The sequence below is a fragment of the Osmerus eperlanus genome, chromosome 2 (assembly GCF_963692335.1).
Source record: "Osmerus eperlanus chromosome 2, fOsmEpe2.1, whole genome shotgun sequence".
NCBI classification, from domain to species: Eukaryota; Metazoa; Chordata; class Actinopteri; order Osmeriformes; family Osmeridae; genus Osmerus; species Osmerus eperlanus.
Window position 1 is genome coordinate 6,749,274 of NC_085019.1, and position 118,283 is coordinate 6,867,556.

Sequence of the window (118,283 nt, forward strand, 5' to 3'; positions counted from 1 at the left end):
AGAAGGCAGGAAGAAAAGACAGAGACAGGGGGAGACAAACAGACCAAACCTAATTTAGCCATATGTGCCTCTATCTCCACAGCAACCCCTCGTGTTTGCAGGGAACAGTTTGTGAGCTTTGGCACTGGCGGAGTCCTCTCCGCGCAGAACGCCCCCTCTCCCCTCCACACCGCCAGGCCTGAAAAGATGAGGAGAGAGATAGACAGAGGAGAGATGGGAAACAGGGGTCAGAGACAAAAAGGTGCTAAGGGGAGATGGGCGGGAGAGATAAACCGAGAGGCAAAGACCGAGGGTAAGAGACAGAGAGATGGAGGAGGCGAGAGATGAAGAGAGATGGAGAAACCGTGTGTGCAGGAGAAAAAGACAAAAGAAGAGAGAGTGAGGGTGATGAAGTGAGCAGAGACCTGAGAGAGACCAGAGGGACATTCCTGGGCCAGCTGTGGTTGGAGGGGGAATTCTGACTGAATCCTTGACAAATAAAACAAGACAGAGGCTATTTCAGTGTTCAGGAAAAGAACCCACTGGCACATCGGATCGGAATGAGGGACAGAGAGTCATAAGAAGAAGCCAGGCTAATGAGAGAACCAGCAGCAGCCTTGTGCAAAGTGTGCAACAGCAGACCCAAACTACAGGAGCAGACCAGTTAACCTTTTACAACTCCTCCCTCCCTCCCTCCAACCTTCCCTCCCACCCTCCCTAACCCGCCTGGCTTATCAACCACACAGACAAAGATGCAGTCGAAACATTCCTCTCACTGGCTCCCCTGGACCAGCGAGACAGGTGGTGAACTGTTTATTAAATACAGGATTTGATGGAGGGAGTCGGCGAGGGAAGGGAGAGTCAAAGGTCACCTCTGTCTGTAAACACAGGGGGAAACGCAGACATAACACGACTACTGCGCCTCTGGATGAACAAGGCCCGAGCTACTCCCTGTTAATGACTCACCGGTTTAACAGAGCTGTTGAATAGTTTCACCTCTGCATCGAGACCGAATGACTGCAGTCCACTGACTAAAGCTTTGCCCAACCATACAGATTCTGGGTTCACTAGTCACAGGCTCAAAGGTTGAAAGTTCACCATCTCAGTCATCGCACCACAAGGGATGTGGTTCACTGTGTCCAATAAAAGGAATTACTACCATATTTAAAAACATGACCGGGGAAAGAATTTGGAGGTTTGAGGCAAAGTTCACAGCACGGACCCAAAACAAAGGGGTCACGAACTGTGACAGGACAGAGTGGATCCATTCACAGGCATCCAGGCAACCCAAAAAGGCAAAGCCTTGCCCCCGACGAAGTGTGTGGATCGCGAGGCCACTGCCACGGCCGTGCTTCTCACCCAGTGCCGTTGAGACACGCGCAAACAGGCGGATCTTTGTTCGGGTGCTTTCGTCACGCTATCCCAGAGATGCCCCCCCCCCCCCCCCCCGCTCCCAGAGTCATGTCTCCACGGCCTTATTAACACCTGTTATTAACATGCTATCTCACTGGGGGCGACAGCTCCTGTCGGCAGGGACAAATCCACACACAGACCAGGCTTAATCAGCAGAATGAGGGCAGACCTGGACTGGTCAGTGTTTTTTTGGGGGTCTGTGCGTGATATCTAACGGCCAGACAGGTAGGTGTGTGTGTGGTGTGTGTGTGTGTGCGGTGTGTGTGTTTGTGTTGTCAGATGATGTTCGCACCTCCTCATCTAAGGACCCGTGCTGGACCACAATGCACCTGATTTTGTGAGGTTAATTGGGGAGGTTTGTGACAGAAACTGCGGGCCTGTGAGTGAGTGTGTGTGCGTGTCTACATGTGTGTGTGTGTGTGTGTCTACTTGTGTGTGGGTGCTGTCTGTGTAAACGTGCTCTTATCTGTCCTTGACTTGCCTCCATATGGACAGTCAGATCCAGGTACTCATCCTGTTTCCTGTTCAGGAGTACCCCTACACCTAAATAACACAGAAACACACACACAGACACACACACACAGACACACGCACGCACGCACACACACAGGCAGGCAGCAGTAGACTCACATCCTCAAGCTGAGACAACAGGGTAGTCGAAGGGTACTTGGGTACTTACAGTATTACAAGGCCATTGTATCACTGTTTACCTCTGTGGATCCTTGCCCACCCCAACAGACACACGCATTGTTCCAATGTTCCCTCATGCATCCCCCTCTGGCTCACCGCCTCACACTGAATGCGACTGTGTGCAGGTAGGAGGAGTTGAGCTCGCCGCCACTGGCACATCGATTCTCCAGTGATCCCCTTGGAGGAATGCCAGCGTGCTACATAGCGTTGGGCTGGAGTCTTGCATCATAAGGAGTTTTTGTACTTGCAATGACATGAGTAGAGCATAGAGAGGCAGAACCATACTGTATGTGTTCAGCCCTTCTATGCATTGATTGCATTTTACCCCCCCCCCCCCCCCACACACACTACAGATGTGTGGTTTGCTGTGTTTCAGATCTGGGACTCCCAGTTGGAGGGCTGACCCCGGCTCATAATGGCTTCCTCTCATGGGCCTGCAGACCCAGATCCACCGCAGGCATCAAAGCTCTCTTTGTGGCAGGCGGCACGGCGCGGGCCTGGGGGGGGGGGGGGGTTTGGGGGCGGGGGGTTTCCGGCGTGCGGCGCTCCGATGTGGCCGTCCAGGGACGGAGGACGGTGGCCATGTGTGTCAGCGGCCCACCACATCACAGCCCAGGCAGCCTCGGGCTTCTTCCTCCAGCCCCAGTGGGATCGGAGATCGGCTACAACGGCCCACAATCTCAGTCCCTTATTGGCCAGGGCCTTCCTTCCTCTACCCCCCCCCCCCCCCCGCCAACCCCCGTCAACCCCCACCATCACCCAGCACCCCCCAGCCCCCCCGCCCCCTAAAACCACACACACAAGACAGATGGGGGAGATTGGAGGGCAATGGAGTTGATGAAAAGGGGGGAATCCCACTTCCTGCCGTTTTGTCTGCTGTCCTTGTTTTTCGGTGAGCTTCTACTGATAGCACTGTGACATCTAATATGACCAGTGAGCAGGGAGGGGAAAACAGTGACACCAATTAGCACTGGTCGCACACTGATTTGTCAATGTGTAACCTACCAGGAAGCCGTCTGTCGAGCTGTTTGACCCTCAGCCAGTGTACACACGAGAGACGAGAAGGCCCTTCACTCGGGGCTGATTTGAAACTCGAAAGCCGTGTCTGTCGGTCGAGTCACTTATCAGGGCTGGCAGATCATGGTAGCCCTCATAAACCACATCCAGTGTTCCCTTCGCCCGTCAGCGCTCCCCTCCGCCGCCGCACATCATCCTCATCCTGCGAGGTCACTGCTAGCAATGACGCAAATCATTTACAGTTTCAAAGCGTTTCCCCTTCGAAACTATACTTATGTGGCCCCCTCCGCAAAAAACCCTGGGGATCGCTGTGTGGATCTTGTGTGTTGTGAATTATGGAATATAGATGAAGCTTTTGTACAACCTCAGAGAGCACTTCTCTTCTCCCTTCCACCCACATCGCTGATGGAAATGATTAAGCCTATCTGAGTGTAATTCCACCCCCCTCGGCCTGGATCCTAAAATAGAGGCATGGAGAGAGGGGGGGGGCCCTGGCGGATGTCTGAATGCCCCCGATTGGAGCAGCAGCTTGTTATTAGGATGATGTGGGCCTGTGACCACACCAGCAGGACTGCCATGTGGAGGAGAGGAGCATGGCATCACAGAGGCTCTCTCTCTCTCTCTCTCTCTCTGTCTGCCTGCCTGCCGGTGCCTCTCTGTTTTTCTCTCTTCGTATTTTTCCACCACAACTAGGTTGTGGGTTCGACATAATAGATTTCAGAGACATTCCAAATGTGTGCGTCTCTACGTGCACATGCACACGGGTGCCAGCACACACATTAAGAGCCCAGTTTGATTACAGAAGGAAGACGTTATCTCTTTGACATGGTATCGGGTGCTGCATCTATTTCCTTTTCAGCGCCGGCTCATGCGAAAGTTCAGGTTCTGACGTCGAGGGTGTGGAGAAGGTGTTGATGTGGTTTGTGTTCATGTATCATTTTAATCGCCGACACACGCCAGGCTCAGGACAAACACACATCTGTGTTCCACAGGGGGCTGGCTCCGTGGAGGAAATGAGGCGTGAGCAGCTGCAGCGGTTCCGTGGAGGCAGAGGTTAAACTGAGTGTGTATAATCTAACCACCTGAAAGTCTTGGACCTCCAGCCGATAATCTGGACGCCCGCTGGGCAACGAGTCAAGCATTCTCATCCGAGATGACAAAATAATACAACCAGGAAGAAGAGGAATTCAGGTTTGTGTGGTTGTACAGTAAAAAGGAATTGGTTCTTCATTTGAAGGGCAAGTCAGTTAGGGTAGCAGACAAGAACGTTTTAAACAGAACCTCAACTGTCTCCCTGAGGTTAACCAAACCAGATTTGACACCGACCACAACCACATTTTTTCATACAATCACTGTTACACATAGACAAAACAAACATGCCGTACTGAAACTATCAGTCATAAAAATAAAAATAAACACATTCATTTTTCAGTAGCTCGTCATTACAGTATACTGGAATCTTTTGAGCAACTCAACTGATGTTTATTGGATCGATACACACGTTTATGTACAGTGAGGCACACAAACCACACCGAGTTGCAGATTCTGTTGTCTGATCCACCCCAAGACATGACGTCTTCCTGAGGGCGTGTGCTTGTGGGGCACAGCATTAACAAACAGGAAAGACCGAGAGCGAGTCCTAAATGGCTGTAATTGATGCATGAACGCAACGTCCTGCGTCATGTGACGGAGCACGAAGCGAATAGGAACTGTAAACACAGAAACAAGAGGCCGAAACGGTAAAGGCAGATCATTTCGTTTGGGGGGGTCCTGTGACAGGCGGCATCTGAATCCCCTCTCTCATCTGCGGGGCCCGGAGGGTGTGTGGTACACCCCCTGATAGCGGATCACAAGTTCCGCTACTAAGTAGAGCTACTGCACCACGGATGACCCCACCTAAGGGCCTGCCATCTTCTGAGTGAGGAACAGGTCAAAGATGTGACCCGGTCACATACTCCAAGCCCACACTGCTGATGACTTGATTCCTTTCGAACTCCTGCTGGTCCCTTAAGCAAACTCCTCCACCGGCATAAGCCTCTGTCCTAGTACCTGTCAGTTGTTTTCCCTGCTCAGTGGAAAATCTCTGAGGACCAGGGAGCTGACTCGAACAGATAAGGACACAGATAAGAAGAAAGTTTCCGCGGAAAATGACTCACTTGTAACAGACGCAATTCAATCATTAATATTTGTCTGTCTGTTACGCATGGAGTTGATGTCATCTAGAGACTGATTCACAAGACATCAGCCTTATTTACAGAGTCCCGGGCCTATTTGACGGCATTGCAGAGATTTCTCTCAGGCACAATTCCCTCTGCATTCACTGATATACGAGTACATTTAAATGAATAAATAGAGTTTGGATAAGGGTTTCTTGTTAATTAAGACATGTCATGACATTTTATTGTGTTTCTTATGTATAACAATCTGAGCTGGAAGAAAAAAACCATTAAATGTTCATTCAACAAATGGAAAAAACTTTAAATGTATTGGAAATGTATTTTGGCCAAAAGCTAATAATATAAGTCAATACTGTCAAAACCAATTACAGAGAGAGCTCTGGCCAGAAAGTTCTCCTCATTGGGAATGGGTTGATGCAGTTGAACACATGGCATCCAATCACAGTGAGCTTTCGACCTCCCTGTAAACCAGCCAAATCCCTCCACCAGGCTCTGTCAGGAAATCCAGTTGGGCCAGAGTTGGCCCACAGGCTCAGAATAGGTCTGTGGCTGTTGCTTTCCTTATAACAGGCTGCCCAAGCCACAGGGCTGGCCCAGGCCCAGCCCGAAGTGCTACCCCTACTCCTGCCCCAGCTCCAACCTCAGCCCCCAGAGCTTCCGTCAACATCTCTGCTCCTACCTACAAACTGCCCCAACTCCAGCCCCCACCACCTAGCAGCCTGCCCTAGCAGCCTACCCCGGGCTCTCTCTCCCCCCCCCCCCCAGCACCACACCCCTCTGGCCTCTCCAGAGCACCTCTCCACCCCTCGCGTGTTTGCCTTGGCTCAGCCTGATCCTAGGGAACAGCCGTTAATCTGAGGGGGGAACTTTGAAAACGTCTCCTTTTAATTATCAGAGAATTCTGACCGAGTTGCATAATGGTTTCCAAATGGTTTGCACGGGTGGGAGCGGGTGCAGTGGAGGGGGGGGGTGGGGTTGTTGTGGGAGGAGGGGGGGGGGGGGAGGGAGTTGTGGGGTTGGAGGGGGAGGTGGACATGGAAGGGGCGTGAGAGATACGGCTCCAGCTCGTGCTCTGACCCTTGGATGGCCCCGCACGCACGTGTGTCTGCAGCAAATTGGGTCCAGATTGACCGGGTCAGCCCAGGCTCTGGCTGATTGACGGAATAACAGTCTGACTTATAGAATCACACAGAGCCTCGCCGTTCTCCCACTGGCTCCCTAGGCAGCTTGGATGCCGATAGCATCGCCCCTCACAGCGCAATGGGAGAAACACAGGGCTCAAAGACAGACAGTGTGCTGGACAGGGCTTCTAACTGGCTGCTCTGTTTCTCTGTCCACACTGTCCCTCCCCCAGAAGCCGATCCAACATTCATCTTCATAGAAATAGTTGGTATGAGTCCGAATCGTAATTCATTTCACTCTGTCCGCCTTCCTGTTCCCAAGACATACGGCGGTCTAGACACAAAGATTGAAAGATTTACTCGTCAAAAGGTTGGGTGCAAAAATGAAATGAAAGTGTTGTAAAACAAAAGCAAAACACCATCAATGACTCTCAAACTGATTCTGGAAGACACACACACACACATACACACCCAAACGCACGTACAGCGGGACCACCCCAGAGAACTGACCCGACCCTGTCCCCTGTGGCTCCGTGCTGGCGCACGTCCAGAGCAAACTGGGCCTCTCATAGGAGACCGTGGGGGCCAGAGGCTGCCGCAACACAGGCGCCGAGGGGGCGGCCGGCTGACTCTGGTCAACCGCTGGGCCTGGGCTCTGCTGGGAAGGGTGTCACACCGACCTGGGTCTCACACTAGCTGGTGCCAGGGGTTCAACTCAGGGGGCAGAGGTTAAGTGTGAACGACACCCCAGCGACCGAGCGAGAGGGGCTGGCTGGCTGAGCCGTCGTGGATGAGCTCATTCTGGCCCGGGTCCAGAGGGAGAGTACAGCCGATCCAGGACCCTGAAGTCTGAGCTGTCCCCATGAAGTCACTCTGCAAGCATGGACCACCACCGCTCCAGCCGGGCCCAGCCTGCACGGCAACACAGACTCAACACAGGCTCCACAGACTCAACACAGGCTCCACAAACAGACGGACAAAAGACCCTCTTCAAATGACCACCCTGCCGTAAAGGGGCTTGGAGCATCTGAGGTCCTCCGGAGGCCAACGCAACTGACCTTCCAGGAGAAAAACAGCGACTCTGTTACAAAACGAGGTGAGGTCATTTGACCATGAGCTGGCACAGGCCGCCACTGGCCTGTCCAAGAATCCCTGTCACTGCCCCGGATGTCACCAGATACCCACAAGCCCTAGGAAGTGCTCGTTATTTTCAGGTCTGAGTGATACTCTGGAGCCAAACCATGTGGCTTGCACTGGGCAGTAGCAGAAGGCCGGAGACCTAAAAGGAGGCACTGAAACACTGGATCATATTGGCTGGAGAAATTTGATGGGAGGGAGGGTCAGAAGGAGGGAGAGAGAGAGAGAGAGAGAGAGAGAGAGAGAGAGAGAGAGAGAGAGAGAGAGAGAGAGAGAGAGAGAGAGAGAGAGAGAGAGAGAGAGGGAGGGAGGGAGGGAGGGAGGGAGGGAGGGAGGGAGGGAGGGAGGAGAGGGAGCAGTCTGTCAAGGCTCACTGTGGTGGGATCATATCTACAACTTGGCTACTGTAAAGCACAAGACGAAATGATCTTAAAACAAAACCTTGAGTACCCCCGAATGACGTGACCACCAACATATTTTGAACTGTCGTCTGTAGCTTTCATCAGACTGAGAGAGACTGAGGCTTGCCAGAAGACCTTGAAGTCCTTGCTGGTCTCAACAGGGTTCGCATTATCAGCTCAACCCAAACAGTTGCTGTCCCACTCCCTCCCCTCATTCCCGACACACTGAGGACCTAAGATCATCTCTACCCTCTCTATCACAAAGCCAGACAGATACTCACACACACACACACACACAAACACACACACACACACAGGCACACACACACACATTCACAGGCACACACACACACACTTGCAGGCACACACATCATCATGTGAGAGTAATCTGGGAGGTGCTTGAGCTGATAGTACTGGTCTGACTCCTCCAGGAAAGCAGAGATAAGTGGGAGGCCTAATTGGAGGCTGTCTCCCTTCTAACAAGGCTAGCCACTATGCAGCCAAAACAAAAACAACGGAAATCAAGGTAGCTGGTCTTTTAGTAGACTAAACTCTGCCAGAATCCGGCTTGTTGTAAAAGTCAAGAATGGCATTAGATGAACAAAGACTTCTTGTCACTGACAATATGTGAAGAGGTCCTTATAGGAGACTTTAAAAAAAAAGTGCTCTTGTCATTGAGGGCACAGGACATAATTGAAAGTTTCTCAGAACAGTCATGGATTGGATTTGGTAAAACACTAAATCCAGACAGACCACCATTTTAGTATTACAATCTGACCTATGTCAATTAGGCAAATAATCTAGAACTGTCTCTGCGGCACCCATGATATAAAAACACACTGCCCATTAACCTGTGGTCTATAAGAGAACACAGCCTAGCAATCAGTCCACATTCTTTAAGCCATCCAGCTGCCTCCATCCACAAAATACTATAATTCCAAACAACAACGTGGTAGTTTCCGAGGCAGGGAGCTCATGCCTGGCAAACTGCTGATTACGGCCTTTCGGAAACTTATGAAGAACATGGTTTCCTGAGGACCGGCCGCATCAGCTGTCATATTCATAATTATAGCACTTCTGTTATTTCCATCATAATCGTGTAATTAACTTATCTCTGCTATTTCGATCAATCTAAGAATTAGCTCTACACTATTCGTCTGTTTTGACATGACCATATCCTTTTGCAATTTTCAACAGTGCTTCTGATCTTTCTGACTTCTTTGCATTTTAAGAATCCATAATGCACTGCACACAAAAGCACTGGTGAATGTCGACATTAGCAAGAACAAAAAAGCAACGTTTAAGAGTTTACGGACTCCATAAAAACGTTCAGCACGTCGCCAATTCTCACTTCATTCACGTATTTAGCGGCATTCTTTTCCTTTCTAGCGGCAGCAGAGAAAACACCATGGTTACGCCCATAGTTACGTCCATGGTGACGCCCATAGTTAGACATATCATTCATGTCAGCTCTTCCATTGAGATAAGCGCTGAGGCGCACTAGAGGCACGGCGTGGTCTGCTGAATCTGAACAGGCCATGATTGTTCCATGTTTGGGTTCCATTCGAGGGTGCAAAAAATACCTTGGATATGACAGAGTGCTCTAATAACTGCCCCACAGCAGCAGCACTCTATAACTGGGGGATAATTAGCAGCTTTGCTAATGAATGTGGGGCCATAACGGGCTAATGAGCTGGAGCTGAGATGTTAGTCTCCTGTGCCAGGTGTTGGGAAGGCAGACAGGAACTCCCAGCAGGAACAACACCTGGGGGCAATCAGGCCAGGCAGGCAGCGCTCCTCTCTCCATTACTCAACATCCCAATTAATCTATACTGGTACCAAGCGAGCTTTATGAGTGAATGATAATTATACTCTACAGCACGGCACACTGAGACACTGAATCAAATATATTTCAATGATACACTAAACCAATTCCAACATTCGTTTGAACCGTGTCCTTGTAGAGACAGCCCCAGTCCTTACTTGGCCTCCACGTTCGGGTCATAGGGGCATGAGATTGACTCTCTCCATGCTATTGTTTCTTCTCATTTAAAAGGAGGGAATCATACGAGACGAATGAGAAGGCCTCTCCCGTTCTGTGTAATCACAGCCAGACAGGGAGACTGGATTGTGTTTCTCTTAAACACACACCAGACCTCACACTGTCCTCCTACAGCCAGGTCTGCCGGCCTGCTGAGATGACGCAGGAGGGGAAAAACAACGATATGAAAATAAATCATAATCAAAATCAGGAGGTTTGGAAATCCCCTTGTGATACTGCAATGTGTGTTTGTGCGAGGGTCTGTTCCAATGTCAGTGTTCACACACTAAGTAAGTGAAATAAGTCAGTCCACTAACCTTGCCCTGAGGCAGAACCACTGTTTCTACTGGTTTGGCTTGACCATGTAATGGAGGACCTTAAAGCTATTTAAACTGGACAGCTAGAACCCAATTCCCAAGTCTTTATACAATAAACAACATGGATCATATCACGATCAACTGTAAGAACAGTAGTTCTTGCTCTGTCTTACAGCCTTTCACTGAACATGGACACCCATATACTCTCAGCTGAGGTTTTACATAGTCATGAAAAGATAGGACTTTATTAAAAGTCTATTATGCTGATTTTGGCCACTCCATAATCGGAGTCGGGCAAATCGCAATGGGCACTTCTTAATCCCATAATAAACAGAACAGTGGAGAGTGCAAGGAGGTCTTTCCTAATATCACACTAAAGTGAGTCAACGAGAAAGCAGACTCCTCCCCTCTCCCTCTCTCTAAAAGGCCACCATTGTATAAGAGGCATCGCCATGACTACTGCCAGCGAACTGTAAGCCTTTTAGAATTATTTGCATTCCTCCCTTCTTCAGAGCACTGTAGCAAAGCTGCTCAGTTTACCAGCAGCCCTAGACAGGAACAAACCATTTCTTGAAATAACAAAAACAGGAATTTTCATCTAGCTGGGAATTAATTAAAGTAGAATTACTGGATGGTGAGTGGGCTACGGAGCAATATTGAACAAGTCAGACGAACCCAACAGCAGTGCCCAGGGATGATGGAGGCGAACATGGGCCGGGGAGTGTGTGAGGAGGCAGGCTGGATGGGAAACAGAGGCTCTAATCGTCAGTTACTAGGCAGAGTAGGAACAAAACTACCCCTGTGAGGGAATCATGTTCCTATGGACCATCAGTGGCTTCGGCCATCTCTGTCATCAATTGGATATCTACCTCAGTGCTCTTAGCATGATGACCAGAAGAGATTGTGAAAGAGCTACTTGAAATGACTACTTACTGCTTATTATGAAATTGGTTGTTTTGTACTACAAGTGTCAATGCAGACATCTTACATTGAGGACATGAAGTGGGCCCTCACCCTGGCCGATAAAGCATGTTAGTCTCTCTCTCTCCATCATATTTGGGGCAGACAGAGTCCTCTACATCCTTCTGAGTGACCGGGGCTAGATGACTGGTGCTGGATGGCTGGGCATGGATGACTGGTGCTGGATGACTGGGCTGGATGTCTGGTGCTGGATGGCTGGGCATGGATGACTGGTGCTGGATGACTGGGCTGGATGTCTGGTGCTGGATGGCTGGGCATGGATGACTGGTGCTGGATGACTGGGCTGGATGTCTGGTGCTGGATGGCTGGGCATGGATGACTGGGCTGGATGACTGGGCTGGATGACTGGGCTGGATGACTGGGCTGGATGGCTGGGCATGGATGGCTGGTGCTGGATGACTGGGCATGGATGGCTGGGCTGGATGGCTGGGCATGGATGGCTGGGCTGGATGGCTGGGCTGTGGGCATTGTAGTGCCCGTCACAGTAGAGGCCTCTGTCTCACAGGTGGCGCCATTACTAATGCTATTAAACTGATAAAATGATTATATTACTCAACAGGGCTTTATGGTAAAAAATCTGAAATATGTGAGTATGGTTACTCATAGAAAAAGAATCTGATAAAATATCTGACTGCCAAGGCCACGCTGTTACTGATGTATGAAGTTATTTGTGAATCTGAACAAGTTATATAAGATGATAAAAGATGGAAAGTCCCCCCGATAAAAACGGATTTCGGTTGCAAAAAAAGACCTAAGCAGGAATAACGACGTTATAAAGAAAAAGTAATGCAATAAAAAAGATTCCTAACCTCTGGCACCGTCCTACAGTATGAGGAGACTCCTGCCAAACCTGTGACACAGACACGGTCTGGCAGCCCTCCTCCCCTCACCAGCACATTCATACGACCTATTCAGACCCATGTCAAATCATGCAACAATCCCACCTTTGTTTGTGTGGGACAAGCGAGCTTAGTTGGCTGAGACAATGCGGCCCTCTCTCAGGCTCTAATGAGACAGCCTGGACCCACGGTGACTCAGTGCCCACAGTTCCTGCTCCAGAGGGTGGGAGGATGGCTCCGCTCTCCCCTGGTCCTCCTCCAGCCTCTGGCACGTCCGCTAACTCGAAGTAAGGTTTCATAGGATACAGGAGCCGGAAAGAGCTGTCCAAACTCCCCACTACCCTCTAAATGGCAGCCGTTTCCCTAGAGTATAATGATATAGACGAGCTACAGTTACAGCCTCACCTGTCTGTGTTTTCGTGGGCAGTGGTTCCAGCCAGCTAAAGGCCAGCTAGTTCCCCTCCCTCCCGTAATTAAGTAAGCAGTCGCACCAGATTGGGCCAGAACCTCTTTTGCACTCTGTTTCCCACAACTCAGCACAAGCAAACCATTTTCCCATTGTCTTTATTCGTAAGCTGCATAAACTGACAGGCAACAGTTCTTTTTCATGTGTTTATTCAATGACTATGACGTGACAATGATAAGTTAAACAGAGCCAACCTTGTTCTTATTCTAAATGTTCTGTGTTCAGGCAGACAGATGGACCAGTGCACTCGGGTCAACAGACAGCTACAGGAAGTGCCATGTCATGCATAGGTCTTCCTTCTGGGTTTGTGTTGTGTCCGTCGAGAGAAGGCACGTGTCTCGTGCACTACTGGACATGGCTCTGTAGACAGAGGAGAGACACTCAGCTTACGCAGATGTGGCTGGGAGCCAGAACATGGACAGCATTAGCTTTTGTACACCACAATACAAATAAAAGCCCTTATAGCATCTAATTTAAGGTTGAATCTGTGTTTGTGACTGAAGAGCCCTTATGAAGTGTCAGCTACATGGCAGAGTGAACCAGGGTTTGGCAAAGTGAGGCGAGCGTATGTTCTGAGGATTATAAAAACCAACACACGTACTAACGTTTTCAGTTCACAGCCCAGAAATGAGCGTGTGACTAGCATGTGACTTTAAAGGAACCACTCACACACACACACATGACAGTTACCTTGGTGACCAGCTGGGGTGGTCGAACCCCTAACAACTCACAGATCTGGTTCCTGTGGCTCCTCACCGTGGCAATGTCACTCTCCCTGAAAGGGGGTGACAGAGAACCACGTTTTCGGCGTATGCGCAGATGGCGTCACATGAAACATGTCACTAAAAATGACGTCCGATCGACCTGAACCGCCTGCACTGACCAGTTGGTGTCGCTCAGCTGAGTCGTGACATCGTCCAGCACTGAGGGGTCGATGACATCGTCGTAGGTCAGCAGCATCTCGTACACCTGGCTGGCCGTGGATTTCCTGATCTGCAGGCAGAGGGAGACAGACCTGTGAGGGCTGCCTTGGGCTGCTCACTGAAGTACGCACACATGCACACATTATGGAGAACCATGACAGCTATGCTCAGATCTGGAATGGGCCAGACAGAGTATCTAGAAAATGTGATGGGAGTATCTAGAAGGGGACAGAGTATCTAGAATGTGATGGAAGCATCTAGAATGTGATGGAAGCATCTAGAATGTACCAGACAGAGTATGACAAATGGGACAGACAGAATATCTAGAATGTGATGGAAGTATCTAGAATGAACCAGACAGAATATCTAGAATGTGATAGAAGTATCTAGAAGGGACCAGACTGAGAGAGTAGGACCGACCACAGGGAACGGGTGGCAGAGGAGCAACAGGAGCTGGAACAGAACCTTCCTCCTGATCTCCCCCTGAAACTGGACCATCCCACAGAACCTGCAGAGGGAAGGGGAGACAGGGAACGAATATTATAACAAGACGTGTCGTGCTAGTACAACGCGAGCCGTGTCGTGTGTGTGTTTGTGTGTGTGTGTGTTACAAGGGACGACACATACACAGCCACACAGGAGCGCAACTTCTGGACATCCTTGGACTTCCTGATCTCCTCTTTGCAGAGAGCGAGCAAGTCCACACCAAACGGGTGACTGAGGGGCGGAGGAGAGGGACAGCTAAATGTTACTACTTGACGCCGAGTCATCTTCCCGTGTTACCGTGCTTTCGAGGGGAACCAACGGGGAGACCTCGGGAGGACACCACTCACTCCTCTTCCGAGGTGAAGATCTCGAAACAGCTGTTGGCCAACATCTGGTCCAGCATCTTCAGGAAGGGGATAGAAACCCTGGGGGAGGGGGGAGCATCGCGTTACCATCCTAGCAGCCAAGCAGGACCCACGCAAAGCTGCTCGTGGTGGGAGACTGTGAGTGTGTGTGTGTGTGTGTGTGTGTACCGGTCATTGTGGAGGTGGTCTCTGAAGATGGACAGCAGTGTGTTCTCAAACTGGCCCAAGGCGGCCCTGTCCTGCTGGATCTCCTTCAGGTGGTCAAACAGTGACTGGGAGGAGAAACGCACCTGGAGGAGAGGGAGAGGGGCGTCAAGCACCAGCACGCACGCACACACACACACGCTACCCCGTAGAACCGTGCTCGTGAGAACAGTTGGAAATCCAAAACAGGACTCTGGAATAACATAACACGAGAGCTCTTCTCAATATTTATTGAGCACGTCTGAAAATGGGCAGATTCGGAGAACAGAGTCACGCTGAGAGAGGGCGTCGTCGCTTGGAGAGGGGGAATCGTCACGCTGTGATGGCATCAATCACCCTGACGTCTTACGCAACCGACGATCCCCGCACAGCGAGGAGAAGCCACCGTGACGTGGCACTCCTGGTGCGTTTGCCGGGAGAGCCCGTCCGGGGGAGAAGCTCCAGGAGGCTCCATCGCTCTGGGCTCCGGGGCTGAGAGAACTCTCTGACCCAGCCACGGACGCGGGTCTTGGCTACCTCCGATTCACACAGCCCCCCTCAGGAGCCACACAGGGCCCCTGCCTTATCCGGCCCAACCTGCCTACCCTGCCCCATAACCACCCTGCCTACCTGACCTGGGCTCTGGGTGCCTCCATAGACAGGGACGGAGAGGGGGAGGGAGGATGAAAGAGGGAGAGAAGGAGGAGCGAGAGGAGAGAGAAAAAAAAAAGAGGGAAGGCAATAGAGAAGAGCAGACACAGCTCGATGGGCTCCCAGGGAGGACGTTTACAGCCTCTGTTGGCAGTTGAAACGGTGCTTTACTAACCCCGCTGCACCTAGTAAAGCCCCTTCAACATGTTTTTCTTGATTACGTCCACAAACAGTGATGTTTAAAAATAACCAAAACCTCCACAAATCATGGTGAGTGAATGTCCCCAGGGCCAAACCCCACAGAGGGGGGGATAGGCTCTCACAGGTCTGGGGGAGGACTGGGCTGGGCCAGGGCTCGGTCTGAGGCCCAGCCTGGGCCCCTCCGGTGGGGCCTGCAGAGAGACGGGGACCTGGGGGTCAGGGAGTGGGAAGGGGCCGACATGTTTTTTATTTTTTGACACGTTTTTATTCATCACTGTGACGCATGGTTTCATGTGGGTGGGACTCACCTCGGTCTGCCAATTTCCGCTATGTCAGTTTCACATGAATTTGATCCGTGTGACTGTTTCTGGCCACGGCTTTAGCTACACTCTCATTGTTTTCAAGAAGAAAGCAGATACACGCTAGAGAACAACAACCTGATCCTTCAGGCTTTTTGAGAAACCAGCAAAGTTCCTCCGCACGCAGTGGACTACATATACATTACTGTGCAAAAGCCGTAGGCCCAAACGCAAAATGTCAAAGTAAAGCAAAAATGCTTCAATCAAGACATAATGAAAAGACTAAACAAATACAATTCTCAACATTGTACTTTTACACTGCAGCACCAGTACAGAAGACAAAAACAAAAAACATATTTAAAGTGAGCATTCTAGTAAAAGCTCATGGGTGCCTAAGGCTCTTGCACAGTCCTGTACGAGCTGCACAACGACATCTAGCTCCCTCTGTTGGACAAAGTGACGCCGAGCGACCCAACGACAACGCGCAGCAGTCGATGCCACCCCGTGGGGACATCCAGCAGAGAGAGAACGACACAAACAACGAGCCGTGGCCCTCCTGCCGAGAGTCAGGTCACCCCAGGCCAGCGGTGGGCCCCTCAGGGCATGGCCGTGAAGGCCGGCTGCTAAAAGTGCTCGGCTCTCGTTAGTAAAGTCAAGTGGATTTTCCTAGAGCACCATTTCACAGAGCCAGGCCACACAGTGCTTCGCAAAGGCACATTTGGTTCAAATAAGACCATGAAAACAGAAAAGGAAAAACAAACATCAGCAACAACAGACCTTTAAAAAAAACAAAACACATAAGAATACAAACACTAGACAGAGACAAAGGCCCATTGGTAGTTCCGGGTCGTGTCGGGGAAGGGAGGGGGTGGGGGGGTTACCGTGGACTCGGTGAGGCCGCCCACAGACACTGTGAGGCCCAGCAGAGCGTGGTACTGGTACTGGGCCAGGTGAAGGAGCTGGGTAATGCGAGGGAAGGCCTGGGAGGGAGCATTCCAGTTCAGGCTCTCCGCCTCCTCCCTGAAATACACACACACACACACACACACACACACACAGGTTTCACTCGCAGCAAAGGTGCCTGTCAAAGCCACAAACCCCCTAAGGCTGTTCCCACCCCGTGTTCTGCTGAAACTGCAGGAACTGAAATTGACTTTTCGCAAAAGCCCCGCCCACAAGAGTTACTGTTGCTGTCAAGCTGCGCTCCCTTGTATAGCGGGTACTACTGTAATCTTCTTTACAAGCAGCATACTACCCAGTCAGTGTGTGGAATTATTTTTAGAGTGATACCTCGAGGCAAAAGGGATTGCAATATATACGGTAGAGATATTTAGAATATTCAAATCAACAAGGAAGGGGATGAAACAATAATTGAAGAGCCCAGATTTCCACAGCCACTACTAGGTGGGGGTCAGGTGGCTGAGCGGTTAGAGAATCGGGCTAGTAATCAGAAGGTCGCTGGTTCGATTCCCGGCCGTGCAAAAATGACGTTGTGTCCCTGGGCAAGGCACTTTACCCATTCCTAAGGGGAATGTCCCTGTACTTACTACAAGTCGCTCTCGATAAGAGCGTCTGCTAAATGTAAATGTAATGTAAATGTACTACAGTCGAGGGCCAGTGTTAAAATGCCGTCACTTTGAAATCCAGTTTTGCAAATGTTGTTATCTCCCATCTAACATGGCCTTAGCTAGACAATGATTAGATGATTAGCCAACTACGGTACAGTAGCTACGTTGGATCAGACGGAAGTATTTTTGTTGATCTTGAAGGTATTTAGCTGACAATAGAGACTCCCACAACAATTTATCCACTGCAGGCATCTTTCCTCTTGGGTTTTGGGCTTTGAAAACCCCTCTAAACTTTCAGGGTACTTGCTTTGGGATTTGTAGGTTCCAAAGGCCATTTTGCACCTTAACGACCGAAAGCTTGACGGCCCTTCTTCAATTTGTGACCGGCTGCTAAAAAGTAGGATTAGTCCAAGCCGTTTGGGGGACCCTTTGCGAAAGGTCAACTGACAGTCATCAAGTAAATATTTCCTAATAGAGAGCCAGCCTCCCCCAAACTGAAAACGGACCCAGGTGTGTGTGTGTGTGTGTGTGTGTGTGTTAACTCCAGTCAGGCTCTGCCAAGTTCCAACAACACAGCCCGGGGGGGTGGGCTGGGCTCGAACTCACAGGGGGAAGATGCTCAACAGCTCCTCCCGGTGGGGGATGTGTGGTACTGCGGGCTGGGAGCTGTGGACGAGACGCAGGAAGACGGAGCCAGCGTGAGCTCTGTAGCGGTCGATCTTCTCTGCTGCCTGCTGGGCCAGACAGCACATCATGCGCTTCACGCTGGAGGGAGCGGGAGGAGGAGGAGGGGGATTGAGAGAGAGAGAGAGAGAGAGAGAGAGAGAGAGAGAGAGAGAGAGAGGGACCAGTTTGAGAGTGTCCGTCACGGCGATGTTGAATCAGCTGTGTGAACAGAATCCCAGTGTCAGATCACTCACAGATGTGGCTCGAGGAGCTCCGGGGCGTGGCTGGCTACCAGGAGAGTAGCCTCCATCAGACTGGTCATCGCTGCCTCTCTGACCCTAGAGAGAGAGCACACATGTAGGATAAGCATGCATGTACATACCAACCCCCCCCCCCCACACACACACACACACACACATTTTGGATCCAACTTGTCATGTAACTGGTTTGTACGGCTTAATATACAAATGAGGCACAGCTTGGTCCCCCCTGAGGGGGCGACTCTGTTTGTGTTCCATGGTAATAGAGCTGTTCAGAAAAGGCACGCCCTCAGAGAGCCGCCGTTTCAAACAGCTCGGCACAGGCAGAAACAGGTGCGCGCTGCTGCGGGCTATGAGGGAAGCTGTCCCCCGCGCCGAGCTGGGCGGTGTCGCCGTGTTCAAGTACGACACTAGAACTCTCCCTCGGGGCCTGACTGCCCTGGCGTCAGGCAAGCACGGGCTGGCATAGCCTGGGGGGGGGGGAGCAGCGACCGGAAGACAAGGAGAGAGAGAGACACAGGGAGAGAGACACAGGGAGAGAGAGACGGGGAGAGAGAGAGACACAGTGAGAGAGAGAGAAAGAGAGAGAGACAGGGAGAGAGAGACGGGGAGAGAGAGAGAGAGAGAAAGAGAGAGAGACAGGGAGAGAAAGAGAGAGACAGACAGATCTGGGGACAAGCCTGGTGACATTCCTGGGTGCAGGTAAGCATCGCCCAGGGCCACCAGAGAGACAGGTACAAAGAGTCCTGCTGGGGAACATTCCACCCCCTCTGGGCAGAAGAAACTGTGTGTGTGTGTGTGTGTGTGTGTGCGTGCGTCTCACCAGGCCCCGACGTCTCCCCTGCTGTCGGTGGTGTAGTCCCTCATGCAGTCCAACAGAGCGGCGTACACCTCCGTCACGTTCTCGGCACACAGCGCCGAGTCGGCCGAACCCTTCACACACACGCCGACCTTCACACACACCCTGCGTGGAAAAGGGAGAGAGAGAGAGAGAGAGAGAGAGAGAGAGAGAGAGAGAGAGAGAGAGAGAGAGAGAGAGAGAGAGAGAGAGAGAGAGAGAGAGAGAGAGAGAGAGAAGAGAGAGAGAGACAGCGATGAAGGACACAAAGCACACAAAAGAGGTCGAGGAGACGGACGGGCCACCGAGCTGGACAGAGGCGGCGAGCGAGAGGAGGGGGGAAAAGGAGGGATTTGAGGAGAGGTGGGGCGAGACGGAGGAAGGGGAGCGCCCACAGCGGAAGCGGCGAGGTGGCCGTTCGGTTCCCGGCCCGCGCGAAAGCGGGCTGCCTACGATCGGCCGAGCTAGCGGTCGCACAAACGAGGCGCCGGGGATGAGGGGAAACGGGTGAGGAAGCCGGGTGGGGCTGGGGCTACGAGCGGGGACGGGAGGAGCGGAGGTCCGGGAGAGAGGAGGAGGGCAGACGGAGAGGGGGGAGAAGGGAGTCGGGGGGAAGGGAAGAGTAAGGGCGAGCGCTGGAGGACGGACGCGGGGGAGACACTCACTGGGCTGTGGCTCGGATGGCATCCCTCCTTGCCTCTGTGAAGCTCACTTCTTTCGGGGTGATGACGCATGCCTTCTGGAGACCCTCCAGGATCTAACACACACACGCGCACACACACACACACACAGGTTAATTACCTTATGCATACGTGTCAGGAGGAGGCCCGGAGGGACCTGATCTTGAAGAGGGAACTGAATACACAGATGTGCAAACACACACACACACATAAGGGTACACACCGGCTGTAGTTTGCCGTGGATCATAAATCTAGGCAGGGTGCCCAGGGCCAGCGCAGCGCCACAGCGAGTCAGCACCTCCGGACTCTTCAGAGACTCGATATACTGGGCCACCAGCACCTCTGCACACAACGCACGCACATTACAGTCGCATCACATAGAACCACAGCACTGACACGATCGTGGAGGTTTGCGCCTCGCTGGGTCCACCTACTCACCCTGCATCTGAGCATCAGCCTGGCCGGGCTGGACCTGGTAGTACTCCTCACACAGGGCAGCCAGGGCCTGCACCACTGCCTCCTACAGGGGGGGTGGGGGGGGGGGGGGGTGAGGACCACAGTCAGACAGGTAGGGGACTTACTGGCCCGCGGGGCAGAGATGCAGGGACTAGGGTCGTCTGGATTGGTGGGGGAGGGGGAAAGGTGGTCAGGACGGAGGAGATGATACCTTCACACCGTCCCGAACTCCGCTGGAGAGGAGGTGTAGGCTCTTCAGGCTGTCGTCAATCAGCCACTGCCAGCCAGCTGAAAGCCAGAAAGAGCATTAGGTGCCGGTACACCACCACCACCACCCACCCCCACAACCAAGGTCCTGCCAGGGTCACCGCGGACACACACAGCCCCCCCGCCCCCCCCCCCCCACGCGCGCGCGCAGACTCACCGATGACAGGGTCGTCCTTGAAGGGCATCTTGGAGAGGGACAGCTTCTGAATCAGTGTACAGACTGCGGAGAGAAGAGAAACGTTGACGCAGCATGCTCCAAGTTCCGTAGCATGCTCCATTGTTCTCCACAGACATCCAGATCTGGTGTTTGTTCTAGCGTCGGGTCTGTACGTACCTGCCGGTCTCATCAGCTCTCCACCAAAACCCCTGCGTAAACAACACCCAGGGTTAGCGACGGGCTAACTAGTAAAGACTACGGACCCATTTAGCTATTCAGTGGCACTGGAGACGAGAAGAGTGCTCACCTATACTGCTTCCTGTCAAACAGCTGCAGGGAACAACAAACAGGCCAGTTTATGGGGAGACATTTACAGTACAGATCATAATAACACTGTATTAATTTAGCAACACACTAGTATCCAAGGCGACACACAGAAGGGGGGGATTTGAACCGGGAACCTGACCTTGAACTCCCCCACTGAGCTACACCCATCCGGACACAGATGTCTGTCGGGTTAGACAACCAGAAAAACGAACCTTCTGGTGAATGGTTTTCAGTCCCTCCACACACTCTGAGGATATTAAGCTAGTCAAGGGCCTGTGGGTAAAAGAACACATACTCTGAATACAGTGCGTACCAAAAGCGTAAAACTCACATTTTCTTAGGACAGTATGAGAGATGAGTGTTCTGCGTGAAGAAGCAGGGTGTTGTTAAGTAGGCGGTTGGCTGAGCCCTGGGCTGTCTGATTGGTTGGTTGGGTTGGGGGGGGAAGTTACCTGTTGGAGTTTGCGGCAAGCTTGTAGAGGGCGTGGCTGATCTCAGCACAGGCCAGGATGGCTCCGTGACGACCGTGGAGGTCGATGCCCATCGCCATTGGCAACAGTTGAGGCAAAACTAAGAAGGAAACCCCGAATACAGTTTAGGGAGAAACCAAACAATCCATAGTTGTTACTCGCGGAAAGGTTAAGGGGGAGCTTTCAACACAACAAGTCTGACTTTTTGGAAATGTCAGGAAATGTCAGTGAAGCTACAGTTAACTGAATCCAAAGGTTAAGATGTTCACTGTTCATCGAGTCGTTCATTTTACCTCCAACTGCAGGGCCAGGGAACAGGTGAGACGACGTGACTTACCCGTTGAGGCCATGTATTCTGGAGCCTGCCTGAGGGGTCAGGTTATGCAGGGCCTTGGTCGCTAGCTCTCTTATCACCCTGCAAGCAACACATAGGATCCCTTCAACACAAGACCAAACCTAGCTAGTCCAATAAATCAACGGGTCCTTGGGTTTCATCCCTCTACCGAGACATGAGAGCCCCTCACCCATCCCAGTGGTTGATATTTATGGCTACCAGGTGCTGGATCATTGGCCTGGTGTACTCTGGGAAGCTGGCGATGTAAACGCTGGGGAAGGGCAGAGAAAGGACGGCATCAATAGTTCACTTCTTCACAGGTTAAGGTCGAGCAGTAGCCGTTTCACGGGATCACGTTTGGTAAAAAGGAAGGGAGAGGGAAGAGGTTTCCAAGTCCCCGAACGAAATTCCCCAAGCTGAAGCTTAATGATTCCTTCAAACAGGCTGCTTTACATTTGACTTGCTTCCTTAATACTGAACGTGAACCTGTAGCTGTTGGGACGCCCCGGGGTTAGAATCTTTCCCATTGTTCATTTGCAAACAACGGAATGTTTGGGCTGACGGTCGCATTTCTGTCAGAGGCAGGGTTGCAGTTTGTGGCATTCCGGGTTCATTCCTCAGATGTCAAAGAGGACACGACGGAGAGAGAGAGAGCGAGATGGAGCGCCAGAGAGAAAGAAGGAAGGCAAGGAGAGGGAGGAAGAGAGAGAAAGAGAGAGAGAGAGAGGGAGATAAAAAGCAGTGGGGGATGCACTTGCTAGTCCATCTCATCTTTGCTTACCTGATGGACAGGTAGCAGTTGGTCACATTCCCCACGGCAAAGTAATCAGCTGCTGTTAGGATGTCAATACCGTGAGGGAAGGTTCCCTGTAGGAAGAAACAAGGGAAGAAGACCCAGGTGTCTAGAGCTGATGACAAACACTTGACAGTCTACAGGCTGGAGTCTGTGGACCTAGACTGGTGTGTGTGTGTGTACCCAGACATGGTGAGGGCTGACACAGGCTTGCGCTCTGTGGCATTTACATTTATGCATTTAGCAGACGCTTTTATCCAAAGCGACTTCCAAGAGTTTCACAAACGTGCATAGGTCACTGATCATAACGAGATTGCCCCAAACATTGCGGGTAGCCAAACATGAAGCATACATTGTGAAAACCAAATAAGTCCCAAAGGGAAGAACAATAAGAGCACGTATTTGATGAGAGCATGCATTTGATACAATTACAGTAGAATAGGAGTGGCGCTGATATAGAGATGATTTGCAATTGAAACTAAGTGTAGGGAAATCAACGGAGTAACAGAAGAACGAATTTCCACTGAACTGGGCCAACAAACCTGTCTTCCAACATTCTCCTGGAAAGCAGCCTGGAAGAGATGGAGGCGAAAAAATAAAGTTAGGCGTGGGGGGTTCATTTTCTTACCAATCTCTGCCATAGTAGGTAAAATGTAAACAATTAGGGTGGGGGGGGGGGGTATTTGTATCGATTTTAAAACTTAATGTATGCATTTGATTTGAACCTGAAGCCCTCACCGATGCAGCTCTGCGACAGTTGACGTTTCTGTCGAACACAGCCGTGATGACCAGAGCACTGGGGGGTGGGACAGAGAGACACATGAACAATGACAGGAAGCTAGACCCTGACACAGCTGGACCCCTTACACAGCTGAACCCCTGACACAGCTGTACCCCTGACATAGCTAGACCCTGACACAGCTGGACCCCTTACACAGCTGGACCCCTGACACAGCTGTACCCCTGACACAGCTAGACCCTGACACAGCTGGACCCCTTACACAGCTGGACCCCTGACACAGCTGTACCCCTGACACAGCTAGACCCTGACACAGCTGGACCCCTGACACAGCTGGACCCCTGACACAGCTGGACCCCTTACACAGCTGGACCCCTTACACAGCTGGACCCCTGACACAGCTGGACCCCTGACACAGCTAGACCCTGACACAGCTAGACCCTGACACAGCTGGACCCCTTACACAGCTGGACCCCTGACACAGCTGTACCCCTGACACAGCTAGACCCTGACACAGCTGGACCCCTTACACAGCTGGACCCCTGACACAGCTGGACCCCTGACACAGCTAGACCCTGACACAGCTGGACCCCTTACACAGCTGGACCCCTGACACAGCTGTACCCCTGACACAGCTAGACCCTGACACAGCTGGACCCCTGACACAGCTGGACCCCTGACACAGCTGTACCCCTGACACAGCTGGACCCCTTACACAGCTGGACCCCTGACACAGCTGTACCCCTGACACAGCTGGAACCCTGACACAGCTGGACCCCTGACACAGCTGTACCCCTGACACAGCTGGACCCCTGACACAGCTGTACCCCTGACACAGCTAGACCCTGACACAGCTGGACCCCTTACACAGCTGTACCCCTGACACAGCTGGACCCCTGACACAGATGTACCCCTGACACAGCTGGAACCCTGACACAGCTGGACCCCTGACACAGCTGTACCCCTGACACAGCTGGACCCCTTACACAGCTGGACCCCTGACACAGCTGTACCCCTGACACAGCTGGAACCCTGACACAGCTGGACCCCTGACACAGCTGTACCCCTGACACAGCTGGACCCCTGACACAGCTGTACCCCTGACACAGCTAGACCCTGACACAGCTGGACCCCTTACACAGCTGTACCCCTGACACAGCTGGACCCCTGACACAGCTGTACCCCTGACACAGCTGGAACCCTGACACAGCTGGAACCCTGACACAGCTGGACCCCTGACACAGCTGGACCCCTGACACAGCTGGAACCCTGACACAGCTGTACCCCTGACACAGCTGGACCCCTGACACAGCTGGACCCCTGACACAGCTGGACCCTGCTGCAGAAGCACTGCCAAGCCAACGTTGCGAAAGACTCTCACTAACACTCTCACTAACACATTAATCGTACAAGTCAAGAAGCACTTCACATCACTGCTATGTCGATGAGTTGGCTGTCCCCCCCAGGGGAAGAAAGTCGTCTTTGATCCTTCGTGGGTGGGGTGGGGTGGTGTCTGAAGGTGTGATGTGTACTTGTTTGGGTTGAGATGGCGAGTGTGAACGAGCCATTGTGCAGTGGCTTACCCTCTCAGTCCCTATGACAGCCTGAGAAACGGCTCATTGCTCTGTTTTCTTAGCCAGCGCGCGTGTGTGTGTGTGTGGTGCGGGGGGGGGGGGTGACCACTCGTGGCCTGGGGGGGAAGGAAAAAGCAGAGATATGGGATTCTGCCGAGGTCACCGTCTTGGGGACATGCTGAATCCTGCGCTGGGGTGTGAGAGAGACTGCCTGTGTGTGTGTGTGTGTGTGTGTGTGTGTGTGTGTGTGTGTGTGTCTGTGAAACAAACTGTTGCCTTTAAGTGTGCTACATTAAGGTTGCGTCAAGGTGTCATCAGCTAGTGATGAACAAGGAGCAGGACCCATCTTGCCTGAGCTCTGGTGCCAAACGGCGACCGAAACCAGGCTCAACAAGCGAAACCTGGCAGTGCTGGAGGGACTGGGAGGGAGCTACTGGTGGTGTGCGTGCGTGCGTGCGCGCATGTGATGAGCAGGTGGGTTCGTCAAACCGACACTACTGGTCTGCACAGTCAGGCTCACAGGCCCACACATGTTGACAAAGGAGAGAGCATGACGTCTAGTGCTAACGTTGGATTTCGTCAACATTCAGTCACTGGCCACACACAGCTCACACAATAGGCCCACATGACAGGTGAGGGGGAAAAGGTCACTATTTTGGGTCGATTCAAACTTTTTTTTCTTAAAGGCTGTGCAACTGATCTTCAGTTTCAACCCAATTCCCACAAAAGGAGATGAGCCCCCTCCTCAACGTGTTCTACTCCAACTCCCAGCATGCCACGCTTACACAGGGGATCAGAGCGCACTGCCTGTCACACAGAACAGATTAACGGCTTGCGATACAAGACGCCAATAAAAAAGGTTGCGAACAAGACGAACACGTGTTAGCCGGTGGCGTCTTGGCTAGGGGAGGATTACTCTGGAACAGAGCAGGTAGAGGCTCGGCTAGGGGAGGGTTACTCTGGAACAGAGCAGGTAGAGGCTCGGCTAGGGGAGGGTTACTCTGGAACAGAGCACGTAGAGGCTCGGCTAGGGGAGGGTTACTCTGGAACAGAGCAGGTAGAGGCTCGGCTAGGGGAGGGTTACTCTGCAACAGAGCAGGTAGAGGCTCGGCTAGGGGAGGGTTACTCTGCAACAGAGCAGGTAGAGGCTCGGCTAGGGGAGGGTTACTCTGGAACAGAGCAGGTAGAGGCTCGGCTAGGGGAGGGTTACTCTGGAACAGAGCACGTAGAGGCTCGGCTAGGGGAGGGTTACTCTGGAACAGAGCAGGTAGAGGCTCGGCTAGGGGAGGGTTACTCTGCAACAGAGCACGTAGAAGCTCGGCTAGGGGAGGGTTACTCTGGAACAGAGCACGTAGAGGCTCGGCTAGGGGAGGGTTACTCTGGAACAGAGCACGTAGAGGCTCGGCTAGGGGAGGGTTACTCTGGAACAGAGCAGGTAGAGGCTCGGCTAGGGGAGGGTTACTCTGGAACAGAGCAGGTAGAGGCTCGGCTAGGGGAGGGTTACTCTGGAACAGAGCAGGTAGAGGCTCGGCTAGGGGAGGGTTACTCTGGAACAGAGCAGGTAGAGGCTCGGCTAGGGGAGGGTTACTCTGGAACAGAGCACGTAGAGGCTCGGCTAGGGGAGGGTTACTCTGGAACAGAGCAGGTAGAGGCTTGCGAGCAGGCCTCGGAGACAGGTCGTTGACGACCGGCCGTGACGACGCGCAACTTTTACCCGAGACACCACCGCGCCCAGGGTGTTGGGGAAGGTGTGTGTTTGGCTTTGTCTCCGTTGTGTAGACAAAAGGCTCTCGTCTCGCGGTTGACTTGGGAGGTGTCACGGTTTTGTCGAACCGGTCGAAGAAGACAAAAACGCTCCCGTTGGGGACTTCGGTCGAAACAAATTGAAACAATCTTTAGAAAGGACATGAACGGATACAGTAGACAGCGAAGACAAAGAGGGAGAGAGACAGAGAGAGAGACAAAGAGAGAGACAAAGAGAGAGAGACAAAGAGAGAGACAGAGAGAGAGACAGAGAGCGAGACATATAGAGACAGAGACAGAGAGAGAGACAAAGAGAGAGACAAAGAGAGAGACAGAGAGAGAGCGAGACATATAGAGACAGAGACAGAGAGAGAGACAAAGAGAGAGAGAGGAAAGCAGCCACCTGTTACCTGGGGATAGAAAAACTGGTTTCAGGCAGCAAGTAACTGCTTACAGGTAAGCCGTGCGATTGCTATGCAAATCAGGATAAACGCAATTACCAATAATATCTCAAGCTGACATCACACAGATGAGGTCATGTGTTGTATCTGTGTTATAAATCAGTCTACAGAATGCACTATCGAGGTTATGAGAATATGTTCATACCTGCATCTCCTTTCAGTTCATATCGGTTCACATACACTCAGTTAACTTCCATCTTTAAAGATCCTGCGAAGCAAATTCCATGATTTGCTTCTCAGTACATTATATACGTGTGAATTGAGTTCCTGAAAACATGTACAAAGTGCGAAAACTTTGTCGCACTGAAATGTGGAGTTGGTTTCCGATCAGGTTTTAATGGGCGGAGCCCAAAAATTACCTATCTACGTCATTTTGACCCATCTACGTCAGATCACTGAATGGTTCCTCATGCTGTACTGTTATTGTAGCCTACATCAGCTAGCTAGCTAGCTTCAGGATATCTCCCTCCACCCGCAACTGCATCTTCCCTGGATGCAAGAACTTCAGCTGCGCTGCAACGCTATTTAATTTCCCTATTGATGAGAAAAGGAAAAATAGGTGGATTGATTTTGTGAAGAGCCACGCTGATGGAGAGCTTCGGATAAACTCCAACAGCCGCCTCTGCAGTGAACATTTCACGGCGGATAGTTTTAACATGGACCAGAGACAGACGGGGTTCAGACACACAGCTTCTCTTGCAGCGCGGAGCCGTACCAAGCATCGCCCTCCCGGCCGTTCCTCCTCTGGTCGCACCTGGACCATCCACCGCCGCCAGAGGTTCATCACTCAGTTCTGTGTGCTTGTTATAATTATACTAGATAACTTTTCCAGAGGTATCTCTGCTATGAGTTAGTGCAAACCGCTAACTTGATATTAGGCTACTCGGTGTAGAATGATGGTATTTTGGTGAAATGGTAGCTAATGTGCTAGAAGTAGTTGGAGAGCTCACTGTCTGCTGTCTCTGGTGTCCATTGTTGCAGCTCAGGGGAACATTTCATTTATATGCATCTGTATGTTTCACTCATTGAACAAATAAATTCTAATTCTATACTGTTTTGCTCGGCTTGACGTAGCGTCCATTATCTGGGTCGTAGGTAGGCAGTGAGGGGCGGAGCTTCAGCTCCTTCAGGCGACACGCCCCCCCAGTCTCAAGCAGAGAAGAGTGCTGATTTTCTCACGATTTAAAAAGCCTAATTAAACATGTCTGTGTTTTTTTTTCATTCGAATTTGTATGGGTAGTTAATAACACATTCTTCGGTGGTGTGGTGAACTTAACTCGTTTTCAATTCCGCTTTACAGGATCTTTAACACGCAAAAGTCCGCAAAGCCTCAAACTAAACTGAATGTGGCCCTCCACCCTCCCTATGGGGGCTGACTACCAGGGTACATTCTCCCGGCAGCAGAATCCAGTCAGGGTCAAAGCACACGTCCACCTGAGGTGATAGGGCGGGAGGGCGGAAGAAGAGTTACCAGGCGATGTGGTTGACGTAGGCCTTGAGCTCGACCGGCTCGTAGGCCCTGGCGAAGGCCCAGCACACGTAGCACGCCGCGTCGCGCACGTTGGCGCCCACGCTGCACGCTCCCCTCTTCTCCTCGTAGGTCAGCGCCTTCAGGATGACCGGAACCACTAAAATGAGACAGAGGGAGACAGAGAAGGAGACAAAAAAAACAATAGAGGGAGAGACACACAAACAGGGAGAGAGGAGACAGAGAGAACAAGAGAGAGAGAGAGAGAGAGAGAGAGAGAGAGAGAGAGAGAGAGAGAGAGAGAGAGAGAGAGAGAGAGAGAGAGAGAGAGAGAGAGAGAATCAGAATGGGTTTTATCAGAATCAGAATGGGTTTTATTCGCCATGAGAGTTTGCACAGACAAGGAATTTGCTTTGGCAGGAAGGTGCATACATTAAACATATAGGAATCTAACATTTTTATATGAGGACTAACTATACTAAGGGTACATAACTAGCAAACTAAGGGTACATAACTAGCAATGGAATTAGATTAAAATAAACTATACAATAAAATATAGGTTGCAGTAATTTACAATATAAAAATAAGAGAGAGATTGAGAGAGAGAGAGAGAGAGAGAGAGAAAAAAAAGAAGACAGAAAAAAGAGCGAGAATGAAAACTTGAAAAACAAATGATCTGTTCATCCCGCCCCCTGACAATTGTCCTCCTTTGCCGTTTGCTGAGGCGACTGCTGAGGCGACAGGTGAAGCCACCACATGGGCGTGTGCCGCAGAAAGAACACTGTGATACTGTCTGGCGTGCTTCTGGGGTTCATCATGCAGTTCAACATTGCAGCGACGAGTGTGAGGGCAGGCATAGTAAGTGGAGGGGCTGACTGAACATGACATTAATTCCCCTCATTACAGCCCTTCTGTTTACACAAGAGAAAGTCGTTATAATATCAGATAAGCAGGCAATGCCATCTTAATTTTTTTTCCAGGATGCAAATGTCAATTTCTCAACACCTCCTGCTGGTGTATTGTTAGAACAAGAAGGTCTACATAAAGTTACGCCATTTAACTCAACCTGACATTCCCGAGTCATAGCCATTAGGCTGCACACTTGAGAGCGGGTCTGAGCTTCGCCCTGCCCATCCTGCTGATGGCCTCGTGGTCTTTCCCACGAAAGAAAAAAGTTCTTCCCATCATGTAAATCATGGCTTGGGGCTTAAGTAATATCAGGTGCATCAATGTTGCCTCCAGGCCCTGGTGCTTGGGATTAGGCCCCGCCCCCCCAAGAGCGGGGGGCGGGGGACTTCACACATAGCAACTCACCACTTGTCAGAGATCAACCTGCTGTGCACACTCACACACACATACACACACACAGAGGACTCTAGCAGGTACATTGGTGAAGATCTCTCCCGGATACTAAGGGTGAGACTGAGAGTCACATAGAGACCAACACTGGAGGCGTCACTATCGGAAACTAAGCAGGTAAGACTGTTATTTTTCTACATTCGACTAAGGGTAGTCAGCTGGCGAGGCTGCGATTAGTGAACGAGACCATGGGAGAGATAATCGCGGCTTATTTGTTGATTACAATCGCACAGAGCATGTTTCCTTTGTTTAAGTAGTGTTAGTAGTGCTAAGAGCTGCCAACAGTGTGTTGGGGTTGAAACCCAGTCACAGTGCACCTGTTACATGTGTGCTTGATTATCTTGCTGTAGATATCGTTCAGACAGAAAGGACCTGAGTACACCTTACAATCAACTTAACAGTCAACGCAAAAACAAGGTTCAGGGTGTGGAGTTGTGGCAATTGTAGTCGAATGATTTTGACTAAACGAGAAGGCGCAGATGACCCTGTGCAAAGACAGATGACCCCGATTTGGACAGATTAGATTTATTAAGACTTCCAACTCAATTTGGCTTCCTAAAAACGAAGCCGTGTCTGAAAAAGAAAATCTTATCCAACCGACTGAGAGAAGTGGCTCGACGAGCTACGCCAGGGCAGAAACTTGAATGACGACTTCTTGCGACAGCGCGTGACAAGCTGGTTTCTGGAGAAGAACCGCCCACCACCTAAGTCATGGCCCTAGGAGGCAGTTCAGGAGAAAAATCTCGGGAGCCCGGAATGAGAGGGATTATGTTTGAAATGTCCCTCCGAATGAATCCTCCACCGCTGCTTTGGGGGGGGGGGGGGGGGGGGGGGGGGCTTGGTGTGTTAGGCCGGCCCTCTGCTCCAGCTCATGGCTTTCCTGGGAGGTAGGCAGGCCCTCCCGAGGGCCGTGCTCGCACTCCGACGGGCTAGGGATGTGTCATCGGGCTGTGTCTAACGCATCCGTCTGCAGGTGCAGTCATGGGAAGCAGGTGGCTGCTGGTTCCCACGCAGCCGAGAGCGCGGTTTCACGAGGGGAAGAGAGGAGAGAAGAGAGAGAGAGAGAGAGAGAGAGAGAGAGAGAGAGAGAGAGAGAGAGAGAGAGAGAGAGGAGCAAGTCTACGCACGCCCTCCAGGCCTGTCTGCTGCCCGGCTAGGCTCCTCGCCCACAGACAGACATACAAAAATAGACAGACAGACAGACAGGAGAGGCAAGTAGGAACAACCACTTAAGCATGTCCAAAGTGGGACACTAAGTCTATGTAAACATGTGGGTAGTTTGCTTACTGTATCGGGGCTTTGTTGCTTGTCAGTGTGTTTGCTGCCCAACATGAGGGCCAAGCAACATTTACTGGAATAGATTAGCCTCAGGGTGCACCATTTCACGCATTTGCCTGAACATTTGGGACATTACATTCTACTGGTGTTAGCAACGCTCCCTGTGAACTGGTCTGGCAAAACTAGTAGGCTAATCCTCTTCAGGTCAGGGCCGAGAGAAAGATTAGCTAAATCTACACTCTCTGTCCATTGTTGGTTCTAAAGCCTGACATATTCTTCAACAAAGTGTAAGAAGGAGTCAGAGTCTGTGGTGTGCGATGCTAAGCCCTAACCCGTCATCTCCACCTATTGTCATTTCCCTAAAGAGCGCAAAGAGGAACCAAGATGAACGCTGTCCAAGAGCGCAAGCCCAAGAGGCCCCACTACATCCCCCGACCGCCGGGCAAGCCCTTCAAGTACCAGTGCTTCCAGTGCCCCTTCACCTGCAACGAGAAGTCTCACCTCTTCAACCACATGAAATACGACTTGTGCAAGAACTCCATCTCCCTGGTCTCCCAGAAAGGCGGAAACGTCGGAAGGCAGGTCAAGCCCTTAGAAAAGGGGGAACTTTGCCCTCTGCCCCCGAACGACGCCCCCTGTCCCCAGCCTGTAGTCCAGAGCCCCAGCCCTCCCCACCAAGAAGACGAGGAACACAAGGAGGCTGAGGAGGAGGAGGAGGAGGAGAAGGAGGAGGAAATAGATGTGGAACATGTCAGCCCAGTCCGACAGGACACTCACAATGTCCTGAAGCCAAGCATAGAAACCAATGAGAACAAAGAAGACAGGCCTTCAGCCTTCTCCACAATCACGCCCAATCGGGATAGCGCAGACGACATGAAGTCACCTATCCACCAATCGGAGGAGCCGCCCATCCCCGCTCCGTTACCCGACAACCCTGCCTACACATGGGGCCCGCTGGGACCATCGCTGCCCTTTAAACCACCCCACCCAGCTCAAATGCTTCCAGAATATTCCCACTACATGTTCTCAGAGCGGCCCCTGCATCCTTTCTACTCACACTACTTCCTCCCAGGACACCATCACCTGAACGGGTCGAACCCCTCTCCCTACCACAGAGACTTCCTGGAGTCCCAGAGGCCAGTGCTGGCTCAACCCCTGGCCCAGCCCCACCCCTCCCTCTACCCCCAGTACCCATACCGATACAACCCCACTCTTCACCCTGCACCCTCGGTGCACTACAGCCTGCAACTACTACCCCACGAGCTCCAGATTCCAGTCCCAGGCTCCAGGTACTTTCCTCTGGACGTGTACCGGTCCGGGCTGGGGCTCCAGGACTATGACCTTTACTTCCACCATCGTCTCCACAGTGAGCCCGCTAGCACGGCTGAGAAGGAGGAGGACAGCCAGAGTCAGGCAGGAGACAAGCCCACCAGGTTGAGCCCCAAGGCGGGGTGCGCTGCCTCGGGGTCACCTGACAGACCCGGTCACTCCCAGTTCAGCCAGAGACACACTGAGTTCCCCCACTGTACCATCCCGAGGGAGATGCAAGCAGTCAGCCAATCGGGCGACGCAGGTCCAACCTCGCAACCCATCGGCGCAGACGCAAGCAGAGATGAAACCACAAAAAGCTTGCAGCTAAAAACACGCCTGGCAGAAGGGTTAGTAGAAACATTTTGGACTTTTACATGGAAGAAAGACACATTTCATGAAAGCTTTTGTGAAAAGCTGTATTGTTTTAAAATAAGTATGTATTTTTTTCCACTTCCCTCAGGCCACCAGAGCAAAACGCAGAGATCACAACACCCGTCTCCGAGGTCTGTAATGACTCTCTATCTGAACACGGTGAAGACATAGCCCCCCTGAACCTCTCGACAAGACACCAGGACAAGGATGTCAGAAATGACCTCCACGCCAGCAGAGGGAGCTGTCCTGGTCCAGGAACCATCCAGGAGGACCTGCCACTGAACCTGAGTCTGAGAGCTCCAGCCAGCAGCAGCCCAGACCTCAGTCCCACCCTGGCCGCCCCTGGAGGCCTCCTCCAGCATCTGTCTGGGAAGGAGCCCTGCGACCAGCATAGACAGACTGCAGCCCTGGCCCTGTGCCAGTTGGCCGGTGCCAGCTCAACCAACATCTCCCGTGGCCTCAGTACTGCAGTCAGCCCCCCAGAGTCAGAAATCTCCACAGAGCCTGTCCGCCCCCCTACCCAGACCACCCCAGCCCTCACACAGAAGGGACATACGGCCAGGACAGGGCAGGGCCCCAGGGCCAAGCAGGTGAAACGGTCAAGCAGTGAACAGGCCCCGCTTCCCTCAAAGAGGCCAGCCAAGAGGACCAAGGGTAAGGAGGCTGGTCGGGCCTTGAGGAAACGGACTCGCTGCTGATGACCACCAAGCTCCAGTAGCCACACCTCACCTGCTGGAAGACTCTTCACTACGGGAGAACTTTGGGAATCATAATGAACAAACGTTTACCTAGACCTGAAACAAGGCCATTTCAATGTTGTCATTGATATTACACTTATAGCTAGATGTGGCCGCAGACTTGGATGCGATCTCTGAATTGTGTTACTGTGCATGCACTGAATAGGCAAAGATAGAATTATATAATATCATTAGGGTTCATACTCAGAAACTAGGAAAGGATAAGTTCATTCAGGTCATTCATTGGTAAGCCCTACCCCCACAAAACAAAATACATTATACCACTTAATTATAGGTTTGATCTGTTCAATTAAATCACTTCAACAAAGGCACTTTGCATGCTTCTCATTTCTGTTAAAGCTAGTTAGTCTGTTGCAGTGAAAGGGTAAAAGATGCAGAATAAATCAAGAAGAAGTCTTAATGAAGTGAGAAAAAAAAAACGGATTTGGAAAAGGCACTGTGAGTTTTGAAATATTGACACGTGTTTTCAAAAAATGGGGATACAAATGTAGAATATTTAATGGTTTGAAAGTGTGTTTGTACACTAACAATACTGTAAAGCCTGTGAATGTCAGGGACACCCTCCATATTATTTCTTCAGTTTTATCATGAAGAAGGTGAAAGATATTGTGTAAAAATGATATATTATTTAAACATAACATATTTTGTATATATTCGGACAGGTGTACCGTTTATGTGGTGGTGGGAATGTTGCAATGTTTAAATAATGAAACGATACCAAATAAAAGAAAAAAATACAACTAAAACCCATGTGTTTTTCTGTGCAACAAGCAGGGATGCGTATTGATAAGATTTTAACGATTCCGACTCCTTATCAATTCCTGCTTATCGATTCGATTCCTTATCGATTCTCTTATCGATGTTCCCCTCTACAGCCAACCTAGAGGTCTTCAGGCCTCTGTTTTCAAAACAAAATCTAGTCGGAGATAGAAACTTTCAGTTTCCTTGTGTTCAAGCTTCTATTACTCAACACCAGTAGGACTTACAGGGGTCCTAACAACAGGGGAAATAACTTCAGTGTCACCTATGTTGTTTAGGCGTTTTCAGGCACATTTAACAGGACTATTAAAAGGTTAAACAATTAAAATGCTAAGTTTAATAATGGATTAAAAATCAATATGCTCAGTTTTGCGACACGCGAACGTTTGCTGATAACACACCGCCCGGATAACGTGAAATGATCAATAAGATCAATACTAATGGGAGACGAATGCCGGAGCTAAAATGTATGCTTCAAACGACGGGACAGAAGATAACTAGATCGACTACACACAATAAAGGCAAATTGCTTCACACAGTAACAAGTGGTTGTGATCACTTTTGAGCAGTTTAGCTCTACCTTTGATAGTTAGAGATGAAGCGCGAACGTTAGCTGCGCTGCTGCATGCATCGAACACATGACGTTCCAGTAACTTCATTCCATGCTGTGTGTTCAAATGCTTCTTCATATTTGTAGCATTTCCTCCCTTCGACGAAATATACTTTTTACACGCGTTACAAGTGGCGTTGTTGTCATTTTGTCGTGTGAAATACAACCAAACTTTAGAACGCTTCTTCCTAGTTGCCATGTTTGCTGCAGTCTGTCTTCGCGCATGCGTGCGCAAACTTATAGTTTATTCAGACAGATGTTCGCGTGTCCCATTATTAAACTGAGCATATCGATTTTTAATCCATTATTAAACTTAGCATTTTAATTGTTTAACGGCACAGAGAATCGTTAACAGAATGGTTAAGGAATTTTGCTAACGATTCCAAGGAATCGATTCACTGGGAACCGGTTCTAAACAAGAATCGATTCACTGGGAACCGGTTCTAAACAAGAACCGGTTCTCGATACCCATCCCTAGCAACAAGTGTGTGAGGTAATACCATCTGAGAGCCTGGAGGGAAGCAACAGGCCTCTTCTGCCCAGCTCTGCCAGCGCCAGGCATCCCCCGTGCCAGGCATTGTCTGTTTCCTGGAAACTAAAACAAACACACACACAATCGTTCTTTAGTGTTGAGGTTGACGGGTATATTCATAAAAGTATGCCTGTTTAGTAATGCGAGTTATAAAACGGCTTGACAGATAGATACCTGAAGCAGTCCAGCACTGATCCAACCACTTCATCAGCCAGTTCCTTAGGAAGCCTTCCTGTCACCCTCCCAATTCTGATGAGAAATCACAGGAACACTTCAAGCTTTGGGACCCAGCAGGTGCCTTCATGCGACACACGGATTCTCTCTATAGCTACAGTAGGCTCGACGGGAAACACTAACACTCATCGAATAACGAAATATGGTGGTCCACGGTGGTTCTAAAGCCCGTCGTATTCTTCAACAATGCGTAAGAGAGAGTAAGGAGGCGCGCGAAAGGTCCCACCCAGCCTCAAAATCGCATTTTGAAGCAGCCATGTTTGGTTATGAGCGACCGAACACAACGAGAGGATGTTACCCTTTAGCTGCAGACCAGCGGACGATAGTCTCCTTATCCTTCAGCCCCACCAGCAGCTGCTCTGTGAAACCAGACCCAGCGTTACCATCTGAACACACGAGGGGTCGGCCTTTCCCACCGGACCGGATCGGACACCACGGACAAACGGCGCTCTCACCAATGACGTTCTCCACCTCCTCGGGAATGTCGTAGTCCTCCTCCCGATCCTGAGCTTCCACGACGGGGGATGCGGGGTCCGCGGTCGACGTCGACGGACTCCGAGACAAGTTGGATGCCAGCGAACGGTTCCCCCTTTGATATCTGACCAACACACACACACACACACAATACTTAGGACACTTCCTGCAGAGTAGGTGACCTTTTCGACAACAGATGTAAGTGAAGGGACCCTCCCGTCGGACCTCCACTTGGCGAGGCGTGGTTTGAGGAAGGTGAGGCCCAGTCTCTGGACTAGTTTGATCCCCAGCTTCCTCAACATGGCCTGGCTGCTGTCCGACAGACGCCGCTGGTCCAGACACTGGAGCACGGTCGGGGCTGTGGGAACCAAGAGGGAAAGGACAGGCTCACTGGTTTCCTCACTGGCAATGCAGGAAGGAGGGTCACAGAGAGCACAGTCACAAGGATTGTGGGGGAAACTTACCATACTGGAGGAAATCATCACGTTTTCCGTGCTTGAAAATCTGGGCCTGTTGGACAGAGGACCTCATCAATTTGGTCTCAAAATCCAGAAACATACTGAATACTGAAAGGTACAATGTACTGCCAATTTTCAGGCTCGCTATCGAATGAGCTTTAATAAATATTTGAAACCTATGGCATTAAGTCACTGTTAGTACTACTTTTAAATGGTAATTAAACTAACATGGAATGCTTGGAACATCATCCAGTCCATTCACAATGTTGTCTTCCATCACTATTTTCTGTTCTTGGTGCCTTTCTAAAAGGGGTGCTGTACACTACGAGCTTGTGAACATGCTTAAGCCCTCCAGGCCATCAGAACACACAGAGCCTGTTTGAAAGCCTCCAAGCACCAGATAGAGGCATGTCCAACTCACAGCTCCAAAGTGTAAGGAGGGATGCTTTAAAGTTGTAGTACTGGTTCCAATCTCAATGATATTACACTTGAAGGTTGCAATAAATGAGCTCCGGCTCAAGCAACACCTGTCATTGTGTGTCAAGTGCCAATAACATCCAAAAGAGACCAGAGGATGAGATGATCTCAATGGACTTTGGTCCGAAAGACCTACTTTCTTTCTGTGGGACTGGTTTGCTTCAAGGTCCCCAATAAGACAGACACTGAAGCAGATCCTTTTGTCTTGGCTTATCAGATAGCCTACGGTGGGCAGCAGGTGTACTATGCACCTGTCCCAGCCACACTAGCAATTATATGAAAAATACCAGTCAAGTCGGCTCTTGTCGGTGACACTTACAAATTACAGGTTTAGGCTGTTTAACCGTGCAAACACACAATTACACCGCGCACACACACACACACACACAATTAAATAGGTGCAAGGAATGAGTGCCAGGTTTCAAGGCTGAGTGTTTTACCAGAGATTGCATAGCCCCATCCAGCACCACTATCCCCTCCATGGTCTGGTCATCTGCCTGGGATATGGTAGTGAGGCTCCAGTCCAGGAAGTCTCCCAGGCGCCTCAGCTTCACGTCAGGACGAGTCACAAACCTGGCACCAGACATCATGTCAATATAAACAGGAAGAGTGAAGCTGAGACCAAGTTGGTTTGGAAACTACGTATCTTTGAATGCAATACTGCCCTCTTCTGGTAAAAATGGAATAACTAAATATGAAGTATTACAGTTCAGCAGAGCTTTGTTCTGTGAGTGATTACAATGCCTGCTATTGCATATTGTAAGTCCATCATTATTAGTTCATCAACTATAATTTAAAAATAAAATCTGTACTCACTTTGATACCAGAACAGATGCAGCATCTCTGGACTTGTCACTGACTGTGAGATAAGACTGCAAAGTACAAAAAGCATGTTATTATTTATAACAGAGATTTATAACATTTATCACTGTAACGCACTACAGATGTTTATAAACATTAGCGGAAGTTTACCCAAACGCATGTTGTGGAGGGGCTGATGTTACCTTGGTGATAGCAAGGATGCGGTCCATAATAGGCTCTCTGGCCTGACCCGATTCTGGGTCCAGATGACCATCCAGACGGCAGAGGTCAAAGGGTATGAGGCAGGTCATCGAGAGCCACAGAAGCAGCATGTAACGGGTTTCCCATGTCTAACAAAACCAGAAGCAAGATAAAAGGAACCACTTAGGAAAGATAAAATACAAGTGCTTAAAATCTGACATTTGTGGGGTCCTTTCAAAGAGGAACACATTTTGAGATTGCCGAAGTTATTTACATTTACATTTAGTCATTTAGCAGACGCTCTTATCCAGAGCGACTTACAGTAAGTACAGGGACATTCCCGAGGCAAGTAGGGTGAAGTGCCTTGCCCAAGGACACAACGTCTTTTGGCACGGCTGGGAATCGAACTGGCAACCTTCTGATTACTAGCCCGACTCCCTCACCGCTCAGCCATCTGACTCCCAGTTATAATAATAATAATAATAATAACAACAACAATCCATTGTTCCCTTTCATTGCCGAGGCACAATAAAAGGTTAATAAAGGTGACAGACTCACCTCTGGATCTTTGGGGTCCTGCCTAGACAAGAGATCCAGAACTGGCTGGACATCGGCTACCTCATGAGGAAGCAGCTGCATGAAGACTTTGTAGCCTCTCACCTAACCCCAAAAAGTATTATCATCACTGAAGCATGTGACACAGGAACAGAGAAAGATGGACAGTCTTCCTGGAGCCTACTTTACCTTGGAGATGATGTAGAGGAATTTAAAGCCCAGATGGGCCAGTAGAGGGGGAGACTTCTCGCTTCTCACAAGGTCCAACAGCATGTTCAACATCCATTCTGTGACGAGAGAGAATGTCGATTGTAACCACTGCAATTTGACACACTTCAATGTTTCTCGTGCAACTTGCATTACCCAAATGAGGGTCCAGAAGATGTGGTTGCTCCTGGTAACGGTCCATGATGACTTCACAAAAACAAACATGTCGTTATCGTTAAATAGTGTAACAGTAACTGTTCGTGCAATAAAACATTTTCACATATGTATTATCAGTCAAACGAGAAGACTCACCCAGGAATTTCTCTGTACATGACTCCCTTGACACCATGTCTCCATAGGCCTCTGGTAGACTCGCTATAAGGGCACGGGTCTCAGCGCTCTCGCTGAACCCTCCTAGGACGCTTGTTTTGGTAATAACTTCGGGCTCGCAAACACCATCCTCCCCATTGCACCCATTGTCTACCTCAGTTAATGCCATGGTTGTCTGACTTTTAGTGAAATGTTTAATTCGTGCACTGGTGCTGGCAGAGAAGACGGTAACTTTAGGCACTGGAGTTAGTTTGCATCAACAGCTCAAATAATTGCATAGCCATGCAATCATTCATGCTTTACGCTGACTGAAGATGTACTTTAGACTAGTCAAGCTCTGCTAACGTACTGGTTTGTTAGACAACTGGTTAGCCAGTCAGATTAGCTAGCTAGCAGAGTAGCCAGACCTAGACATAAACTGAATTAAACGACTACGATACACGGGATGTAGCTTGTGGGTTAGCTCTATATATTTATGTCCAAAAATGACACGCACTAAAATTGGAGCCTCAAATATTAAGCTAGCTATTACTTGATTGCGTAGGTTCCTCTGTTGTGAAGTTCCCGCAGCATCGCGTTGGTATCCACCCTACAGTACAGTGTCTGATAAGGGACATTTAAAGAGCGTTTATTGAAAGAACACAGTGAATTAAAAGTGCTTTATTGAATAGGATAAACTGCATTGACACCAAATACCAAAACTAACAAGTGAAGGGCCTGCAGGAAAGGACATCTAGTAAAACTGTTGGTCATTGAATTGCTTAGGTATTGTTACAGTACTGAAAGGTATTGTAATAATCTTTACAAATTGGCATAATCAAATTACTATTAAATATGTCCAATTATTAACAAAACAAAACAAAAATTTTAAGAATTATTTGTATTTTTCTCAATGACCCAAAACTACTGATACCACTATTAATCTAATCTATAGTGTTATTAAGCAATTGGAATGTTCCTTTATCTCAGATTACTGTACTGTACAACAGTGGCATCTGTTTCTTTCATTTGTTCCTTCATTCATTTTCAGTATTAGTAATTCAGTATTCACTACAGTGTTTTGCATCAGATAATCGGCCTCTGCATGGGCCAAGACTAGCTTGCGGTGTAGGACTTTGTGGGGTTTAAGCAAGTTGTTGCACATTATTTAACAAGGTCTTTCATGATTCTCAGTGAGGAGCCTCTATAGCCTCCACCGAAGTGGTTCCAGTGATTTAGGTAGTGAAAGAGTTGATACAGCTGATTCCGCTTTGCAAAACCCAAAGCCTTGGGGATCTTTTCATGGTAAGCTGAGTAAAAAGAGCTACTGAAGCCCCCAAACATCCCTGCAATGCCCAGCTCATACTCTGCATGGCCATAGAAGGAGGCTGGGTCAAAGATGACAGGGCCCTCTGAACACTCGGCCACGTTGCCTCCCCACAGGTCTCCATGGAGCAGGGCAGGAAACACCTCTACATCCGCAAACAACTGGGGAATTTTCAGCTGATCAAATGGGAAATATACAAGTGCAGAGTTAAGAGGTGGCATGTCTGTCCTGAATATAATCTGATGGGATTTTCTATGTATTATTACAGATTCCCTCATTAAGTACAGTATTACCAACCTGCAGCTGGGCCCAAAGCTCTCTGGCCTCCCTGTCTCCACAAGACTGCTCAACCATGTTAAGCTGGTGCTGTAGTCTCTGCTGAGAGTAGAATGTCACCCAGTCATTCTGCCACTCATTCTCCTGAAGAAATCAAAGGGAAAATAGGATGACTGTCTATATTCTGAGACATTAGTATATTCATATGCTAATAATTCATATTCGTAGTGTACATGAAGTTTCTGTTTCTAAGTAACATACTTGAGGCAGGTACCCACAGCATGTCGGCACATGAAAGCCAAACTTGTCAATGACAGGTACATCTGACCGTCCAGCTCCTTTACCTGTATGTGTGCATATGACAAGGATTGACCATCATGACACACAGACATCACAAAATGTCTGCTACATTTTCATGACGTGTATTGCACTGTAGTGGGGATTTCTTATCATGGTAGTGGTATTGCTTGGGAGAACTACCAACTGTCTGCTGCTCATTAGTTAGTTTATCTCTCAGTCTCTGGTTGTGGAGATGCAGGTCAGCTAAACGCTCTCCCAGCTGTTTCGAGCGCCTGTGGAAATCAGTGTCAGGGATAACATTAGGGCCGTGTTGCTTATGTGCTGCTTTTCAAAATCCAGAACAGTATGATAATGTGCTTACTTGCTAAGTCCTCTCATGTCAACATGCTCCATGACAAATGCAGTACCTCCTGTGTCAAGTTCAATCACTTTCACAGGCTTGGGTACTTGAACTGTTTCTGTCATAAGGATTGCATCCAAGCTTGCCATCTCCCCGTCAAACATCAGTTTGGCCTGTAAGATGAAACAGGAGAATAAAATCACCAAAGTATGGCTTGTTGATGCTATTTAGGTATGCCATTTAAAGACTATGGCTGTCACATCAATTAGTACAACATCTTCAGTCCTTAGTCCTCATCCATCATCCTAACTGAATGGTTCTATTGTCAGTACAAATCCCTCTATTCACTGATTCGCTTGTGTCAGAAATATATTTAATGAGTCCTTGGTTGCTTGTAACAGCCATGTTTTGAATTAAAGTACAGTAGCCTGTAGGTTACATGAGAGACAAAAGAAAGACAAAGCAATCTAATAAAACATTGCATATGTTTATATTGGTAATAAAGTAATGAAGAACCTGACTCTTGTGATTTATCTTCACAAACACTCTTCCGTTGTCAGTGTCATAACTCTGGCCCTCGCTGATGCAGCCACCACCTGAATGGCCAGTAGACTTCAGTATCGATGTTGACAACTCCTTCTTTAACTGAGCTTCCATGACAATTTTTTTTTAATTAAATGCACCAGCAATTGTTCTCGATGTAGTTTTGTCAGCCTCGATTTTCGATTTCCACAACTTGTAATACTGCTATGGTACGGGAGCTTATATGTTGACAGCTCTAAGTAGAAAGAGGAGGGACTTGTTAGCAGAGGACTTGTCCAATGTTTTGGTTCCGGATCACATGACAAACACATTGCCCAATAAGAAACTCAACAGCAGTGATTGGTTTGTATTGGTCCTATTAGAGCACAGATCGTCTGGTCATATGGAAGTCTCCATGGTGTTGAGGAAACTTTAGTGCGATAGCCAGCTAAGAAGCTAGTTTGGTTGCTTGCTAGCTATCTAAACTGATAACTGGTTATCTCAAAGTGTATTGACCCATATTCATTTTTATGAAATGTGCCTGCTGCTTGGAGCCACGGGTGTTGGAAAGACATTGCTGTTAAAACGTTTACAGAATATCCTTTATATGATCTAGCGCATGCTGTACTGCTATAGTCAGCTAGCTGACTACTGTACCGTTGTTGGCAGTTAGCTAACTAGAAGATAGTACTGTAGTAGGACTACTAGCTAGCTGTTTTCATTTCAATCGTCACCTCACATGTTCTTTAACGGGTCTTTTACAGCTATGTTTGCGTGATGGGTCATTTGATTTAGGAGAACCTCCAGTTACTCTGCCCACGGTAAGCCTTGATAAACTGGCCCCCTTACTAGTACCAGCCAAATTAGTTAGCTCACCACATCTGTTTGGATGCATGGTCTAAAAAGACAAACTGAACAAGTACAGTGATATACTCCCTCTATTCCCTTAACCTACTAGGTTGGCACCAACTTAACAGATTTGACCCTGAAGAGGAAGAGGGTGACTGTGAGGGAGTTGGGAGGTTGCATGGGACCTATTTGGCCAAGCTACTTCACTGACTGCTCCTCTGTCATTGTAAGTTCAGGTGCTGGGACCAAAATATAAATCACGATTATGTTCACAATGCTGTTTAATATGAATATGTGGTATACTAGATGTAAATGCCCCCACTTTTTACAAGGAACTCATTCCAACATGATATATTTGAGGTAACTATGCAGATGCAGTGAGATTTGTGAATGTTTTTTCACAGTTTATGGTGGACTCCGCCAACATCATCCAGATATCCTCCTCCTGTATTCAGCTCTTGTCTGTTCTCTCTGCTGAGCCACTGCATAAAGCTTCTGTACTGGTGCTCTTTAACAAGAGGTGAGACTCCCACAACACACACATCCCAAGGCACCAGACTTCCTCTGGTGCCACTTTCCTCTGATCTTGTTTAGTCCTCTGTTGAACTACCAGGGGTAGTACCTTTTGGCAGTGTTCTACCCAAGACTGACAGCATCTCTTTCTTCAGGGACCTCCCTTGTACGATGAGCCTCGTGGAAATGAAGTCACTTTTCAGGATGGATGATATCATCGCTTGTGCCTCTCAGCCAATAACAACACTTGAGCTTAGTGCTCGCTCTGGCCAAGGACTCCGAGAGGTGCTGAGCTGGCTGGACTCGACCGTTGGAGAGTGACCTTGTGTCATCACCCTGATTCTCAGGGACATTTGTGCAACGAGGTGCTTAATGGTGTCATTGTGCCCGTTTCCGAGGTATCATCATCTTCAACACAAAGAAAGCGATACTGCAAATATCATTGCCTTGTATCTTGTACTTTTTATGCGATTATGGTGATTTAAAACACTGCCATTTGATGCCATATCCTATTCTAGTCATATTCCAGCAGGCAAATTATGGTATTATCCATACATTATACACCTGTATTACACATGAGGGATGTACATAACAATTATGAACAGGTGTATGACCAAAGTATTTTGGTCTGGGGCATTAAAAAGAAATTAACAATACATGCATTGTCACTGCTGGCCTGCAGGGGGCAACACTCTACATATTTAATTGTGCTTGTTCATGTTTTATGAAGTATTTGTAAATAAATAGTGATGTCATAAACAAGGTTTTGTACATGTTATATTGAATGGTGAAAATAAATGTTAGCAAAGCAAAGCAAATAATGAAAAGATGTCAAAATAAACAATGAATTGCACATATTGGTTAATTATAGCCATTATATTTCATGAGAATCAGTGTTTCACAAGCAACAAGCAATTTAAAAATCCAGATTTTTCTAAAATTCTATGAAGTTGCCTCTTGCTTGAAAATACCCAATGTATATTTACTTTACCCCACAGTCCCAGTCTATTATAATAGAAGCAAACTTCAGCCTCTTCCTCACCAGTACTCTTCGAGCAACAATCCACCAAGTCCTTTGAGTGAGCAATTTTACTGCAACAAAGGGAATTAAAACCATGTGTCATTATCTGGATGGGTTTGTTGGCAGGCCTCTATGCATTGTGTCGTCAGTAGTAAGTCCTTCCAAACAGAAGAGGGACCAGTGGACCTGACAGTGCAGCTCAGCAGAGGGGCAGGTGAGTTAGCCCAGGGCTTTCCTGGAACATCAGTCAGATAAACAGGCATATCTGGTATACAATCAGTGGCTGGATCAAGAGCAATGTGGTCCAATCAGGAAAAGCAGGAAGAGTGGACATGTGACTTGAAGTTGAGAAAAAGTTCCACACTTTCTCACTAAACAATAGTCTAGTACTGTGGCATCAACATGTCTAATTCAACTGTGCTTTTTAGCAATGAATGTAACTGGACAGATGCTTGTAGCAGAAGTAAATGCGGATTGGCCTTATGACAAGATTCTACATGACAATGTTCTCTATTGCCACACACTAGCCTAAATGCCTTCCTCTGTCACTCCTTCCTACACAGAAGGAACACGACAGGGTGTGATCACAGAGAGAAAAGTTCAGCAGGCAGCAATCTAAGGGTTACAGTATCATGGCCCATATAAAAAAAAACTAAACTGAATGATTTCAGTTCAGAGTTCCAGTTGAGTCTGAGGTTAGGTTCAACAATACAACTGTAGAAGAAACCGTCTTTCCCACATAACCTAATGCTAACGGTATCGCCACTCTCCCTCCGAGTTTTGGTCCAGTCCCTTTGGACCTCATAGGAAGGGGTTCTGACTGTGCTGGTCAGCCTGCTGGTTCAGAGTTGTAGCCTGGAAGAGGGGCAGAAGGGGCTGGGGCAGGTTCCCAGGCATGTCCTGGCTGGGCTGGGTGGGGTGGGTGAGGGAGGAGGGCAGACTGGAAGGCTGGTGGCTGGCGGGCAGGGGCAAGGAGGCGCTGTACGGGAGGGTGGCGGCTGGAGGCACTGGGGAGGTGGAGCTGGGACGCATTTGATTCAGGGTCAGGCGGGGCTGTTCACTTTGGAATGGGTTGGTGGCCGAGGGAGCACTCAGTCCTACGGAGAAACAAGAGGTAGGTGTTTACTTGGCATAGTACCCGTTTCTAGTCTTAACGTGTTTTTAGTCTTAACGTGAGACATGATCAAGTCGTATTCGTATAGCCCTTCTACAATCAATGTCACAGAGGGCTTCACATACACCCATAGAACTGACCCTCAACCAACCAAAACCCTCAAGGAAGACGAGGAAAAGATCCCAGTGATACGCGCATCGTTATGTGCTGAATCTGAGAGGAGTGAGAGTGTGTGTGTGCTTGTGCTGACCTGACAGGAAGGGGTTCTTGGTCTTGGCTGGGGGGTTAGCAGGGATCAGGATGTCCAGGTTGACCAGCGAGGCTGCGGTGGGATCCAGGAAGGCCTCAGGCGTCCGACAGGCCCGTGGACTGGGGGCGGCCAGACTTTCACCCAGGCGGGACAGGTCAAAGATCTCTGGACTGCCCTCACCTCGCCCATTCATATTCACTTGACCCCCGTCCATGGCCTCATCAAACAGGTCTCCGTCTACGAAAATGCAGGGATGAAAGTAGTAAGTCAGACACGAATTCACTGTGAGCCAGGGGGCTTAGGGAGAAATTTCCAGACGTTTTTATACCGCTACTCACCCGAGGGGCTCCCAGGTCGAGAAGGGACTTTAGCTGCCGGACCAGTGAAGGGATCTACGCCCGATGCACCTGAAACAACGCACCATGGTGAGATAAGATATCAGCCTCTATATCCGCAAAATATCCAAATGTATCCCAGAGGCGGTGGCACCTGTGTTGGCAGGAGAGGCCCAGGGTTGGGTGCTGGAGCCAGAACTGAGGTTGGGTTTGGGGCTGGGTGCACCGTGCGGGGCCTCCCATGGATCCGGAGGGGACCGTGTGCGCTCCCAGGGAGGAACTGGGCTGCTGGAAGCTGGAGGTGCCATCCAGGGTATTTCTATCCCTGAGGCAGAGGAGCGTGCATCCACTGCACCAAAACAGAGGGACGACAAATGGGGTTTTCCACAACATCGTGTTAACAGGGCGACATGGTGATTGAAGTTTCCTACAACTGATCGCGTGCGTGTGTGTGTGGATGCTAACACAGGAATGCGTTATGTAACCAATCCATTTGGGAGCACTGAAACATTTAGTTGGGTTGGACTGCATTGCTGTCGTGTGTGAGGTAATGCCGGAGCAGGAAGAGCGGTGTGTGCAAGGGAGCTCAGAGTTAGCGCCCAGTCTCACCCAGGGAGTCCCAGGGGTCAGAGCTGGGCAGACGGGCGGCCCCTCCTGATAGGTCCCAGGGTGGGTGACTAGGGGACGCTTCAGAGGCCACCGCAAAAACATCTACAAGGTCCTTCATGGCCGACTAAGCACACAACAGGGAACAGAGTCTTGAAGTTCATAAGCAAGTCTTTTTTGCCCTGCGTTACAATTGCTGTATTAAAAGGCTATAATGCATGAAGTATTGTTGCAGGCACACATGATTTATTGATGGATGTTTGTCAACTTTAATTCTCTCAAGCAACAGTCGCCTGAATAGGTGTGGTATATAGGCACTGCTGAGACAAAGGGAGTATGGAGTGTGGTGTAAACTGTTCCTACCCCGCCTCCAGTGGACTGCATCTCTTTCTTGCTCTCCTCAAGAGCTTTCTGGAACAACGACTCGTCTCCCTGGCGACTCCGTTGCTCCTGACAACGAACACATACACACGCACACACACACACACAGACAGAAGCCTGTAGTCATGACAATGCTTTGGGAAAAGCTCACTCTCTCTGAAACTATCTACACCCCAAGACACATAAACAAACATGCTGGACAAGACAGAGCAACACATGTCTGAGAAAGGACCATGTGAGGAGAAAGAGATCCTCTGGTCAGAGAGGGGAGAGAGCATTCAAGCACAAGTGACTTGGTGAGTGTTCCCATTGTGCTTACCTGGCAGAAAGACTTTACAAGAGACAGAGAAAGAGGGGGATAGAGACGAGTGAGGGATGGAGAAAGAAGGAGAGAGAGACAGAGGTACAAACCAAAGCAGTAACAGTGAGTAAAGCAGAAGCCCAGACTGTTGAAACATGAGAGAGAGAGAGAGAGAGAGAGAGAGAGAGAGAGAGAGAGAGAGAGAGAGAGAGAGAGAGAGAGAGAGAGAGAGAGAGAGAGAGAGAGAGAGAGAGAGAGAGAGAGAGAGAGAGAGAGAGAGAGAGAGAGAGAGAGAGAGAGAGAGAGAGAGAGGGATATGGATAGGATATGAGCAGCCAGAGAAGACGAGGGAGTCTTGGAGGAGTGCTGTGTTAAAGGACCAGAGAGGGTTAGGTTGAGCTAGAGGATCTCGGAGGCCAGAGGGAGGATGCTCAGTGAGAGCCAGGGGGCGCTACCTGCTGGTGCTCCTCTTTGCTCAGGCTCAGGGCTATCTGGAGCTGCGCGTCTTCATCCATATCCAAGGCAACCGGAGGGCGAGGGGCGGGCTGTGAGGGCGTCAATCAGTGGAGGGGGGTGGGGGGGGTGTGGTACAATCAGTCACTTATGTATAGATGAAAGCACAACCTTGCTCAATATTCTCCATATTGCATGCAAGCCGCTCTACAGGGGAGGAGCTTGCCCGGCTGTCCAATCAGGGCAAAAGACTGTCCTTTAGCAAGTTCCCTGCAGAGGGACAGGCCCATGCAGCCAAACTATAGGAGAGACCAGAGAGGCTGAGGAGGGAGGGGACCGTCATACCATTGGTCGAAGAAAGAGGGGCATAGAGCGTTGTTGGTTAGTGGAAGAGAAAGGATGCGGCCTTGTCTGCTGAGAGAGAGAAGGCGCATCGTGCTTGGCCGGTCGGGAATGGGGGGGGGCGTAGAGACCCAAGCTGGAGAGGAGAAAGGGTGAGTAGTACACGCATGCGCTACTCTGAGGGACACGTCAACAGACGTGTGGTGGACATGTGTCTCAGAGCGGAGGGCCGTGAGGTAGGAGGGGTCGGGTTAGGGGCCGGAGGGTGCGGGGGCCGGGCTCCCACATCGCCGTACCTTCTGGGCCTCCTCCTTGCTGAGGCTCATAGCGATCTGGAGCTGTGTCTGCTCGTCAATATCCACGGGAGGGGGAGGCGGCTAGAGTCAAGGGGGAGGAGTTAGGAGGAGGACCAATGGAGTTGGAAGCCTATGGTTCAGCAGAAGGCCCTTTGGTGGATTAATACAGGAGGAGTTGCACTGCTCAACTTGATAAACACTTCCTGAGGATAACAGACAGTCTTACATACAGTAGACCGTTTTCATACAGTACATAAGTAGTAAAAGGGGAATGTAAGATAGCGGTATAATACTACTATAATACTGCTAATAATACAGTTTCCATATCTGACAAAGGCCTCGGTTTTGTTCTGGCCTTGTGTGCACATTAACCTGCAACAAAACCCAACATTACTCTCCCCACACACTCACAAAGGGCATCCAATGCCCTTGCTATCAATATGAGTCCTGGCAGCCAGGCTAGGCTGATGAGCAGGGAATCAATTCAAACATCCTGTCTATTCCCTCGTTCACTCTGCAGTCACCCCTGAGCATCACCCCCTTTGATTGGCTAGAGTTCCGTTATTGACCGAATCAGAGGCAGAGTGGGGATGATATTGCTTTCTATTAAGGGCTAAGGGAAATGCAGGCCTCTTAGAGCAGGGGTTCTCAAACTTTTTGGGGCAAGGGACCCCTTACAGGGGTGAACATTTTCCAAGGACCACCCCCATAATCGTAATACCCATTCAGCATACCCTTTGTGCTCTTAACTGGACACAATATGCTTTTCTTTTTTTAAATATTGGTGCAAATGGTCCCCATCTGTAGATCTAATATATTTTTCACTTTTTAATGATACAATACAATTTTCCAATGTTATAACATATGGCTAATTATTTCACGGACCCCTTGGCTATGGTTCACGGACCCCTAGGGGTCCGGGGACCCCACTTTGAGAACCACCCGTCTTAGAGGACAGAGTGGTGGTTGAGGAGGGAGGGAGGGAGGGGGGGGGGTGCTGAGCTCTGTAGGACATGGAGTCTGAGTGGGAGGCTGCCTTGTCGACAGCATTCCCACACAGCATGGCGTCAGCCACAGTGGAGAAGCCTCCTTTCTCAGTGTCGGGTTCGGATCCGAACCTTATTCTTGGTCTATGTCTGACAGACAGGAGTATGTCTATGTGTGTGTGCGTGTGTGTGTTATACCTTTTCAGTCTCTTCTCGGCTCATGGCCAAGGCCAGCTGCAGCTGTAGCTCCTCCTCCCCGCTGGTCTGGGGGCGGGCCTGCTCCAGGTCGGAGGCTACATGAGGAGAAGAGGAGGAGGCTGAGGCCCCGAGGAAGAGCAGGTGGGGGGGGGAGGGATTTGGAAGCAAAAAACGAGTAAAAGGGAGAGAAGGGAGAGGGAGTAAATGGGGAACGGGAAAGAGACACACAGAGGGGGAGAAAGAGGACAAAGAGAGACTCACATTAGTCTGGATTTTTAAGAGCAAACTTAAAAGTGAGTTGCCGCTGGTTTTGCATGTTAATTCTGTGGTCCAATGCCTGTTGTTCCAGGCCTGGCTGGCATTGCTTGCCACGGTCTATCTAACTCTGCCTCCACTGAGAACAATGAGGTTTCTGTGTTAGGGGATGGGGTTGGCGGAGGGGGAAGAGGAGAAGGAGGGGGTGGAGTGGGGCCTACGTTACTACCCCAAATCCACTTGGTCTGTTCCAGGACACCAGGAGACAGGCCCAGGTTTGGGGGGGGGGGGGGCTTGGGAGGAGGTATGGCAGTGTACCAGTCTGGATGGCAGGCAGCGGTTCAGGGGCGAGGGGGCTATGGGAGGGTAGCAGGGCAGACGTTGGCACAGCGAGGGTCTCTGAACCCCCAATCCTTTCCACTGCGCTGCCCCTCAATGCCCCCGCCTGGGCTGGAATGTACGCAGGCAGGCAGGCAGGCAGGCAGGCAGGCAGGCAGGCGAGCTGCTGCCAACCTCATGACCCCCACCCACTCCATCCATCAGACCCCATCAAACCCTCAGCCACAGGCTGGCAACCAGGCTGTACCCCCCCCCCCCACCCCAAAGACCAACAGCCACTCCATCACACAACCCTACTCTAACGCTTACGAGATCGACCAAAGCACATCTACTGGCCATCGGCCTCGGCCGGCATGAAAGGACGCCGAATCGGATTATGTCCCAAACTATTTCTTTATGTGCCATGCTAATTAGCAGTGTGTGAAACAGTAATAGATCCATAATCTGAGGTCAAATACGTAGCCTAGAGTGCACTGCAGCTGCCCCAAAAGTTAACAGTGAGAACGTTTCCACGGTATTGTTTGAAAGAGTGTGCCAAATCAAACAGTTTGGTATGTCTGTTCTCATGAAGAAAAGGCCTCTGACTCCTATTTGCAACAGGAGGCCTGGTTCTGGTCCATAAGGATTCCAATCAAGCAGAAAACCCAGTGGAGCAGAATAGCAACGGGGACATTGGTTAAGGTTAAGGTGCATAGTGGGGCAAAGTAGTGACAAGCATAATGATATCAGCTGTCAGCCTCTCTCTCTTTTGGGAAAATACAACAATAACACAGTGACTCGGGTCCTACTGAAAGCACCGAAATCCCCCTCATGGCAAAAACCAGACACAAGCTAGAAGACATAAGTGTTCACACACATAATATTATGACACTGTATGTATTGTTGTACTTGGCAGGTTTTGTTATTGTATACTATATGCTTATTGTTATGACCCACCAAAACAAATTACTTATCTATGACCAAATAACTTGTTAATTGCCCAAACCTATTTGGCAGTTCAGCCGTTTCTGATTCTGAATATCTCATAGCAGCCCAAACATCAGAGAGCCACAGCTGCTGTGTATATGTAAACACACCAAGCACAGCTTCCTCTAGTCGCTAGCTGGTCACTAGACATCCCTGGCCAGTGATACAGGCAGAGGGACCCCTCTTCACATCACTGTCCTCCTGCATGGAACAACTGCTACAGCACAAAAGATTACAGCCCGTCAACACAGAGAACAGTGCCTGGTACCCACGTGAGAGCCGTGACACAGAGACACAATCTCCCCCCCCCCCCCCCCCACTCCACCCCCCCCCCCCCCCTTTTCATTGTCATTCCTGTTTAGCTGGCACGAATGAGAGCTGGAGAATGAGAAGAATGCAGATGTTCTCTACGACCATACCAAAGCATAGGAAAGGAGCAGAGAGACTGACAAACATCGAGCTGTGGGAAAAAATAGAGAAAGAGGGACTACGGAAGGATGACTTGTCAAAGTCATTATGTCAGCAGCTGGACCACAATAGTTTGATTATGACCTATGCTCTACTGTCCAGTGACTGCTTGATGTAGCCATCTGCTCAAAATAATAATATCTGTTTGTCATTAAAAAAAAAAATAACAAAAGAAAAGGAACAAAAAAAACTGCCGACACACTATCTGTGAATCATCCAGTGGATATAGCTTAATAGCTATTAAGATGTCGACTGGAAAAAACAAGATCAAGCAGGCCGTGGTTTGTGTCATAGCCAGTCATCTCTGCAGTCATTCTCCAAAAACAGTCAAAAACAGATGGGTGAGTCTCACCCAAAATCACCATGAGTCAAGTCTCTATAAGGAAGCAGGAAATAGAATGACAAGATTCAGATGAGACTAAGAAGATGTTAAACTGTACGGTAGTAATACAAAATAGTTTCCAAAAGATGTCAGGTTGCCTTACAGGTAACTACAAAATGAAATGAAAGCTGGCTTGGATGCCTGATAACTAACAGTAATATTAGAATAACATTACTTAGAGATGACAGATGAAACTAGAGAGGGTACAATTTCTGGGGAAATTGTAGGGTGTGCTTGCTTGCGTCGGTTGCACAGGGGTCCGTTTTTGAATGACATTTTTACAACCGATATTTCTGTATATTTTATATAAAAATGCATACTTATTATTTATAAAGATGACATAGATTTAAAAGCATTTTTTTTTTTTGCTGCTCATTAACAACTGAAAATACGAGTGAAGTGTAGAATGAAATAGATGTCTTCTCATTTCCCCTGCAAGAGGCAGCCTCATCGTTGAAACAAAACGAATAAATTGGGCAGACCGGTGTAAAAATTGACCTAATCTCTATGACTTAAACGTAATTTTAAGTTTTTCCCTTCTCATGATATTTTCAGGCATTTAGCCTACTCATTGCATTCATTCATTAATTAAGAACCCCCTTTGAAGATTATTCTACGACGTTGCCCGGCAGTAGAAGATGGAATCGCGATTCAAACAGTACCATCTGCTAACGGAAAATATGCCCCCCAAAACGTAAATAAGCTTGACATTTATTTAGTGGAAAATCGCTCATTCATACAAAGCTCACTGGTAGCGATCATTGTCAGTAACAACGCAAAATGCGATATAGCCCTGTGTGGAGAAGCTGCCCCGGTAAATTGTACTACTACGGTGCTAGACTACTGCTGTGTTCGTCTTGGTAGCGATTGCGTTGGTTGAATTGGATTTAACGTTCCGTTGTACGGTTTAAGCTGAAATTAATTATTTTCATGAACAGATTGACAACGTTTAGGCTGTGGCAATGAAGTTCAGGTTAGTAGTTAGATAGACTTTTGATTTAAGTAAGGGGAGTGCCGAACATGTTCTGTCGCCGTTTGACTTCCTACAGCTGTGTACAGTAGTGTAGATGTTTTTGTAGTGTGTCTCACGTAAGCTACAGCGTTGCAGTGAGCTACACTGGTTTGAAACCACAGGTAATGGTAATTTCACCAACAAATCGTTTACTAATGTCAGAATAAATCCTACAACGAAAATGTATATGTGAGGAATGTTTATTTTAACGATTGAAAACAGATAACGCTACATCATAGACCACTGTAGTATGTGTTGCCTGGGCAACACAGGCTAATGTCATGATGCTAATACTTCAGTGAAATAGTAGACTACTGTTTCCGAAAGTAGATGTACTTTCTTAATAATATCAGCTTATACTGTACATTACACATGACAATTGTGTGTCATATCACAAAGTAAAATGAGTAAATAGTTATCACCCTGGCCTCTTTGCTTGTGGCGTTTCTGCAGCTGCCTTGCAGTAAAGCTATAGTTAGCCTAGCTATCCCCCAAGTTAACAGATGCGAAACGAATGTTCTGCCAAAGGTAGTCACGCGTGTTTTCGTGACGTAGTGACGTTAGTAACGTCAGTGACTGTGGCTAGCAAATTAGCCACCGTTAGCTTCACTTTTCGCCACAAAAACTTAACTTCAGCCTAAACCATGCAACGGAACGTAAATTCCAATAGAAGCAACTCAATCGCTACCAAGACGAAACTTTTGACACCTACGTTGTCTATGTAGGCCAAATATTGACTGAGTTTTAGGGGGGCAAAAAGAATAACTAGAAAAGGCTGTTCCTGCGAAACAGCAGTGAGAATGCTGAAAACCTGAATGGGGATAGCTGACCATGCTAAAAAAGCTGAAAATTGTGAAAATGTAGTAGAAAGTTATAAGCTGAAGCTTCAAAGCAACCGAAAGGTATTTTTGAAAGGGGCTGGAGCAGCATTCCAACAATGATTTGAAAGGATTTACCATTACTTTTAAAGGGAGAATAATTTGCACAAAAACCTTTATATTTTAAAAAGTATAAAAGTGAGAAATGAGAAAATACCCGCAAGCTGAAATGAATTTCAAAAATGTGTGAGTGACACAAAAGAGGCAGTGTGGAAGCTGAACTGCATCATCTGCATCATCTTAACAAAGCTAAGAGCTAAAATAGCCTACAATGCGGGAGAAGCTGAAAGCTGAACTGTTAAACAGAAGAAGTAGGCTAGCTAGTCGGAACAAGAATATTATCGTTTTAACAGCTGAAATTATAGTTGGGATAGTAATAGCAGTAGCAGATGTAGCCTACCATTGAGTGCGTTTACTCGGCTTTCTTAGTAGGATTCAATGTGTTGATGGAATGAAACATACAGCAGTAGAGCCGATACAGGAAGACACGGCGACACTTTGTTGCAGAAGGATGATGGTGCAAGTTTTGTCCGTGGAGCATACAACGATTAATAAAAAAGAATCATGTAGACGCGTTTATTGAGTAATCGCATAACTAATTACACATGTAAACGGAGTAATCGTATTATTGGCATAAACCGACAATTGCTAGTAATCGTGTTTCTCATGGTCAAGTAAACGTACCAATCACCTGTGTGAGAGACTGAGTGGTGCGTGTCTGTCGTTACGGTGATGGTGCAGCTATGATTGCTAACGCGCTGAGGGCAGAGAATAAGAGAAATGTAGCTAGAATCCACACCTCAAACAAGATAACCTAGACGCAAAACTGTACGTCCAATCCAAAATATAAGGATATTTTCCGAGACCCAAGACTCTGCCGAAACCAGAGATATTCTTTATATGTCTGTGCAGTCAGAAATACGACTCTACCTGCAGTTTCAAAAACGTGTTCCTTTTGCTTTCCTGGTGCTTGTTTGTTTGGTTGCCACGGTGATGGCGCAGCTGTGATAGCTAACGAGCTAGGCAGAGAGAAAAACGAACATTTACCTAGCATCCACACCTCAAACTAGTTGACCTAGACGCAAAACTATACGTCCAATCCAAAATATAAGGATATTTTCCGAGACCCAAGACTCTGCCGAAACCAGAGATGTCCTTTATATGTCTGTGCGGTCAGAAATACGACTCTATCGGCAGTTTCAAAAGCTTGTTCCTTCTTGCTTTCTCTGACTGATTTTACTCACCTCTCCATTGAAGTTAGTGAGAGAATTTGAAAGGCTGCTCTCGCTTCAAGGCTCATAGCTGAAAATCTGTAAATGTGAGCTCTTTAGTAGTTACATTGGCTGAAAGAGGACAATTTTTCCTACATTTTAAGGTATAACTTGTTTCTGTAAGTTAAACTATATGAACGTTAGAGGAATTTGTTTGACAAATTAGTTGAATATCAGAAAAAGAGCAGCAAGCAGAGTGTGCCACTCTGCTTTCTGCTCATTCATAAAAATCAAGAAGGAGCAAACATTTTAATGTATTTCAAACTGTCATAATTCAAAATTGGCTGAACATTTGAAAAAGCTGAATCATTTGGGAATAGCTGAATGTCTTGTGAACATTTTAAAGGTTGAATGGTGTCTCTAGCTGATAGTAAACTGAAGTAGTTACGTTTGAAAGAGGAGGAAGCTTTTTAATGATTTGAAAGGATTTACCATTACTTTTAATGGGAGAATAATTTGCACAAAAACCTTAATGTCTTAAAAAGTATAAAAGTGAGAAATACCAAAAGTCATAGCCATCATCTCCTGAAGGAGCTGAACGTTTTGATACAAAAGTTGTAGGAATCGGTTAAAGTATGCAGAACGAGTTAAAGGCCAAAAAACGGCGGAAGAACTAAGAAGTTGAAAAACAATAGTGAGAATGCTGAACAGCATTCTCACAATAACTAGAAAAGGCTGTTCCTGTGAAACAGCAGTGAGAATGCTGAAAACCTGAATGGGGATAGCTGACCATGCTAAAAAAGCTGAAAATAGTGAAAATTTAGTAGAAAGTTATAAGCTGAAGCTTCAAAGCAACCGAAAGGTATTTTTGAAAGGGTCTGGAGCAGCATTCCAACAATGATTTGAAAGGATTTACCATTACTTTTAAAGGGAGAATAATTTGCACAAAAACCTTTATATTTTAAAAAGTATAAAAGTGAGAAATGAGAAAATACCCGCAAGCTGAAATGAATTTCAAAAATGTGTGAGTGACACAAAAGAGGCAGTGTGGAAGCTGAACTGCATCATCTGCATCATCTTAACAAAGCTAAGAGCTAAAATAGCCTACAATGCGGGAGAAGCTGAAAGCTGAACTGTTAAACAGAAGAAGTAGGCTAGCTAGTCGGAACAAGAATATTATCGTTTTAACCCTTGTGTTCTCTTCGGGTCATTCTGACCCATCAGTCATTGTGACCCACCGTCGTATTGCGACAACTTTACTGCATACAAAAACAAAGTGAAGCATTTTCTTTTAACTGTTGGGCTGTCTCAGACCCTTCACATTGCGAAGGTTAAAAGATAATTATGTTTATTTGTTTTTGTATTGGGTAAAATTGGGTAAACACAACGATGGTTCGTTATGAACCTTTGGGTCATGTGACCCGAAGGCAGCACAAGGGTTAACAGCTGAAATTATAGTTGGGATAGTAATAGCAGTAGCAGATGTAGCCTACCATTGAGTGCGTTTACTCGGCTTTCTTAGTAGGATTCAATGTGTTGATGGAATGAAACATACAGCAGTAGAGCCGATACAGGAAGACACGGCGACACTTTGTTGCAGAAGAATGATGGTGCAAGTTTTGTCCGTGGAGCATACAACGATTAATAAAAAAGAATCATGTAGACGTGTTTATTGAGTAATCGCATAACTAATTACACATGTAAACGGAGTAATCGTATTATTGGCATAAACCGACAATTGCTAGTAATCGTGTTTCTCATGGTCAAGTAAACGTACCAATCACCTGTGTGAGAGACTGAGTGGTGCGTGTCTGTCGTTACGGTGATGGTGCAGCTATGATTGCTAACGCGTTGAGGGCAGAGAATAAGAGAAATGTAGCTAGAATCCACACCTCAAACAAGATAACCTAGACGCAAAACTGTACGTCCAATCCAAAATATAAGGATATTTTCCGAGACCCAAGACTCTGCCGAAACCAGAGATATTCTTTATATGTCTGTGCAGTCAGAAATACGACTCTACCTGCAGTTTCAAAAACGTGTTCCTTTTGCTCTCCTGGTGCTTGTTTGTTTGGTTGCCACGGTGATGGCGCAGCTGTGATAGCTAACGAGCTAGGCAGAGAGAAAAACGAACATTTACCTAGCATCCACACCTCAAACAAGTTGACCTAGACGCAAAACTATACGTCCAATCCAAAATATAAAGATATTTTCCGAGACCCAAGACTCTGCCGAAACCAGAGATTTCCTTGATATGTCTGTGCGGTCAGAAATACGACTCTATCGGCAGTTTCAAAATCTTGTTCCTTCTTGCTTTCTCTGACTGATTTTACTCACCTCTCCATTGAAGTTAGTGAGAGAATTTGAAAGGCTGCTCTCGCTTCAAGGCTCATAGCTGAAAATCTGTAAATGTGAGCTCTTTAGTAGTTACATTGGCTGAAAGAGGACAATTTTTCCTACATTTTAAGGTATAATTTGTTTCTGTAAGTTAAACTATATGAACGTTAGAGGAATTTGTTTGACAAATTAGTTGAATATCAGAAAAAGATTAATCATAAATTCATCATAAACTCATTCATAAAAATCAAGAAGGAGCAAACATTTTAATGTATTTCAAACTGTCATAATTCAAAATTGGCTGAACATTTGAAAAAGCTGAATCATTTGGGAATAGCTGAATGTCTTGTGAACATTTTAAAGGTTGAATGGTGTCTCTAGCTGAAAGTAAGCTGAAGTAGTTACGTTTGAAAGAGGAGGAAGCTTTTTAATGATTTGAAAGGATTTACCATTACTTTTAATGGGAGAATCATTTGCACAAAAACCTTAATGTCTTAAAAAGTATAAAAGTGAGAAATACCAAAAGTCATAGCCATCATCTCCTGAAGGAGCTGAACGTTTTGATACAAAAGTTGTAGGAATCGGTTAAAGTATGCAGAACGAGTTAAAGGCCAAAAAACGGCGGAAGAACTGAGAAGTTGAAAAGCAATAGTGAGAATGCTTAACAGCATTCTCACAATAATATATACGTGAGAGAACAAAGGTTGTGCCCAATGATGTTCAGATATGACATGTGTATGTACAGAAAGTCCCTAAAACTCCCAGCAAAGCTGTGTGTGTGTGGTCATAAATAACATGCCTATGATGTATGAATAGTCGAAGCTAGATGCCACTCACAGTTGAAGGAGGAGGGTGACCCTCTGGACCGGCCAAACTCATCCCCGTACAGAGTTGCCATGCTGGGCTGGCTGGTGCGGCGCCCTGGGTACGGGGGTGGCAGAGAACCAGAGCCCATCCCAGCTGCAGCTCCTGCCATTCGCTCCTTGGTCTTCAAGGCCTGGGTCCTCTCCTGCTTCAGCTTGTCGTCGTCCCTCATCAAGGTGACCAGCTGCTTGGCCTTCTCCCTCACATTGACCCCCTGGTCACGTCCATCCCGGTCAGTGAACTGGAAGTCTCTCAGAGTCTGGATGGTGAAGATGTTCTCCCGGCACTGCTGGGCCACGCGCTCCGAGCCCGTCTTGATCAGGTAATCCATCAGCGTGAGGGCCTTGTAGACGTGGCGCCAGTTCTTGCCGTGGTCGTTGAGGCGCTTCCAGATCATTCCCATAACCTCGGTGAAGGCCACCACGTTGAAGGTGAGGTCGGAAATTTCCGACATGAGCGAGCTAGGCGGGCCCCAGGGGTCGTTCGAGGTGGCCTCTCGTACCTTGATCTCCGCCTCGGAGTAGTTGTTGACCATGTTTTTCATCTGCCGACGTAGAGAGGAGGTCTGCATGGTGGCGCTAGGGGTGGCGGGTCTCACAGGTGCTGGGTAGAGTACAATATCAGTGGTCCAGCCACTAGTTTTCTCTTCGATAACTGGAGGAGGACACTTTTACAGAAGTCAGTTCAGAAGGGGGATGCAATGGGGCCGTCCTCCTCTAGGCAAGTTCAGTGACGTCCATGAGTGAGTTCCTGGTGTGTGAGAGAATATTTAAACAGTTGGACATACACCGATTATTATCTGGTCAAAGTCTTGTTAAGTTCAAAACAGGCAGTAAGTGAAACTGATAAGCTTCTATAACAACTTGACCCAGAAACCAGTGGGCCTTCTTTTTCACGTTAGCCCTTAAATTACATGTCTGCATAATATACCACTTGGCTATATTCACTTGGAAGTATTTTCAAATTGAAAACACCTCACACATTCCTCTCTCCATTCAGGAGCTGACTGCAGAAAGAGAGAGGGACAGCTCAGCACCTCCCAGTAATGTGAAACACAACACCTGGACTCAGTTTTCCCTGAGAGAAATTTAACTGAGACAGTAAGAGAATTGTGGGAGCCAGCCACACTAGATCTTCCCTAAGTAAGCAAAGATGAGGTGTGCCCGTCACCCGTTTTGAACATGAATCATCAAAGGAGGCTGCTTTTGACATTAGGACAAACATTAGTATAAGAAGGGATATGACCGCAGGGGGCATAACCCAGTGTTGCTAGTGAATTAATCCAATACATTTTCCTTTGAACCAAGTGTTATCATAACAAAAGTCGTCCTATCTCCTGTTAAACTGAGGTGAAAGGATTAACAATTCAGCACTGGGGCTTCTCAGGGTTCAGTGATACCTACAAAAGTCCTGCAACAAACCATTTTCACTGTTGTGATTATACATGCATACACCATCCTTCATTCCAGAAATGTCTTATTTTAAAATGTGCTAGGAAGGCATAATGTCCTACTGAAATGTGGGCATCAAACTACATACAGTATATTATTCAACCGAGGCACCAGTAACTTTCCACTCAGAACACAGAATTTTGCCTCAGCCATTAAACACAGCGTCTTGATGAATGCACATGCAGGATCAGTCCCATAACAGTGTATTGGCATGGGTTAGCATTTCTCAAATGTTTAACTCAAAGTCCTTCGAGGTAGTAATGAGAGGCTTTGTGGTTGTGCATGCTGTGTTATTGACTCCTATTGATTACGTGTAACCCCTTTGACCATATTGGCCTTGTGAGTACAACTGACACTATTATTTACAGTAGAGCTCGGATAAATACAAAAGAAAAGTACAGTTGGAATGTTAGGTTGACAACGGTAGTACCTCATCTATTCTGGTGCAGCATTAGGGTAGTATCAGATATGTGTACTGTAAGAGCACGAAAATAAACTGATGACTGATGCAAACAAACATCCCAGAATGCTTCTTGGGTCAGCTGACCATGGTCAGAATCTCAAGTGGTAGAGAGAGGCCCCAGTCCAGCTTTCAGCTCATCCAACACCAACTGGCACCCAAACAAGACTAGGAGAAATTGCTCAAATTCCTTTGCTAAAGCCTTGGACAGGAAATATCTATAAAATGGTCGGACAGTATGCAATGGAGGCCTGAAACTGGACAGGGAGGAGACTGTAGGGCAAGATGGACGAAGTGACATAATGGTGGCTGATCATTCTCACAGTACACACCTTAGTTTTTCTGTGCTACCCACTCAAGTGAAATACAATCATGAAGGCTGAACTATTTCTATAGATTAGTATCAAGTGTCACACATAAGATATGATCAAAGACGATATGTAAGAGGGCCTATAGCTAGATGTCCCTGTCATCAACAGTCCCAAACTTTTTCACTGTTTCAAATGTAAAACTGCTCTTATGTTTTGAGTGTGTTTAATATGCGATCTCCAAGGTTGGCCATGACCTTCACATACAAAACTAAAACAATACTAGCATTGTCTATATTACTAGAAGTATCCTTATCTATATTATTATAGTACATTAAACAGGAGTCTGGTCTCATTAGATACTGCAGTATAAACGACAATTTATTATAAATCCCTTCATATCTTATCCCTTTTACTATGAATAGTAAACAACATAACGCATGTTCCATGTATTCATGTACTGACTCAGTGTTTATATACTTTTGATGTATGTGGACACTATCAAAATAGAATGTGCCTAAGCTATGTTTTAAGTTGTAGGCTATTCTCAAGTAGCTTTTCACTTTCGTTCTCGAGTTAAGTATCAAACTGGGTCGAATGAACCGACATCATGCAGCAGTAGCCTACTACATTGCGTCAACTACGACAACCGAAGACCAGAACTGCGAGACCAGTCAAAGTGCATAACCGTGACTCAGCTTCGGTTGAAAGAGGTAAATTGAGGACGAAAAGCTAATAAAACCAGCTAAATCACGATTTACAAACCAGTGGATGGTATCACTTACCTCTCACATTGCGCATCCCAACTTATGAGACCAGGTCGATTGAAACGCATTTTCCCGACATCTTTCGTGGCTTGAAAATAAACCCACGGCGCAAAGGTGGTTAATACACAAAAGAAAAAATCTACTGATCAAATGAAGGTGTTTACAATGTCCCGGGATTGAAACTGAATTATAGGGGGAGCTGGTAGTAGGTGTCCGACAGAAAGTTTGGTTTGCGTGCACGTCTCAAAGCATAATAACACACAAGCACCAGGTTTGCAAAGGGCACAGAACCCCCCAATGCACACACAGTAAAAATGGAACGTGAAAGAGGGAGGTAAAATAGGGAGGGGTGCGCGGTGCCTGCAGAGTCAGACTTAACCCATTCCCTGCCTGTTGGTTATCCCGGCACGAAATCCAAATTTGGCTTGACAGGCAAGTGATGGAATGAGACTGGATGGTCAGACACTGTGGGTCCATTATCAATAGTATCATTTGTCTGTCTATTTCCCTGCCATTTTCTTTCTTCTTTTTCTTTTTATGGGAAAAACATAATTAAAAGGATATTTTCAGTTTTTGTATCAAGATAAGGTGTGCTGCAAATAAATTACATTCAACAATAATTGAAAGCACTGAAATATAGACTACAATTAATGGTTGGGAAATATTCATGGCCATGTCGAAGTGATGTCCATAGTAATAGTAGAAGTTAATGTTCCTAAGGGAGCAACTCATTTCCTCCCTCTTATGCCTTGTTCCTCTTTGCTGTGTGTTCTACTGTTTACTTATTCATTTCCAGTAATGGGCTGTTGATGTCACATCCTATGCATAATACAAAGCTCATCTGTTTTTATTTCACCCCAGTGGAATTGTACATTATTTTAACAGCAACATTCACAATATCCCTTTCTCTATCAACGACCACCTGCACACAGTCATTTGTACAAAGATAAGTGTGCATGTCATTGCAAATAATGAAAGCACATTCCTCTAAGAGGTTGACTCTATAGGTTCGTTGGTCCTACTCCTGTGAGTGGTTGTCAAGAAAGCAGGAAATTCAGGAAATACCAGCTCCACCATGGTAACAATGACCTGAGTCATGTGGAGTAAAACAAAAAGCAAGATGTTAAGAAAGGGAATCTAATCAAGTATTAGAAAATGAATATTTTTGGAAGGACTGTTTCACGGGGTGTGTTTTCTCCACATTGAAGGCCAGCTGTGCTATGCTAACTCCCCTCCTCTCTGGTGAAACAAGGAACTTGTTGCTGCACCTGCTACATCACAATGTTATCCTTTCATATCCTTCTCATGGCCACAAGGTCGGTTATCATCACAGCCAGCTCTCTGTGTCTCATAAGTTTGCTCCAGGCCTCCCTTTCTGTCTTTATTTCTCCTGAAAACAGTGTCCCGAGCTAAGCCTTTGTTTCCCAACAAAGGCCTGGTGATGTCATTGCAGAGGGATATGCTGGCCGTGTCCGGGAGAGGAGGGGGTGGGGAGGATTGGCACAGCAGTGACATCACAGGGCCTTTAAAAGATGGTACCTTGGGACAGAGAGAGAGAGACCAAAAAAAAAATGAACTAAACATTTATATTTCAAGTTTTTGTTCATGGCACCTACTGATGAGCCTGAACTATGAGTATCTTGAGATTGAGTGGAAAGGAGTCATTTAGGGTTCTATAGGTTTAATATAAATTATTTACTTTAAATTACAAAAACCAGAGCTGTCTATGCAACAAAGTGCTTTTCAAAGGCTTTTTGTTCTGAGACAATATCCTTCTCAATGCTGCCCTCATGTGGTTTTATGGCACTGCAAAACATCTGAGTGACAATCTTGTTTTTAGAATTTAAATCTAGTTGACTTGTTTCTAGGATAAATAGCTTATTTAGTAACTTGATTTAAGTAAACAACACTTTATTCTTTGAAATCTTATCAAGTCAAATGTTCTTACAGCACTGGCAGCCAAATGTACTTGTCTTATGCATAAGCAAGTTCATACCTAATATTTTTGCACTTAAATGTGCAGTGTGCATAAATATAAATACTTGAGAAACATTATAGTACGCAAGTATGCATTGCAGTTTATGTAGGAAATAGAGTATAGAAATAGAAATATGTATATAGTTACATAGTATATACAGTTATAGAATAGGTGTAAAATAATTTATTTAGTTAGAGACTTAGTTATAGAGAATATATAATAGTGCAAATAAACTGTAAATTCAATTTAAGATAGAGAAACAGAACAGATGCACAGTAATGAGCTCGTAAGGGGAGAACAGTCACTAGGCCAGCAGTCTGCTCAGATCTCACCAGTCCCTCACAAATGGAGAAGTGTTGAAGTGGCTTTTGTACATGGGAGAAAAAAAAACGTATTTAGGCGCTAATTTGAGCTTCCCATTCAAATGTGTCTGTTGGTTAACATGTTACTCTGTCCTTCCAATGTGTTGTAGAGGGGGTAGTCTATGCTGTCAACGATGGACAGCGGCCTGCTACGAGTCATTTTCTCAACTACTTTACAAAGTGTGTCCATCTGGTCAGCAATTACAGAGCTGGCTTTCCTCAATAGCTTCTCCCAGTTTAGCTAGCATCCCTTTCCATCATGCTGCCTCCCCCGGTACACTGCAGCTCAGATGAGGACACTGGCCACAACAGGCGGATGGAACATCGGCAGCATCTTGCTGCAGACCTTGAAGGATTTGAGGCTCAGTGCGAAAAAAGAGCCTTCTCAGTCACTTCCCTTTAGAGGTCATTGGTGTTCCATGGCCAGTTTGTTTTGTTGTCAAGCAGTAAATCCTTCAGTTGGAGGTGATTCGTCCTGCACCAACCAGGCGCCTGTACCTGTACTCCAATTCTTGTCCACCCTCGACACACACCACGTTGGCAGTTTAATACATCGCATATGCTGACTAATAAACTGTCTACTTGTTCCAAGATGCTATGGTTAATCTTTCTACCCTTCATTCCCACTGGTTGGTTGGGTTTCATCTGGCTACAGTATTCTACAGTTATCTGATGGTACATTTTGTAATATATTTGTATTTACAAAAAGACATCTTGTTCCATCATTTCAATTGCTCCGTGTGTACCCGAGCTCCAGTCTATTGTCATACATACTGCACATCTTTCCTCAATGACATTCAGGACTTTGAGAGACTGAATTCAGTGTTGAGTACAAGACACAAAAGATCTGTCTCCATGGTAATAGACTTTACCTTTTTCAATACATTCTTTTATTTTTCTACCTCCATTAAGTGTGGGTGTAGTGGGTGGGTGAAATGTCCTTGGTTTGAATGAATGGAATGTATTGTAAGAAGAGAAGAGGACACTGTTCATGTGACCTGTCAGTTAGTTAGTCTTCATCTCATACTTCATCATACTTTCACAGATAATGGTCTGTGATCGAAGCCCCAAACAGAGTTTTATGGATTTAGGATGGTGTTAGAATACACACCTCCCTCCCGATGGTGTTCAGAATACACACCTCCCTACACAGAAATGTGACTCACATTAGGCACAGCAATAATGGACAATGGAAAACAACTGTGCAAGTGATTGAGTTCAGTATTTTCTAACCTTTTGAGAAATAAAAAACGATAAGTGCATAGAAATGCTTAGCTCAAATTCATAATTACAATATTGTTTGACCATGCATTCAATTGTAATTGCTATGCCAGGTTTAATATTGTTCTTTTTCTATATGATTTTATGTCCTTAGTTATAAGACAAGGGCTCTAGCAAACACTGCAGGAATGCAACATGCTGACACAAAAGATACAGTTCCAAAAATCGTTGATTTCTGAAATTTAACTGACCGAACAAGGCAGATTAACAGAGTTCCATGTGTGACATCATCTCACACCTTATGCAAAGCAGTTCTGCTCTGAGATTCCATTTTAAAACCTGCCATTGTTGCCTCCACTGTCCAGTGGATCACTTGTGCACCAAGGACATCAACACCGCACAAGGTGCAATGGACTAATGGCTCCACCTGCCCTGATCAATCAGTGTAGTTCAGTTGGAACAAAACCTCACAAATGGCATAACTATGCAACAATCCTCACTGTCATTGGCATTTGGCAATGCAACCTTATTAAAGCACATATTCACCTTAATCATTATTTAACGATAGTAAAAGAAAGAATAACTCGGTAATATTCATACGTATATATCACATTACACACACTTCCCTAAACTACAGTATTGTATAAGTATGTGTTAAATTATTAGCAATATTTAAGATTTGGAGTATTGCTTATTAAGGAGCTGTACCTAATATACGTCTAGTGTGTCGGTAAAACAACAATATCCAGTGCAATTCTAGTGCTCAGGAGAACTGCAACATCAAGGAGTCAGGTGGCTGAGCGGTTAGGGAAGCGGGCTAGTAATTTGAAGGTTGCCAGTTCGATTCCCGTCCGTGCCACATGACGTTGTGTCCTTGGGCAAGGCATTTCACCCTACTTGCCTCGGGGGAATGTTCCTGTACTTACTGTAAGTCGCTCTGGATAAGAGCGTCTGCTAAATGACTAAATGTAAATGTAACATCATTTCTTGTGAGTCAACTCTTTCAGGTGTTGGCAGTAATACCTCGAATGACAAAGCGCTCAGGTCGTGACTATAGACAAGCATTAGGAATGCTAGCGTCACGCAGCTCAAAACCTAACCAGGTAAATAAATGACAAATGATGATATGATAAACCGACTTTAACCTGACAGTGATCAACAATGTAGCCACAGCAATCAGGCATCACTTTATTTTTCCTTTCATGCGAAGGTGACGTTTGTTCCCAGCCATTCCATGCTTTAACTGTAGCCTATTTTTAATGTAGGCTACCTATAACCAGAACATTAACTAACCTGCATGAGCATCTATTAGGTTACATAAATGTGACCCCAGCCGATAATTGGACACATTGAGACAATTACTGTACAATATGCACACAGAGAGTGCGCGTATTTCCCACATCTGAGTGTTTCATCACTACAATGACGTGAGCAACATCTGAACACATAATCCATGACACTCACAGAGGAAGCAGGGTAACACCTCCACCCACATTTCGGAAATCCATAAATAACTAAAAACACGTTAAATATAAAAATAGAGTTTTTTTCATATAGTAGGCTATATGCTCCAAAACATGTGTTGTTGATGTAACATGGCAGGTTTTTCAAAATAGAAAGAAACGAATGAGGATTATCAACAATTATATAGGCCTATTTACTGAATACATTCAGCTTCCATTGATTTGAAAAAGGACATATAATGCGACACCCCAACGACACTAAACGGAATATATTTGCCTGATCAGATTGCAATTGATAGTAATGAGTCAAAGAGTGAGAAAGAGTGTCCATTCTTAATCATATCTAGAACTGATTCCCTGGTAGAATATTCTAGGTCGAAAGAGGGTCTTATAACAGAATTCCTCATCACTATAAAAGGTGCGTACTCATTTGAGTTGCTGATGATGCGCAGTGACGTTGCACATGGGCTGTGGGTTGCATATAAGAGCGCGTGCACGATTTTGCCTCATACTCCACAATAGAATTGCAAATCTGATAGAATCCGAATGATACGGAGCCAAGAAGGAACATGGAGGTGAACACTAGCGAGAAGATTTACCCTTCCGTTGATGGCACCGCCAAAACGTTCAGCTCTTGTGCCGGGCATCACCAATTACGCATGAATGACAAGAAAACGATTCAGCTCCCAAGTGTTTCAGGTGTAAGCTGTAGTTCGCCACAAATCTTCTTGCAGTATAAATACTCCAACGTGTCCAAATCAAGCATGAACGTTATCAAGACAGTCAAGGCGCAGTGGCGAAATCAAGAAAAGAAGAAAGTTGTCATATCCTCCAGCACTGGCAATCGGCAGTCGTCATCTCATCCATTCTACACTAAGTCCGTTGATCCAGTAGCGTTGGTACAGCATGACCAAACATCCTCTACTCCACCGAAAGAAATGCTCCATACCAAGCCAAAGAACTGCCGACGAGTTGTGGTGCTAGGCGCACCAAAAGTAGGCAAAACAAATATTGTACAGCGTTTCCTGCACAACGAATTTGAAGAGAAATACCAGCCAACAACTGAAGATTTCCACAGGAAGCTATACCACATTCGAGGGGAAACCTACCAGATTGACATTCTGGACGCAGCAATGGAGAGAGAGTTTCCAGCCAAAAGAAGGCTATCCATACTGACAGGTATGAGTTATTTGCCTTGCCACAATCTAACGAATGTAGGCTACATTAAATGTAACAATGTAATTGTTAACGGATTGACTCCTTTTTTCAACAGGCGATATATTTCTCCTTGTCTTTAGTGTGGATGACAAAGCGTCGTTCAAGGAGGCCTGTGCACTGCGTCAAGAGATCATAGATGCTAAAACTAAGCTTATGAAGTTGAAAGATATTGCCAAAACGCAAATTGTAATATGCGGCAACAAAGTGGACTTAGAAAGAGAAAGGGTTGTCCACCGGTCCGAAATATGCAACGCTTTCCTTGAGGAGGCTGCTGTTTTCGAGGCTTCAGCTAAAGATGGCACGGGACTGGAAGAGATGTTCGGAGCTCTTGCAAAGTTAGGTGGACTACCCACCGAGACCCGTCCGTCACAGCACCAAACAATATCCATCGGTACATATCAGGAGTTGAGCACTGGCCGACGAGACAGAAGAGAGAGTCGTGTGCGCGACTTCGACAGACCTTGTGGCGCGGTATATTTGGCTACTCGCCCCAGTTACAGCAGTGATCTGCAGAATGTTCTTGGGCAAAGCTCAACGAAACGGAGCAAAGCTATGGAGAAGTGTCATATTCAATGAATAATGAAATTTCTCAGTAAACATATTGTAGTAATACAATACATATTATGTATGGAGTTATACTCTATGGCATCTGGCTGGACCAGAGCAATTTTATTGTAAATATTGTATTTTAAATCAATTAAGTAACTATTATTATTGCCTTCTTCAGTGTGTATTATTTGTCTCCTCATTTCGTTGAATAGGCATTTGTTTATTGGTTCAGCAAACACGGTGACTAAACAGATAACTAAAATCATGTATGGCCAGGATAATGTGTGGGTGGTGTGCTGGCGCTTTCAACAAACTGATGTTGGAACAAATGTGTAAAGATAGCCTTCAGCTCCAGACTGCCGTCATATGCTTGCAGAAGACTGATTGTTCACATTGCGGGGGAAATTGAAGGAGTTAAGATTTGCATATGTTAATTCCTATTAGTAGATTCAATTTTACATTACCTATTTCTATCTTATAATATCCATTGTTATTTTCATTTTCAATTTACACTATACCGACTAACATTGACTCGTTTGCAGTCTTGTATGTGTATTGCCTTGTCACCATGTCTTCCCCATGTCCTGTGCTAAGACCAGGACGAAAGCTGTCAGGATCATGTATGATAAGCTGTACATACACGACATGATATACAAGGACTGCGCTATTGTATTTAGCAGTTAAGATTTTTCTGTATACCAGATTTGGTGTCTTATCAGTTTTACAATAAAAATGAGCTCTCAGACTTTGCAACAAAACATACAGTGTGTCTAATTAGGCAATTATTAGTTTCTGGTGTTGCTATTTCCTCCTCTTAGCTTACAACTTTGTTCATGAATATATTCAATTAAAGCCATCCAAGATATTGTGAGCAACAAATGGCCATTGGCCTAAATTACTATAATTTGAAGTATGAATAATCAGATTTTTTATTTTATTTCCAAGTTTTCACACACAAAGAATTTGTTTGGTCTGATGATACAATCAAAATACTAGTCTAAGGACAAAAACAGGTAAGCACAAGTGACAAATTGATGGTGTAGAAGCGCACCATAATTGGCTTTGGCTATACTTCAGTTCCCACATGAAGTACATCCTCTCAGGCTATGTCAGGTCAGGGCCACAGGGTGATGATACACAAGAAGAAGACACACAGGGTGATGGTACAAAGGAAGCAGACACACAGGGTGATGGGGGTGGGTAGGGTTGGGTTGGGTTCTTTTTGAAGTCCACTTCCATCCTCATTGTCTTTGAGCTGTTTTGCCTGCACAAGGACACCAGATGGTCAATCTCCCACTTGTAGGCAGACTCATCCTCACCAGAGATGAGCCCAATGAGGGTGATGTCATTTGCAAACTTCAAAGATGATTGACCGATGGCTGGAGGTGCAGCTGTTTGTATACAGGGAGAAGAGTAGAGGGGACAGGAAACAACCTTGAAGGGAATAAGTGCCGATGGTATGGGAGTTCAAAATATGACTCATTTCAAAATATCAAGAACCTTGATAGCCGACTAAAGCTTTTGGATATTGCCAGACAAAGAAGGTATAGCACTCACACAAGGCTCCACTCTGCATAGTAACAACTTTTTCCTCATTTTCAGTCAAAGTAGCTGTTACAAATAGATTGCTCTCATTAGTTTAGGGAGATGATGCGAAACTCCATTGTAGGGCTATAATGAACAGTGGAGGAGGCCACTCCATTCACCTAGATATGGAGATTAGATTACAGACTGAAGCAGGTGGCAGGCAATGAGATCGTATTTGAGTACACTGGAAATACAAACAGACAAGCAGAGTGTTTATTTGCAGTCTATTACGGGGAAGAAAGAGCAACAGAATATACAAGATGTGGACCCCGTTCTCGAGACCTTCCCGTAAATATCCTTTAAGGTTTGCGTATGTCCATAAGATCTAACCTGCTTAGGCTTCACAATGTCTCTGTCGCCCAGGCTTGGAGGTCGTTTCTCCTCTCCATCCACCCTTGTTGTCCTTGGACACCCTTGCCTTAGCTCTGGGTAATGTGTGTCTCCAGCTCGAGCAGAAGGGTTGGCAACATACTGTCCAGTAGACCCAGGCCCTGCCAAGTACACTGGAGACCCCTAGGAGGAGAAGGAGATACATCAGGGATAGAAAGCCAATTGGTCATGAGACTCAGTTAGGAGTTCCACCTTCTGTGATTGGCAAGAACTAAATGTGTCCCTTTGTCACCTGTCGTCCAGGATAAGCAGACCTCGTCGTTGAAACTCTTGTACTTCCTTGGACGTTTCAAAGATTTGGTGAAAATCGGCAGCAGGACTGAACAACTGCCAATGCTGTCACATGAAGAAAAACGGTGATTACGACGTTCAATCTCAACATCAGATGTTGCCCAATCCAGATTCGAAGATGTGATTCACCTTGTGATTAATGCCCTCATTCAGACGCAGTCCCATCACCAACACCTCCTCCAATCTGCAAATGCACACCGACAATGATGCAGGAACTCACAAGATGGGCACAAAAGAACAAAAGATAACAGCGACCCACGCCATCTGTCATGGCAGGCCTGTCGGGTGAGGGCTTTGGACCACAAGCCCAGTGTGAAAACCATGACCCATTAGAGAAGCTCACAGTGCCAGATGGTTGAGCCCGATCCGGCGGCGGGTTCCGTGGCCCTTCTGCTGGACTTCTCGGATCCACACATCGGGCTCCAGGGTCTGCGTCCGAGCCTCCCTGAGAATACCCCCCTCCGCGCAAGGAACAAAGCGCCCATGTGCACCTAGGAGGGAAATCGAAGCCCACACTGATCACTGACAGCAAATGAGTAAATTCAACTCAGTGGCTAAGAGTGTTAGGAAATGCATTGGATTTTCACCATGGCTCACCTGGGCCTATCCCAATGTACTGATGTCCTTTCCAGTAGTTCATATTATGCAAGCTGACCGCATCCTATAATTAATGCACAAAATAAAATACATGCATTTTATTTAAAGATCTTCCACATCAGCTAAGAGCTTGCAAAACATGTACGACAGCCTTATCAAATTGACTGTGTAGTTTATACAGATAACTTACACGTCTTGCAAAGTTTGACACCTCATATTGCAGGTATCCTCTCTCATGAAGGATTCTCCTGGCAGATTTGTACATGTCAGCTGTGACATCATCAGTTGGCACACTCAGTTCCCCCAGCTGGACCTGCTTAAAGAGCTGTGTGCCTCTCTCCAGTGTCAGCTGGTACAGAGACACGTGGTCATCACACAGGGACAGTAACTCTTCCAGCTCCCTTTCCCAGGATTCAACACTTTGATTGGGACGACCAAACATGACATCCACAGACACTCTACCAGGACACAGCCTCTGGGCCTCTGCAACCGTCTGCTGAGCATTCTGGGAGTTATGGTCTCTCCCCAGGACTTTCAAGTCATTGTCCTGCAGAGACTGTTGAAGAGAGAGTTTTATATATCACTTACAATTGATAACAATGATTATCGAAGAGCAGCGGTGGGATACGTTGACAATTGACTCTTGACTTTCTTCATGAAGGCCAATCATAGGCTGCCGTCGCTAAAGGTCACATCAGACTAACAGATGATGGAAAATGCTACTAACCTGTACTCCGATGGAAAAGCGGTTGACCCCAGCAAGCAGGAAGTCCTCCAGTCTGGACTTCCCCATTGGGGTGGGATTCACCTCCAGTGTGACCTCAGCCTTGTCTGAGAGACCAGCGTGCCTGGCAACCGTCTCCAGGACAGCCGCTACGGTTGAAGGGTGGGCCAGGCTGGGAGTCCCCCCTCCAAAAAACACAGAGGTTATGCTGTAAAATATGAGGTGTTGACATCAAAAGGTGAGGAGGCTGGAATTGCAGACTGTACTGCAAGCAAGATCAAGAGATTGCAGGTTCTGTATGTGGCTTGGAAAAAAGGATCTGATCTGCTCAAATGACTACATGACATCACATACCAGGAAACTCCACTGAGCCTTAAAAGTGTCTCCGTTTCCCGTTGCAAGCAGTCTGACATGACAGCATTATTATCAGACCGATGGATGTACTTGTTGAAGTTGCAGTAGGAGCATCGCCTCAGACAGTAGGGCCACTGTGGGAAAACATAGGACTTTAACCGAAGCCCTCGGGTATTCAGTCGGATTTGGAGAACGCTTCACTCACAACTTCTCAGAGCCCATTTACATGCAACAGGCTGTTTACTCACGTGCACATAAAGTGAAGCCTCTTTTGACATTGGTGGAGCTAGTTTGGACACCGCGCAACTCTCTTCACCCCCTACTACAGAGAAACATCGACACACGCAGGGAGTGGGTACACGCGCTGCGGCTGTGAGCAATTTCAGCATCACTCCGTTCGCCCTTGTGCATCAGCAGTCTCTGAAGTAAATAGCTCGAACGTCCAAGCGTTTACATTTCGATCAATCTTGAGATAGCCCAAATTGCCCTTGGAGAGCAATCTACATAGGCTACTCAAGTCAAAGTAATCCGCGCTGGTGAGATCTTTATTTTTGAATGAGCTGACAGCGCTTTGACAATTAGCTATTCGAATAACTCGTAAGGGCTACAATGTAACTCATTCACTGCCTATTACGCTGTGTCAGAGACTCAAGTAGCCTACGTAAAGGTCACACGGTTGTGACAACAGTACAGGAAGAAGACACGTCTATTTCCTTTCAGTTTTATATTGTGACCAGACGGTGGTACTGTTTCTCTAGGCAACATTTTGAAGAGGCTGGGAGCTAAACTGTAACTAGACATTCTCTGCTGTAACCAAGCAGTAGGCTACAAACCACGGAAATTAAAACAGTTATAGGAACAAAATCCAACGACTGGTGGTTAAATGTTTCTTACAAAAGTTAAGTGTCAGGGCTTTTTGCACGCCAGAATTTATTAACCTTTGGCTTGAACAGATTTGTCAGGGGGCATAAGGACACAAATAGTACACTATGTTCACGTCTACCTTTTTTTTATTTCGAGATTACACAGTAACCGAAACTGTGGTCTATATTTATAATGTTTTCGTGTCTCTTGTCCCGCAGAGAACCAAGCTGACATAATGAGCTATTGATCGTACTGATCCAAGCCATCACACTGTCTAGTACGGTGACACGACTTACAACTATTAAACTTAAACGACCTTTTGGGTATTTATATATATTTATCATAAAATTATGATTAAAACATACAGCCTAGCATTAGGACATCGATGAACAGTAGATTTTGGCCTTCTTTTTTTGCTATTGAAATCGACTTGTCATTTAAATCTTCTTAAAAGTGATTTATGTCTATAGCTGTACAATAACAATGCAAATATAACATTTTGGCTTGTTTGTTTTTAGAAATAGCATTATTATTGCTCACATGTTAGGGGGTCAATTCATGTTTATCATGAACTGAACTAAATGCTGCAGCAGCTTTCTGCCCTCTGGGTATTTTCCACCTAGTATGAAAACTGGTATCCAATCAGCAGAGACAAAGAGGCAGGGTTCTATTTGGTGTGTCCAAAACTGTCTTTGGATGAGAGATCCAGTAGCGATCACAGAGGCTGAACATCGTAGAAAATCCTGGAGTGAATTTTTATCTTCATCAGATGGACAGAAGGCAATGTGAGTCATTTACTATATTGTTGACCATTGTAATGTAAGCTACAATGAAAATGTACATTTGTGTTATATGGGGTTATCTCTTCCGAACAGCATCCAGTGATATGGAGTTGAGGGTTCTGGTGATTGGTAGCAGTGGACCATCCCAGTTCGACCTCACCAACGCCATATTGGGCAGGGAGGAGTTCTCCAAGGACGTCAACATCATCCCAGGGAGCAGGAAGAACCATGGCAACCTGGCTGGGAGGCGCGTCGCCGTGGTCAACGGACCTAACCTGTACAACAAAGACCTCTCTCACGCCAAGATGAAAGAGGAGTTAAACAGGTCCAAATGTTTGACCGCCCCTGGGCCGCACGCCCTGCTCTTTTCCTTTGACTTGGATGAGATCTCCCCGAATGACATCAAAACCTCCCTGCTGGTGGTGAAGAAGTACGGGCTGGACTCCCTGAACTACAGCATGGTGCTCTTAGCCTACGAGGGAAGTCTGGACGGAGCGGCTTTGGAAGCCTGCGTGCTGAGGCCCGACAGGCCTCTCAAAGCGCTGATTGACCAGTGCGGGGGACGCTACCACATCTTCAACAAGAACTGGCGCGACCGCAGCAGGGACCGAGAGCTGCTGCAGAAGATCGAGAGGATGCTCGCCGCCATGGGGGGGCGCTGCTACACCAGCCGCGCCTATCAGAAGGCGGAGGGGAAGGTGAGGAAGGAGGAGAAGAAGCTGCAGAAGAAGAGAGCCGCTGAAACGGAGAGCGCGTGGAAAGAGCTGGAGCAGCAGTACGGGGGGGAGGAGCTCCACTGGCAGATGGACGCCTATAACGCCAGCGTCGAGGCGGAGATCAGGGCCAAGGCGGAGATGGACAACGGCTGGCTTAGGACTTCGCTGGCCGTAGGTGTGGGGCTAGGCTTTGCGGCAGGGGCGGTCATGGGGATGGTGGTGGGGGCCGTGGAGGGGCCTGCCGGCATTGCAGTGGGCGGAGCCGTTGGTGGAGCAGTGGGGGCAGCGGCGGGAGGAGCTGCCCAGGTGGCCGTGGAGCATCTGGAGGACAGGGTGGGACCCCATGCCAACCTCTTCAACTTCAACTCTGTCTTCATCAACCGCTTCTTCCGAGCCCCCCGACTATGACCTGTTTTTGCTGTGTATCATCCCCTAGTGTTGGATCAATATGTACAGACTCGACAAAATGCACTGAACTAGTTTCTGAGTTTGTGGTAGTATTCCTTTTGACTGAAATCCATCCCTAGAAAAAAAAAATGTTATGGCTAAAAACTGTAAATTCAATAGAGACATAGCGTGTTTGAATAAATGTGTCCAAATAAATGTTGTCTTAAAAGCTCATCTATTTGCTGCCATTGTTATTGTTTCACTTATGTAACATGACCAAAACTGACATCCAAACCTCCGGCAGCAGTTGTACTTCACACACAGAGGGCAGGTAAGCACTGCCAAGGGCCTTTCAGGGAGGAGTCATAACTCAGACTGCTGTTGTCTCAAAGCACAGCCTACTCACCAACAGCACAGCTGAACACAAATAACCTGAACCCGTTCGGCTCACAACTACCTAGAAACTTGACACAGAAACACAGACGCTGTGCGACAGACTGCCGCTGACCCAAGACAGGAACCAGTGGTCAGGTAAGAAGAACCCTATAGGCTACTGTACATCCAGAAACTATTACTCAGAATAAAAGACTGCTTTGAGAATTGACAACTTTTAATAGTAATCAGTCATTTCAGGTAAACACATCAATTTAAAGGGTTAGAACAGATTATAATTTGACAATGATTGCACATAGAACTTATATAACTTAGAGTTTGAAAATGTTCCTTGTAACATGATTTTAAAGAACTCTTTTGTTGCTGATACGATTGGTTCCTTGATCTTCAATGACGTAACTGAAACTTTGGTGCAACCTGTTCTACAACATACTTTTCATCCAATCATTTTATCCGACAACCACACCCACCCACCCACCTACACGCACGCGCGCACACACACACACACGCACACACACACACACAGATAAATTCTGTCTTGAACTAGCTGATCATGACTTTGACCAAACTTCAGGTATTTTACATTCTTTTGTCCAGGGAAATTGAATAAGATGGAATGTTTCTCTGCTTGCTGTAGCGATGTCAACAAGGACACCGCATTCTTTTGCGTCTATAGACAGTCTGAATGCTGGCAACACCTCACTTCGTGTCTTTCAGGAAATTGCATTCCTTGACTCTAGCCTTTCACTAACTAACTGATCTGTGGAAGGTCGGCTTTAATTGAAAAAAAAGCTTGTTCTTATGCAACATTTTTTGTTCCACAAACGTTCATAACAGCCCCCGAAACACACCTTTCACTCACGTCATGATTGTTTTCCAAAGAAACTGATATCCTTGAGAAAACTAAATACCACTGATACATAAAAACTTCAGCTAAAAGCCTCCCACAGGTGTTGCAGTACGGTTACTTTTGTCACTCAAAAATGTTCTTGCCAGACAATAACACGACTGTGAGACCTTAACAGCACATGCTGCTGATTCCAGAGCATGGCGTCTACCATCAGTCTCCTCTCTGAGAAGCACTTCCTGTGCGCTCTGTGTAAGAAGATCTTCAGCAACCCGGTGACCATCCCATGTGGACACAGCTTCTGTAGGGCCTGTCTCTGCCACTACTGGAGCCGCCAGCATTGTGACTATTGTCCCCTCTGTAAGAGAGTGTACCAGGCCAAACCCGACCTGAGTGTCAATCGCATCCTGGCCGATGTCTGTGACAACTACAGGAAGACTAGACCAGAGAAACCCTTGGCTGAAGAGATGGTACTGTGACCCATCTTTGGAGTTATAACGTTTATGCAAACACGATCACCACTGATATCTAATTTGTTTGTTGTTTCCTGGTTGGTTTGAACTGTTTGTGTGTATCCGTCTTGCTTACATACAGGTGGTTTATGTAGACCAGATGATACAGGAGAGGCTGGAGAAAGTAGAGAGACTCAAACACTCCTTGCAGCTCTTGAAAGTAAGTCCAACATGTTTCGCAAACGTGGAGTGACCGATTTCTTGTTTTCTCCGATAACGTTTTCAACGAGATGAATGGGTGACCCTCTTATTTGTTCAATCAGAATTCATGTTTAAGAGAGGTGCGAGAAAGTCAGAGGGCGTTTTCGGCCTTGGTGAGCTTCATGGAAAAGAGCCACAAAGCAGTTGTGACGTCCATCGAGGAAAGACAGACGGAGGAAGAGAAGAGGGTTGAGACAATGGTGGAGGATCTGGAGCGGGAAATCGAGGAGCTGATGAACAAAAGCACAGAGCAGAAGTCTCTGGATGCTGATGAACCATGTGTAGACAAGAAGTGTGGTACATTAGTGAGTATTTGGAAAACAATACGCAGACAATCATATTGGGAACTAGGATGTCTGCCGACATGCATACTTATGAATGAAGAGACAAGAAACTGCTTCTTACCTATTTGTTTGTGCTTTAGAGCAACACTCCCTCCATCTGCTGCTCTGAGCTGAAGGATTGGTCCAAGGTTACCATAGAAACTGACCTTTGTGTGGGGGTCACCAGAGGAGCGATGTCAGACGTGATGGTCAAGATAAAGGCAGAGGTTGACAGACTCTCCAAGGCTGGTCAGTGAGACTATACAAGTTACTGTGTATCATTTCATTATCTCCTTTTGTGGTGTGAAAGTGAAAAGTTTTCTCTGTTCCACAAATATTTTGCAGAGTTGAAGAGAATACAGAGATATGCAGGTATGTCTCTACACAAACCAGAGATTCTGTCGTTATGCTGTTGAAAATCATTTTTAACAATGAGATACTGCCACTCACAAGTCCTCCCCTCCTCCTCTTTCACCCTAGCTGAGGTCACTCTGAATCCCAAGACTGCCCATGCGTTCCTCTTCATCTCAGAGAACCGGAAGCAGGTCAGACACACAGACAAGCGCCAGGAGGTCCCTGACCACCCCAAGAGGTTTGACCGTGTGGCCAACGTCCTGGGGCGAGAAAGCTTCACAACAGGGAGGTACTACTGGGAGGTGGAGGTGGGGGACAAGATCGATTGGACCCTGGGTGTGGCCAGACAGTCCATCAACAGGAAGGGCAAGTTCAACGTTAGCCCAGCCAATGGCTTCTGGACAGTTAGCCTGAAGAATGGGGGGCAGTACACTGCAAACACAGACCCTGTCACTCCAGTGGCTATGGAACAAAGACCCAGGAAGGTTGGGGTGTATCTGGACTACCGGGACGGCCGGGTGTCCTTCTACTGTGTTGAGACGGGTGTTTACATGTTCTCCTTCATGGATACCTTCACAGACAGTCTTCATCCCATTTTCTGTCCTGGTCTCTATCATGGAGGCAAAAATGCTTCCCCTCTCACAATCTCATCCAGCTGCTGTAACATTTGAACCCTCAACATACACCACATATGATATTATAGGTCTAGAGTAACAACTATGTTATTATTTATTGAGCAAAGCATGTAATAAATATATTTAATTTATAAATAGAGTAAGGAGCTATATTGAGTACTTTAGGCTTAAAAACGGGTTATAGAGAGTAATGGACTCTGTATTTCCTTTTATTAGAGAGACAAGTATGGTTACATCAGGCAAGGAACAATAAAAAGCACTCAGTGACTCTTCTCACTGAACACCTTCAGTACCCATAAAACATCCGAAAAGCAAGAAGGAGGGCAGATGAAAAGAACAGAGCACATCAAGGAACAAGAGAGCAAAAGATGAAAAAGACAGAACGGGTTGTTGGGTGGATGGATGGTGGGGTGTGGGGTCAGGGGCCTGGGTGTGCTGGGGGACGAGGGGGAGAGGACAGCAGAACAGCGGGTCTTTGTGCCTGAACACCAGGCACTGGGAGACACACTCAGACACATTCACTCATTCACTCACTGGCACACGGGCGCGCACACAAGCGCGTGCTTCTGCCCACTGTCACACAAACTTGCGCTGGCATCCCAGAGGGCAGCCCTCTCTTCAGTCCTGTCCTGGGTGTTGAAGCTCGCCCCTCTGTTGAGGCTCACCTGACCTCTGATGCTCCTGTGCTAATCTGTCACCTACCTGTGGACTGAGCTGAACTGACTGGACCCTCATCACCTTGATCCAGGAACCCCTCACGGCTGATCCACAGAACTGCTGAAGAAACACTGGCTGGCGCTCAGAGGATCGCTTCACGGAGAGAATCGAAATCTTCTTGGGTAACTATCACAATATAATAAATCAACCAAAGACGGCGTAACAAAGCTAAATGAAATCTCTGTGTTGTTATCTATCAAATCTGTGGAGTAGCTACGGTGACGTAACTTGTGATTTTGTATTGCTTTATCATGATAATCTTAACAGTGTGTCAGTGATGCTCAGTTTTGTGAATATCCTCTAAGAAGCGGGTTGGACCACTCCTGATAGACATCAAAGTTGTAGCCTCATCTGTTCTCTCCCATTTTCAATTTGGAGAGAGTATTGTATTGGTAATAAATGGACATTGAGAACAGCCATAAACAGACACAGGTCGTCATGGCCCCCACTCCAGCTTCCATGAAAGCTGCTTGTGTTCAGAATCTCCTCATGTTTTTCTGTGATAATCCACTCGCCTGGCCAGGCGTAGCTCTACACCCACAGCTGTGTGAAAGGAAACCATTATCTGTGGTCTTTACTGGAATCCACTAACTCCAGGCCCCCCCAGTCTGTTTCCAAATATTTAGGATAAACATAAGCACCATAAGTCTTTTGATGCCTTCATAATGCTGTGTTACTTTGCAGACTGAATACCTTAGTAGAACTACTGTACATGTGCTTCTGTTATTGTAGTCCCATTGGTCTGTTTGTATTCTGACACAAGTGAGTTCATATGGATATCATCGTTTTTTTTATGGTCCTTCTCTCAGGATACCTGTCTTTGACTTCCCCCAGTAGTCTTCAACATCAACCTTGTACGAAGCAGGGAGAGGAAGATTGTGCAAGTCATTTAACGTCTGTCGCTCTGTTTGGGACTATTCTTGGGTACCCTGTGCCACTCCATCACCAACCATAGCACCAAAGACGAACTCGACACAAATCCGCCAAATCCGATTGCCATGGCAACCACGGGCATGCAGTTACTGGGCCTGGTCCTGTCCATCGTGGGATGGGTGGGTGGGGCTTTGGTGTGTGCCATCCCCCTGTGGCGTGTCACTGCCTTCATCGGGAACAACATAGTGACGGCCCAGATCATCTGGGAGGGCCTGTGGATGACCTGCATTGTTCAGAGCACCGGCCAGATTCAATGTAAGGTGTACGACAGCATGCTGGCCCTGCCCAGCGACATGCAGGCGGCCCGGGGCCTCACTGTGCTCTCTGTCCTGATGTGTGGCATGGCTCTGGCTTTAGGTGTGGTGGGGGTCAAGTGCACCAAATGCATAGGCCAGAACAGCCTTAAGGCTCGCGTCGCCCGCATCGCTGGTGCCCTGTTTGCCATCGCGGGGTTCCTCTACCTTGTGCCCATCTGCTGGACTGCCCACTCCATCATCAGGGATTTCTATGACCCTCATGTGGCAGCCCCACACAAGCGAGAGCTGGGCCCTGCCCTCTACCTGGGCTGGGGGGCATCTGCCCTCCTTCTCATTGGGGGCTCTCTGCTCTACGCCGGGTCCAGTCCTCCTGGTATACCCGGCTCACCTACCTTTAGCAGCGACAGCAGCCCCCGCAGGGCACCAGCCGCACAGGTCAAAGGTTACGTCTGAGTCCCGAAACCCACCAGTCAGTTCCAATGAAACCATCCCTGACAACTGAAAATTGAACCTATTTTTTTCTCTGGCAGTACTCCTTTTAATACTTTGATATTTAATGTTATTCATTGTTGTTTTGTCATTCAAAACGTTGTAAGAGTCTGTGGGGGGAAATGTGAAGTCTTTTGGTTATGTCAAACCTTGTGTACTCTGATAACCCTTACTTGTCTGTCAGTGTAAAACACAATAAAATCTTCGGTCTACCAATTCCAACATGGCAAACTGTGTGAATTAATCTGTTGTAGACATGAAATATAGAATCTAAAACTCACATCGTGTTTTAACAGAGAGGGATGATACGCTGCTCTGGTCATGGAAAACAAAGATCTTTGCTGCCCAGCAAAGCCATGGGCGATTAATGTGGACAGCAGTGTGAGTGGTGCTGATTGGGACAGAACAACAGAACAATGGGGACATGTGTACAATTGTGTGTGTGGTGGTAGACTGTCGAAGAAAGTGTGTGAATGGTATTTTACCCAACTAGCAGTCCGCTATTTTAAATCTCCTGCCAATTCTTTCAAGACTTGGAACAATATGTGTGCTTTATAAATGTCAAGAATCAGTTTTGTTGTATGTGTGTCAGGCATGGGGGTTTTGATTCAGGAAAAACCAGACTGTTAACAATGGTTAGCTGACATCATTGGGTTAAAGGTATCTCCTCCCCCATTTATGGGTGACAATAGCAGGCAATGTTGGTTTTCCATATGAGCTGAGGTCAACTCTCTAAACCGCTGATTCAGGACATACAATGAGAAAGCACACACTGATCCTGATTCAACTGTGTGTATTGTGCGTGTGTCTGGGTGTGTGTGTGTGTGTGTAAGCATGTCATGTGGGATGTCTCAAACCACAGCTAGAGAGCTTCATCTTTATTCATGAGACATAGCTGAGATCCTTGAGATTCTACTCTTCATGCTACTGTGATCATTCTGGTTTTAGCCCCCTGGGGGCTTCACAACCCTCAGGAAGCTTCTAGGGATCTCACGAAGCATGAACATCTTTCAGAATTCCAACTTTAAATCGAGAGGGCCATTACAGTCGTTAATACAGTCTCTTTAATTTTCATCAAAAAGACATCCGTAAATACATCTTGCCATCTACTGTATTGTTGCTTATACGTTGCCCTTTTCCGTGATGATGACATACTTGGCTCTCTTCCGGTCACTGTTAAACTGTAGGTCCAGGGGCTTGCGAGAGAAAAACAATGCCACTGTATAGAGCATCAGCAGCACTGCAGCAACAATGAGGCTGGTGTTCTGAGTGCCAGGTAGTGACTCATACATGACCTAAGTATACCAGTGTTGGTGGAGGAGGATGGAACACAGTAATATGAGAATATAACTGAAGAAAGAATAAGACCGGGTAAACTATTTTACTGTTTACTGATACATATCAATATCACCACATCCCTCCTGTAACAGATGATTTGCAGCAACACAGATCTTGCATTCAAGACTTGGCTTTACTTTGGACTGAGATTATTGAGTAAATAGGACAGGATTGAAGCACCAAGGTACAGGGTTTGAGATCAAATAAAAATGTATGCATTCAAGTCTGCACCATATAAGAATTAAACCTGCCTTCAACAGCAAGCATGTTTGATTATGATCGTTTTGATTTAAATGTGGCCATACTTTCTTCCAAGTGTAGGGGGCAGACCATGTATTTATCAAAAATCCTGCAATACCGGAAGTAGAAAGTAGCTATTAGCTAACAACAGAGCCCGTCTACATTCTCTGGCTAACAACTTTATAGCTGGACAGTGACTAGCTAGCCGAGTTAGCCGACATCCTGTGCAAAAAATATTGGGTTAATCAAAGTAGGTGCTATTATTAATTCGAAACACGTTGATTAAACATGGGAAAAGGCGGAGGAACATTTGAAAGGCTTCTTGGTAAGACATTACCGTTTGGATAGGTAGACATTTTGTTTCAGTCGAATTAACAGCAATGTTTTTGCGTATTGTTTTGACAGACATTTGGGCTGCGGTTAGTTAGGCATTGTCTGACGGTCTGTTAAGTTCGACGGGCCGAGGCCTTTTCTGGACTAGCTAGGAAACGTTTGCTATCATGTATGCTACCACAGTATGTGACTGCCACGTCATATTAAATCTGTTTATGTGAGAACAAATGAATGTCAATCTATGTCTCCGGTTCCTCGACGAGCTGGGCCGCTACCCTAGTGTCTAGCTACCTAGCTAGTTAAGTACGCTAGACTAGTCTACGCAATAAGACTAGTAGTACTACAGTAGCCTACTACTGTACTAGTAGTGCGGAAATGATTCGGTTCTTTTACGCAGCGCCCCTTATTTCCCCACATACACTGTACTGGATGTTGATGGCTAACTAGCTAATTCGTCCAAGAAACTAAATATTGTAATATTCGCATATGTAAATTGCGAGGTCGGGCCACCGTGTTGTTTATACAATGATTAATTATTTAACGTTAACTAACGAATTCATGTTGTTAACTAAAGGGCGTTATAAGTAGCTATATGTAATTGACATGATTAAGGTACAATTCCATGCTAGCCTGTTGGGCTTATTATCAGTTCTGCCTGTTCCACCAGTCTACCACCTGAATAGACAAACGTTTCTCTATCTAGCTAGCAACCAACCTTCTTTTGAGCATGACTATAGCCAGAACTGCATATTACAATAAAATAATGTATGGATGTGTTTTATATGAGGCTCTGTAACGTTAACACTTACCTTCAAGTCATAATGGAAGCTTATCATTGTTGCAGGTTGAGCTATTCACACTTTGACTATCACATTCCCATTGCATCATATTTAAATTCAAATAAATTTCGATCCACGTTGAAGGGTTACTTTGGTGGTAATGAGTCCTCTCTGGTCCTGTAAGCAAATCAGGCCCTCTGATGAGAACATGTAAACTGTTCTCTTGTGAATAACCAACACCAATTTTACCCTGTAAAGGATAATGTAGTATCACAATATCTTCTTTCATATTCACTGTTATGATCTAGAATGACAATGAACTCCAGTGTACTTCAGTAGCCATGATGTCTGTGTATAAATGCAATCAGGTCCTGGTTCCCTGTAAAAGAGCTATAAAACACCTCCACTGATGTCTTCCATAGATAAAGCCACCAGTCAGCTTTTGCTGGAGACAGACTGGGAGTCCATCCTGCAAATCTGTGATCTCATCCGCCAAGGAGACACCCAGTGAGTTCCCAGCCGGTCTTCTCATTTATAAGCCCCCCTGCCTTTTTTGGCCACCTAGTATAAAAAGATTATGCTTATTTATTTAAGATTATCTAGAGCTGATACTGATTCTGGTACCGTGAGAAAATGTAAACAGCATATATTTCCCCTTTAAGCCTTGAAAAACAATTTAGATCAAATGCTTGGATATAAAACAAGTTTATTGTTAGTTCAATAGTTGAAATATATACATATTCAATCAATGCATTACATTATTTGGACTGAATAAGAACTGGAGCAGATATGTCAGACTAATGCTCTTCTGTCTTTATAGGGCAAAGTATGCCATTGCTGCCATTAAGAAGAAGCTAAATGACAAGAATCCTCATGTGGCCCTTTATGCTCTTGAGGTAGGTGGAGGACTCTTAACCCACATAACTATTATACTGAACAATTTGGTTCATGGGGGAACTTAAGTTTATCATAATTGCACTAAACCTGTGTGTCATGCAGTATAGTTGAGTCTTACTGTCCACCATTAGGTCCTGGAGTCGGTGGTGAAGAACTGTGGCCAGACGGTGCATGATGAAGTGGCTAGTAAGCAGACCATGGAGGAACTGAAGGAACTGCTCAAGGTGACCTTGGCTCAGTCCACCACTGTAAACAAGTGTCTGTGCTGCTGTTGTAGCTGTGTTCTCACACCGTGCCCCCGTATTGAACACAGTGAACACACTCGATTAGAGAATGATGTTGGGGGCTGTCTTTAGTCCTCAGTTTACCATTCTAGTGCGTTCATTAGATACTGTCCCCTATGTCCATCAGAGCTCCTTCATACAGTTCTCCAGTAATGTACTGTAGCTGGGCTGACCCCCAGAACAACTGCACCAGCAAGTGGGATTAGCATTCTGATATGCATGGTTCACTCTATTATAATTAGCTTTGCTGTCAATCATTTTGCTCAGTATACAAGATATAGATTTTTATCTTATGTTATACAATGACCTGTGGGCGGGTGTCATCGCTTGTTTTAGTTGTAAGCCTCATTACCATTCCCAGCCTGTGTCTTGAAATTGAAAAGCATTTACTGCTGTAGTCACTCTGACACCAGGTTGTGCTAATGGGTGCAGCTAGGGAAATACCGGTAAGGAAGCAGTCTTTTGATTGGATCCTCTCACGTGTCATGTGGTTAGGCAACTCATTCTGGTATTGACTTCCTGGTGCTGTCATAGTCACATGCCTCCCCGCTCTGACCAAGGGACTTCCCACTAAAACCAGAACAAAACAAGGCAGGAGTTTGACATTTCAGCATTTGAAATATGATTCATACTTTTGCTTAGGGGAGGTAGACAGACTAGTAGTTTTTGCCTCTTGTGTTTTGGCTGGCGAACAATCAAGGGTTGGTGAGCCTGTGTTGAGCGAGTGGTGATTTCCTCTCCTTATACCCAGACGGAGCCCAATGTCAGGAACAAGATCCTGTATCTGATCCAGGCCTGGGCTCACGCCTTCCGCAACGAGCCCAAGTACAAGGTGGTCCAGGACACCTACCAGATCATGAAGGTGGAGGGTGAGTGTCTTGCGTTCACAGTCGTCTTTGGGAAAGACTCGTCAGTCATTCAGCAGCTTTTGCCCAAAGTGCCGTTCGATAAGTACCTTTCTCTAGCGTAAAAAACCCCCTGAGTGTACATGCTAGTCATCGTCAATAGAGCATTTCTATAAGAATAAGTGACGACAGTACTATATTATACAAACATGCACTTTATCTTCCCGTCTGTCTTGCATGCACATTCGAGCACCAAGAGCTAAAGTTAGATTGTGTTATAGTTAGAAACCGCTGGGGAGAGTTTGTCAAACACATCCGGCAAAATGGTGCGTGCATCCCACAGTAGGAGCACTAACAGTCTGGTGTCTTTCTCCCAGGTCATGTGTTCCCTGAGTTTAAGGAGAGTGATGCCATGTTTGCGGCTGAGCGGGTAGGAAGCTGCTCTCCTGATTGCTGGTTTTGGTTTACTTGAGAGTTGCTTTAAAACCCAAAAATGTGGGCTTGAGATCACTGTTGGATTTCCTGTCTGTCTGTCTGACCAGGCCCCAGACTGGGTGGATGCAGAGGAGTGTCATCGCTGCAGGGTTCAGTTTGGTGTCATGACTCGTAAGGTATGCTAGCTTTACTGTGGAAATGCGCTTTTCATATTATTGAGAAACGCCTCGAAGAAGGAGATCGAAAGTGTTCTCCAGCGGAACCGCATGCCTGGACACCGTGCCAACGCCCCATCTTTTCCGTTTCCAGCACCATTGCCGAGCGTGTGGTCAGATCTTCTGTGGGAAGTGCTCCTCCAAGTACTCCACCATTCCCAAGTTTGGCATCGAGAAGGAAGTGCGCGTGTGCGAGCCCTGTTTCGAGCTTCTTAACAAGTGAGTGCCCAAAACCACCGAGCGAAAGTCACTACCGGCTGCCTAAATTCCAATCTGTTTTTTTTTGTCAGAGTTAGGATAACACAGCTGTCTGTGTAAAGATATAAAATAAAAAATAAAAAGTTTCTTCATGTCTTGGCTCTTACGTACGTTTAGGACATTCCACACTTTCACTTGTTTAGCTGGTTTGTTGATGTTTCAAGCCCTGCTGACCCTCCCCGCTGACTGACCCGGTTGTGTGTTGTTCCCTCTGCTCCCCTCTCCTCACCAGCCACCCCTCCCTCTCCCCCCCCCCCAGGAAGGCGGAGGGGAAGGCCGCGACCGTCGCCGGGCCTGCCGAGCTCCCCCCGGAGTACCTGACCAGCCCGCTGTCCCAGCAGTCTCAGGTAGTGGTCCAGGAAACAGTAAGTAAAGTCGTGGCCGCTCAGCTCTCACAGTCACGGGGGCATCAAACCTCAAACAGCCCCCCCCCCCCCCCCCCACCCCCACCCCCAGAGGCCCGGCTCCACTGTCTGTGGAGCTGGAGGTAGCATTTGCCACCGCGGCCCCTCTTAGCGTACTGGCTAACTTGGATGCTCCCGAGTGTGGTAACTGCCCCCCAGCCCAAAATCGTTCTTTCTTCCCTGGCCTGTGTGTCAGCCTGTAGGGAAGACTCGGGTTAGATATAGTAAGGGTTAGGGTTAAGGGTCACCCAACCTACTTAATGAAGTTACTGTTTGGAGTGGGTGTTGAATACAAAGACAAGTGCGGCTGTATTGTACGATTAAAGTCATTGCCCTGTTTACTTTCCATTGCCCACCCTTTTCCTGGTCCCCCTCCATGTCCCTGCTTGCCCCCCTCCCTGGTCCTGGCCTCCCTCCTTGATGCCCCTCCCTGGCCCTGGTCCCCCTCCCTGATGCCCCCTCCCAGGTCCTGGTTCCACCTCCCTGATCCTGGTTTCCCCTCCCAGGTCCTGGTTTCCCCTCCCTGGTCCTGGTTCCCTGGTCCTGGTTCCCCCTCCCTGATTACCCCTCCCAGGTCCTGGTTTCCCCTCCCTGATGCCCCCTCCCTGGCCTTGGTTTCCCCTCCCTGGTGCCCCCTCCTTGGCCCCACCCCTGATCCTGGCTGGGTCTGACCTCTGTCCTCTCTCCCCAGATGCCCCCGAAAAGAGACGAAGCCGCTCTCCAGGAGGAGGAGGAGCTGCAGCTGGCCATCGCCCTCTCCCAGAGCGAGGCGGAAGAGAAGGAGAGGATGGTGTGTAAAACAGCCATTCATCAAACACGGTTGTGCGTGTGTTCAAAGAGGCGGATCATGATGTTCATTGTGTATGTGTGTGTGTGTGTGTGCGCGCGCGCAGAGACAGAAGAACTCCTACGGGGTGTACCCCAAAGCCGACCCCACCCCGGTCACCTCCTCGGCCCCTCCCGTCAGCACCCTCTACACCTCCCCCGTGGTAAGCTCTGTTCTTCTTGGGCCCCCTCCCTTCTCGCACGACTCTGCATCGAGTCCCTCTCTCGTATCAAAACGAGGCCACTGCGCTCTCAGTCACTGAAGTGCCGTGTCGCTGGTGTTGAGGACTGTCTGTGTTCCCCCCGCAGAACTCCTCCGCCCCCTCTGCTGAGGATGTTGACCCAGAGGTGAGGTGTTCGACACTGTTATGACTATTTAGCTCCCACCTGTTAGTGTTGCAGAGGCTAGTTGTGAACCGTGTGCCGTCTCTCTCTCGCTCTCTAGCTGGCACGCTACCTGAACAGAACATACTGGGAGAAGAAACAGGAAGAGGCACGCAAGAGCCCCACCCCCTCTGCCCCTGCCCCCGTGGCGTTGGCTGAGCCTGTGCCGGTCAGCCAGCCCGTGGAGAGTCACGTCCCCGTCCCAGTCCCAGTCCAGCCGCCGATCAACGTTGTGGAGGTGAGTTTCATCTGCTGAACAAAGACAACTGCTCGTGTTCCGCCTGGGCTGAAATCCAACCGAGGCCATTTCCTGCACCCCCCCCCCCCCCTTTCTCTCCCAGCGTTCTTGTCTCTCTCCAACACTCCTATCAATAAAGCAAAGCTGAAAAAGACCCCCCAAAAAAGACTGGATTCATGTTGTATAAACAGAATCTTTTCCAAGTGTCCTTGTGAGAAGAGTTCTGCAGTCCTGAGTGACGCTGGTCCCCCCCCCCTCCCCCTCCCGCAGCAGCAGTACCAGAACGGCGAGTCGGAGGAGAACCACGAGCAGTTCCTGAAGGCCCTGCAGAACGCCGTCAGCACCTTCCTCAACCGCATGAAGAGCAACCACATGCGCGGGCGCAGCATCACCAACGACAGCGCCGTGCTGTCGCTCTTCCAGTCCATCAACAACATGCACCCACAGCTGCTCGACATCCTCAACCAGCTGGACGAGAAGAGATGTGAGGGCCAACTGTGTGTGTGTGGGTGGGGGTGTGGGTGTGTGTGTGTGGGTGGGGGTGTGGGTGTGTGTGTGTGGGTGGGGGTGTGGGTGTGTGTGTGTGGGTGGGGGGGTGTGTGTGTGTGGGTGGGGGGGTGTGTGTGTGGGTGGGGGGGTGTGTGTGTGTGGGGGGGGGGTGTGTGGGTGGGTGGGGGGGTGTGGGTGGGTGGGGGTGTGTGTGTGTGGTTTCCTGTGTGTGTGTGGTTTCCTGTGTGTGTGTGGGGTTGTGTGTGTGGTTGCCTGTGTGCTTGCCTGTGTGTGTGTGTCCATATGTGTATGTCTTGTTTGGGGTCAGCTCCTGACCGTGTCTCCCTGCCTGTGGCCCCAGTGTACTACGAGGGCCTGCAGGACAAGCTGGCCCAGGTGCGTGACGCGCGGGCCGCCCTCAACGCCCTGAGGGACGAGCACAGGGAGAAGCTCCGGCGCGCCGCCGAGGAGGCCGAGAGGCAGAGGCAGATCCAGCTAGCCCAGAAGCTGGAGATCATGAGGCAGAAGAAACAGGCGAGTCAGGCCCCACCCACCACCGAGCCATAACGTGGCATCTCTCCAGGTCCGGTAGACACGCATGCGGGCGTGGCGTGACGTGTGTGGGTGTGTTTCAGGAGTATCTGGAGATGCAGAGGCAGCTGGCCATCCAGCGCTTGCAGGAGCAGGAGAAGGAGAGGCAGATGCGTCTGGAGCAGCAGAAACACACCATCCAGATGAGGGCCCAGATGCCGGCCTTCTCCCTGCCCTACGCACAGGTCGGCACCGCCGGGCTACCCCCCAGCATCCCCGCTTCACCCGCAATTCATGAATCGCCACCGATTCAACGAGAAATGATGGCGCCAAGGACACTTATTTAAATGCCTGTTTCTCCCCCCCCCCCTGGTGCAGATGCAGTCCTTACCCCCCAACGTGGCGCCCGGGATGGTGTACCAGCCCGGAGGCCCGCCTAGTTACCCTGGCACCTTCAGCCCTTCGGGCTCAGTGGAGGGCTCGCCCATGCACAACGTCTACATGAGCCAGCCTGGCCAGACGGCTCCAGGGCAGTACCAGGCCATGCCCCCCACAGGTGAGTCAACCTCAACACAATCACCTGTCGTCAAAAGTGATACTCCAATCAAATATATACATAAATTATAATGATAAGGAGTATCGCTCTATCTTTTTTCCGTGTAAATCTCTGAGCGATTTGACCACTCATGAAAGACACACTGGGAGACATTAATGAAAGACGCTTTGGGAGATGGAAAACGGTCATTGGATGAGTCCTCTGATTGTTGTATTGAGGTATCAGGGTAATTATTGTATGGAGGAGTATTTTTTCTGGAGGACGCGAGTCCTCATCCGCCGTGACAGCCTGCTCGCGGTCCTCTGTTCCAGACCCCAACATGGCCTACATGTACCAGAATCCAGGCACCAACGGTCAGCCTCCACCCCCTGGCCAGGCTCCTCCCACCACCAGCCCTCCCTACTCCAACTACCAGCCCACGCCCTCCCAGGGCTACCAGGTACGGAGGTGTTCCTTCCCGTGTTGTGCTTGACATGGACCGGGAATGAGATGGCGTGGCGGTGAAGGGCTGACGTGTGTGTGTGTGTCCCGGCTTTGTCTTCTAGCAGAACGTCGTGTCCCAGGCCCAGAGTTTGCCTCCTATGCCCCAGCCTGCCCCCACCAACGGCATGGCCTACATGGGCTACCAGCCGTACGGCATGCAGAACATGATGTCAGCGCTGCCAGGACAAGACCCCAACATGCCTCCCCAACAGCCCTACATGCCAGGCCAGCAGCCCATGTACCAACAGGTGAGCGCCCCCGTCTCTCTCTCTGTGTGTGTGTCTCTCTCTCTCTGTGTCTCTATCTCTCTGTGTGTGTCTCTCTCTCTCTGTGTCTCTCTATCTCTCTGTGTGTGTCTCTCTGTCTGTCTGTGTGTGTCTCTCTCTCTCTCTCTCTCTCTCTCTGTGTCTCTCTCTCTCTGTGTCTCTCTCTCTCTCTGTGTCTCTTTCTCGTTGTCTACCATATGTCGTTTTACAGTAGCATAGACATTATCAAACCAAATCAGCAATCTGGTCACACCATCTGTGCCCGTCTGCCTGTCTGTGTGTAGATGGCTCCCCCTGGTGGTCCGCAGCAGCAAGCGCAGCAGCAGCAACCCCAGGCCCTCCCAGGCAGTGCAGAGGCACAGCTCATCTGCTTCGACTGAAGCCTGGAGCCGCAGGGTCCAACACACTACAACCCCCCCCCCCCCCCCCCCACCTCTCCTCTGGTCTCCCCCCCTTCCCTCCTACACTCTCCTGGGCTGATGGTATCCCTTTGGGAACACGGATGGTTCTGCCAATGTTGCTGTGATCTTGTGGCAATGTGGATTTCTTGTGATTAGGTTGCAGAAACGTTGCCGCCCTGGCCACCTCTCTGAAGTGGGGTGGTTAGGCTGGGAGGTCCTGACCTTCCACCCAGGTCCTGTCTACTCTTTCCTTCTCAGACATGTTCCTCAGATATGTATGTAGTATTTCCTTATAAAATTGCTGAAAAATCGACATAGTCATTGGTATTATAGATTTATCAGAGGTGAGAAAATATGATACGAATCGAAAAAGACATGACATCACCATCCTTTGTCTCATATTTTTCTAAAGCAAATTTGCATGTGTTGAATCGTTTTTCATTTTCGGCATTAGAAAGCAAGTGTTGCAGCCCGTCCTGAGACCTTTTTTGGCGCTTGCGTGAAGTCGTTTTAGTGCCGTCTGTGTGAATGACGATCTGAGAAACGAGGGGATGATTGAGGACAGAAAGCACAGGCAAACTGGTCCCAGTGAAAGCACCAGAGATGGGGACTCACCAAACCAACTCTGCTAACTTCCCAGAGTTAACCGTCGAGTAAAGTTCACACTCTCTCCCCCACACGCACACACACACGCACACACAGACACAGAAAGTTAGCTGTACACAGATCCTTAAACTATAGATGGCCTTCCTTTTTTGGCAATGCCTTGTAGTGCACTGCATCAAATATTTGGGTGATTTCTTGTTTGGGTGAGTCGTTTTTTGTTTGTTATGGAGAAATGTGGGTTTGTCACGCAGGCTGCCCTAGTACTCTACTTATTGGCATGGGTAAGCTCCTAACATACAGTTTGCACTCTATTGCTGTATTGTCCTGTATTCTGTATCACTACATTTTTTTCTACAGTGGCTTGCACCACCCTCGCAAGATAGACATTACATTTAGATTATGTGGTACATTTGCCAATAATTCAACTGCAATTTGTCCAAGTCAATGTCTTTGGCCTGTTTTAGAAATACCTTGTGCATCTGTTGGGCAGTAGGGAGGATAACATCACACAATATGCAGAGTTTATTGATTGAGGACCATTCCTCTAGAGTGTGTTGGTTGAATACCAGAGACGTGGGAGAGGTGGTAGTACTTCAAGATGGATATATGTTCTGCATGTATGTAACACACGATCAGTGACTCCTGTAACCTTTTTAATGCCATCTCTGAACTTCTTTAGTCCATCATACTGATCTGTCTGACTAATGTAATTTTAAGATTATATTTAATAAATATCTTGTTCTTTTACTGTCCACTTTGAATCATGTGTTTGTCTGCAGTTATGAGGTAGCTTCAAAAATATTTGAGCTGAATTGACTTTGTAATTATCTTTATTTACTGTAACGGGCATGTGTAACAACATAAATACACAACCTAAAACATAAAAGACAGTTACATCTTTAGTGTAAGGTATTACATACTGTATGTTACAGGACACATGGAATGTTGTATACATGTCTTTTGAATGCAAAATGGGCCTATGACCACGATACAGGTAATGTTCTGTATGACTCCAGCTGAAGGATCTACCTGGGAGGTGCTGTTATATTCTCCTTCCTGGTTTGTCTTTAGAGAGTTCTGGACATAGTTAGCAAGGTAGGACACCATTGGTTTTGAGAGTCAAGACATCACATATTCTTCAACTCCAGTCGTGCTACTGCAGGACACCGATCAAAGTTTCCTGAATATTAGACTTTTATTCTACTCTTCCATCTCAATCTGAAGTACAAAGTGTCAAAATGAAGCGATGCAGGACGTCTGAACTCTGTCTGGCCTCCGTCTGGCCTCCCCAGTCAAACTGACTCGAGACTACTCTCCATCCTCTCTAGACGCAGAGCGTTCCTATAAGCCAGCTGTCTCTCAGCACGTTTGTCTGGGAGACCCCACTCTGGGTTCCCGTATGGGGAGCAACAGAGGCCTTCAGGGACGTTTGAGGTGACATCCAGAACACAACAGGACTGAGGGGGAGAGGTGTGCGGAGGAATCTTCTGATGTTACACACGGGCATGAATTTGCCTTCTCATGTCGAGAACTCACATTTCTCGTAGTTCTTAGCTCTATAACATACCCCATACATTATGAAGAAACCGTTCTGTTGGAGTATCTGACCTGCTTCTTTGAATACACCTTGGAAACACAATCAAAGCCATCAGCCTAATTTCACAACCCACCTTTTAAGTAAATGCTCACTGCATATCACACATTATTTGTCATATATTGATTTATGTTCATAATGAAGGATATGTACCTCTGCAGTTTTGAACGGGCTACATTGCAGTAAGTTTATGGCAACAATGACATCACAGGAGTTTTGTGGAAGGCCCGCCCATTTCTCCCAGGGCTCATGAGCATCCAGGTGCACAGGCTGCAGTACAGTCTTGACCTTTGTTGCTACAGTATAAGCTCTGATACTGAAAAACGTAATCATTCAGAGAATGTTTACTGTATGTATAAAATTTAGTTACATTACACTATGATAATGAGGAAAGGACAGTCAGCACTGATTGTATATCACATGACAACATCAAATCACATTTAGGATGCATGTGTTGTAGTGTATGTGTACTGTGTATGGGAGGGCCATTTCTACAGAGACCACAGGGGAAGTAAGCATTTTACATTGGACCCACCTTTCAAGGGACTCTTCTTTGAGGGCTGACGGTTGCCAGGTGACGAAGGAGCATCTCCATGGCAAAGTGTACCACATGCTGTCCAGTGCCAGAGCCCAGCTCTAAGGCAAGCAGGTCCCTGTGGGACTGCTCCTCCAGCCCGACCCACGTCACTGACAACAGGCAGTCCTGGTTCCTGCCTGCTAGCGTTGACAGCAGCATGGTCTACTGTGGGAGAGAAGCTCTCATAGACACTGATTAATGTAGTACCACCCAAGCTATTTAAAAAAAAATCAGCTGACCCACCAGGAGTGACATTATAAACAACCTAAGGTAGTCTTATACGTTTTCTTGAGCTGAGAGTTAATGAAAATAACATGTTGGTGGAGGCTGGATGTGGCAGATGAGCAGAGCAGATGGGTCTGGAGATTACCTTGTTAAGAGGATTCTGTGCTCCACCCCAAATTCTGTGCTCCACCTATGTTTAAAGGCTAAATACACTAGTCAATAAACTGAATTGGCAAATGGGAATAGTTTATTAATTTATTAGAAAGGTGTGCAAGTGATTCACTATTGTTATTTTAATGCTTTGTTAATAAAGTTGCATGGCTTCGTTCTTGACTGATGTGCGATGCATTGTGGGTAGGTCAGGAAAATAGAGTGGAGGACGCCATGTGCTTTTGAGAGAGAGGTTCTGACAGACTGCCACACTGACGCACAGTGGTTGTGAATTCAAGGCAGCAAAAGGAGATCTGGACGGACTACAGACGGGTTACTTGTTGTACAAATACAATGTATTGCGCCAGACATTGCATTCGGACAGCACTGCGGATCGCGGTGAAGAAGCACCGGTAAGCATGAACCCAACCGGGTCATGACTGAAGCTACGGCAGAACAGTTGTGAAACAGTAGCCTACAGCTAACTGAGCTAGCTAACTACCGTAATTTTATGGACTGTGCCTTGGAATATTCAAGGACAGTTATTGAGTATATCTGCAACTATGTTCAGCAATACAGTAGCCACTTGCAATATGTGATCATGGACACATACCTGGCTAGCTATTTGCTAACTTGATGCCAACAGCCCAGGTTACATCAGTGATGGAGCTCAAGGATACCCAATTCACCTGTTCTTATCTTTAGCTTTAGCTGCATTCATAGTTTGATTTTGCTTGCTATCATCTGCTTTTGATGCATTTATGTCTGATAATCGCGGGGGTATGTAAAGCTCATCAAAGCTCGTCTGTGTTCTGGCCGCAGTGCCAAGGTCATAGCTGAGTTTTATGGCATGTGATTTTGTGTCTTGGTAAAATAATTGTCAGCTCAAACAGTTAGAGCTTTCCTCCTGTATGAACTAACCGCTATTCATTTCAAGAATATGGTTCCATAAGGCTTTCTTATGCATGCATATTGGATTGCCTTTGCTAAACCATGCTAGTTTACGAAATGGACCGCAGCTAGACTAACGAGTATGTATGAGCTAAGACGGAGATAGCAAGCAGACATAGCTAGCTAAATTAATACAGGTGCCCGTTGAATTAGAAGGTGTTTGCAAATCGATGGTGGTGATGTTTTTGTAACACAGGCAGGAGCTCCAGATACCAGCAGTATGTGCACTAAGAACCCTCAAGACCAGTACAGCCAACCGCTCTGATGTAATCGCCTCTCCGTCTCTGGATGGAGCTCCCAAACAGTACTCTCCAAAAATCCATCAGCTGGTCAACGACATTGCCAGCCTTACCTTGTTAGAGGTGTCAGACCTCAATGAGCTACTAAAGGTATATACAGATACCTACTGTAATTGTTGGCATTTGAGGTTGATTGAATTGTTGGTATCATGAGTTGATAATCTTTGTCTTGGTCACAGAAAACATTAAATATCCAGGATGTTGGAATGATGCCTATGGGTGCAATGGCAGGAGCAGCACCCATATCTCAGGTATGCCATTTACAACTAAAACCTCTTATCAGTACAGTTGGAATTTGGTGTGCTTTACCTTTTTGCCTAAAATCATAGTCATATGCTACTTTGACCTAAACCAGCATCAACTGAATGCTTCAGAACTATAACTTTTCATACAGTATTTTGGATATAATCCTGTATGGGTTACAGGCAGTCGAGGAGGAGGCAGCGCCAATCAAGAAGGAGAAGACTCATTTTACGGTCAAACTGACAGAATTGAAAGCAGCTGAGAAGGTCAAACTTATAAAAGAAGTGAAGAACAGCATGCAAGGCTTGAACCTGGTGCAGGTATGTCTTTGCGTGTACAGTGTTTTTGTCGTATCGCTATGCATGTGCAGTTCTATGGAAGGTTTGTCCCGTTCACAAGTATCTGCCATAACGATGTTCTGATACTTTGACTTTATACAAGACACGTAATTGTTGGCTGCCAAAAGATGTAGGTAAAAGGGGTTGTCTCATGTAGGATTTTGACGATGATTGGTGACTGTATTACTGTGTCTGTGAGTCATTGAATCTCACTGCTGTTCCTGTCCAGGCTAAGAAGCTGGTGGAGTCGCTTCCCCAGGAGATTCGGGTCAACGTGTCCAAAGAGGAGGCCGAGAAGCTGAAAGCGGCCCTGGAGGCGGCAGGGGGCACTGTGGTGCTGGAGTAGAGCTGCTCACCCGGTCCTCTCTCTGCCATCCTGTCAGCGTGTTCCCTCTATCTGTCTCCCCTTTTTTATACAACAAAGAAGAAAGGAACCTGGGGGGGGGGGGTGAAGAAAACAAAACAAAAAAATCTGTAAAGAAAAATGCCTTTTGACAGCGCCACAATCTGCACTGTTGCCAGGGAGGACGGGAGAACTCACAGACTGAACTCTTCAGGAAACAAGCCTGAAAACACTTGCCGCCTGCCTGGCCGCTTGCCCATTTGTCTTTTTATCTGTTTATCTGTCTGATGCTTGTAGGCACAGGTTTACAGACATACTGACTGTGGGCCAGTCAGTCAGTCATTCTGTCTGTGTTCCAGCCTGGCTGGGAACCGGGGGTGTATCCTGGATATCGCGACACAGCTCCCATTGCCTGTGGCGAAAATGAACGTATTATCTAGAACAGGAATGAGTGGGCTGTGTCCTAAAGGTGCATAGGATCGATTATGTGATTAAAGTAAAAACTAAATGGTTTCCATTTCTGTTCTTCATTCAATATACTTCTACAATTGATCTAATTGGGGTGCATATTAGTTCCAAGGAAGTATTCATCATGCTCTGTTATGTTTTGTGAACAGTTTTTTACGTGTTTGAACAGATTTGAATGGAAGGACATTTGAACATGTCGAATGCTAGTATCTTTATGAACCACTAGAGGACATCCTACCTCTGTACTTCAACATAGCAACTGTGTTAAATAATCAATGTCACATTCTAAGAATGCTTATTCCAGCTCTTACAGAATTAGCTGTGGGGCTTAAAATCTGGAGCCATGGATCACAGCATTTGTCTAAACCAAACAGCAGGTGCTGTGCCTGTGTTGTATTCCTATCTAGCACCATAACTAAAATACAATATCCAGGGGTTGAGACAGTTGATCTTCGATGGGACGCTACAGTATGTGTTAGTCCAATCCCATGGTGCCAGCCCACACTCATGGAGAAAATGATTGGTGTAGCTCATGTCATGGTTCATTATTCAACCAGTGGGTGTCCTGTCTCCCCAGATTTACCCCCTCCTGCCCTCTCAGAGTCAGCACTGCCCTGACTGGCCAAGCCCCCCATTCATTCTACTGTCCTGTGCAGAAATACCAAGTGTTCACAATGAACAAATGCTTTTTTGATGTCTCAACCCCTTTCCACACATGGGCTACGAAGTGTGGATTACAATGTAAAACAAGCAGTTAATAATGAAATGAAGTAGTGTTTCTTTTTGTGACCCTAATAGTCTCGCTCCCATTTGTTACTGAAGGGTCTATTTTTGCTTAATGTTATTAACCCCATATTTGTGTCTTCACTGCGCCAAACATTTTCATTACAAGTAGAATACATTTTATTCGGTGTTTTAGTCCATACATGATCCTGATCCTATAGGCCTAAGTTCCATAACAGCAGGGTTGAACAAGCTGACACTATTTTTACATCGGTCACGTACACTTCACTTAGAAATATGCTGCGCCCTTTCTTGGCACGGGACGGTGGAGTAAACAGCTTACATGCGTGTCGGCGTTTTTTCTCTCAAAGTTTACTTTAAAAAACATTGCTAAATTAAATGTTAGCAAAGCTTTTGGCAAGGCAGTTGGAGTGGACCATATAGATGGAAATGGTTAACTACACAGCTACGATACAGTTCAAGTTTATTGATATCCGTTTCCACTTGGTGCAAATCGACCACTAGCTTCAAATAAACCGCCGCTATACTTCTAATATTTTGATAACCATTCGGCTGCGGATGTAGCATATGAAATGCCTATGAGAGGAGTGTGCAGGAGGAACCCGGAGACATTTTCCTCCAATCACCTCCGCCGTTTAAGATTAGCCTAATTATTAATTAAAGGGAGTTGAAGAGAGCGAGCGAGGTCAGTGCGTAATTCCTGCGCTCGACATACACCGGCAAGATTTTTTCCACCAAAATGACGGAGAAGCGCATTTCACGTTGGTACTTTGGTGGAATTTCCTCCAGCGCTGCTGCCTGCATAACTCACCCCTTAGATCTGATCAAGGTAAGAGTTAAGATCCTTACCACTCCTGGTAACAATTCTCCTGACTAGACTTTCTCAGCCATGTCTGCACAATTAGCAGGGTCGCTGGTATATCCATGGTGCGTAAATTCTGCTGTCAGAACCATAGAGAAAGCCACAGACACCCGGGCAGTTAAGCCTACCTGCTGTTTTTGTCTTACCATGTTCAGAAAGACTTAGCATGCCATGATTTAGCACTTCAATGGACTTGAGAGAATTTCATTCATTCGTATATTTCAGACTCAACTGACAACGATCTAAATGTGTATTACAAAAGTCTTTGTATAGGGTCGAATTAGGAAAATCTGCTGAAATACTTTTCAAATGGAAATTCTAAATCAGTGGATTGACTCAAGACCTCAGTGAAAAATGCCTCATGGCCTGGTTATGGGTTTTGTCTTTGATGGTGGGGCGAACTGGCCACATGACATCACGACAACCAGCTGTCAGCCATATATTTAGTTTCAGTGAATGGTAGTGGAATGGAAGAACTTAATGTGTTGAATGTGTAAATATAGACGTGAAACCTTTAATAATATCACAAAATGAGGGTAGACCATGTGTTCGGAGAAAAGGTATTAGATTGTTTGGATAAGTTATAAGGCATAATGTCTAATAGTAAGTAGGTAGGTTTAATTCTCAGCTCACATGATTGCAGTACTGTTGGTAAACACTGGGGTTTGTGGTGTGGACCTCCACAGGTGCACTTACAGACCCAACAGGAAGTAAGGATGAAGATGATGGGCATGGCCATAAGTGTGGTGAGACGAGAGGGGCTGTTGGCACTTTACAGTGGTCTCAGTGCCTCCCTCTGCAGACAGGTGGGTACACACATGCACGGAGACCCAAGTCCAACTTCAATAAAATCCAGACATTAACATGTATTCGTTTTGTACGTGCCTTCATCCAAAGTAACATAAATAGTGCAAAATGATATCACCTGTTTCATTTTCCCAGATGACATACTCGCTCTCCCGCTTCGCAATCTATGAGACAGTGAGGGACATGATGGGCTCTTGGAACAAAGGACCCATGCCTTTCTACCAGAAGGTTCTACTGGGTGCCTTTGGAGGTAGGCATTGCCCAACTGTCTCTGCTGGAGACCAGATGGTCGGTCTGGGATATTTCTAAGTGACCTACCCTTCGTTTGTTCCTGTTTAGGGTTCACAGGTGGTTTTATTGGGACACCTGCCGACATGGTTAATGTCAGGTGAGATTTCTGCATAGGCAATGTCCTATGACCACATCTGTTTATAAGAATCCACTATTATTGGAATAAAAGTTTTCATTGTTGAGCTCATTGATTACAATATATCAACACAAATGCCAATTCTGGGTTTGCCACTAGATGGCTGTGTTGTAATGCCCACAATTTATATTTCCACACATCCCTTTGTTGGAAATGTATTTTTTTTCTGTTTTATCATGATGCTGATTGTGATTTGACATAAAACATGCATGTTGTTTTTTCCATCCAGAATGCAGAATGATGTCAAGTTGCCCAAAGAACTCCGAAGAAAGTAAGTATGTGTGAGTAACAAATAATTAGTGTTTTCATCTTCTGGGGTTATGTGTACTGTGGACTATATGTTTGGTTTCATCAGTATTGTCTCTTTCTCGACCAGCTATGCCCATGCACTGGACGGACTGTTCCGGGTTTGGAAGGAGGGTAAGATGAATTGGCCTGACGTTATTCACTGTACGTCACACGACATCCTCTGACACTGTTTTCCTTTAGAGGGAATGAGAAAGCTGTTCTCTGGGGCCACCATGGCATCAACCAGAGGGGCTCTGGTAACCGTTGGACAGGTACAATGCGGGGTATGAGCGGGCGTGTTCAATTCAAGGTATTTTGAAAAATGATCTTGAACTTTTCTTCTTCAGCTGGCCTGTTATGACCAGTCCAAGCAGCTCGTTTTGGCAACTGGGGCCATGACTGACAACATTCTCACCCACTTTGTGGCCAGCCTCTTCGCGGTAAGTGTTCCAATCGCTCTCAGTCACCTCGCCGTGAGTTTACGTCTTAATGTGGAAAGGTAGGATTGTAGACATCAATTTAAAAATATGTAGGCCTCACTGAGTTTTCATTTCGAGTCAATATGAGTTATTGGACTTGGCCATTTAGATTATGGGTGAATTTTAGATGTCATACTTTCGTGCCATCTGCACGATTTTGACTGCTATAGATAAGCAGAATCTTGATCATCAATGTGTGAATACACCATCCTCTCTACAGGGTGGCTGTGCAACTGTCCTGTGCCAGCCCCTGGATGTCATGAAAACCAGGTTAATGAACTCCAAGGGAGAATATGGGGTGAGCAAGGGTTTATGTTGGAGAAATATCTTATCAAGGAATGCTTCTGCTGTTTGTCACTAGTAATCCTGAGGTGTTTCGTCTGTCTGCATGTGTTGTTTAGGCTAGGGAGACGATGGCACGGCTTGAATGACAAGTGACTCTGTGTTTCAGGGGGTGTTCCACTGTCTGACAGAAACGGCTAAGCTGGGACCTAAAGCTTTCTACAAGGTCATCTTCTGTTACAGGGAAATGTAGATGTTGGTTGCTAAGTTCAAGTGTTTCTTGTGCTTTTGAAAAAAAAACTGCAGAGAACACTTTGGGACAGACAGACTTATCTGTGCGTGTCACCGCTGTGCTTCCAGGGCCTTGTTCCTGCTGGCATCCGGCTCATTCCTCACACCGTCTTAACCTTCATCTTCCTGGAGCAGCTGAGGAAGCACTTTGGCATTGTGGTCACCACCTGAGCAGAGGGCCATGACCTTTGACCTGTGTCAGCCCCAGTGCCAGAGCCACTCCCAGCCCTTCCACCATGGTTGGCAGACTGGTTCAGCGGACCCCATCTACGTAATACACCCAGCCGGGCCTGGACCCAACTGACTGCACAGAGAACCAGGACCAGGCCATGGCTGCATGACTCCTCGTTCCTGTGTCACATGCACCACTTGCAAGAAACGCATCCTTCAACTCTGGGAGGCTGCACAGTGACTGGAAGAAGACACATTAGACCATACTTTGATTGGTGACTGAATGAATGGATGCTAAGGAGTGCCTGTGACTGAATTGTGAACAGACATAGACATGTCCCTCAATGGAAATTCTATTGGAACTAAATAGCCAACTCCACATTCACCCATCCTACACTTGCTGCCTGTTTTTTATGCCCTGCAGAGGGCAGTGTTACACTGAGATTCCAATTGGTGGGTTACAGGTAGACTCGACAAGTCTCTAGTGTGGATGTGTGACAGAGGATGGATGGTTTCTTAAGGAATTAGTTGATAGTTAACAAAGGCCATTCTTAATTAACTGGCTTTTGTATTTTGTACCGTAGAATTCATCCAAACGGATTGATTCACCTGAAATATTAAAACTGACTCTTGTACAGACGTATCAAATCTCCGTAAAAATCCTGTTTATTTGATAAATGAGTACTGAATAAAAAATGACTCTAATTGTGCATTCTGTCACGCTAACTTTCTCATTGTCATGCTAAATTCAGCGAGCTGTGAGTTGGGCTGTACTGTGTGACAATACATGAGTTATGTCTCAGCGAGCAGCTCTGCCAGCCTCTCTTCCTGCTCCAACTCATTGAAATAGGAATGTCTGGACAGGATCCACACTTACAGGGACTTGCAGCTCTGAATTAGGAGCACTCAGCCTATACTCGGCTGCTCATTGTGTCAGGTAGACATTCAACAAGACAAACTGCAACTTGATCTTCAGGCGTTACAAACTGATGAGACCATGGGCAGAGTTACCTTTTGACACTCACAGGACTACACTTCTCATTCCAGTTCTGTGTGTGTCTCGTTGGAAATTCAAATTTTGCTTGTGTGTGCACTATCTAGCATGAGGCACAATCCATCATGCTCAACTTTCAGAGAGTCCTGATAAGCTGTGTTGCTACATAGTTAACCTGCTGCATGGATCCTGTCTCCATGGCTCAGCGCTAGGCATGACACTCCAGGGCAAATTCCATGTCAGTCTTGCATTGGAAGCTCAAAAGAGGTTAAGCGAAGGTTACAGAAGATGCAGAGAGACCTCAGTGCTGTTCCACCTGCCCAAGCTGGAAGGTTGTCTTGAAAGGTTTATCTGTCAAACAATAACTGAGTTTTATAACCTGACAGATTTATTTGACAGTTTAATTGTGGGACCCACAGTATTGTGTGGCTATGAGATCAATGTTAGTTTGAGGTGTGTCTACTGTATGCATTACTTACTCTAGAGTCCTGGAAGGAGTTGGATGGCAGATGGGTGACAGATTTTTTTATGACGATTAATGAATGCATCATATAAAAACCCCACATTTCAGGCTTTTACAGTCTCTCCTCACGACTAGGAGCCCTCTCTCTCTTTCTGTGTTGATCATACCCTGGCCTCACCTCGGTTGGCCACTGACGTAGGTTTCTTCTTGTGCTCAGTGGTTTATCAGGGATGCGATCACAGACCGTGTACCGACCACAGAGGCCACAGAGTATACCAACATCCATTAGGGAAGTGGCTAATGCAAAATACTGAGGCTGAAACCTTATCTGGGAGCATGTGGTGTGTGGTCTCTTCATCAGGGGAGTTAGGGATGATGCTTGGGACACAACCACAGGACTGCACCTCAGGCTGGACTAGAGAATGACACACTGAGCCAAACATGGCTTTCTCTGTGGCTAGGTTTTACATCTAAACTTGATGAATGAATTAAATATGCTGGTTTGCATTGCTCTGATAACTCCCCGTGTGATTGTTTTACAGTTTACTTGGCTTCACAGTGGTTCGTCTTCATGACATCCTCGGTTTTGAACTGGTAATCGAGACATTTCAATGTGTGTGGAGACCTTATCACACAGAACACATTGCTGCCACACAGAGAACTGCATCCAAGGCAAATGCCGGAAAAGAGAGCGATCCACACTGTTTGAGGAGCAACACAGCACAGCCGCTATCCAAATGCAGTAAAGGCATTAAGATAGGAACATTAGTGACACATAAATGTTGGAATGGAAACAAGCTTTTCATTGTTGTTCAAAGCAGCTTTTCCTACATCGTTAAGATAATACCCTATGTGCGAAAACAAGTTGCTATAGGTTTGGTAATTTATTCTCAACACATGCGTTCATAAACTCTGTGGGCTTGTGTTGAACGTATCATTGCAGTAAACGGCGAAACAGTCGAATCCTTCAAATAAACATATTTTGACATTTGAAAAAGCACACATCTGGTTGAACCATGTCATACCTTTGCTTTGAATGACCCTCTTATGTCCTCTGCTGAGCTCCTGTATAATTCCAAGAATTTCAAACCCATGCCACATCCGCCCTCTCATCCTGGGTCCAGTATTTGAACAGTCCACACTATCCTCCCTCTCTACCTTTGTTGTGGGTTCTGGAGCACCTCTCACTGTATCGAGTGGATTGTTCTTTTGTGCAACAACCTTGTTATGCTGACGAAGAGAGGTGTCGTTGAACAGTCACTACAGCTTTGACTGCTGGGTACGACCGTGGACTCAACATCTTTGGCCATGATTGTGCGCGGTGTTTACTATGTGGTGTTGATTGTGACAAAGAAACACTGATGAGTGTCTCTGTAAGGACAGAGACAGTCATGCAGCCTTTTGTGACTTGTGTCAGGTTGGTCATGGCTGTGACGTTGAAGGCCAGGATTTTAGAGGATCTTCAGTTTATTCATTAAACTTTTCAGGCTTCACAGCTTTTGAATGAAAGCTGTAAGAAAATCAGGTGTTAATAGCATTTCTCTGAAAATGTACGTCTAAACCTGCAGTCTTCTCCGCGGCATCAGATTCTCTGGAAGAGTACCGTCCAGATTCATATCCATGTCAATATACAGCATACTGCATGCATTTGTTCAGTGAAAGACCTTACAGGCTATTTTGGTCAGTGACCTAATCTTGGCAGCCTCTGTTTGCTCTCATCCTTAATCTTCATCCTTAATCTTCTGTACCGATGAAGTTCTCATTAATCTAAAAGGTTCTTCTTTCCACTTTCAAACCATCCAGACTCTCCACCTCTCTTCTTGTGGTTGAGCATGTCCTTGAGACCAAAGACTTTCTCCAAGTGAAGACCGCAACTCTTTGATTTCTCTCTCTCTTTCTCTGTCTCTTTCTCTCTCAAATTTTCTTTGTCGGTACTTTTAGCTCTTGACTGGGGATGGAATGTGATTCAGAAAGTGAAACGACTCTGTCACTCCCCTCATACGGCCCTGTCTCTCACTGCCTCACATGATACAAAAACAGGGGGGAAGGAGAGTGAGGGTTCCGAGTGTGGATATTCCTCGGGATGCATATTTTTGCTCCTCTTGGTTCTGTTTCACTACTAAACAAGGTTCAGTTAGCGGTCATGGTTTCAATTTGTTCAGTCACACACCATTAAGGTCATGAGGTTAGCCCAACAGTAGCTAAACTTCCACTTTGTGTCCGACTGTGCCGTTCAGACATCAATTATCTCATTATTTCACCATCTGGGTCAGTCGACATCATAACAAGGATGTTTATCCGTCTGAAGCCATGGCAGGAAAACAGACAGGCAGACAATATATGGACAAGAAGCAACAACAAGCAGCCTACTGTAGTGTGGGCACAAAAGCAAAAGATGCAAAAAACAAAAAATGACAACAATTATTTTCCATCTTCCAATATATTTTGAGATTGAGATGTTCATTTCGGAATGTGCCACGCCATTTTCTCTGACGCAGTCCTTTTGCGTTTAGCTCTAATTCCTGTCCATTTGGGCAAATCCAGCCAGAAGTGAAGTTTCAAAAGCGCAATGGTGAAACCATTCTGGTATCCTGTGTGGGTCATTTATGAGTTGAAAACATCAGTAGGCATTTAGGGACCATCCATTAGTGGACAGAAAGACAGACAGGCCATGGTAAGCCTATGTAAGGTAAGGTAAGGTATGCCTGCATTTGGATGTGTGGAGACTTCCTAGAGTTGATTGATGCGTCATCTCCTTCCAGAGAGGTGCGTACCTGGATGGTCCATATCATACTTTTTTACTCGATAAACCGTGCTCTTTTCTTATAAACCCTTGACAGCTTTTTATGATCTCAGAGGACAGTGTGAAAATAGAATGCATGTAGAAGTTAATGTAAGGTTACGAAGTAACTGTAAGACTACCCACTCCCTGCTGCCGTTCTGCTACACTGAAGCAGTTTATATCGAAAGTTGAAGTCATTAATAACCCTGCCAAAGATGAGAACATTCAACCCACTCAAAGCCAGAACTTTCATACATTCATGATTTATAGAATTCTGACAGCCCTGTTCAAATTATACATCTGCTAATTTTGGCAATGGACAGGGACAGCGACAAATCTTATGAGGATATATATACGTGCTCAAATACAAGTCAACATCTAGGTTCTACTGAACCTCCCTTGAGCAATATCCAAAATGGAAGTGCTCCACAACAAAGGATCAGTTGAATAAATTAGGCTGACTGTGTAATCTCATGATGAGTTTTGAGATTGAGGTTTATCTGAGCCAGCGGGTATTTTGGAGGCAGCGCATGTTCCCTGGGCTGTGTGCTCTGGCCTGCCCGACTCTCTCCTCTTGTGGTAATGTGGTGAAAACTGCCTTCTGTCTCAACAGCATAAATTACACTCATCAACTACCTGGATGTGAGAGGACTGTGTGACTCTCACACTGCCTGAGTTCGTCCTTCCTCTCAGGTAAGAGGGGATGTTTCTTGTTGAAAGGACACTCAGGCTTGACCATAGTAGGTGTCATAGAGATAATAATCTTTAGGGGATCCTGTTGGGATCAAGATGATCAAAGCCTGATATGATAGTTGTAGGTGGTGGAAAGATGAAGGGCTTCTGTCGAGGACCTGGGGTCTTATGTACAAGGAAGGTGTAGGTATAAGATCAGGAAGAAAGACAGGTCTAAATGACATTTGCACTTACTGTAGCATAATTTGTGTTACATCTCTGACAACAATGAAACTCAGACAGAACTACAATGCACTAACTTCAGTTTAGAAGTGAAATGTTTGCAAGCACTTATGACAACTCTTCTTTTTTTAACAGTAGATAACCTTTCAAAAATCATAACCTTTGATTCCTCGATACTATGCTAGCAGAGTGCTGAGCTGAGTGTGACCTCTCCACAAGCCTGCTAGGGTTTGTAAATTACTAGATAAAACTATAGATTTACTCCTCTATAGAAGCATTCCTCCAGAAAAAGGTCAGTGCTCAGTCTTAAGATTCACATAGAGAGGACATTATAACAGCTCAGCAGCCTCTAAATCTAGTCAAGACCAGTCCTGAGAGGGGCTGGGGAAATCCTGAGAAAGTGTGTCTGTCAGAACTGAATGCAATGGACAGAATGACTTGTTGAAGTGTGTAATGAGCGATGTGGTGCTCTTACTATACACGTGAGGCATTTCAAACATATGGAGATGTGGTCTTGGCACAGCTCCCAATGTGAAGCTGTGAATATGAATATAAGAAGCGAGCCCACACTCTGTCCTCTGTTTAGTCTATGTGGGTGTTACACAGCATTTAACTCAACATTTCTCTGTTAAACATGTCCCAGCGAGAATTGATGGTAAAACTTGCTCTCTTCCTCCATCGATGTGGCATGTGCACGCTTCCTCAGACTGTCTGACGACAAACATTATTCACCATCTCAACGGGGTCCCTCCTTTTACATTTCACACCTTTATGAGTCTATCGATGCCGCTCCCGTCTGTCTGGCTGACTGTCACTCTTGTCGAGCCACATCCGCCTCTGCGGGAGCCAGATATCAGCTGACGGATGAGCCCTGAAGAGGTAGAGAATGAGAGGCAACTGACAGGCTACAGATCACGCACACACAACACCCCACTGCGGCAGGGTTGAGGAGCAGGGCTCCAGCCCTAGGGGTGGCAGAAAGTTTTGGGGTCTTTTGAGGAAAGGCACTGGGGTCTTTTGAAGGTCTGAAAAGCTCAAAGTGAAATGCCAGGGTAGGATCTTTCTCACTATATTATCATTTTCCCCAAGAAGTACTTTACGAGAGCATGTGTGTGTGTGTGTGTGTGTGGTTGTGGTCGTGTGTGTGTACGCGCATGGCTTACAGCATGTGTGTGCGCATAGTTTCATGTGACAGCCAAAGGGGGAACAGTCTGTTTCGACTGATAGGATGTAACGAATGTCTGTGACGCACACCTGGAATAGGGTGTTCTTCCCAGGAGAAGTAAACATCACCTAGTCCGCGTTTGTGAGAGACGGCTCTGTGGAACATCCAGTCCACACAGGCCTATTAGGTTAGCATAAATGAAGCCTCTGCCCTCTCCACCTCACTTTGTGTCTGCACACAACATGAACCTGCCTGCAAATTGACCTTGGGACATTAACCCATAAACAGATCGCAAGATGTCTGTGTGCACACACGCATTAAGAAGCAATCTCTCCCATTTCCTTTGCCTCCATATATTGTCCACAGTGACCAATTCCAAGGTGCTGGAAATTAATGCAATTTCAACCGTAGGGAACAGCATACTCACCGATGAATGAATATTTCCGATAAAGACAATAACTGCAGCAGTAATGGCAAATAGGCTGCTGCTCAATGCATCTGGATCTGGAAGCTGCTGACGTCTGTAACCTGGTCATTACAACCCCAATCTGCCCCTGCCATTAACCAGCGGAAGGTGATGTTTAGTTGTATATTGTTTTTCTCACACTCTGGCCCCAGTCAGTGAGGAGAGGAGCATCGTTTTCTGGGCTCAGGGTCGCAGCGGTTCTGGGTGTTTCTGTGTGTGTGCTTTCCACTCAGCAGTCGCACAGATACAGCAGGTCAAGAGGTCAGTGTTCCGAGCATGCAGAATAAATTATTTCGTCACACAAACGCTTGCCTGTTTAAAAAAAAAAAAATTACTTTCCTATAACCATGCCTCAAACTCATTGAAGGGTTTTTGTATGTATGAATACAGGGACCTGGTTTGTGAATCTCAATGACAGTTTTTCTGAATTGCTAAAACACTAAAACCCATTGGCTGAACAAAGTTCTCAGTTGCCTGAACTCATGTAGCTAATTGTGCAGTCTGTTGTCAATACCTTAAACCATTTCACATGGTAAAACACAATTTGCAGATCTCACATAGACTTTTCAGCAAAACTCTAAACACATTCTCATTCTCAAAACACATTCTGCACTCCCTAATGCACATGTCATCCATACTGGTAAACACAAATGGCAACAATCAAATACAAATAGAGAAAACATGTCATTGACAAAACACAACCACTCAAAATTGATTTAACTTGTTTCAAATGATGTGACACAACCAATATAAGCCAGTTCAGAGAGCAAACAGGTTGTTGAAGATGGGAAAATATTGCTTGTGATGTCGACGAATTGCTCTGGCCTGACCCAGCCCAAAGACAAGAAGAAGCACATTGATCACATGTTTACTCCTTAGATTTTTGTCCCTTTTACTGTAGTATTGTATACTGTAGTACAGTGCATTGTAGGCTGTATACTGTACAATAAACAAATTGTATGGCCCTGAACATTGTGCTTTCCATTTGTCACAGTAACAGTACTGACTGCTCAATAGATTTTGACTGGTTGCAGAACAAAAAAAATTGCAAAGAGCAAAGCAGAGTAGTAATTTCTGATACATTTTGAGCTACTATGATAGAACATGTTGTCGTTCATCAAAAGACAATGACGGATAAATATGAAATTTGTTTTGAGGTTACGTAAAAATGTACTTCTCCTTGAGAACTATATGTTTTGAACAATGTGTTTTCAATTTTTTTGTGTATTGTTTACTGACTGCTTGATAGTGTATATCATTTTGATCACTTTGTTTATGATTTGAGAGCAGTGTTTGATTTTGAGCACAGGAAAATCTGTTTTGAGGCGAAAGCTTGATTTTGAGCACAGGTAAAACTGTTTTGAGGCGAAAGTTTCATTTTGCAAGAGGATTCAGAGGTTTTGTAAATAGTGCTTGAAGATGAGGTTTTGTGTTTACAGTTTTGAGAAAATGGGTGACTGTTTCAAGAATGTGTTTTAGCAATTGTGAAAAACTGTAATCAAAGTATTTACTAGTGATCCGTACAATGAATGTCTGTCAAATACTCATGTTTCATTGCCCAGTAGAGACATTTGTTATGAAATAGTTTTGTGCCTTGTACAAATGAATGATGTTGTTCTTTACTTTAGGTTTTATGTGAGGCCAGTCTTTTATCAATTGCAGTTATTAATGTGGTACACTTCCATGACTGCAACTAAACAAGGCAGAAAATGTCAAGTATGGTGGTCAGTATGGTGGTCAGAGAGAGAGAGAGAGAGAGAGAGAGAGAGAGAGAGAGAGAGATAGAGAGAGAGAGAGAGAGAGAGAGAGAGAGAGAGAGAGAGGGAGGGAGGGAGGGAGGGAGAGAGAGAGAGAGAGAGAGAGAGAGAGAGAGAGAGAGAGAGAGAGAGAGAGAGAGAGAGAGAGAGAGAGAGAGAGAGAGAGGGGGGGACTCTGCACTCTTCCCTCTGACAGGAAGAGTAAAACAAACCGTGGTGTGTATAATCGTAGAGTGTGTGTGTGTGTGTTGTATGTGTGAAGGTGGGTTCATATTTGTGTGTCTAAGTGGAACGAATATAACAGCATGAATGGAGGGGGGGTGTCATTACACCGGCCCAAAGCAGCTTTTCTCATCTCCGTGGTGTTTCATGCTCTGCATTCGCTGGCGCCAGCTCTGGGTACTACCAGGAGGTAATGGAACAGGTAAATGGGCTGAGGGGATGATGGAGCAGTGATATGACAGAACCTGAATGAGAATGCCGCCGGTTATTGGATACAGACGAGGAATTTGATGTCCCCAACGACAGCAGCTGACAGAGACGGGTGTCGTTCAGATCACTGCACCTCTTCTGTCCAATAGAACTAAATATTTTTGAGCCTCCAGTGTTGAATCAGTGAGAGATTCAGTGTTCCCTCCTCAATACTATGTGTTCTCATCTCAGTCAGTCATGGCCCTGGGCAGATGTAATTCCAACCTGTTCCTCCTTCAGAAAAGTGACTGAGAGTACACTGAAGAAATGTGTTCAAAAAGGGTGAATTGTTCACTAACTGTAAATATACGCCAACATCCATTGACAGTAATCTCTACACAGTTCCTCATCATCTCTTTAATGGGCCCATTAATCCCACTCACCAGGGGAAAGGTACCCTCTTGATTTTCTAATTGGTCAATTATAATGACTGAAATGCTCTTCCCTAAAGCCATTCATTCCCCCCACTCCAGGGATGAGAGGATGCACTGTGTGTGTCCTATTTTACTGTTGATTGTGACTGTTGATTGTTTTTTATACAGGTACACTCTTGCACTCTTGTGTGGAGTTTCATGTTGTTCAATTGTAACTTGTTAACTGCATTCTCTTATGGTTCTTCCCTTTGGCACTTATTTGGTTTTCCACAATGTGTGCTTCATGTTTTGGCTGCTCGCAATGTTTGGGGCTATCTCGTTGTTATGATCAGTGACCTATGCTTTTGTAAAGCTCTCTCTTGGAAGTCGCTTTGGATAAAAGCATGCTAAATGCATAAATGTGTATGTGCGTTGGTTGCAACTTGTGCACACAGGAGGAAGTCTTCTGTTCGGTTTAAATGTGTCTTACAACCTTCTGGGGTTTGTCGTAATCCATTCTGACTCCATTGACTTGAGCAATTTCAAAACTGCTCACCTTGAGTGAGCAGTTTCTGCCATCGAAAAGGTATTCTGGGGCCAAACCTAGTATCCATCAACTCCCATTGTCCAACTATGGCAGGAGCTTAGTTCCTGGATGAGGCTGGTATACACTCCAGTCTGACACCATCGGAAAGAACACCAGATGCTGCCCCAGACTTGCTTTGTATGGATGTCAGGAGATGGAATCCACTCTGTCTTCTAGGAAGGGTACAGTACACGTTACTCTGCAGGCTCACAACAGCCGGTCGGATTCTCTGCAGTAGAACGAGGAGTGCCCCCAGACAGCTCCAATTCTCAGCTATGTGTGTGCGTACAGTACGTGTGTGTTTGTGTGTGTGTGTACGTGCGTGTGTTTGTATGTGCGTGCGTATGTGTCTTTGTGCATGTGTGTGTGCACGCTTGTGTGTAGGGGTGGGGGGGGGGACATACAGGGCCTTTCAAACCTTGTGGTTAGAAGCCATTGATCCCGCTCCGAAATAATATTCTCCCTGTGGAGCAGTTGGACATTCAGAGATACTCAGTCGATGTGAGGTTGTTTTTGTATTTGTTTTGGTTCATTTTCGGTTACAATATTGAATATGTATTTTATTATTATTTCTTGATTTTCAATAAATTCTTTTTTATTTCTTTGTGGATACTTATTTAGTATCTGTTTGAATGTTTCACCAGTCAAAGAGAACCAAACATACCTGGACTGCAGTTTGTTTGCTCATAATACTGTTAAAGAAATGTAATCAGTCATCTCTAATGAAACAGGTTTATGTGATCCTGCTTCTATTTAAACATTTAGTGTTCTGGTTGCTTTGGCCAGAGGCTTCGATAGTGTCACTCCCCCAGTCTTCTTGTTACTGTTACACCTCTCTGCTATCACCCCCCCCCCCAAAAAAAAAAAAAAAAAAACACAGCAAAAGAGAAGTCAACTCAAACTACACACAAAACTACTTCCACCTCAGCTTCCACCTCAACTTTCTCCTTAAGTTTAGATGTTTTTAGTGAATTGTCTGCCAAGTTTTGTGTGTTCATGCAAGAAGAAGAATACAGTCTGGTAAGTACAGTCACATTCTTCTAGATTTGATATCATTTATTTGCTTCTCTGGTTGAATGGCGTCCCCAGATAGATGAACATGTTTCCAGCATTGAAAAACAAATTTGTGTGAATTGCTTCACGAATTGCTCTATTATAAGATTCATCATCGGTATCCTCTATTTCAATTCAATTCCACTTTCATCCTCTCGTTTCATTTCCCGAGCTAACGTAATTACTTTCACATCTTTGTAATCCAATTTACGCAGTGAACACACTTGGCTTGTTCTCTATTAAGCTGGTCAGTAACCAACCGTTATATCGGGGGAGTCACATAGGGATGACAACATGTTCCCATGCTTGAAGTACTACATCCTCATCCAACTAAAAAGTCATATTCTACTGACTAACACCTGAGGCCCATCACATATTTTTTTTATGTCTGTGTGAAAACCAAGAAAGAACATTAGAGAACGTGATCATTGCTCCGCGGACATCAAAGACCCTTTATGTCTTCATGGTTGCACGTATTAGGGAAAAGGCTCCTGGTGTCGTCTTGTCTTTTATGTTGTTTGTTCAGTTCAGTAAAGCAAGAAATGCCTGCATGCGGCCTGCTGTGCTATCAAGGCACACAGTATGAACATCGGACATTTTCTTGGCGCAAGGACACGCGCTACCTCCACGCCTTGTCTCCCCAAAGCAACCGAGGCTTAAATCGAAATCTAAAACAATGTCGCTGACACCCTCCATCAGTCTCAAGCTCTCTAGTCTTAACATGGGGGGAAACCGCAGCGACTGTCAGGTTGGTTTGCCATTAAGTGCTCATGCATGTTTCGGTCCGGGCTCCAAGGACTCTCGCTGTCCAGAAGAGCAAAGAGGCCAACGGAGCCACGAATCAATTCAACTCTCTCACATGCCAGGCACAAAGCAGTCGGCTGGATCCCAAAGGACTCAGCGATAGCACGGTCTAAACCGACGGACAGCAGTGACTGTCTTTGAAGGAGGACCTGGGCACGGTTTAGAACGCTCACACGTTCCCCGAGCACAGCCGAGGGCTCTTGGGAGTAATCTGCTGTAAAACCGAGAAAGGACCCTGCCACGCTGTCATTGTTTCAGGGGGGGAAGCCCTGCTTGATGTGAAGCGTTTACAAAGAAGGGATGGAGATGAGAGAAAAGTGGATGGAGGGTATCTGTGGCAGCCCGTGCTGGTGCGCGCGGAGACAGATAACAGGCGACATGCTTGAGGCCAGCAAGTTATTTTTACAAGCAGGGCCGTGGGCCAGGTCCGCGACATGAGCCGCTGGGCAAGATGAGCCTCCATTGTCTCTCAGTGGTCTCCTGGAGTAAACACCTGTCAACAGCTGCCGTAAGAGGGATTATACACACCACGGTTTGTTTTACTCTTCCTGTCAGAGGGAAGAGTGCAGAGTCGTCGTCCCCCCGTCCCCCCTCTCTCTCTCTCTCTCTCTCTCTCTCTCTCTCTCTCTCTCTCTCTCTCTCTCTCTCTCTCGCGCTCTCTCTCTCTCTCTCTCTCTCACTCACTTGTTAAGAACCTGGACATTGGATGCAGTGTTGTATCTTTCCTTTTTCTAGTGTTAGCCACTTTAGAGACGCTCTATTCTGCCTGAGGCGTGATGCCATTCTATTCGGAGTTCCAAGCCAAGCACCACGCCAAGTCGTCGAGCATCACGGCTTCCAATCCAATTTCCCTATGAGACTGTCTGTAATAAGGCATTAATTTAGCTTTTGTCCAAAGCGATGTACTCTAGGGGTCGTGGGGTTATTCAAACCCACAATGTTTTGGTCTGCAGTCAAACGCTCTACCTCTGAGCTCATTCTCCCCAGAATGATATACTTATCTGCTGTTTGGCATCCTTCTCTCTGACACTTAGCACCTGCAACACATGCAGCATATACTAACTCATTGTTGGGGGGGGTCTGGCAGTGGTGGGCACAGCAGGGTGAGAACCAGCCTGATTGCTTCCTCTGATTGATGGAACATATGTCAGCTGTCTCTGTACAGCCATCCATTATCACTGATGGATATCTGGCCGCAGAGCACATACACAAAAAACACACACACAATCACATATACAGCCATACAATCTTGCACATGCACACACTCACACACAAAAACCATTAGGCTCCGTGGTTATTTAAGTGGCATGTTTAAGGGGCCTCTTTATCTTAACTTATTGAACCAAGGTAACCTTACTCTCTGAATCGATATCAGAAATAATTATTGATCAACTCGTTCTTTAGAGGCATTATAAGCAAGCCTCTGTATTGACATCTGAACCCCTTGATTTTCATCAATGAAAACACCACATAATCCCATGTGACATGTACTAGTAAAACCGGTACATGAGAAGCTTTCCTTTTAGCTTCACTAACTCAGTTGAAACCATTTTTACATGCCTCCCTAATGCTTACGACATGTATTATTTATGTCTTTGGACATGCTTTTCACTTCATGCACTCATTTAATGGAGTGAAACAGGTCAACTCGTTCCCTTCTGTGAGTTTTTGATTATCTTGCTACCCTTTCCTTTGAAACAACAGGTCATTAGGCTCTTCCACAAGGCACATGTAATTAGAAGCCTGGCTGACATGAGGCACAATCTTTAGCCTTCTAGAACAAAGCCCTCACAGAGCCCTCTGTTAACCCTCTATGGGACTCTTGCACTTTGCAGGGGAACACAATAAGGTGAATTGAGAAGCAAATGCAGTTCTCATGGTTTACATTACGGGTATTTATCTCATGGCCATGTAAGCCTTTGTTTTGCATGTAACAGACATAAGAAGCCTCGTTAGATGAACATCGTTTCCCAGAGCACTAACGATGATCACACATTGTACTCCAGAATAACCAAACTGTCCTGACAATAGTGGCTACTTACATGTATTAATTTATTCTCCTTTTCAAGTCAGCATACTGCACATTAAGCACAAAATTGAAACCTTGCAAGAAGTTGTTTTTCAAAAGGGTTTCATTTGTCATGATTGTATACTCTCTGAGGTATTGCAGTACAGACATAACTTAGGAATTCCAATTATTATTGTTTTAAGTCAGAAGGCCTATTATTCCAATATTCTCCACGACACTTTCATGCTATTATCCAAGATTAATGTAATATATAAGCGGTGACTGGACTCAGAATAGTTCTTTGATTCTCTGCCATATTTACACAATATAGGAAGCTCAGTCTACCCAGCATATTACACTGCATGACCCTGAACAGAGAACGTTCTTCAGATCCAGGCTGTAGCTCCTCTGCAGAAAACTGTCTGCCGTCCCTATCTGATTGCAATCCTTAAACAGACCGGTGATGCCCCAACAGTCTTGGATAGTGATTAGTTATCATGGCGGTCTATAGATACACCAGGTTCCGCTTCCCCCCAGGAACAGGGATGCAAGTCCTTTCCCACACAGTCTCGTTTTGAGATGAAGATATATACAGGAGGTTGGATTCTGCCTGGTGAACAGGTTTTAGTTTTCAGGCCACTGAAAGATGGGATAGCAATGGTTAGGGTTAGCCTCAGACCCATACAGTGTGTCCATTCTTGGAAAACTCATTTGTCCTGCAGAGACCTGAAACAGGGCCAAACCACGAAGGGCTTCACAGAAACCTATAGACATCAACACTAGTGACCTAGCCTACAACCTTGAGGAAAACAAGCTACAACAGCTGAAAACAGCTCTCAAGAATTATGTGAGGCATCAAAAGTGCAGTGCAGTGTAAGTGCAGAGTATTAGGTAAGAGGCCATGTGATTTAAGGTTCAGTTCCCCCAAAAACTGTGGCGAGGAGTGCAAGACAAATAACCACAAGGCGGTGCGACTGGTGCTAAAAGGATCTTCAAAAACCTGCATGTTTTTTCCATTTCTGAGGTATGATGGACCTACAATTCTTTTGAAGAGCAAGATAACGAAACAGACTTTGTGATCTGGGTGCGGCGTCTCTCTGTGTTCTGGATCTGAGGTTGATAACACGGCCGCTTGACCGATGGACCCAAACGCTCGGCACAAACACAAGGACAAAGATGTGACAGGGCATTTAGAGAACGAGGCAGGGGGGACAGCAGGCAAAGGCATGGAAGGCTATACAGACGGATGGACCAATGGTTTTGGAGTCAGTCATACGACAAACTTGCTGGGAGTGACTGGTTAACCGGGGGTTCACATACTGTTGGGTTGATGAGCAGATGGTTCGCAGGTGTGTCAGCAGATCAAGGAAAGTGGAGGACCTGGACTGGATGTCTTGATGACTGGAGCCTGGAGCCACACCCATAAAACACACACACACAGCAAAGACAAAATCAGGGAGAGAGAAAGACAGGCTGCCGCCAGGCGGTGGATGTGGAGGGCATGCCAGGGGAAAGTGTGTAATCAAAGTGCATAAGCGTGTAAGTAGCGCGTGTAAGTGGAATGAAGAGTGTTGGCAGCAGGCAGCTGTAGAGAATCTTGGAAACTCAACGAGGCTTTGGTTTATTATTTAGCCTTGGTGTCCTTTCACACCATCAAGAATGTCAGTGAGCTGTCTAAGCTCTGTATAGCTGTTCGCTGGGAGGGGCTTTGAGCCCAGTGTACTGTGGGATTATTGAGGGTCACAACAGGAGCTGACAAGGCTGCATGTGTTGCTTTACCGCATGCCTCCTCAGCCCCTTCCCACACTGTACAGCCCTTGGGAGAGACATCTGTCAATTCCCAAAACAGAAGAAGATCTGATCATAGTATTAACTGAACCATAACTCCAATCTTATATTGCCTTTAGGAAGTTTCTCTTCAGTATGCATACCGTTGACCGAGAATTATAAAGGTATTAGTCCGCTTCATGCCTTATTCTATCTTTAGTTTACGGTATGCTTTCCTTTTGTGTGTGCATGCACCCTGGCACATTATCTTTCCCCTGCTCTTTCTCCTGCTGTTACTGACACACACTCGTCTTGTGTGCGTGCATGCATGCAAAGGAACAGCAGGAGGAAGAGAGAGAGAGGGAAGTAAAATAATGCGATAACACAGACCTTGTAAATCATTTAATTGAATCCATTTAATCGCATAAAGCCAATCAATACTGACATTAATTATTTGAAGCACCAGCCCAGCATCTCCCTCTGTTGGTTGTGCCAACAAACATACCAGCACAGGCCTGGGATGGAAAACAGTTTGTGATGGCGAGTAACGCTTTATCGTAAAAACCCCTTAAATTTTTCAACAAGTTAAAGCTAGATATACCATACCAGAAGCCCAGAGGGATATATATCAATAGGAGAGATTGCTCTTTGTAGCTGTCATGAAAGCATCCAGCATTGTACTGTGTGTTTACACTGATGTGAAATGACTATATGTTAGTAGAAATACAAATAGTATGTCATTATGAAATAACATTGCCTAGCTTTTTGTGTATTGGGAGCATAATGATGCAACAGCACTGTGTCACTATGTTGACATGTTATTAGACCCTTGGCTTCTAATCTAAATGGATGTTTGAGGTATAAATAACTGATGAAACACAGCTGGACAGCAGCTATTAATACCTTCAATAGGATCCCATGTCTATCTTATCTAGTCACAGTGAACATTAATATACAGTATATTTAAAAAAGATGACGTCATAAGGAAAAACTTTGAGAATCTTAAAATAATTTTTGGGTGAAACAGCATAACTTGGTTACGTTTGGCTTGTCAGATTTGGTCTTGAATGCTTAGTGAAACATAGGCGAACAGGGCTTGGAGATTACCCTTTTTAGGGGCTGTGATGTGAAAGATGGGCAGTGTACTGGACAACATCCTGGAGTATGAGCTTGAAAATCCAAATCGTGGTTATTCTGAATCATCAAATGATGCGGTATTGTGAATGTGACAACACCAAAAGACTATTAGTGCTTTCCAATGTATTCATTTAGCAGGCACTTCTATCCAAAGTGACGTACACACATATTACATCATCTTATATATTGGTTTCTTTACGTGTTAGTCAACTATGGCCTGAAGCCATGCTCTGTCTGGGACTGTGAAGGCACATAGAACCCATGCACTCATCTGCTGATCTGATCATCTAAATGTGGATGTAGGTCACAATACAGCATCTTCAATGTTTACAACTGATTACGCACAGTGTAGGCATCCTGTCGGCTCCATCCACACTTCTGGATTCAAATGAGGGAGACTGTAGGCCACGCAGAGAGGCGTGTCTTTCTGCACCTTGGACCACACATTGTGAGGGTTAAGTTTTAAGCGCTCCAAGGATTTAGGTGGTAAACGTTTAATGATTTTCCGGACTGTTTTCCTTACACTTGGGCTAACATTTATCTTAATTAAACGGAATTGTCTCTGAATGCTGTAGCATGTTGTGTTTATTTAGCATGAGTTAGGGTGTCTGATAATTAATGTGTCCTGAGGCACTTTCTGGTTTAATGTTCAGAGGTTGGAATTAATATGTGGGTTATTTTAGTTTCGAAGGACTTTCGGTGAGCCTGCAGGCTGTCCATTACTGCTTATCAGTTTTCCTGTCCAAACATTTGCTAGTGAACAATTGATGTCATACTGTAT

At 46.7% G+C, this 118,283-nt stretch overlaps 14 protein-coding genes across 23 annotated transcripts; 9 read left to right on the top strand and 5 right to left on the bottom strand.

Annotated features, from left to right (window-relative positions):
• Window positions 1–12,714: 12,714 nt before the first annotated feature.
• On the bottom strand, window positions 12,715–39,786 carry tbcd (tubulin folding cofactor D). The gene is given in 40 exon segments (XM_062449378.1): window positions 12,715–12,939; window positions 13,270–13,354; window positions 13,463–13,572; window positions 13,923–14,010; window positions 14,130–14,219; window positions 14,336–14,413; window positions 14,522–14,643; window positions 16,569–16,707; window positions 17,862–18,020; window positions 18,176–18,259; window positions 19,005–19,145; window positions 19,685–19,776; window positions 19,923–20,041; window positions 20,138–20,219; window positions 20,367–20,443; window positions 20,580–20,642; window positions 20,757–20,788; window positions 20,887–20,909; window positions 21,119–21,179; window positions 21,359–21,476; window positions 21,714–21,744; window positions 21,746–21,791; window positions 21,901–21,981; window positions 22,492–22,577; window positions 23,046–23,075; window positions 23,242–23,299; window positions 28,492–28,648; window positions 35,436–35,530; window positions 35,642–35,716; window positions 36,000–36,060; window positions 36,157–36,299; window positions 36,401–36,533; window positions 36,640–36,685; window positions 37,551–37,683; window positions 37,927–37,982; window positions 38,115–38,261; window positions 38,671–38,772; window positions 38,857–38,954; window positions 39,031–39,081; window positions 39,187–39,786. Coding segments are annotated over 40 exon segments (3,594 nt in total). The 5' UTR covers window positions 39,374–39,786; the 3' UTR covers window positions 12,715–12,924.
• On the top strand, window positions 29,812–34,323 carry znf750 (zinc finger protein 750). The gene is made up of 3 exons (XM_062449365.1): window positions 29,812–29,964; window positions 31,491–32,783; window positions 32,897–34,323. Exons 2-3 carry the CDS (start codon window positions 31,510–31,512, stop codon window positions 33,504–33,506), a joined length of 1,884 nt encoding a protein of 627 aa, XP_062305349.1. The 5' UTR covers window positions 29,812–29,964; window positions 31,491–31,509; the 3' UTR covers window positions 33,507–34,323.
• An 85-nt stretch (window positions 39,787–39,871) lies between the features above and the next one.
• On the bottom strand, window positions 39,872–42,223 carry fn3krp (fructosamine 3 kinase related protein). Of its 2 annotated transcripts, none has more exons than XM_062483044.1 (6): window positions 41,948–42,082; window positions 41,448–41,599; window positions 41,267–41,358; window positions 41,048–41,130; window positions 40,808–40,930; window positions 39,872–40,686 (listed from the first exon to the last, which is right to left on the bottom strand). In XM_062483044.1, the coding sequence occupies exons 2-6, from the start codon at window positions 41,588–41,590 to the stop codon at window positions 40,348–40,350; spliced, it is 780 nt and encodes a 259-aa protein (XP_062339028.1). In that variant the 5' UTR covers window positions 41,591–41,599; window positions 41,948–42,082; the 3' UTR covers window positions 39,872–40,347. The 2 variants fall into 2 exon arrangements, with proteins under 2 accessions (XP_062339028.1, XP_062339022.1); XM_062483038.1 differs by having other exon boundaries at window positions 39,874–40,686; window positions 41,943–42,223.
• Window positions 42,224–42,449: 226 nt separating this feature from the next.
• Window positions 42,450–43,660, top strand: arl16 (ADP-ribosylation factor-like 16). The gene is made up of 5 exons (XM_062449412.1): window positions 42,450–42,544; window positions 42,711–42,769; window positions 42,907–43,023; window positions 43,202–43,317; window positions 43,466–43,660. The coding sequence occupies exons 1-5, from the start codon at window positions 42,484–42,486 to the stop codon at window positions 43,629–43,631; spliced, it is 519 nt and encodes a 172-aa protein (XP_062305396.1). The 5' UTR covers window positions 42,450–42,483; the 3' UTR covers window positions 43,632–43,660.
• An 87-nt stretch (window positions 43,661–43,747) lies between these two features.
• Window positions 43,748–61,605, bottom strand: epn3a (epsin 3a). 2 transcript variants are annotated; one of them, XM_062449390.1, is made up of 11 exons: window positions 61,310–61,605; window positions 58,279–59,055; window positions 49,594–49,712; window positions 48,410–48,490; window positions 47,774–47,863; window positions 47,000–47,086; window positions 46,640–46,763; window positions 46,185–46,379; window positions 46,034–46,102; window positions 45,696–45,932; window positions 43,748–45,428 (listed from the first exon to the last, which is right to left on the bottom strand). In XM_062449390.1, exons 2-11 carry the CDS (start codon window positions 58,874–58,876, stop codon window positions 45,133–45,135), a joined length of 1,896 nt encoding a protein of 631 aa, XP_062305374.1. In that variant the 5' UTR covers window positions 58,877–59,055; window positions 61,310–61,605; the 3' UTR covers window positions 43,748–45,132. The 2 variants fall into 2 exon arrangements, with proteins under 2 accessions (XP_062305374.1, XP_062305383.1); XM_062449399.1 differs by lacking the exon at window positions 48,410–48,490.
• Window positions 61,606–66,838: 5,233 nt separating this feature from the next.
• On the top strand, window positions 66,839–68,834 carry rasd2a (RASD family member 2a). The gene is made up of 2 exons (XM_062449438.1): window positions 66,839–67,494; window positions 67,589–68,834. Exons 1-2 carry the CDS (start codon window positions 66,885–66,887, stop codon window positions 68,107–68,109), a joined length of 1,131 nt encoding a protein of 376 aa, XP_062305422.1. The 5' UTR covers window positions 66,839–66,884; the 3' UTR covers window positions 68,110–68,834.
• Window positions 68,835–69,705: 871 nt separating this feature from the next.
• rsad1 (radical S-adenosyl methionine domain containing 1) lies at window positions 69,706–72,723 on the bottom strand. Of its 2 annotated transcripts, XR_009928268.1 has the most exons (10): window positions 72,274–72,723; window positions 72,026–72,159; window positions 71,675–71,879; window positions 71,138–71,503; window positions 70,948–71,011; window positions 70,694–70,841; window positions 70,480–70,534; window positions 70,292–70,395; window positions 70,000–70,182; window positions 69,706–69,853 (listed from the first exon to the last, which is right to left on the bottom strand). XR_009928268.1 is itself a non-coding variant. In XM_062449424.1 (9 exons), exons 1-9 carry the CDS (start codon window positions 72,412–72,414, stop codon window positions 70,089–70,091), a joined length of 1,311 nt encoding a protein of 436 aa, XP_062305408.1. In that variant the 5' UTR covers window positions 72,415–72,723; the 3' UTR covers window positions 69,860–70,088. The 2 variants fall into 2 exon arrangements, 1 of the variants encoding a protein (XP_062305408.1); XM_062449424.1 differs by lacking the exon at window positions 69,706–69,853 and having other exon boundaries at window positions 69,860–70,182.
• A 476-nt stretch (window positions 72,724–73,199) lies between these two features.
• LOC134009784 (GTPase IMAP family member 4) lies at window positions 73,200–74,971 on the top strand. Its single transcript, XM_062449454.1, has 2 exons — window positions 73,200–73,674; window positions 73,765–74,971. The coding sequence occupies exons 1-2, from the start codon at window positions 73,659–73,661 to the stop codon at window positions 74,793–74,795; spliced, it is 1,047 nt and encodes a 348-aa protein (XP_062305438.1). The 5' UTR covers window positions 73,200–73,658; the 3' UTR covers window positions 74,796–74,971.
• A 181-nt stretch (window positions 74,972–75,152) lies between these two features.
• Window positions 75,153–78,340, top strand: btr02 (bloodthirsty-related gene family, member 2). 2 transcript variants are annotated; one of them, XM_062449519.1, is made up of 7 exons: window positions 75,153–75,305; window positions 76,212–76,484; window positions 76,609–76,686; window positions 76,790–77,032; window positions 77,152–77,299; window positions 77,396–77,422; window positions 77,531–78,340. In XM_062449519.1, exons 2-7 carry the CDS (start codon window positions 76,215–76,217, stop codon window positions 78,073–78,075), a joined length of 1,311 nt encoding a protein of 436 aa, XP_062305503.1. In that variant the 5' UTR covers window positions 75,153–75,305; window positions 76,212–76,214; the 3' UTR covers window positions 78,076–78,340. The 2 variants fall into 2 exon arrangements, with proteins under 2 accessions (XP_062305503.1, XP_062305511.1); XM_062449527.1 differs by having other exon boundaries at window positions 75,184–75,305; window positions 76,164–76,484.
• A 1,407-nt stretch (window positions 78,341–79,747) lies between these two features.
• On the top strand, window positions 79,748–80,657 carry cldnk (claudin k). Its single transcript, XM_062449539.1, has one exon. The coding sequence runs from the start codon at window positions 79,755–79,757 to the stop codon at window positions 80,397–80,399; it is 645 nt and encodes a 214-aa protein (XP_062305523.1). The 5' UTR covers window positions 79,748–79,754; the 3' UTR covers window positions 80,400–80,657.
• A 1,485-nt stretch (window positions 80,658–82,142) lies between these two features.
• hgs (hepatocyte growth factor-regulated tyrosine kinase substrate) lies at window positions 82,143–91,994 on the top strand. Of its 5 annotated transcripts, none has more exons than XM_062449507.1 (20): window positions 82,143–82,338; window positions 83,548–83,632; window positions 83,946–84,021; window positions 84,154–84,246; window positions 85,058–85,175; window positions 85,529–85,581; window positions 85,694–85,762; window positions 85,896–86,020; window positions 86,292–86,406; window positions 87,155–87,253; window positions 87,357–87,452; window positions 87,598–87,636; window positions 87,734–87,910; window positions 88,184–88,394; window positions 88,761–88,933; window positions 89,035–89,175; window positions 89,309–89,486; window positions 89,798–89,925; window positions 90,035–90,217; window positions 90,520–91,994. In XM_062449507.1, the coding sequence occupies exons 1-20, from the start codon at window positions 82,302–82,304 to the stop codon at window positions 90,613–90,615; spliced, it is 2,292 nt and encodes a 763-aa protein (XP_062305491.1). In that variant the 5' UTR covers window positions 82,143–82,301; the 3' UTR covers window positions 90,616–91,994. The 5 variants fall into 5 exon arrangements, with proteins under 5 accessions (XP_062305491.1, XP_062305465.1, XP_062305473.1 ...); XM_062449481.1 differs by having other exon boundaries at window positions 82,144–82,338; window positions 86,292–86,424; window positions 88,181–88,394; XM_062449489.1 differs by having other exon boundaries at window positions 82,144–82,338; window positions 86,292–86,424; window positions 90,032–90,217.
• Window positions 91,995–92,534: 540 nt separating this feature from the next.
• zgc:103625 (methyltransferase-like 26 B) lies at window positions 92,535–93,572 on the bottom strand. The gene is given in 5 exon segments (XM_062478728.1): window positions 92,535–92,659; window positions 92,779–92,873; window positions 92,994–93,152; window positions 93,372–93,421; window positions 93,423–93,572. Coding segments are annotated over 5 exon segments (579 nt in total).
• Window positions 93,573–93,977: 405 nt separating this feature from the next.
• mrpl12 (mitochondrial ribosomal protein L12) lies at window positions 93,978–96,474 on the top strand. The gene is made up of 5 exons (XM_062449551.1): window positions 93,978–94,201; window positions 94,936–95,128; window positions 95,218–95,289; window positions 95,464–95,601; window positions 95,849–96,474. Exons 1-5 carry the CDS (start codon window positions 94,143–94,145, stop codon window positions 95,963–95,965), a joined length of 579 nt encoding a protein of 192 aa, XP_062305535.1. The 5' UTR covers window positions 93,978–94,142; the 3' UTR covers window positions 95,966–96,474.
• Window positions 96,475–97,470: 996 nt separating this feature from the next.
• Window positions 97,471–101,491, top strand: slc25a10a (solute carrier family 25 member 10a). Of its 2 annotated transcripts, none has more exons than XM_062449568.1 (11): window positions 97,471–98,003; window positions 98,723–98,842; window positions 98,979–99,093; window positions 99,183–99,231; window positions 99,500–99,541; window positions 99,647–99,690; window positions 99,760–99,830; window positions 99,906–99,998; window positions 100,258–100,335; window positions 100,489–100,545; window positions 100,746–101,491. In XM_062449568.1, exons 1-11 carry the CDS (start codon window positions 97,914–97,916, stop codon window positions 100,779–100,781), a joined length of 795 nt encoding a protein of 264 aa, XP_062305552.1. In that variant the 5' UTR covers window positions 97,471–97,913; the 3' UTR covers window positions 100,782–101,491. The 2 variants fall into 2 exon arrangements, with proteins under 2 accessions (XP_062305552.1, XP_062305547.1); XM_062449563.1 differs by having other exon boundaries at window positions 97,472–98,003; window positions 100,680–101,491.
• The last annotated feature ends 16,792 nt before the right edge of the window (window positions 101,492–118,283 follow it).

Coding starts and splice junctions, on each gene's coding strand:
- fn3krp (XM_062483038.1), bottom strand. CDS start 42,083: ATGGAAGCTCAGTTAAAGAAGGAGTTGTCAACATCGATACTGAAGTCT. Junction 41,600..41,942: donor AGATAAATCACAAGAGTCAG/GTTCTTCATTAC, acceptor TTCATCTTACAG/GCCAAACTGATGTTTGACGG. Junction 41,131..41,266: donor TAATGAGCAGCAGACAGTTG/GTAGTTCTCCCA, acceptor GCACACATACAG/GTAAAGGAGCTGGACGGTCA.
- cldnk (XM_062449539.1), top strand. CDS start 79,755: ATGGCAACCACGGGCATGCAGTTACTGGGCCTGGTCCTGTCCATCGTG.
- znf750 (XM_062449365.1), top strand. CDS start 31,510: ATGAACGCTGTCCAAGAGCGCAAGCCCAAGAGGCCCCACTACATCCCC. Junction 32,784..32,896: donor AAAACACGCCTGGCAGAAGG/GTTAGTAGAAAC, acceptor CACTTCCCTCAG/GCCACCAGAGCAAAACGCAG.
- rsad1 (XM_062449424.1), bottom strand. CDS start 72,414: ATGCTGAAATTGCTCACAGCCGCAGCGCGTGTACCCACTCCCTGCGTG. Junction 71,012..71,137: donor TGTCAAACTTTGCAAGACGT/GTAAGTTATCTG, acceptor CATTAATTATAG/GATGCGGTCAGCTTGCATAA. Junction 70,396..70,479: donor ATGAGGGCATTAATCACAAG/GTGAATCACATC, acceptor TTCATGTGACAG/CATTGGCAGTTGTTCAGTCC.
- slc25a10a (XM_062449563.1), top strand. CDS start 97,914: ATGACGGAGAAGCGCATTTCACGTTGGTACTTTGGTGGAATTTCCTCC. Junction 98,843..98,978: donor GTGCCTCCCTCTGCAGACAG/GTGGGTACACAC, acceptor TCATTTTCCCAG/ATGACATACTCGCTCTCCCG. Junction 99,999..100,257: donor TTGTGGCCAGCCTCTTCGCG/GTAAGTGTTCCA, acceptor TCCTCTCTACAG/GGTGGCTGTGCAACTGTCCT.
- btr02 (XM_062449519.1), top strand. CDS start 76,215: ATGGCGTCTACCATCAGTCTCCTCTCTGAGAAGCACTTCCTGTGCGCT. Junction 76,687..76,789: donor ACTCCTTGCAGCTCTTGAAA/GTAAGTCCAACA, acceptor TTGTTCAATCAG/AATTCATGTTTAAGAGAGGT. Junction 77,300..77,395: donor TGACAGACTCTCCAAGGCTG/GTCAGTGAGACT, acceptor AATATTTTGCAG/AGTTGAAGAGAATACAGAGA.
- rasd2a (XM_062449438.1), top strand. CDS start 66,885: ATGGAGGTGAACACTAGCGAGAAGATTTACCCTTCCGTTGATGGCACC. Junction 67,495..67,588: donor AAGGCTATCCATACTGACAG/GTATGAGTTATT, acceptor TTTTTTCAACAG/GCGATATATTTCTCCTTGTC.
- mrpl12 (XM_062449551.1), top strand. CDS start 94,143: ATGTATTGCGCCAGACATTGCATTCGGACAGCACTGCGGATCGCGGTG. Junction 95,129..95,217: donor ACCTCAATGAGCTACTAAAG/GTATATACAGAT, acceptor TCTTGGTCACAG/AAAACATTAAATATCCAGGA. Junction 95,290..95,463: donor GAGCAGCACCCATATCTCAG/GTATGCCATTTA, acceptor TATGGGTTACAG/GCAGTCGAGGAGGAGGCAGC.
- hgs (XM_062449471.1), top strand. CDS start 82,302: ATGGGAAAAGGCGGAGGAACATTTGAAAGGCTTCTTG. Junction 83,633..83,945: donor ATCCGCCAAGGAGACACCCA/GTGAGTTCCCAG, acceptor CTGTCTTTATAG/GGCAAAGTATGCCATTGCTG. Junction 87,911..88,180: donor CGCCGATCAACGTTGTGGAG/GTGAGTTTCATC, acceptor CCCCTCCCGCAG/CAGCAGTACCAGAACGGCGA.
- arl16 (XM_062449412.1), top strand. CDS start 42,484: ATGTGCCTGCTGCTTGGAGCCACGGGTGTTGGAAAGACATTGCTGTTA. Junction 42,770..42,906: donor CTCCAGTTACTCTGCCCACG/GTAAGCCTTGAT, acceptor TTAACCTACTAG/GTTGGCACCAACTTAACAGA. Junction 43,024..43,201: donor CTGACTGCTCCTCTGTCATT/GTAAGTTCAGGT, acceptor GTTTTTTCACAG/TTTATGGTGGACTCCGCCAA.
- epn3a (XM_062449390.1), bottom strand. CDS start 58,876: ATGCAGACCTCCTCTCTACGTCGGCAGATGAAAAACATGGTCAACAAC. Junction 46,380..46,639: donor TGACCCCTGGGACTCCCTGG/GTGAGACTGGGC, acceptor GTTTTGGTGCAG/TGGATGCACGCTCCTCTGCC. Junction 46,103..46,184: donor GGCCTCTCCTGCCAACACAG/GTGCCACCGCCT, acceptor GCGTTGTTTCAG/GTGCATCGGGCGTAGATCCC.